The sequence below is a fragment of the Eublepharis macularius genome, chromosome 10 (assembly GCF_028583425.1).
Source record: "Eublepharis macularius isolate TG4126 chromosome 10, MPM_Emac_v1.0, whole genome shotgun sequence".
In the NCBI taxonomy this organism is placed as follows: domain Eukaryota; kingdom Metazoa; phylum Chordata; class Lepidosauria; order Squamata; family Eublepharidae; genus Eublepharis; species Eublepharis macularius.
This window is the reverse complement of record NC_072799.1, coordinates 93110985-93255163: the sequence shown is the minus strand read 5'-3', so window position 1 is coordinate 93255163 and position 144179 is coordinate 93110985. Positions and strand designations below refer to the sequence as shown.

At 43.7% G+C, this 144179-nt stretch overlaps 1 protein-coding gene across 1 annotated transcript; it reads right to left on the bottom strand.

Annotated features, from left to right (window-relative positions):
* Positions 1-32152: 32152 nt before the first annotated feature.
* Positions 32153-125653, bottom strand: KCTD8 (potassium channel tetramerization domain containing 8). The gene is made up of 2 exons (XM_054990314.1): positions 124768-125653; positions 32153-33438 (listed from the first exon to the last, which is right to left on the bottom strand). Exons 1-2 carry the CDS (start codon positions 125651-125653, stop codon positions 32978-32980), a joined length of 1347 nt encoding a protein of 448 aa, XP_054846289.1. The 3' UTR covers positions 32153-32977.
* Positions 125654-144179: the final 18526 nt, after the last annotated feature.

The following is a 144179-nucleotide window of genomic DNA, read 5'->3' as shown; positions in this document are numbered from 1 at the left end:
GCCTGGGTGCACACCTCTGCATGGATCCACAGAGTAACCACAGAGTAAATGGACAGAAATTTACAGTAGCTATACAAGCTTACAAATCAAAATACATATACAGCATTTTGCATGGCAAGCACCAAGTGACTAACCAATAAATATTTGAACATACAATCAGGTTTGACCACAAATGTTCAGTAGCTATACAAGCTTATATATCAAAATTCATATACAGCATTTTGCATGGCAAAAAGCCAGTGACTGACCAATAAATATATTTGAAAATACAATCAGGTGTAATGGCAACGGGTTAGCTAGCAAGGAATCCCGTTTCAGGCATCCCCTTCTTCCTGGCAGTTACAGAACCTCAAGGAAAATCACAATCAAGATTCATGCATGCTGACAGCTTGCTCAATGGCAAAGGCAAAATGCTGTATATGAATTTTGAGATATAAGCTTGTATAGCTACTGTAAATTTCTGTCCATTTACTCTGTGGTTACTCAAGGTGACTTTGTGGGCTGTGCAAGCATTGGTTTTGCACATTGCAGCTGTATTTCACTCCCACAGGGCACTTGTTAGCAAGTTGTGCCAGCTTTTGACCACTTAGAGTTTATTTTATACTCTATTAACTTTCTTATAAAGTAACTTTTGCATTATTTCTTTGGATTTGTTTTTCCTTTTGCCTGAGTTAGTTGGTCGCGGCTCCTGTTTCTTTCCAATGCCAAAACTGCTCAAGAACCACAAGATGGCTCCTGTCGAGCTCTGCCAGGGGATTCTCCTCGACCACTTCGTCAGACCAGGCTGGATGAGTTAAAGGTCTTTATTAAGAGATTACCACCATTAGAGCACAGTACAAAGTAATTGCTGGGAATACCAGGGCAAGGCCCAGTGGGCTAGTTATACCCTCCTCTCTCCTCCCCCTTTTCCGAGCAGAAGTCCATTAGTCTTGGTGCACGGTCTCTCGTGGGAAAAGCTGGATGAGGGAAGAGATGCGAGCTCCAAGGTCATTTGGCTGGTTCCCAGGTGCCTCAAGCTCCATCCACCCCCATACCTAGAGATAACACAGCTGAGTGCAGGATAGCAATAGCAGAGAGAAGAGCAAGAGAACAGCAGAACTACAAAGTATACATCCCCCTCCCCCAAAGTAAAAGACATCACTGAGCATGGCAGACAAGGTCGCAGGTCTACTTGACAGCTCCTGCCGAAGTTCTCTGCTGGACAGGTGCACCTCATCAGGACAGAATACTATGAAATATTATAATCTAGTATGTATTTGTTATGCAGTCTGATATTCAGACTTTTTGTTTTTTTAAATGTTTAATTGTTGTCCATGTGTACAATAAATATTTGTAATTTTGGTATAGTTAGCTTGATCCCCCCCCCATTTCATGAACACAGAAACATAGACATGTAGAGCTGGAAGGGACTGCCAGGGGTCATCTAACCAACCTGCGCCTGATGCCAGAAATTTCCAGCTACCTGCCCCTACAATAACAACAATAATAGTTTCAGCTGGAAAAACGTGCATTCCTTTAAAATCCTTACTTAAAACACAATTCAGCAGATTCAGGTAACTGTCAGTGCAGTTGTAAGCAGTCGGCCCGGCCTCCGCCATCTTTAATGGCCATTTCAACATGGCTACGTGTGATATTGACTGGCACCAGGCCTCTGGATTTAAAATGGCAGCTTGTATTGCAGCCAGAGGACTGCCAGATAACAGCATGAATGGCATGCCACATAGGAATACGGAGCGATCAGTGGTGATTGGATTTACAGGCTCCCCAGCCGCTAAGGAATCCAGCGCAACTAAGGTCTCGCTGAGTCATCCCCACTTAACACATTCCTTTCCCTCCTCCCATGATGAGATCCCATGGAGAGCCGGGTTTGATTCCCCACTCCTCCACGAAGCCAGCTGGGTGACCTTGGGCGAGTCACAGTTCTCTGGAGCTCTCTCAGCCCCACCCACCTCACAGGGTGATGGTTGTGGGGTAATAATAACACTTTGTAAACCGCTCTGAGTGAGCATTAAGTTGTCCTGAAGGGCGGTATACAAATCAAATGTTATTATACAAACTACCCTTTTGTGCAGCGCTAGAACAAATTTTGCATTCTCTTTCACACACCCCGGCAGCTACCAATCAAGGTAATCAAACCTTTTGTTAACTCCAAGAACTGACCATTGGAGTCTTTGTTCTAACAGCTAGTGGGCTATCCCACCTCAGGGCATGTTTTACGCTATAAGAGTAGTGCCTTGGCCCATTCAAATTGTGCATACTTCCTGCCTGCTCCCTTAGGGTCACTTCCCTAACCCCCCCTCTCTCTCTGTACATGCTTACCGGATCCAAAATGCTGTTCCCTTGAGGTTTGCCCTAAGCCTCTTGCTCTCCTGGCCAAGAATGCTGGAGTTTGAAGCTACTCTTCTCTCCCACGGACTGGACTACTCTTCAGGATAGGTAGATATACTTATTCCCCTCTCTCTATCCCAACTTCTGGCTAGCTTCCTAGGACTCTGTACGTGTGTAACCATTTTCTCCTGTATTTCTGTGTGTATGTGCATGCATTTTTCCTTGTAATAAAGATTGTTATTTGAACTCGTTTGCTATTTCAGAAGGGACCCCGTAAACATTGGTGAACAAGATCCCGTAGTTACCGGCCTTTCGCATAGCCATCTTCCTTGCTTGCGAATTCCCCCCCCCCCCCAAATTCTCTTACTTGCAAGGAGACCAATTCTGGTAACACAGTCCTAAACAGACTTGCCCTTCTAAACCTATTGATTTAAATGGATTTAAAAGGGTGTATCTCTGTTTAGGATTGCAGTGTGAATTACAAGAAAGGGAAATTCAGATTTCATATAGACTGATAACATACATCATGGTTTGTGCTAATCATAGACTGGCTTCCAAGCCATCAATTATGTTCCAATAATTTAATTTAAAAAAAAAATATCTTTGAATGCTATCCCAGCTTCCATATTTGCCGCATCCTCTCATGCAGCTGCATCCCATAATAAATGTTTTGGTATTTTTTTAAAAACATAAGTGTACATATTGCAGCAGATCACTGGCAGGATCTTCAGGCATTTTCTTTCACTTAGAAGAAGGAAATGGGGCAGGAATGGAGTCAGGATCAAGGACAGGCTAAAAAAAATTTATTCCAGTATAGTGAAGGGACTATCAAATCTTTAGTACACACATAGGCTGAGACACTCAGTGAGTAAAGTAAGTCACGTGGTTTGTTTTCATATCACAAACGTATCGTGTCTGGATGGTGCTGATCTTTGCCTTGATGCCCACGATGGCTCTTGGCAGTCCCCAAAGCGACCTTACCTCGGTGTCCTGCAAAGAGATGCAAATAGTAAAACATTTTGAGGTATTGTGAACACTATTTTCTTATTCTTATTTGTCATTCTATGTATTCCAAACTCAACAAGAAGAGCACCAAAACAGCATTCTGATCAATGATCTATAGTGTCTTACATCTGAAGCGTTTTTTTGAGGAAAAGTTAACATTGAGGAAAAGTTCGACATTCTATAGATTAGCAAACCTTTGAGAAAAAACTCAAAGGTTTGCTAATCTCTAGAATGTCGAAGACACACCATAAATTGAAGTAGTCACCGTACTATGTTGACCTTTTCAATATTCGCTAGCTTGCATGGTTTCTCTGATTAAAGACCCAGCCAGTCATTGAGAAAGTTAAAGGAAGATGAAAAAATTAAAAATTGTATATTATTTTTCCCCTTCATGTGACAGAGGTTAGAATGTGAACACGAATCAGAAAGGAGAAATGGACTGAACATCAACATCCTGTAAAAATTTTGAACAAGGCCTGGACAAATTGTGACTACTTTGTATTGCGGCCTTTTTGGTGTTTCAGACACTCACAGACATGTAGACACTTCCTCAATTCAGTCACAGACAGCTGGTAAAAACAGCAGGTTTACTCACCCCACAGTGGGCTATCAGACTGCTAGGTTTTGCATGTCTCTGCTAGTCAAAGGTTCTGTAAAAACCACCTCTGAGACCAGGGCTTCCTTGGGCCATGATGAGGTGACAACCCCCACCCCCCTCAGGTGGCATGTTCAGAGCTATCATTAAAAAGCAGCAAACTGTCCATTGTTTAGTTTCTATTTTTGCCACCATGAGGTAAAAACCCAGTTTGGATTTTCTGCTTTATGTCATCTCTGTCTTAGGCCATCTCTGCTCTTCAGATAGGGTTGTCATCAACCTCAGGCTGGCAACCAATGTGAGACTTGCCCAAGGGCTGGGCCCTCACCGGTGATGTCTCTTCCAGTGTGACCTAAAACTGATATCATCGCTGTGGTTTAATAGTAGAGTTTTATAGAGCCAAATGCTACAGTGTCGCCCAAAGTGATGATGTCATCTTGAGTGACACAGGAAGTGACATCATGGCATTGGCATGATGCCAATCGCCCTCCTATTTCCCCCCTTCCTGCTGCCCAACTGGATGGCAGCTGGCAGAGGCAGCTGAGGGTAGGAGGCCTCCAACCAAAACAGGAGATCTGGCCTCCCTATGTTCAGAATCTCTCTATGGGCAAATCCACACTCACTCATCTTCCGCTTATCTTGCGCTGTCATGGCAATCGCCTTCATTCTGCTACCAGGCTGTGCATCCTCACATCCACCCTTCCGGTGCGTCTTCATGGCGCAATCAGTTCTCCACACGCCACTGAGTAAAGCGTCACAGTGGGCGGTTCCATCCTCCGCTGTCAGAATTGACGGTGCTCGTCACTTCCCGTTTATTTTTAAAAGGGTCAATTATCCGGTATACCAATATCTTGACTCTGGTGACCGTTTCTTCCCGCGCAAACCGCTGCTCACTACGGTTGGTTTACCAGTATACCGACCTTTATGCAGTGTGAAAAAAAAGGGGAGAAAACAGATTTCCGCAAATATCACGTGGTTTTGAGGGAAGGCGCAATAGTGGCGCTGTGATGGCGGGGAACACGCGGAATGGGAAAGCGTGTGAGTATCTGCATGAATACCGTGCCAATTGCGAAAAAGCCGCAGAAACAAATAGGTAGTGTGGATTCGGCCTATGTTCGAAATATTTCTAGCCTTCCTGGATACCTGGGTTTCTAAAATGCCCTCTGGCTGCCTAAAGATTTCATGACTGAGGCAAAATTTGAACTAAGGTCTTGTTGGGACACAGATTCTTAGATGCTATACTATACCATCTCTGACTGGAGTCCTAGGTACCAATATTAATTGACCCTATTAATAATGCACTGGGGTAGGCTGGGCTCTTGTTTTACTCTGGTGGCTGGGAGCGACAGCAGCACTGCTGCCAGGTAATGTGAGAAAACTAGAACATGCTGGAAGAGCTTGTGCTGCAGTTTTTCCTCATACCAACATTAACCCATTTTCCTGTGGCCTGCTCACATCACCTTGTGTCAGTTCCAGGGACGGCAGTCCATGGTAGATAGACCCCCAAACCCCTCACTGCAAGCACTCCAGTGCATTGGTTAAAAGGATTTTTATTTAGAGATCCATTAAGTTCATGGGTACATCCATAGAAGGGAAAGTTGGCAGGAATGATTATACAGGCAAAGGCACTATTGATATAGGGAGTATTATTCCCCCCTCCCTTGGAGCAGTTTGCATTTAGGCGTGAAAACCTAAGAAGTTGCATGAGAACACAATAGCTTAGTCTGGATAGAAACGGCAGAAGATTACAAAGAAATCAAAGTCTTTCTCTCTCTCCTGGGAAACAGTTAAATTTCTGGTTCCAGCTGCAAGGCCAGCGCCGCATATTTTCAGAGATAACAGGCTGGTTACTTTCCCTGTGAAATCAGCATTAGTACTTTCATTTTCAGGCAAGCCAAGAATGGCATGACTATGTGGCTACATTACAAAGCACAACTCTGTGAGCATGGCATGAAATCATACAGTTGATCAATACAGTGAACAGATCAGATGAGAGAATGCATCTATGGTGTGGGTGTGTGCACTCATGACACCTTGGTTGTACAAGAAAGAATGGCATCATAGCAACCCCCGTGCCAGTACAGTCACTTGAGTATCAGGTCTAACATTATGGTATTGCTATTGAGCACTAGTTTTAAAGAATTCTGTATCTCCAGATCTGCCCATGCTGAAAAATGGATGACTTTCTATGCGCTGTTCTTTGTCACAGCACAGCTAGTAAAACACTCGGGATGAAATTTCAACATCACTATTCTAATTAAAATCACACTGTGCGAACAGAATATTAATCTAATAATGTAAATCACAAGAAATTTTCCTGTGTGTCTTCATCATGTTATCTACCATATGACCAAGAAGTAGGTTGTCTGTTCTTGTAATGTATAGAGTATCCCCCCCCACACACACACACAATGCATCCTTAAAACTGCAAGGGCTAGGAAATACATTTTTTTTCAAATTAAGTTGATTTCTCAAGATTCTACCACCAGTCCTCATGTGGAAACTGAACCGTACCATCATAAAAAATAGGAAAGATTTGAATGTTAGCATAAAATGTAGTTATTTTAATATGTTTTATTTATTTCACAGAACCTGCCCAAAGAGGCTTACAAAATAAAACATAAAACCACAAGAGATGTTAATGACTAAAATCAAGCATTAAAAACTTAGCAATGCCATAAAAACAGCATAAGACAATGGTTCCCAAAGTGGTACTGCTCCCTGGGGAGCACTGGAATTACCAAGTGGCGGCTGCAGGTGGGTCCCTCCAAGTGTGTTGTTTGCTTATTTATGATTGACCAGGGTACAGTCTAGAGCGAAACACCTTCCGCACTTCAAGTTTCTGCCTCTGCATGGATCCAGAGGAGACAGCTGTTAGAAGAAGGGACTGGCGATGTCTCTTGCTCAGGCCTTTAGGACCACCAGCAGAGAAGAAGGAAGGCATCAACCATAGAGTCAGTTAGATAGATAGGCCAGAGGAACTTCCTTCCTTCCCTTCCCTTCTCCCCCCCTCCTCTCTTTCTTTTTCCCTGCATGCACCAGGAGAGACAGCATGGTGTCTCCTCCTGAGAGAGATGGCCTACTTTCAATCTAAAGCCATCCTAGCTAGTTAGATCTGTTACTAGTTCTTTCTCTCCACTAAACTTATCTAAATATATTTCTATAGATAAATAAACAGTTATTGGTTCTCTAACTTGGATGAGAGCTTTCTGTGTGCAGTTTATTTAGTTAACGTGCCTTAACTAAAACCTCTGTTAGTCTGTAGTTGAAAAATAGTCAGATGCATGGAGAGAATGAAGCAACTGACTGTATCGTCAGATGAAGAGAGCTGTGGTTCTCGAAAACTTATGCTACTAATAAGTAGGTTAGTCTTACAAGTGCTACTGGACTTGATACCGTTTCGCCTCTGCATGGTGCTGAAATCTGGGGAAAACTGTCAGAATGTTTAGTAAACATGCTAAAACCACTTAATTACACAGTAAATAGTAAATACAGTAAATACAGTACAGTAAATACAGGTAGACACTTTAATTATATGATAATAGACATGATGATAAAATGTAAACTGAGGGTTATTTCTGTCTTTTAAAAATAGCACCCTGTTACCAATGGTAGCTGGCCAAAGACTTCTGGAAAGCTCGCAACACTCTTGATGAACTGTCAATGCAACCCCTTCACATTTACTGCAATTGTGCAAGAACTGCTTCTCTTTTCCAGTCCCTGAATTTGAAGAATTATTTCCTAAGTTCATCTCTATTTTTGTTCTTGTGGGGGAAGAGTTTCTGGCATTGCCCTCCATCAGGGTTCAGTTGCCTCCGCAGGGCCTCTAGAAGTGGAACCCCTAAGTGGGAAGGGGTGCACTGCATGTATTCAGCACAAAAGCATGGACAGCTTAGTAGAGCAAATTTCAAAATACTGATAACCTATTCTAGAACTGTTTGTTTTTGTTTTATCCCAGATAAATCTTTAATCCAAAGAGGATTGTATATCAGAAAGAACAAGCTATGGCAGAGCAAAGTCATACATCATACAACAGGTAGAGTAGAACTTTCAACTGTGTGTACCAGTGCATAGAAAGGGGTCTCTAGCAGGAATCCATGAGCAAAGGGGGTTTCAAGCACATCCATGGATTCATCTCTTTAATGTTGGTGGTTATGATTTTCACAGAACACATTAATCTGTTTGTCACATTCTGAAAGTTATTCTTCCAGTCCCGAAAGTTCTTCCTTTCTTTCTATTAGTGAATGGTGGTTTAATAAAAGAAAGGGCAAAGTTGACATGTTTCTCGTTTTTATTGCAATGCTCTTCAGGACGACGCTTGTCACTTAATTACACAGTAAATACAGGTAGTGACAGTTTAATTATATGATAATAGACATGATAATAAAATGTAAACTGAGGATTATTTCTGTCTTTTAAAAGCGGTAGGGGTTACATAGTAATTACGCTTGGACTTACTAAGCATTTTACCAAGTCATCATCACCAAGAACATGTAATTATCCTATCTCCCTTTCACATACTTTCTCTCTATGGTGTTTCAGAACAGAATGTAAATTACTCTTCCGGATTCCAGTTTCCTCCAATGCTCATTACATTTCTGTCACTTCACATGCACCCCACCTCACGTTTCCTCACTCCATTTCTCCAGTCTTAACTAGACACGGGCACGAACGGGGGGGGGGGGGGGGGAACATGCTGTTCGTCGTTCATTGCAGTCGATGAACACGGACAGACGAACAGTAACGGACATGTCCCATTAACAAACATGTTCGGTGATGGCCCCCGTTGGACTTAGAGAGCCCATATTCACAGGGAGTTTTCAGCAGGCTCCCCTCTAACCATCATCCAAGTTTGGTCAAGATTGCAATACAGATCTTGGAGTTATACATTTCCATGTCTAGTCTTAACTTCTGCCCCTGATTTTATTTCCAAAGCTAATAGAGCTGAGAAAGCAGGATAAACTTCTCATCACCCTTTGCATATTAATGAAGTTGTTTCAAAGTTCTCATTCTAAAAATCCATTACAGTAAGGGTGAATTATGAACGCATGCATGCTTGGAGGAGTAAATCTTATACCTCAAATGTCTACCTTGAAGAAAAATGGCCACAAGCTGCACAGCTGAAAGTAGAGCAGGCAGCTCCAGCCCCAGTAATAGAGGAACAGTCTCATCCTAAACAGAGTAGTAGCATTCTAAGCCCATCTCCTTTATTGGACTTACAAGGCTGTATTGCAGTGTAGGATGGCCCCGGTGATTACCTGGGAAGAGGGACTTCAAGAGAGAGGAGAGATTCAGTATCTCATCAGTGGAAGGAATCTTGATCCATAATCTCCAGGAAAGACTGTACTGGGGAGGATAATTCAAGTGCTGCTGTCAATGGTGACTTGATTTCAAACAACACCCTTTCCATCCACCACAGTATTTCCATTCATTGGAATGGGCCTTGCAGTGCTTCCATTCACTTCAGTGGGGCACTCCTTCCTCCGAATGTGCTGTGCAGTTGCAATGAATGGTTGTGCAGTTTTAATATGTGCTGCTGCCAGGCGTTATTTTCTTCTGTCCTGATTAATTTTCTCTGCTCAGTTTCACTAATGATGCTCACTGAATTACTTGACTAGCCTGCCTGCATACTCATTTGTGGCTCATTTCAGTTCCCATTAACCAGCTTTTCAACCCTCTTAAATAAAGTAGGAAGGAGAAAAATATTTGCAGCCTTTCATTTAATGACATTATAACCCTGTCTGATCGCAATCTTTTCACACGATATCCAGCTGCTTGTTGGAAGCCAATTTTACAATAAAAAAATCCATGCAGAACATCAATCATGGTGTTTTAGGCTTCAGACAGAGTTACTTACCATATTACTCCTCTGGGATTTAAAAACCCAGCAACAACCCTATAATGTGCACAAATGAATTTAGATACACAGTCGCCAATTCCTTTTTTTCCAGTGCTGATATAATTAAGACTATTAAACATTGCCTGTAGCAAACAGCTATTGTGGGAATCCCTAACACTCACTTCTTTTCATGGTACCAGATTAAGTTTGTCTGGATTTGCCACAACAGTGCCTTCTTTCTCTCTATCAAAGAGTTTTGAATGCTGAGAAGTTTACACAAGGGCAAAATGAAGCATAATTTAAGCATTCGGTGTACCATTTTTTGCTATGCAAGATGGAAAGCAAAAGGGAAAAAAGAACTGCAGCAGAATCAAGATAAACCAGAGTAGTTTTGATCAAGGGACACACAAAAAAAATTGAGACTACGTATTTCCCTTTGATGTGAGACTTCCAGACTATATGGAGGCTATTTCATCACCATATGTTTCGGTTCCGTTTAGCAAAAGTAATCACCTAATGTCAGAAACAAGGAGAGAAGATGGAACTAGCATCTAGATTGATTTCAGTTGAGATTCAGAACTGTGCTGTGCAGCACTCAGTATGTTTTCTCTTCCTTGGTCATTTTGATAGTGCTGAGGGGAAATTACTGAGCGATCTGATTATGGATTTTCTTCTGTCTCTTTTTAGCAGCAGCCCTGGCACCAGAGGGAGGGAGAGACGAGAGCCCTAGCCCACCACTCCCAGAGGCCTGACCAGATCAGGCACTAGTAAAACTGTGAGCCCTCAGCCGAGGTGCCCTCAGCCGAGGTGCCCACTGAGCTTGGCAGCAGCTTGGCAGCCCAGAGCCAGGCAGCAGCCCTGGAACCAGAGGAGATAGATGCCTATCCCAAAAATCCCAGCTCAATTATACTCTCTCTGTCCCTCCCCAAAGGCTAGCAAGTGGCAAGCAAGAGCTCTGTCCCACTCCACTGCTCGCTGAAAGTGAAACCCAGCCTGGGAGCCCAGTGCTTTTTATAAGCTGAGGTCCCATTGAGCAATGCAGGAGGTCTGTGTTTGGCTGTCAGAGCTGCCTATCAGGGTTTGCGGGGATGAGATTGGAGTGCCCGTGTCTACAGAACACCCCCTCTCTCCCCCGGGTGTCTTTTCCCAACTTGTAACCGCTTTGCAGCTCCATGGTTGGAAGGAAGACCTGCCAATCAAGGTAAGCTGGGCTTCCATTCGGGTTTCCAGGGCGACAGAAGGAGCGCAGACAGAGTTCAGGCATTCCCCTAGCTCCATTTCCAGGGGAGTTGATTGATGGCGCCTGACTGTCTGGCTTCCCAAACTGCGGCCAAACACACTGAACCAGGCTTCTTCCAAACGCTGGTTCATTGGCAATGGACAATCATGAACTGCCGGATCGTGATCACGCGATCACCAATTTCGTGAGTTTTTGAAGTTCGTAATGCAGTTTGTGCCCAGGTCTAGCTGTGACTGACCCAAGGTCACCCAGATGGCTTCAAGGAGAGGAGTGGGGAATCAAACCTGGGTCTCCAGATTAGAGTCCCAACCACTCTACACCAAACCGGCTCAAGTTTGTAGATGTAGTTTTCCAAATCAGGCTAACAATGCTCATAATAAAAGGACGAGGAACACAGAGGGATAGATAGATAGATAGATAGATAGACAGACAGACAGACAGACAGACAGACAGACAGACAGACAGACAAGAGTCCTGACTGACGCTCAGCCCCAAACCCTGGGCCTAGAAGCGTGAAATTTGGGCAGGACATTCCTTTTGTGGTGTAGAGGCTCACCTCTTCCCTAAGGTCATTTGCATATGATGCCTTGATTGGTCTCCATCCCAACATTCTAAACACTGTGCAGAACACATGCAGAACCTCAGGACACATTCAATGACTCCCAGTCATTGAACGTGTCCTGAGGTAAAAATACACCTCCCCTCTAGGGTTGCCAATCTCCCTGAGGGGCCTGGCTTTCCTGTGTGGCTGGCAGGCTGATGGGTCATCTGTAGAACTGTGTTCTGAGGTAAAAATCAGGTAAAAGAAACTTTTCCTTTAAAAAAATGTCTTCAATAAATGTAGCATTTTGAAATTCACTTCATCAGTTTTAGGCATCAACATGCTTCGCTTTATTCAAACACTTTTGTGAAACTCGGGTACTATGCTATTATACTACAAAACCAACTCCACCCGCACCCCCAAACCAAAATATGTTACATAACCATAAGTATTATAACTGGATTTGAAGTAGTTAAAATACTGTAGCGAAGCACGGGCATCAAGCTAGTATATAATATAGCCCAAATTACTTGATCCTTAAAAGTCAAAAGACAGGAAATTGCTAAAGGTCTTAGGGGTGGGAGCAATGCTACAGCACACTTCACTAACATAGAAAGCAGACATGCCAGCCCCCCCCCCCCACTAAGGTGGTCTTTAGTAGATGCGGGATAGCATTGAGTATGTAGGTAAGGAATCTGTTTAGTATCAAGTCTGATGTTAACCAAGTCTCTTGGGTTAAAATTATATCATAACATCTTATATACTGTAAAAATGTGGAGTTCTGGATTTTATTTAACCATCATGTTCCTGAAATACATTTCACCTAATGCCAATAAAGTTGATTGATTGATTGATTGATTGATTGATTGATTGATTGATTGATTGATTGATTGATTGATTGATTGATTGATTGATTGATTGATTGATTGATTGATTGATTGATTGATTGATTGATTGATTGATTGATTGAAATATATTTCAGATAATGCTCACTCAGGGTCCTTGGATATCAGTTTAGTTTCTTTATTTTGTCCACATTCCCATTGGGATTCACTAAGGTGGATCCATTTTTATATATGGGCACTGAGGCCAAACTAAAGAGCCCTGTTGGGCCTGCTAGATGAGGTCCTATTGTGCCAGTCGCATGGTCTGCTAAGTAACAATTGAAAAATGCTTCTACAGAGTTTTTTTCAGGATGGACAAGCTCTTTATACAAGGCAGGTTGGTTGTCACTAAGAGTGGATTCTACTGATGTTTGGACCAATAAAAGAATCTCTGGGCAAGTTGCAATTACAGTGGGACTAAGGGCTATAGGAGCATAGAATCAGAGAAACATAGGGTTGGAGGTACCTCTAGGGTCATCTAGTCCAACCCCCTGCACAATACAGGAAATTCACAACTACCTCCCCCCCCCAACTGCCCCATTGACCCCTGTCCCATGCCCAGAAGATGGCAAAACACCTCCATCCAAACTGCCCGGGAGAAAATTACTATCTGACCCCAAGGTGGTGATCAGCATTACCCTGGGCATGTAAGAAGTCCACGAGAAGTAAGCACTGATGTAACCCTTCCTGCCCTCCCCCTCATGATCTGCCCAGGTTCACAGATTCAGCATTGCTGTCAGATGGCCATCTGGCCTCTGCTTTAAAACCTCCAAAGAAGGAGAGCCCACCACCTCCCGAGGAAGCCTGTTCCACTGAGGGACCATGATAACTGTCAGGAAGTTCTTCCTAATGTTTAGTCAAAAAATCTTTTGGTTCAATTTCAAGCCATTGGTTCTGGTCTGACTTTCTGGGGCAGCGGAAAACAACTCTGCCACCCTCTATATGACAGCCCTTCAAGTACTTAAAGACGGTTATCATATCACCTCTCAATCGTCTCCTCTCCAGGATAAACATTCTGAGCTCCTTCAACCTATCCTCATAGGACTTGGTTTCTAGACCCCTCACCATCTTCATTGCCCTCATCTGGACATGTTCCATCTTGTCTATATCCTTCTTAAATTGTGGTGCCCAAAAATGAACAAAATACTCTAGGTGAGGTCTAACCAGAGCAGTGTAGAGCAATACCATCACTTCTCATGATCTGGATACTATACTTCTGTTGCTACAGCCTAAAACCACATTTGCCTTTTTAGCTACAGTATCACACTGCTGACTCATGTTCAGTGTATGGTCTACTAAGACTCCTAGATCCTTTTCTCTCATACGATTGCCAAGACAAGTCTCCTCCATTCTATAATTATATATAATTATAATTAGCAAAAGTCTTACTGAAATCAAGATATACTATGTCTACAGCATTCCCCTGATCCAGCAAGGTAGTAACTTTCACAAACAAAGAGATAAGGTTAGTCTGACATGACTCATTTTTGAGAAACCCACATTGGCTCTTAGTAATCACTGCCATCTTTTCTAAATGCTCAAGGAGTGACAGATTATTTGTTCTAAGACATTTCCAGGTATAGATGTCAAGCTGACAGGTCGGTAGTTACCTGGATCCTGAAGATCTTGAAGAAGGAGACAACATTTGCCCGCCTCCAATCATCTGGCACCTCACCTGATCTCCAAGAATTCTCAAAAATAACGGACAGAGGCTCAGAAATTACATCTACAAGTTCTTTTAGTACCCTTGGGTGCAATTCATCTGGCCCTGAGGACTTAGCTCCATTTAAAGAAACTAGATGCTTACGTACTACCTCTATGCTGATCCTGGGCTGTGACTCCCTTCCCCCATCATGTGTTCTGTTATTGCCATGTTGAGCTCCATCTCCCTCGCAGGAGAAGACTGAGGAATAGTAGGAACTGAGCAGTTCTGCCCTCTCTTCATTGCCTGTTACAATTTCACTTCCCTGCCCCTGCAATGGTCCTACCATGTCCTTGCTCTTTTTCTTACTTTGAACATAAGCAAAGAACCCTTTTTTGTTGTTTTTAGCATCTCTTGTGAGCCTAAGTTCATGTTGAGCTTTAGCTTTTCTAACACTCTCCCTACAAGCATTGGTTATTTGTTTATATTCATTCTTGGTTATAAGGCCCTCCTTCCATTTCCTAAATGAGTCTTTTTTATTTCTCAATTCATTAGAAAGCTGTTCATGAAGCCACCGTGGCTTTTTAAAGTTCCTCCTGGTTTTTCTTCTCATAGGAATTGTGATTGTGCTTTCAATATTTCACTTTTAAGAAACTCCCACCCCTCTTGAACTCTCTTCTCCTTAATTATTTGTGACCATGGGATTCTACCCGGCATAGCTTTCAGTGTGTTAAAATTTGCTTTCCTAAAGTCCAACCTATATGTCTGACTACGTACAGCTTTTTCCTTCCCCAAGACTGAAAATTCCAAAATGGTGTGGTCCATCTCTAAGAGTTTAGTCCTCAGTTGCCCCAATCTATCCATAACAGGCTTTTGCTCCACTTCTGGGAGAGCTTTGAAGGAATTAATAAAATTTGTCTCAATAGACTAGGTAGATAGGGAATCCCCAGCCTTAAGCTCCAATTTGATGGCAAGTTCATCCCAGGATCACAGAATCACAGAATTACAGAGTTGGACAGGGCCATACAGACCTTTTAGTCCAACCCCCTGCCCAATGCAGGAGGAGCTTAAAGCATCCTTGACCAATATTCATCCAGCCTCTTCTTGAAAACTGCCAGTGAAGGGGAACTCACCACCTCCCTAGGCAGCTGATTCCGCCTTTGAACTACTCTGAACGTGAAAAAGCTTTTCCTAAGATCCAGCCGGTACCTTTCTGCATGTAATTTAAGCCCGTTGCTTCGAGTTCTCTCCTCTGCTGCCAACAGGAACAGCTCCCTGCCCTCCTCCAAATGACAGCCTTTCAAATATTTAAAGAGAGCAATCATGTCCCCCCCTCAATCTCCTCTTCTCCAAACTAAACATTCCCAAGGCCCTCAGCCTGTCCTTGTAGGGCTCAGTCTCCAGACCCCTGATCATTCTCGTCGCTCTCCTCTGTACCCTCTCCATTTTGTCCACATCCTTTTCAAAGTGGGGCCTCCAGAACTGCACACAATACTCCAGGTGTGGCCTGACCAAGGCAGTATAGAGAGGGGCTATGACCTCCTGTGATTTTGATGCAATGGCCCTTTTGATACCAACTAATAAGGTCATGGTATGAGGGACTGGCTGGACCACTGGACCCATTTGACCCACTCTTAAGCATAGCTTCAGATATGGCCTTTGGAGGCCCTGAACTAGTTGCTGATGAAATAAGAACAAGCATCCCAGGTTTGAGTTACAGTTCCGGGAAGTCATGAATCATGATATCAACCTGAAAGCAATTTTCATATATATTTTTGGCTTGGGAATTTTGTAATGTACACCCCTAGCTGAGAAGTGGCTTACATTAGTAGATGGCTTAGGGGCGTTTCATGAGAAGAGATTTAGTTAATCTGGCAACCTCACTTACATTTCCCAGTATCTTTGCTTCAGTGTGTGGCGGGGGGTGGGGGAGCCCAGTATAATCTTTAAAATAATCTAATGAATATGACAGCAACTGAAGAAGCAGTACTCATGTCAGGTTGTTTGCTTTAGAGTAATCAACAGATAATGTGATTTCATTACTGAGGGGCATTTGGAACGTTACTGCTATTGGCTTCCCCAGCTTTTTACAAACATCTGACCAATAATAAGCTGAGTTACTTCTGCTACCAATCATAGACTGATATGCTTTTCGTGATTGGCACATCTGTGAAACTCTACTCTCAAGGAACTCACACTTCTTTTGTTGGAATATGCTCACAATCATTAAGAGTAATTTAATGGTGACATACTCCATTATTTGTTCCTTACTTACAAGCTAAGGAAATAAAGCTTATCCAGCTTTCAGCTAACACTTATTCTGATAATAACAACAATTTCTACCACAAATATTAGCCTTTGCAGCTTACAATACATTTTTAGATTACCTTATTCCAAGGGCCATGAAAGCCATTGTAGAAGGCTGTCTAGGACGATAGCTTAATGTATACCTGCCTAGCTCAGTAAACTGTAGGAAATAGGGGTGTGCACCTAGAAAATTTCTGTTTCAGTTTCAGTTCTGGAAGTTCCAGGTTAATTCCATTCCACTATTGTTTTTTTCTGGGTGGGCTGATGTTGCCTTGGATCTGATCCTTCTTTCTTCTTTTTTTGTCTTCATGAGTTTTGACCCATCTGCGACAATAGGCGCTGATCACAGCCACTCCAGCAGTCAGGCAGGTGCGACATACTCCTGTTTATTTTGAGTGACTGAGGCCCAAGTCCTCATCTTTCTAATCTCTGGGTTAATTCCCATCCATGTGTACCCATGCCCACGTCATGAATTCCAGACTCAACTTAAGTAAAATTATATTTATGACCTTTAAGGACTGCTGCAAAGCATAAAGCACTCACACACAGGCAAGAGACATAAAACAAGAAAACCTTCCTATCTGAAAATCTGCCTCTCTAAAACTTAGGAGCCTGCTACTGTGGGCATCCCTGGTTGGCATCAATCTGTTGTTCATCTTACCCATGTGTGCCCTCTCCATGCCTGGCCTGGGGGCATACTAAGGTGGAAAGAATAATGAAGAGGGGTTTTGAGGTGAGCTGAGAAGCCATCTTTTTTAGAACTCAGTACATCACCTGCCATTCAGGAGCCAATCAGAACCAAGCTGTTAATTAGCACTGCAGCTATGAGAACATCTAGGGAGGACAGATAGAGCCTTTCTGAGAATAGCGTCCCAAGGTCGCATCCCAGGGAATCTCAGAGACTCCACTGCAGGTGTCTTTGACCAGTTTAGCCAGCACGTTTTAGAGTCAGGCCAGAGCCTGAAAACACAATACTGAACCAAAGTCCAGCCATCCTTACTAGAACACTGGCTTTAACTGGCAACTTCCTTACAGGGTTGGGGAAACGAAGCTCTGGGGCAACTGTTTTGCACTTAATGGCACTTAATGGCATCAAAATAGCTCAGAACGCCCTCCTTTCTACAAAATCATTGACTGGCCCTCCGAATTTGAGTGCACACACAAAAAATGCCGCATCTTGGAGGTCCTTGTTGGACTGTGTTTTACCGTTTTACAGTTTATATGGTTTTGAGTTGCATTCTATAGTATTTTATGGTATTTATATATTGTTGTAATTGCTGTTAATATGATGTTGTGATCTGCCCTGAGCCCTCTTGCAAGAAGGGTGGGATATAAATCCAATATATAAATAAATAAAATAAACAATGGGGTTCAGCCACAGATCCCGAAGAATGCGTGGGGATGGGAAAGGCATCAAGGCAAGTGTTGGGGCTGTGCACACACACACCGTTCTTTCCCAGGGGGATTGGGGAAACGAGGCTTTATTCATGTTTAATCTATCAAAAGCCACTCACTTGTCCAAAAACCCATTGATCCAACAAGTTTCTCCCTCACCACAAAACACACACAACAACAACAATGGACCCCATTGCACACAATGGTGGGATACTGGTTGACCAGGCGGTGGAGGCAGGCTGGTGGGCCGGTGCCCAAGCAGGAGACACTCCATTGCCAGAGCAGCAAAATGTTGAAAAATCCTGCTTTGTGAGAGTAAACTACCTTTGCGTCCTACTGTTGCTTGTTGCTGCCGTTTCCCTGCACTTTGTAGTTGTGTTCCTATGATCAGGGGCACCCCCCCCCCCAAAATATGCACAGCACTGTCCTCCCTCCTCTCCAATGTTTCCAAAGTCTATGGGTGGGGGGGAGCGGGTCAGTGCTCCCTTTTCAATGACCCAATTGGCAGAGAGACTACCCGGGGGAAATGCAGTCAAGGCACCGCATACATTCCCCTCTCCGCCAACAGGGTTAATGCTAAGGGCAGCTCAGTCTCTCTTCTTGGGCTGGTTGCATGCAGACTTGCTGTTAAGGAAAACAAGATGCTGCAGGCTATTGCCCACCCTGCCTGGTTGGCTTGCCTGTGTTGCTGCTGCACAAGTAAGAACTGAAACAAAACACACAAATTTTTCACTGTGGGGGGATCGTTACAGTCTCATTTCCCATTTTTGTTCTGCCTTTCCAGAAGCTGATTTAATGGACCGAACGAGTGATTTCTGTGTGTATTTTGGCTCATTTGTTCCTAGTAGGGACTGCTAACAACAAATAGCTTATACAAATCAATGACTGCACTCCCTGTGAGAATGGTTACAGTGTCTCTCTTTCCAGTGCTAATACTCCCAGCACAGAATCCTCTAGTGTGTTCTGACACATCTCTAAACATGCTCCAATGTTGATTGTTGTGCCTCCTGGATCTATCTACAGCTTTTGACACCGTGGAGCATGCCATCCTATTGATGCACTTGGACACAGAACTGAGTATGAGGGGATGTGCTATGGACTGGGTTAAATGGTTCTTCATGGAACGGACTCAAAGGTTGCTGTTGGAGACCAGCTATCTTCAGTATAGGAGTTATCTTTCGGATTTCCAAGGGGGTGCAATCTTATCTCTCATGTTTTTTAATTTTTATATAAAGTCTTTAGTTGAAATCATTCACAGCCAGGGCTTTTTTTCTGGGGAAAGAGGTGGTAGAACTCAGTGGGTTGCCCTCGGAGAAAATGGTCACATGGCTGGTGGCCCCGCCCCCTGATCTCCAGACAGAGGGGAGTTGAGATTGGGCAATCTAAACTCCCCTCTGTATGGAGATCAGGGGGCGGGGCCACCAGCCATGTGACCATTTTCAAGCGGTTCCGGAACTCAGTTCCACTGCGTTTCAGCTGAAAAAAAGCCCTGTTCATAGCTATAGAACTGGATGTCATTGATATGCAGACAACACTCAGCTTTATATATGCAAACTCCCTGGTGACGCAGTAGACGTTTTAAATTCCTGCCTGACAACTGTAGTCAGTTGGCTGAAAGCAAAGAAATTGAAACCGAACCCAGACAAGATGGGGGTGATGCTAGTTGGGAAGGCAGAGACATTGAAGGACATTGTGCTGCCCTATTTCGAGGGTGTTCAGCTGACGGTTGCAGACTTGGTTAAGAGCCTGTGGGTTAAGAGCCTGTGGGTACTGCTGCTAGAGAAGCACGGTAATGAAGTTGCAAAAAATGCCTCCACAAACTCAGTCTAGTATGGAAAATGGGCCCCTACCTTGACACAGCGGATCTGGCCCCCTGGATCCATGGTATGGTAACATCAAGACTTGACAACTGTAATGAACTCTGCACAGGTCTCCCCTCAAAGTCGACTTGGAGACTCCAGTTGGTGCGGGAAGCCACAGCACAATTATTATCAGGGGCCAGGCAGAGCATTCTGCAGTCCCACCAGATGTCAAGTTCAATTCAAGGTTTTGGCTCTCACATACAATGCCCTTCCATGGCCTTGGTCCCACATATCTATGGAAACACTTCTCTCCCTGTGCTCCACCGTGTCAGCTTCACTCATCTGTAAAGGGCCTTCTGCAGGTGCCACCCTGTAAACGGCCATAATCGACAGCTGCCGGTAGATGCCCATTATGTATGGAACGTCCTGCTTGAGGAGGCCAGGAAAGCTCCGACTCTCCTTGCTTTCTACAAACTGTGCAAAACCAAGTTATTCAGGATGGCTTTCATACACAGGTAATAGGGCCGTGCGGTAAGGAAATGATTCGATGGGATGCTTTGATAAAGGAATAGGGACTGCAGACTATACTACTGCACACTGCCTATTGTTGTTGTTTACTATGTTTTGTCAAATTACTTATGTTTTGTTTCAACATTGTTTCAGCTCTGTATCAGATTTTCTGCTCATTTTCAAATTTCTGCAATCTATACCCTATTTTACTGTTTATTGAATGCCCCAACTCTTGATTGTATTAAGTTACACTTGAGCATCAGTGAGAAAGGCAGACTATAAATAGCATAAAATAAATAAAGAGGGAAGAATTCTGCAGTGCATCATATTCATTGTTCTAGTAAGTGTTCGTGTTTTTTCTTAGGATTGGAAGTGAATACATTTAATTCAAACATAACAAACAGGATGCAAGCCATCAAGATGCCTACAGGCATGCTAAAGTGTACCTTTGCTGATGCTTTAAACTAACTGAATCATTTGTGTATTCAGGGCCGGATCTAGGGTTGCCGGCGCCCAGGGCAACCCTAGTCTGACCCCCTCTCGTGCGCACGCAGCACATGTGCACTTCCAGTGCTGCATGATGACTTTATTTTGGTTATGTCATCATGCAGGGTGGAGCGGCAGAGGCAGCGTGCAGGGCTGGGAGGCGGCCCACACCATTTGCCTCCCCGCAGGCGAATGGCACGGGAGGTCTTGCAGCCCCCCATGCTGCTTTTCACCTGCCCCGCAGGACAGGAGGCGGCTGGCTTGCTGTGCACCCCCTGTCCTGCGGGGCAGGCTAAAGGCAGCGTGGGGGGCTGCAAGGCTGCCCGCTCTGCTGCCTGCGCGCTCCGGCAGCTGGCAGCTGCTCCCGGAGCTCCCTCCCTGGCGGCGCCGTGGGCAAACTACCCCCCCTGCCCCCTTCAGTCCGGCCCTGTGTGTATTACAGAGATTTCCTGTTTCAGATTCCAACTTACTACAATAATCGAATCCTCCAGCAAGTATCCTTTATCCTGCTTTTGCTTTAGACAATGGTGCAAATAATTAGAAGGTTCGGTTCACAGTCCAGCTGTTATAAAAAAAATTACACCATCATTAAATGGAATCTGTTATTCCAGTGTTAAAACAGTTGATCAACATCCATTACTATTCATGGAAAGCTGGACCCCAAATGAGATTATATAGTAAATGAGCCAAAGTCAAGGTAATGATCCTTTTCTTCTGACATGTTTAGACATTCCTCCCCCCACCCTAGATGATTTTCTTAAAGGAAACACATTAAAAAGTATTTAGCAAGTGTCCTAGATAGGTAGCTGGAACTTTAATTATGAATATTTTATGTCAAGTTGCAAATTCTGTAGTTTGCAATAAAGGAACTGGGTAAAATGAAGAACTTCATTGTTCATAAAAGTTTTGATTTTGATAATTTGCATTCACTGTAGGCATGTTCCAGCCAAGGAAAGCACCCTATTTCAGTATAGATGACTATTGCTTAAATTTCGATCCCATTTTTTTAGTCCAGTATGTAAGGTATTTAGTTTGAGAATTTTATTTCTGCTTGCCAATGTGGGGCTTTTAAAGTTGTTACTTTGGGTTTAAATCCAGGCCTCTGAGGAAAGAAAGGGGGGGGGCTGGATAGGTGTGCACATAGAGGCCAAGACCCTCCCTTGATGTTGCCTCTTTGCTCTGGTATTCAGAGGTTGACTGCACCTGGATATGGAGGCCCCTTTAGCCATTTATTAATAATTCCCTTTAGGTTCTTTGGATTGTAGACACTGCACACCAGTAGTTGATTCAAAGCGGCCAGTAATAGCCAAGAAATAAGAAGGGATTCTCTTATCTATAATGACCCATAATTTTAAAAGGTTTTTTCCCCTCTGTAGTAGAAAAGAGTCTTCATATATATCCCAGGGAACAATCACTGTCCAGAATGGAATTGAAAATTGAACTTATCAAAATGTCTGGTAAAAAATGTAATAGAATGAAGAAATGGAAAGGCGTTAATAACACAGTAAAAATGCAGTTCAATAATTTATTCAGTGCGGTTTGGAAATAAAATAGGTGCCCCAGAAGAATCCAAAGTAAAAAAAAAAGTGGAATAATTACTAGATGAAACGTAGAGCTTGCAAGCCTTTCCAGAATTGGCTTTTCATTACTGTTGAAATGGATGGGTCTGCTACAGACTTAAGAGTGCCATCCTAAGTGTCAAAGTTACACTCTACTAAATCCATTGGTAAGTGGGGGTAACCCTGCTTAGGGTGGTACTGTAAGAAATGTACATCCATGGGTGAACTAATCCTCTGATATGAAAAGATTAAAGCAGAAAGATTAGCCTAATAGAGGGGGAAACTGTTTACAAAATATCTTAAGTAATGGGTCAATGATCACTACATCTAATAGTAAAACTGGTTGGCTCCCATATGGATGACAAAAGCTATAAAACCAGGCCATGTACAAACAAGGAGTTAGATCCAGTCAGCTCTTTGACCAAGAGTCTGATTAGATGAGATGTTAAACGTGAGTTGGGTTAGGGTAGTCTGGTGGTCTGGTGGTCTGATTGGTCTCCCAATCAGACCACCAGTCTAGCTCAATTCTCCTCCCCTCTTCAGCTACCGTCCCACATGGCTTTTCAGGTCCTATGATTCCCAGCATATCCTCTCTGATATTCATATTAGGGGTGTGCATCTAGAAAATTTTTGTTGTGGTTTCTGATCCAGGGCTGTTGGGTGAAATTTTAACATGGCTCAGTAGTTTTCCAGTGAGATATTGCTGATACATGGTTAAATTCATTAGGAGTTTTTTTAATTCTCATGGTTTTCATAGCCGTTCTTTTCGATGGGAAAGGAGGAACCAAATGAAGGCTCTGAGGCAGATGTTTTTGCAGTTACCAGAATCAAATTGCACAGAACAGAGTCTTCCTAATCTAAAAATCCCTAAGTTTCAAGCAGATTGAACAAAGGGGGGTGATTTTACAGACCCCCAAAGTAGATCTGTCTCTGAGCAGCTGCACTAAGTTCTCTCTCCTAATTCCTAAGATGGCAGTCAAGCAGCAGCCAGCTGGCAGCTCCAGCCAGCCACCAGCACCTGAAAAAACAAAGCCCTGTCTGCATTTATTTCATTTCCCTGCTCTTACTGTGACTGACAATTTTTTTTACCTTTCCACTGAAAACTCTGCATTTGCCTTCCTTCCTTGTTGTGGGTTGCTGTTTGTTTCCTTCCATTGAAACCTTCCCCCCATCCATCATTACGCTTCCATTATTCCTTATGAGAACTTGTGGAGGGGAAATAGAATAGTTGTTTTTCAACCAAACGTCACCAAAATTGCAGCAAGGCATCTTCTGCCTGCTCTTCAAAGAACCGCAAGTTTCAAGCAAATTGGACAGTGTTAGAATTCTATGGGCCACTGAGCAAGCCAAGGCTTTTCTACTTTCACAAGAAAAAAGTCTATTTCCATCCCACAAGGAGCGATGAAGCCGGAAAGAGGGGGGAAGCTCCTCCCTTGCAAAGATCTGATTGGAAGGGAGAAATTGTCCAGGAAATTGCTGGTACATTGCTGGTAAACTCTGGAACTCAAAAAAAAAAACCCAGATTTTTCAGGGAGGGGTTTTGTGATTCCCCAGCAGCCTGGATTAGTGTTACTGTTCTGGAATATCACAAGTAAGCTGTGGAAACAGCTTTGTGATTTTTACAGCTCATGATTTTCATTATGCACACCTCTAGTTGCCAATCCTGGATAGGGTTGCCAACCTCCAGGTGGGGCCTGGAGATCTCCCAGAATCACAACTGATCTCCAGACTACAGAGATCAGGTCCCCTGGAGAGTGCAGGTGCTTTGGAGGGTGGACTCTATGGCATTATAGCCTGCTTAGGTTCCTCCCTCCTCTTTCATCCTCTCCAGATACTGCTCTCAAATCTCCAGGAATTTTCCAGCTCAGATTTGGCAACCCTAGTCCTAGATGCTTTGAATGGTGTCAGTGTTATGGACAAGAGCTATTTAATGTTGGTTGGCTATACAATATCATTGTATGCATTACACCAAAAGAATCTCTATGAAGTCCTCTGAAAACCCAAAACACTATATAAATGCAAATAATAGTGATGTTAATCGCACACATTTGGGTTCTGTACTTTTATGTTTACTCAGAGCCCTCCTTAATATGCAGCTTCCCTTTGCAGAGGTTTTTGAGAGAGCAAGAATTAAACTGCATGGCCCTTATTTACCGTGCTTTGGGGTTTACTGGAGGTTATGCCCTGAGGTGTTAATCGAAAAGATTTCCATTTTAGGACTGGTGGTGAGCACAGCCCAGAGAGTGTTTAAGCTTCCTGAGCCCTCTTCCTGCATTACTTTTTGTCCAGCTCTCTTGTTTATCTTCCTTTTGCAGGGAAGGGATTTAGTGAGCTGATAATTGTAGAGTTGGAAGAGCTGTGTCAGATTTAGATGTTTTGCTTTGGTATTAAAGAATTGGCCTGTTTTGATGCAAATGCCAGAACAATGCTGTGTCAGTACAAGCAGAGCCGCAAAGGGTTAATGTAATACCCACAGCTGAGAAGATTAGTTCAGATTTAATTGGTATCTGGCTGCCTTTTGCTCGCTGTGCTGATTTGAAAGTTCTTACTGAAGAGAAGAACTACCGAACACAGGAAAATACTGGATAGTACGAAATTTATATAATGCTTTTTGAAGTGATACGTGACTATTATTTTGGGAATCGCCATCACGCTGTTGTGAGGTAGGTTGTTGTTAAGACTCCCAGAATGCAGACTGGGGCCTGGAGCTGAAATAAAGCCCTGGCTTGCCTAAGGTCACCTAGTCAGGGCATCTTCTCAATGAACAGATTTGACAGATGAACACATTATGTCTGACAGCTGTGATCACATGAGCCCAACCTCAGATTTGTTTGCCTGGTCACTGTCCAAATTAAACAGCTGTCAAACATTTGCCGTTGTGCAGTAGCTTTAGGGGTGGAATTTCATTTCCTTGTGGATGTAGCATTTTATTTCCTTGCTTTGCAAGGAAAGGCCTATTCCTACTTTCGCGCCTTTTTGCTAACTGCCCCCAGGGAGGGGAAATCCTTATATCAAAGTGCATACACTTGTATTCTCATCCCTGCCAATTTCCTATTCATCTTTGGAAGGACCTGTGAACTTAATAGATCTCTATAATAAAACCTTTTCAACCAAGACCCTGGAGTACTTGCTGTGAGGGGTGTGGGGATCTATCTGTCATGGACTGCCATCCCTAGAACTGACAGCATCTAAATGATCCAAATAATTGGATTTGGGTTTGGTGGAGTTCCTTGAGGCTAATAATGTCTAACTGGGTTAGTCAAGTAGGTCCTGCAAGGTAATAACATCTCTCCATGGGAAGGTTTAGTTTCAGCAATTTTGAAAAAAGTGGTTGTGAAATCTATCCTGAGGAAGGCATCTAAATGATCCAAATAATTACCATCTGGTGGCCAATGTTCCTTTCTTGGACAAGGCACTAGTGTAAATGGTAGCTGCAAAGCTTCAGGCAGACTTGGAGGTGATTATTTAAACCCATTTCAATCTGGGTTCAGGCTTGGGTTTGGGACAGAAATAGACTTTGGCACCCTAACTGACCATCTTCACTGGGAGAATACCGGGGGGGGGGTGCATTCTTGTTGATCCTCCTGGATATCTCAGTGGCTTTTGATACCATGGACCATGGTGTCGTTCAGGAGACGTTTCCTGAGTTGGAATGTGGTGGGGGGTGGGGGAGAGTACTGTAATTCAGTGGTCCCATTTTTACCTGGACAGCTAGTTCCAGGTGGTGGTGCCGGGGGAATGCTGCTTGACCCTGTGACTTTTGTGTGGTGGGGACCTCCAGGGGCACATCTTGTTCCTCATGCTATTTATCCTTTATATGAGACTTCTGGGAGAGAGCACCCAGGGATCTGGAGTGAGGTGCTGCCAATGAGGATGAGACCCACCTCTATTTCTATCTAACAGCTGAGTTTGGTGGAGTTCCTTGAGACTTGCCTGGTGCCCAAGTTATTGTCTTTTAGGCACAAGGCCAAATAATTTCTCTTGAGGGACGCTTTTAACCGAAGGGTACCATCATTTTTAGCTGCTGTTTACCGGTCATCTTCATGCCTGAGGATTGTTCTATGGATATCATTTTAAACTGCTGAATTTTGCTTCATGTTGTAGGAATGTCCCTGGAGTGCTCTTGGTTTGTTTTATGGCTTTTAAAAATGCTGGTAATTTTTTATGTTTTATAGTTTTTACATTTTGGCTATTTTTTATTCTGTGAGTTGACATAATCAGGTCTCTAGAAAGGTAGCACACATTTTTTTTCCAAACAAAATAAATACATACACACATCTATTGTGCCTGGATCCAGATCTAGCTAGGACTTGTCCCTCTCTCCATCTTCCATGGATGATATCATCAAAATGAGCACAGAAAGCAGCCAGACACACCTCCCTGGGGCTTGGACTTAGCTTAGCTGAGAATGAGACACATCTTGTATTGGAGCTGACTGGATTTTGTATGAGATTTTGATTTCCTCCCTAATACATAAGTCATACTGGTCTCTAATCCAGTTGGTGGTGGCAGCTATTTGTTTTACAAGTGTGAAGTGGATTTAGTTTCAATGGTTACAGCTAGTTACATCTAATCCAGTCTCCCAAGTGCTCAGGTAAGTATTAGGGTGAGGACTTTCCAAAAGACTCCAGAGAGGTCACCCCCCCCTCGCAAAAGCTGATACCGCTCTGAGTAAAACTAAGCGCACACATGCTTCATGACACAACAGGATATTTAAATGATCGATGCTGTGTATATATTCAGGCAGTTGCCTCTCTGTGTAGTCACTGGCCATCAGGAAACAAAACATCTGTTGCAGGGAGTGCAGAGAGTATGATCAATCTTTTATGCACCGTTTGGTATCTTATGCCCATTACGAGGCATTTTTAATGGCATCTCACATAAACTGTTGCTTCCCTTGTGCAAACTTGCAATGGGCTAGGCTACTGGAAGCCAGTAGCTATTACAATGGTAATTTAAGCTGGAACACAGCAATGGCATCGCATTATGAGCCAGTAATGGGATCCTAATGTTCAGAGTACACTCTTGCCGTGCATAGTAATGAGGAACGAGGCAAGTTTTAGAACCAATCCTTAATTATAGAGATGATTTTTCTGATTGCAAGCATAACAAGCTCTCAAACTTGGCAAGCGCCTCTGCGCTTCTGGAGGCTCCTTACCAGAGGGGGTTTTTTATCGCAAAATAACAAAGGAAGAGTTTTCACATCTAACAGCATTTGTGGGGGTGAGTTTTAGCACAAAACAATTTACAGCACTATTGTCAATGGAGAAGTTTTTTTTAAAACCTCTCCCGGGGTAGGCTTCTTTGCACACAGCTTAATTCCTTTAAGTCTCCTATTGCTATTTAGCACCATGCACGGCATAAATGAACAAAAACACCCTAATTTTATCAGGACAGGATAAACAGCTGAAAGAGAGACAGGTGACATTTTGGGAACAGTCTGCCCGCTTGTGGTTTAAACTGCTCCATGGTGAGGGCTGATGCCAGAGTCTTCCAGATATCCCAAGAGTCTTTGTAAATAGTGCAGACTCCAAAGACTCAAAGCAGCTGAGGATCTCTCTAGATGTGCAGGTTTTTAAAGCGTTGGGTCTGGGTTTCCCAAACCCAACTCAAGTTCCCTGCAGCTACATAGCAACTTTGGGGAACAGCTGTTTTTAAAAAAGGAGAGCCCAAACGGCCATGGAATGGCTCTGCCGGGGGGGGGGGGGAGGCTCCTCCTCAAAAGCTTTCTGCATCAATATAGCACAGGAGGGAGATTTCTTCCCCATTCTTTCGGCTCATGTAGATTATTCTGAGCACCTGGAGCAGTAAAAACAGGGGAGGGGGAACTCCCCCCTGCTACTTTGACCTGGGGGAATGGCTTGAGTAGGGAGAGGGGAGGGGTCCCCTCCCTGGAGGCATTCTGAGGCTGTTTGGGCTCTCCTTTATTTTTTAACAGCCATTGGCTTTTTAACTGCTGTATGGCTGCAGAAGCCCAAGTTGGTTCTGGAGAACCCAGACCCAACTCTTTTAAAACCTGCACATCTAGAGAGACCCTGAAAGGCTGCCGGAGGATTAGCAAATAGGGGTGTGCGCTTCGGGAATCCTATTTGGGTAAAATACCCGAATCAGACCCAATCCGGAAAGCGTAGGGATTTCTGAATCGGGGCCAGCTTAGGGATTTCCGAATCGGGGCCAGCTGGCCCCGATTCGGAAATCCATAAGCAAAAGCTTCCCAAAGCTTTCGGAATGCTTTGGGAAGCTTCGGGGCCTTAAGGGGTGCCCGTCCTCCCACCAACACCCCACTTACCTGGGGCAGTGTTCTTGCACCAGCGCCAGCGCTTGCTACTGCTTTGCTGGCCGCTGCAGAGGCTTCTGCGGTGGCGTGGGTGGTGCAGGCGCCAACGTTTACTGCCGTCCTGCTGGCCACTGCTGCAGAGGCCTCCATGGCGGCGTGGGCGGCGCCGGCGCTTGCTGCCGGTCACCGCAGAGGCTGAAGCGGTAGTGCGGGCAGAGCAGGTGCTGGCGTTCGCTGCCATCCTGCTGGCTGCCGCTGCCGCAGAGGCCGCCCCGGCGGCGTGGGTGGCGCTGGTGCCGGCGCTTGCTGCTGCTGCCAGTCACCGCAGAGGCTGAAGCGGCGGTGCGGGCCATGGCAGGTGGCCAAGGGAACAGGCTGCAGCCTTCCCTGCCACCCTGCTGACCACGGTGGCGGTGGCAGAAGGCCTGTTCCGGCCTTAAAGGTAAGTCGGGAAGGGGGGCTCAGGGGTGGTTGTAAACCTCTAACTTCGGTATGCTCCAAATCTTTTCGAAGCATACCAAAGCGATTCCGGAACCCGAACCCAAAGCAGTATTCCGGATCGTTTTCCAGCTTCGGGTTTACCCAAAGCGGGAAAACCTAATCTTTTCCCTGTGCACTCCCCTATTAGCAAATCGAACACTCCTATTTCAGAGGACCAGGATTTGGCTCTGCACCAAATGATGGGTGGTAATAGTTTGATATGGTGATCTACTTTTCATCTCCTTTTGGTATCAGATTTCCGCATTAGCTTATTTGCAGAGGGTATAAGGAAGTAATCGTGTTTTTCTGTTACATTTTGGGGCATGGGATATGTTTTCATCTGGGTGATGGTGGCAGAAACTGTGGATACTTCTACGCTTGCCAGAATGTGTGAATGCTATGGCAGATACTGTAGATATGCACTGGCTGCTGCTGACTCTGTACATTTTATCCCACCTCTGTACACCTAGAGCAACCTTCTTCTGTGTTTCTTTGGTATGGACATTAAATAGTACTCCCATGGAGATGCTCACACTTCAGAATTCCCTAGGGATTTCTATCATGCCACTCAGTGGTTTTCATTCTACTGCTAAGTAAGAACATGTTTATATACAAGACTTTTTCCAGCCCTATCTACTAGCCTGGATGTCTCAAAGGAACAACCACATTCAGAGCCAGGAAACCTCTGAATACCAGTGTTAGGAGGCAACATAAGGGTAAGGATTTGTCCTCTATAGCCAGTTTCTTGGCCCTCCGAGTTAACTGGTAGGTCACTGTGAAAAGGGATGGTGGAATTTATGGACCGCTGGTCTGATCCAGCAGAGCTCTTCTTTTCTGAGAGCCAGTTTGGTGTAGTGGTTAAGAGCAGCAGTACTCTAATCTGGAGAGCTGGGTTTGATTCCCCCCTCCTCCACTTGAAGCCACCTGGGTGACCTTGGGTCAGTCACAGCTCTCTCAGAGCTCTCTCAGCCCCACCCACCTCACAGGGTGTTTTGTTGTGGGGATAATAATGGCATACTTTGTAAACCACTCTGAGCGGGCATTAAGTTGTCCTGAAGGGCAGTATATACATCAAATATTATTAATATTATTATTATGCTTATTAAAATAACACGGTTGCTGCTTTTTTAGTAAGTACGGTTTACATTACATAGTTACACTTTTAATATTGCATGTTAATATTATTTTAAAGGTTTTTATATTATGTTGTAAGGATGTTTTGTTTTAGTGGCAAATCTGTTAAGAAGTTTATTTACTGAATAACCTGTTTTAAACAAATACTTAGAAAAAAAGGAGACAGCCCAAAGAAAATTAACCATGTGCTTCATCTTAGAACTAGTTGACAGTTTTTTGTTTTGTCTTAGAATGTTTTTAGCTGGTGCTTTACCTAGTGATAGGAGAAGTGAGTACAGGGGCAAATGATGAGAGAGGAGGAAGTAGTATCTCCAGTAGTATCTCCCTGGAGATACTACCCATATAACTTTCACAACCCACATAACTTTCATGGTGGGTTGGCATCGTGGATAGTTCCTAACACCAATCACTTATCAACAACGCCAAGCACAGTCTAGACTATCTGTATCGCTAGCTTTCATATTTGGGGTGGGTGGGTAGCGGTCTGTTGTTTCAATGTGCCCAGCACGAGCAAAAATCTCGTCTTTATGACAGAATGGTCCCAAGAGAGTTTGCCACATGCTCATGGCACATCTCCACAAGCTGCATGCACAGTCAAATTTGTTTCTGCTTATTCTTACCAAAAACAGATTTTCCTCCAATGAGAAACTTGATCTGTGTAACATGCACTCATTTATGAAAAGCAATATGCTAAATCACACATCGTGGTCACTGTGAACTATTTTCATAGGAACAAGGAAGTCTGCCAGCAGAATCACAGCTGGGCTATGCTTATCTGGAGGCATCAGTTGTGTCTGGAGTCCTTCATGGTCATTTCATAATAGATGGCTGGAAATCATACGACTGTACAATCCCACATGCTTCTGAAGGGCAACCTAGAGGAGACAGGCATCCTTGGGGTTGCCCTGGGGGCACGCCACCATTTTAAAGAGTTCTCAGCTGGGAACCCCAGGGCTTGGGGCCCTGATTCTGGTTGGGACCCGTGCGCTGTGGGTGGAGGAGGGGAGCCAGTCTTCCCCCACACTGTTTTCTTCCCTGAAATGGCACCAGGGGGCATGCAGGCAAATAACGCCCCCAGGCACTGTTTCAGGTCAGAAAAACAGCCTGGGAGGGGGGAAATGGAACCCCCTCCTCTCCCATGCCACAGTGGCCCCAACCAGAATCAGGCCCCTGCAGCACAGTTTAAAGGAGTTCCTGGATGGAGACTCAATCTAGTCGAGTTTGGCCCTGAGGTAACTCTATAGGGTGATGTGTGAACGGCAAAATGAAATGTTTAAACCCAAATTGAAACAGGAAAAGAAATTTGTAATATGATTTGAATGTTTTTCATGACCAAGTTCTAGATTCATCAATGACACCCAGCAAAGCCTTGCAAAAATGACTGACTTTTGTCTAAGTAGCAAACTTGAGCAACCGATTCCCCCCTCCAGTTAAGAAGGCAAATGGTTATCTATAAAAACAATACACAACATTTCACAGGCTCCTGCAAATTCATCAGCCATCCAAACATGCTTGTTTTTACCACATTATTTTTATGACATTATGAATATCTTTTTTGTACACAGGAAAAACAATTTTTGTCTGATGTGTCTTGTTAATGACAACTTAAATTTGGTATTTTTAACAGTAATTTCCCCAACAGTGGCCAGAAGGATTATTTTCCTTCATCAGCTCAAATACTCTTTGTGCCATCTTGTCTGAGATTTTATCACTACCATATTGAGCGGTAATCAATAATGCTGTTCTTGTCAATCATGCTGAATCTATATTGAACATATTAATTAAAACTCACATATCCCCCCCAAAACATTATTCATTCTTCGCTGAAACATGTTGTTTGTGATGTGATAATGAAGCAAAAACAAAAACACTGCAAAAATTCTCCTTATAAACCCACATGTGAACTTAGAGCCAAGCTACAAGTGACGCCTGACACAGGTTGGACACTTGTCAGCTTCCCTCAAGTTTTGATGGGAAATGTAGGCGTCCTGGTTTTACAGCTTGGCTCTCCATTACAGCTGCAAGACCAGGATGCCTACATTTCCCATCAAAACTTGAGGGAAGCCGACTAGTGTCCAACCTGTGTCAGGCGTCACTTGTAGCTTGGCTCTTAGACTAATAACAGAACAGTCATTAAGAAAATCTCACAGTAGGCCCCTTTTAACAAATATGTTAGGGTCTTTTTTATCCTCCCCCCCCCCTCCAATTTTGTTGACTAACATGAAAACAGAGAATCAAACCAATTTTCACAACCTGCTGACAATTTTGCATTTCACAGACACAGTCCAGATGAACTCTAGTAGGTGAATGTTGTTGCAGCTATAAAATAGCATAAGGGCATATTTACACCATCCTTACGGAACAACACACAGCCACACACAAATCCTCATAAAGCTCAATTCCAAAGACATTTTACATTTAGAGCCTTGGTATTAAACAAAAATATTTATCCAAAGTAGCAGACAAACCATTTTTTTCTCATGTGGTTTAGCCGTCACTGTAGTGCTCATGCAAAACAGACATTTGCTTTATTGCATTAAAGTTTTTAAAAGTGTTCAGATTTAATTCTGTTATCACAAGCCCATTCTTCTTCATCCACTGGAATTTTGCATCACTGCTATCGTGGACATAGAATGGCAAATGATCTGATGATATATTTGTTTCACGAATGGGAAAGTCGAAAACCAAAAATATCTTGATCATGCACATTTTTAACTACTATAAAATGATCCATAATGCTTTCATGTTTCGTTTTGTATTTCCCATTTTTTAAAAAAAGAAAGAAAGAAAAAGAAAGCAGCCCCTCCGACACCCATTGTTCACAAGAAAGAAACAGCAAGGACGACTCACAGAATGACTCAGTCTATCTGGAAAGAAGAAGTACATCAGTAATAAAGTGGCAACTTGATAAACACTAAATGCACCATTGATATGTCAAGAAATATTGAAAAAACTATAGCCCATATTTCTGTAACAGTTCAGATTGCCAAGGACGCTTGCGCTCTGGAAAATAATCTGGAATGCTGATTTTTTTAAAGTCCTGAATACATTTCTGCATCTCTTCTTCAGCACTCAGCTTCTCACACACCTTCCTTTTGGAAAGGTTTGTTTCTCTGGACTTGCTAATGAGAGTTTGAAAAAGTTCACTGTTCCTGCGTTTGTCTGGAGGTGCCATCCATTGCAGGGGGTCCTTCTTAGAGGGCCGATCCAAAGTCAGGGTATTTGGCTGGTGCCCCGTGGCTGGCTGGGCGGTGGCGGTGTTTTCCTGGGGCGTGCTTGGTTCAGAACGGCTGTCACAACTAGAGGTGGACAACTCGTTGCAGGAAGTGCCACTTTCGCTTCCTTTGTCTGTGACTTTTTCATGCTTTCGGTCTTCGTGCTCTTGCTTGGGAGAGGTTGTTCTCTGTGGCGGCCCTAATAAAAGATTAGGGGGGAAAATATCAGAAGCAAATAAATCATCGATATGTTAGAATTAACATACATTTATGACCAGATAAGTCTGATTCAGATACAAGGGCTCAAGTCCCCACTTGTGTGAATAAGCGTAAAGTCAACAGCACCTTAATATTTATATTGATGTAACTGAAACATTTAAAGCATGGGCTGATAATCGTAGGTCATAATCCAATTCCCTGCAGATGTGGGAAGCAGATGGTGCCATGGGGGTAGTGGCAGACAGATCTCCATTATAACACTTCCGTGACTCACCAAAGGAAATCCTGCAGCTTGTTCTCCCTTATGTCTCTGCAATGTCTCCACTCTGGGTTTACAGGGTAGCCTGCCTGCTAAGAGTCTATGGAAGGACTATTCCCTCCCCCCTCCATCACCCAAGTGTATGGAATAGCCCTGCTTGTGCTGCAAAAGCAGCAGAGCACCAGGGCCGTTTCCAGACGGCTTACTTGACTCCGGAACATTGCGCCATCTTGCGGGGAAAATGCGAAATATCGCGTTTGCGATATTTTGCGTTTTCCCCGCAAGATGGCGCAACGTTCCGGAGGCAGGTAAGCCATCTGGAAACAGCCCTGGTGTGGCAAGGGTTGGGGAGGGGAAGGCTGCAATGGAGGCCTGAAGGAACTGCTCCACACACAATGCTCTCTATGCACAGGGGTGTGAAACGATGATCTTAATGTTTACATAGTGCTGAAGGCCAGTCATCCAAATCACCATGTATGGCATAACAGGAAGTGGGTAGAAAAAGCTCCCCTCCCCCCCGCTTCAATTGAAGTGTTATCGACCATTTATGGCAAAAAGACTGGGTAAAATGGGAGAAGAAATAGAATGAAATCTACGTACTCCATTCAATGGCATCTCCTACCTATTGAAAGCAAAGGTCCCATCTATCAGCCTTATGATAGTGCAGCGCTTGCACCAGAAGGATCTCCATGGGGCAAACTGTTTTGTTTACTGACTGATTGATTGTTCTCCATGCATGACGAAGAAGCATGCCGAGGGGGACACTGCTCTGTGCTTCCCATATTCCTCTCCGCCTTTCCTGCTCTCTACACCTCAAGGCTACGCAAGAGACCTAGATTTCAAGTAACTTGGATAAAGCTGGGGGAGGGCTGCAGAGGGAGACATATAGAATTATCCCATGCCTTGAAATATCTTTCCAAGGGTTTGTGTGCCGGCAGGGAAACAAGCAGAATTCTATAAGATCTACTCTATAAGGTCTACATAAGATTAAGGAGCCACATGAACATAGCTCCTTTGCAGGGACAAGTAAAGGAATCTTGCTAAATCCTGTCAACCGTTTCAGCTTTGGATTTAACCATTTACAGCCATTCCGTACAAAAGGCATATAACACATGCAGGAATGTATGTAAAAACTGGGGATTATAACAGAAAACTCAAATGAGTCCTTATTGTAGCATATGTCCCAAAGTAAATGTTGTTGTAATAATAATAATAAATGACTTCATAAATTAGAGTATATAAACAAGAGAGAGCATGCAATGAGATTTTCCAAAGACAAAGTGTGTGCCTGGATTTATCCCATTAGATTTTATTGCAGATAATGTTAGGCAAAAAAGCTGTTCCCCATAATAATTACAGTTCTGTGTTGGCATTAACAGTGATGGAAACCAACATCCTTGAGCGTAAAAACATACAATCTTGATCATTAGATTTGGCTCTTTTGTACAAATGTTTTAAGAGTTTCAGGCACACAATTGCATTCTTGTATTTATGGGAATTTGAAAATGCAACTGGAAGAAGCCTTTCATTTTTAATTTTTCTACCTGCTTTGGGATAATAAAAGGATTTGGTGTATGGCATTCTGTAGTGGTGAATGCAATCCTATTAAGGGTAATTACTCTTTAATGGCCTTGAGCTCAGTGGTATGTGCCTTGAAATGAAAGACGTTAATTTATCATAAAGAAGAGGACCTCATGATTCTATACAGTAAGCTGTTTAATTAGAGGAACATGACTTCTAGGATTCTAGGAATCACGGGTTCTTCCTGGTTTAATATAGGAATTGAGCTAGACTGCCCTACACAACTTCTTCGATTGGTGAGAGCAACTTCCCAACTTTTATTTGTCCATATGACTCAAGTTGTAAAAACGTTTTCCCTCTCTGCCTGGATTCTCTTGTTCTCTCTCTTCCATGTGGTACAGAGGTTGTCATTAGACCTGAAAGACGCAGGGCTCAAACCCTTGCTCACCCAGGAAGTTCAGCAGATCACCCTAAGCCGGATGCTTTGACTTTCAACCTCACAGGCTTTTGTGAAACTAAGTTAAAATTGTAACAAAAGTGCTTTCTGGTGCTTAAGGTAACAATGTGGGCTTCTTGAGTTAATAAAATGTAATTAGTGGACGGAGTGCTTTGAGTTGTGTACCCTTGTTCTAGGAAGTGGTATGCCCCCAACAGAAGGATTTTCCTCCAGTAGCTCTTTCTTTACTCACATCTTTCAATTTTAAGAACACAGGAAGAGCTTTTCTGGATCAGAACAACAGTCCTTCTATCCCAGTACCGTGTTTCTCATAGTGGCTGGCCATTTACACCAGAAGGCCCACAAGACCCCCCCACCCCCCACCCCTCCAGTAGCTCACAGTTAGATCTGTACTTTTTCCTAACATGGAAGTTCCATTTAGTTACCGTGGAGAATAATGAACAGAACAGTGAACAGAATAGTGATGGATGGACATTTTTCCCATTAATTTGTCAAATTCCCCTTTTAAAAGAATCGAAGCCATCACTAAGAGCCAAGCTACAAGTGACACCTGACACAGGTTGGACACTTGTCAGCTTCCCTCAAGTTTTGATGGGAAATGTAGGCATCCTGGTCTTGCAGCTTGGCTCTCCGACTGCTGTCCAATGGACTTTTCAACTGTCACTTGTCCAACATTCCGCCAAGCTGCCTACATTTCCCGCCAAAACTTGAGGGAAGCTGACAAGGGTCCAACCCGTGTCAGGCGTCACATGTAGTTTGGTTCTAAGTCATCAAAAAAGTTCCACAAGTTGTGTAAAGTATTTTCTCTCGTCTGTCCTGATTCTACTGCCCGTCACTTTCACTAGTTCCCCTGAGTTCTAGTATTATGGAAGAAGGAGAAAAAGTTCTGCCTACTTTGTGTATAATTTTAGAAGTCTCTATCCTGTCTTTCCTTAGTTGTCTTTTCTCTAAACTAAAAAGTCCCAAATTCTTAATCCTTTCTTTGTAGTGAAGGGGTTCTGGTCCCTTGATCATTTTCACTGTTTCCAGTTCTACAACATCATTTTTGAGACGGGGCAAACCAGAACTCTGTGCTGTATTCCAAATGCAGCCTAATCTCTTCACACTTGCACAGAACTTAATTTACCACTTTGATCCTCACTTGCGCAATTTGAACTTTCTGCAAATGATGCAAAACCGTATTATTCAAAAAGGCTTTTTACTCAGATAGGAGGGCTGCATTGTAGGGAGGGGGTCTCAGATGCTTTGCTAATGAGTTAGGGACCACAGACTTCCCCACTATGTTGCCTTACATATTATCCGTTGCTTTAAATATGTGCTCCTGTGTACTGCCTGTGCTTCATGTTGTCTAATGTCAGTCCTAGAATTGATTACGCTCTGTTTCAGCATTTCTCCAACCTTGTATTGGATCCTTGCTAATGCTATGTCTTTGTAAACTTGTATTTATTTGCTCTATGGTATTGTTTATGGATATGTCCTTGACACTATACGGAAATGTCCTTGATACTGATTGTACTAATCTCACACTATGTAATCTGCCTTGAGTCTCAGTGAGAAAGGCGGACTATAAATGACATAAACAAACAAACAAACAAACAAATAGATCCTTTTGGGACTCCTTTTTGATTTGGTTTTCACTACTGTGAATAACTTGGTGTCACTGGTGAAGCAGGGTCATGGTTCCCCTGTATTCCAGAACATTTATGAACAAATTAAATAGTACTGTTCCTAAGAGATTCCCACTACTTGCTTCCCTCATCTGTGAGAAGTGGGCCTTTTCTTCTACCCTCTGTTTCCTGTTGTATAACCAGTTACTTACTACTCCACAAAGGGACTCATTCTCTTATCCCATGACCATTGGATAGGGGCTCAAAATTAAAGAAGCCCAAGAGACAGTTTAAGCCAGGATGACACAATGGCCGTTTCCACACACGTTAAATAATCCACTTTCAATACGCTTTAGTGCACATTTGTAACTGATTTTCCATGTGTGGAACAAAAAATCCACTTCTAAAGGATAACTAAAGTGCATTGAAAGTGCATTATTCAATGTGTGTGGAAACGGCCGTAGTGTTTAATTTCTTGATAAGTTCTAATTCAGCATTTCCATGTTATATATTTCCTTTGAAGGGTGTTTTGTTTTGTTTTTAGTAGATCAATGACTTCCAGGTCTTTGATAGTGTTTCTGGGAAGATTAAAATGTTACTCCACTGGTTTTTTTGAGGGGGAACTCAGCAAGACTTTAAATACTACAAGTCTTAAACAGAGACTTTGTTTTCCTTACTAACTGCCATCTCTAATTAGATCCACTTTCTAGACATTTTTGTTGGCTGTTTTTAACATGTTTTATCAGACCATAACCTGGTTACCAGTATCAGTTAATTTTTATATACATATATATATATATTTAGTTAGTTAATTTTCTCTTAAACTTCAGACTACTTCTTCCTAAGTAGATTTTATTACCTTGCTTATCTGTTCTGTTAATCCTGTTCTAGTCTCCTAACACAGAGAATTTACACTTGAAAGACTCATGTCTCTGAATTCACATCCAATTTTGCAATGATCTATGTTAACCCTTCTACTAGTACGGTTCTACTTTCTACTTTGTAGTTCTTGCTATTATTTTAATAGGCCCAAGCAAATTTTAACCAAAAAGGACAGGCAGTAATTGTCTTCGCTACAGCTCTGTTAAGTCATATCTAATTTACTTTGCCTTATTTTCCCCTCCCAGCTTGGTTAGGCACAAGAAAATGCTGGCTGGCGGAAAGATATAATTACCTGGGAAGACTGCCACAGAAAGACTGGCAGCAGGGTACTACAGCAGCCTTGCTTCACTCACTACGTAATAGTAAGTAGCTATTAGGAACAACAGTTTACTTGGTAAAACATTCCCCGTACTCATTAGGATCTTGATTCCGTGCCATCAGTGATGATTTTTCAAAGTTTTAGAGGTATGACAAACGCCAAATCCCAAAGCACTCTGAAGATGTCAACAAACTACACTAATAAAAATTCATCTTCATTAAAAATGGCCATTTGCATTGTAATAAATCGTAGGGTTTTCAGAAATAGAAAATCACACTGAATAAAGACTATCATCACCCTGATCCAGCAAAAGGTGTCTGATTGTTCCCCGTGCAAGCGCAAGATGTTTTTGCTGCTATGACTTTTGGTAAATTCTTTGTGTCTAGCTTCACATCTGATGTTTTTGCTGGTGCGGGAATACCCGCTCTTTTAAAAACTCTCGTCCTTCTTGTCTGGTTGGAGAGTGGGAAGGACATGCATCTCTCCCCCCCCCTTACATTTACTTATTTTATGTATTTACAAAATATATACATCACTTTTCTGTCCTCTTCAGGGCCACCAAGGGAACTAACAAATTAAAAACATACATACATAAAAACGTTTTAAAAACCAAACAAAAATATGCCATTAAAAAAATTAAAACAAAGCTAAAATATATATACAAAACATAAAAACAACAATTAAAACACACACCAAGAAGGAGGATTATTGTTTTTTTCAAGTACCTTGTCCTTCTTGTGTAGCTGCGGAGTGAGAAGGAAATAATGTTCTTTACAGGAGAGAAAAATCAGACGGCCACAGAAGAGCACTACTATGTTTAAAAATCTGGGTGAAGTTGAACAGTGCAGGTAAAATTGTTTTTGATGAAGACAGTTAACTCAAATTCCACATAAAATACTAAAATGTGAAATACTACTTTTAACAGCAAAATCACATTGGTGTCATGATTTACTCATATTATAATCTAGCAGTGCAATACTAAACAGAGTTACCCCTTTCTAAATCTGTTTAACTCAATCAACTTAGAAGTATGTCACGGTGCTTAGGCTGGTATTATGCCTAACTAGATGTGATAACATCATGACCAATCCCTTTGGTGTATGTGAATGCAGGGAAAGTTTGCTCTCTTCCTTAATCAGCCTGCAGTGTGTTAGATTGGTCAGTGTCAATGATATGGGTCTTCCAGAAAAATATGAATTGGAAAAAGTTCTGGAAATGTTCCAAAGGCTTAAGTAAAGCATGATCTGATTTAGCATGTTTTCTTTGACACATTTAGTAAACAAAATTGGAAAAGTACCCTGTTAATGTTATGTCCCAATAGCAACAAATACGAGCCCCGTGGCGCAGAGTGGTAAGCTGCAGCACTGCAGCCCAAGCTCTGCTCATGACCTGAGTTCGAGCCTGGCGGAAGTCGGGTTCAGGTAGCCGGCTCAAGGTTGACTCAGCCTTCCATCCCTCCGAGGTTGGTAAAATTAGTACCCAGTTTCCTGGGGGTAAAGTGTAGATGACTGGGGAAGGCAATGGCAAACCACTCCATCACAAAAGTCTGCCAAGAAAACGTCGTGATGCGACGTCCCCCTATGGGTCAGTAATGACTTGGTGCTTGCACAGGGGACTACCTTTACCTTTTTTACCCTGTTAATGTTATGTCCCAATAGCAACAAATAATTGAATAGAAATATTTGATTAGCAAAAAAAATCAAGTGTGGTTTATATGTTATTCTCAAACCAATCCAATGCCTATTTTAGTCAAACCCAGGAAACCTTCTTTGATATATAGACCCAGTTCATGTTGTATCAGCCATACAAATAGATTAACATGATGACCCTTCTGTTACCTGAATCCATATAAATGCGAAAGGAGTAAGAACGTAAGCCCCATTTCAGGTTCTAGTTCTTAATATAAGGACCTAAGAAGAGCTTGCTGGATCAGTGGTCCACCTAGTGCAGCATCCTGTTTGAGACAGGCCAACCAGATGTCCCGGGCGGCCAAACAAACGGGACACTGAGGCAGAAGCCCTCCCCTTCACTGCCTTCTAGCACTGGTGTTCAGAATTTGCGGCCTCTGTATGTGGCATCTGTACATCTTAGGCTCTGTATATGAAAAACGTATATGATAAAACTATTTCTCGACTGCACCATCTGAGATCATGAACTAGGAGGAGATTGTATGGATATATGTTAATTCAGGGAGAAGACTGGACGAGAGCCATTCAGGTACAATTTTATCACATTATCTGTTGTTTGCAGAGTCTGAATCTAAACTACGTTATGTTCAAGTTGAGCAAAATGTAGCATATAGATTTTTTTGAAACTTTTTTGTAGTTCCATGGTGTATTATATAAGATGACTGACATCTGGGTGACCCACAGAGCATGACCCCTCCTTGGTGAGCAGCCCACGCAAGCTCCAAAGGCAGGGTCATCCCAGATCAGGATCTCTAGCCGTGAAGTTAGCAGAAAGGCAGGCTCATCAGGGAGAAGAACAGCAGAATGCCAAACAGCTGATTTCTTTGTAGCAGAACTTCAGTACCATGCAAAGGATGTCATCTTGGCAAAATCATCTTTGGCATTACTGAGTTCCGCTACTGCCTAAGGCAATTAAACACATAGTGACTGTTAGCCGTTCCCAGTCATATACCTACAGTTTGAAATGACCCATTTGTGCAACACTGAATGTTTAAGGTTCTTTATCCATTTCTTGTATTATCTCTCTTGTGTGCTCACAGTCTAAAATGCAGAAGACGAACACTTTCCTCATCCAAAAGATAAAGGGATTTTAAAAAGTGAAGCTAACAGGGTAATGAGATGAGGAATATAGACTAATGACTGATAAAATGTTAATTCTCCAATAAGTTTGTACCAGAAGTCCATTAGATTTAATTAGGCGTTCTCCCCCCCTCCTTCCCTCCGAGCAATGCATCAACCAAAGACAAATGACAACAGAATTCTGCCTGCTGTGAAATACTTTTATACAGGTTTATCAATGCTGAGGAAGAATCAATGGACAGTATATGCAGGAGTGTTAGAGGAATGCTGAAAACACAGGGTTCAATCCAGTTGACAAAGGACTTTTTTGCTTCGCCTTCCTGCTGCAGCCCGCAGAGCCCATCAAAATTCTGCTAAGGGGTTCAAAAGACCCTCAGTGGGTCTCTCCACTGGTGGAGTACAAATCAATCTCAGATTGAGAGACTGTTCTAATTCAGTTTGTGAACAAACTATATGTGAAACACTCCTCATTTTGCTTTTTGATTTGAAGTAAAATTAAAGGATGTGGATAATATTGATCTATAGTACTGCATGCAAACGTACATAAGATGACACAACACATTACAGATGACCTAGAGAAATGATTATTTGCAGCTCAATCTCATGCATGGTATATCACTGTCATCATAATTGTAAGAGCAGAGATATGGAGGTGAGAGAAGAACATGGAAGAGGAAGGGACAGCAGACATTTGCAGGCCACGCCCCTTCTGAGTCCTCTTTCAGCCAGGGTAATGTTGGTGATCATGACAATAACCCATTGGGCTACAAAACCTTGCTGTTAAATGCGAGGTCAGTCACAGGTAAAAAAGCAGTCGCACAGGATTTAAACCTGGATGACTTAACTGACCAGGCATGTAACACCAAGGGGAGGGGTAAACGTCTTCCAACTGTGCCCCCCCGCCAGGATACTCAGTAGTACATCAGGATAACTTGTGTGGGCAGAAAGAGGACGTCACTATAGCCTATTAAGAGTCTTCCCCCCCCCCCTAATGTGGTAACCAAACCAGTGGGTCTTAATAGCTGTATACATGCCACCAGTGGACACTGCTAGCAAAGTCCTGCTACTTTCCTCCTTGGAAGTCCAAAAGCAGTGGCATACATTCTCCAAGTCAAATTTCCTACAGGAAATCTACCAAAACATTATGGAGGAACACACTGAAGACATCTGCATGTAACAATTTGAAAGAGAATGGATATAAGATGATTTACAGATGGTATTTAATGCCGAAAAAATTAGCAAATGCAAACAGTGACATGTCAAATAAATGTTGGAAGTGTAAAAAACACGAGGGCTCTTTTTACTACATGTGGTGGACTTGTGATAAGGCCAAAAAAATTTGGTCTAAGATTTATGTGGAAATGCTGTCAATTATGAAATGTAATTTGTTGAAGAGCCCGGAAATGTTGTTGCTAGGACTAAATATGCAAAAAGTAAATATGGGAGACAGGACACTGTTATTTTATATGACTGTAGCAGCAAGAATATTGTATGCACAATACTGGAAACAAGAAGACATACCAGAAGTGGAAGAATGGATTCAAAAATGGTTGTACATGGCGGAGATGGACAAAATGACAAGAAAGTTGAGAGGGCAAAATCCAAATGAATTTCTAACTGATTGGAGGAAATTTAAGGACTATCTGGAAAATAAGTGGGATGTGAGAGGACAATTGTGGACTTTAGAGAACTACTAAGAGGTGTGGAGAATGTATATGAACTTTACCTTTGATAATAGGGACTATAGTGTGAATAGAGGTAATGATAAGAAATAAAGGGGTTCTAGTGCTGTTGGAAGTCGGAAAGGGAGAGGGGGAAAGGGGGAGGGGGAAGGGATGGGGGGTATATATATCGATTTGAAGGGTAAATGAAATTGTATATTTTAAAGGAATGTATGTTAACCCATTCAATAAAAATGACTTTAATTTAAAAAAAAAGGAAATCTACCAAAACATGTCTGCTACGTTGTGTAGAGTGGTAGCAGCAGTGGTGCCTATTACTGCTGCTGTTTCTATACAGCTCTGTAGAGGGAAACCTGCTAAAGCCCTTTTGCTAATTTCAAGAGGAGTAGGAGAAGCCATAAAAAAGAGTAAGTTGGGAAAAGCTCCTGGACCAGATGGCCTCCCAAGTAGCTACTATAAGTGTTTTGAGGATGAACTTCTTCAGCCTTTACAAAAGACGATGAATTCTATTTTAGAGGGAGGGAAAATGCCGGACTCATGGAAGGAGGCCAACATAACACTTATGATGGACAAGATCACACATTGACAAGATCACACATTGACAAGACACTACAGGCCAATATCACTATTAAATAATAACTATAAGCTGTTTGCATCGATCTTGGCAGGAAGACTTAAAAGTATCCTACAGGACATTATTCACGAAGACCAAAGTGGATTCCTACCTAGGAGGCATCTAAAGGACAATGTAAGAACAGTATTGGATATTCTTGAATATTTAAAAAAACATAATGAAAGACAAGTTGCTTTGATTTTCCTAGACGCCAAGAAGGCCTTTGACAATTTAAACTGGAAATTTTTGTTTGAGATATTGGGAGATACGGACTTTGGGGACAATTTTATTAAATGGACTAAGTTGATTTATACAACCCAGACTGCTTGGATAGTCATGAATGGAGAGTTAACCAAACCATGTGGAATACAAAGAGGCACAAGACAAGGTTGTGCATTGTCACCTTTGTTATTTATACTGATGCTTGAAGTTTTGAATAGGGACATAAGACGAGAGAATTCAAGGTGTTAAGGTAAAACAGGAGAACTACAAACTGAGCGCCTTTGCAGATGATTTGGTGTTGATTTTGGAGGACCCTTTGAAAGGAACTGAAACTCTAATGACAAAATTGAAAGAATTTGGTGTAGTGGCAGGTTTTAAGGTTAATAAGCAGAAAACCAAAGTCTTAACTAAAAATATGAAAATACAAGATCAAATGAAACTTGAGAGCAAAACAGGGTTGAGAAAAAGGTAAAATACTTGGGTATTACTTTGTCAAATATGAACTGTATGTTATTCCAAAATAACTATATTAAGACTTGAAAAGCAATTAAAAGGGATATGCTAAGATGGCATAAAATTCAATTATCGCTGTTGGGAAGAATAGCTACAATTAAAATGAATGTCTTACCTAGAATGTTACTCCTATTTCAGAAAATTCCTGTATTGACAACAGAGCCACCATTTAAGCAATGGCAGAAGGATATATCGAGATTTATATGGCAAGGCAAAAAGCCAAGGGTTAAATTTAAGGTTCTACAGGATGCAAAAGAAAGAGGAGGCTTGGGCCTCCCAGATTTGAGATAATATTTTGCAGCTAACTGTTTGGTTTGGATGAAGGAACAGATACTGTTAAAAAATAGAAGATTACTGGATCTGGAAGGGCATGATCTAAAATTTGGGTGGCATGGGTATCTATGGTATGACAAAGTTAAAGCCAATGTAGAGTTTAATAATCATTATGCAAGGCGTGCAATCCTGAGTGTGTGGAATAAATACAAACTTAGGTTTTGTTCGAAAATACCTCTCTGGCTGTCAACACAAGAAGCTCATTTTAGAAGGGAAATGGTTAGTCCACCTAAATGGTTAACTTATCAGGATTTATTGGAATTCTCTCAGGACCAAGTTAAAATTAAATCAAGAGAGAACTTAGCAGCAGAAGGGCACGCCTATCAGTGGTTTCCATATAGGCAAATTCTGGAGAGATTCAAATTAGACAAGAATCATTATGACTTTGAGAAATCTAAAACTAAATTTGAAATTGCCCTTTGTACAAATGATGAACATGTTATGTCTAAAATGTATAAACTTTTGTTGAAGTTTGAGATGGAAGAAGAGCAAGTAAAAGAATGTATGATTAAATGGGCAAAAAATTGTGGACACGATGTGTTAATGGAGAAATGGGAAAATATGTGGACAAGAGGGCCAAAATTTACATTAAGTTCCATCCAGTATTAAAGAAAATTTTTACAAAATGATGTATCATTGGTATATGACTCCTGCATAATTGGCTAGAATGTATAAGGGGGCGTCAAATGTATGTTGGAAATGTGCTAAACAAGAAGGGACATTTTTTCATATGTGGTGGACATGTAAGAAAGCAAAGAGTTTTTGGTTGCGGATACAATCATCGATGCAGAAGATTTTGAAGATTAAACTTCAGCTGAAAGCTCCTGGTCCCGACTTACCAGGCCTGGTGTTTGCAAGGCTCGCGAGGGAAGGGACAAGCAGGAGCGTCTCCTTCCCCTTCCCGGCCCCGGCTTGCTTCACGCGGCTGAATTGAGCCGCGCAAAATACAGCAGCCAGCCAGCCAATCAGCGGCTGGCTGGGTGTTTCAAAGTGGGAAGCCGTTGCTGGACCAGAGGGAAGAGGTCCTCCCACTGGCTATATCGCCGGGGCCGGGCACGCGAGCCTTCAGTCGGCTCCAGAGCAGTGATCCCCACCCACCCTCCGCTTTTTTTTTCCTTCAGTTTTCTGGTTCATCGGTTGTGTTCTATTTCCAGTTAGGATCGATTTCTGTACTAGTACAGGGTTAGCAGACATTGTTAGTTGCCAGCATATGAGTGTATACCTTTTGTTCTAAATGAGACTCCTTGGAACAGTCTCTTTTTCTAAGGTTTAACTGTCACAACTTGGGGTTGGTGGTTTGGGCGTTGGGCACCAATCCCTTGGGGGGAAACTGGGCCTATGGGCACTGTTTCCCATAGATGGGGATCCCCATAAGGGATCTTGGACCAGACATGGCAGCAGCAAGCCCAGCTCGGGGGCTGCCAGGGCATGCCTGCTTCCAGGTGATGGGGGACCCACACAGAGGCTGCCGCCCAGTGTGGGTCCTTCAACCATCATCCCGTGGTGTCCCCCCTTCAGCAGCCATGCTGAGGGGATGAGCGGGTCATCGGCTGGCAGGCGGGCCACCAGTTGCTGGGATCTGTGCCCTACACAGCCAATGCTCCTTTTCATTCTGTAATCGATAAAGTTGTGGCCTGTTTTTCTCCAACAAAGTTCTTTGTGTATTTGTTCTCCTGCACTGTAACCCTTGCCTTTAAGCTAGCCCTGCAACCAGAGACTTATCTGTTGGGAATAACAGACAGCCAGTTGGAAAAAAGCTGTAGAACACTGTTTTTATACTTTATTACAGCAGCAAGAGTACTTTATGCACAAAAGTGGGAAACTACAGCATTGCCTACAGTGGAGGAAGGGTTGAGAAAAGTTTTGGAGTTTGCGTCAATGGCAAAACTTACTGCATTGATTAGAGAAAGGACATTAGTTAACTTCTTGACTGAATGGAAACGGTTAATAGACTTTTTATATGAAAAGGATAACAAGGATTTGATGACATCTGCATTTATGGATTAAGAAACACAAACAATAGAAAAAAGAGGGGTGTTGTGACTAACCTAGAATAAGTGTGACTAGAAATTATATATACTTGTTGCGGAGAAAATCGGAACTCAACCTGTAGTGTAATCTAGGGGTTTTTTGGGGGGGGGGGTTGTTGTTTTCTTTTTCCTTTTAATTATATAGATAAATGTATTATTAGTGTGTCATGTTTAGAACTGTGTGTTCTTTCTTATTCTCTATGTTTATTGTTTGTTATGTTATGGCATATAGTTTATAGTTTAAATAAAGAAAAATTTAGAAGTAAAAAAAATAAATAAAAATGTCTCAGGCAGGAAAATCTAAATGTTTTGAACCAAAGCTGTATGATCCCATAAGCAAGATCCCTTCTTCCCAGCAAATTCGGTTTTCTGTTGCTTTCTACATGAGATCAGCCAGGGTCTGTTCTAGGAAGTTTTTAGCTGTGGCCCTTTTTCTGCGGAATGGACTGTCAACTAAGGTGAGAGAGATGAATTCTTGCTTAGGAAAACTGGCGAGCATGTCGTTTCAGAGACCCTTCAAATGCTCTTGTGTGTTTTCTCGTGATTCCATTTATTCTACTGAGTTTTGGACCAATGGATTGTTGATATTGGTACCGTCTTTGTTTTTGTTTTTCATTAATGAGTTTTGTTGCTTTAAGTATATGGTTTGCAGATGGTGTGCAAAATGCCTGAGATGCTGGAGAGCTCCTGGCAGTCATAGTAGGCAGCCACGTGACCCAGCAGAACTCAGCCAAATGTGTTCATGTGAATTCACAGGGATATGACGGCTCACTACCACTGCCTCAGTAGGCTCAGACTGGACCTGCTCTGCCCTGATGTCTTCCAAGCAGTTAGACAGAGGCTTCTGTGTGTGTCTGCTGACAGGCATGCTGACGTGGTCATTTGGCACACAGTTCTTACGTTTTCTAAAGAAAGGGAAGTGGCGATTTCGGCTGATTCCTCTCTCCCACCTTTGTTCCTTACACTCTACTTAAGCACCTGCTGACCACCTGGGGAAAAGTGGGGAGAAGGCCAGGGGGCCGCAACAGGAATGGGGAGTCAGTAGAAACTGCCACCTTCTCTTCCAGAAACTTGTCCCCTGAAAGCTGCATGATTAGATATACGCCAGTGTTTAGTATTGGCCACTGCAATTCTTCTAATTCACCTCTGAGATTGTTTCATACGAAAGAGACAAAACAGTGTACAGCTGCTCGTGCAACAAATCAAGTAACTTGTTCCCATCAACCTAAACGCATCAGGATGCATTCAACGGGAGATTTATTTATCTGCAGGCCAATAAAGAGTGTTGTCAAAATGTAAAGAATAGAAAGAAAGAAAGCTTTTTAGAGAAGATACAACAACTTCAGCACGGTAACGATGGGCATTATTAGCAATGATGTGCCTCTTCACACATATCTTGAAGTGTTTTCTTGATTCATAACAGCAATATCTGGCACATTTGAAATCCTCAGAGAGCATCTCTTATAACAGCTCCGTAAACTAGCCCAGTATTATCATCACTTCATGGGATGCAGGGATAATATCTGGGGTGGGATAATGGAACTAGCTTTCTTAAATATGGGTATGAATAAACAGTTTACTGGGCACCTATAAAAATCAACCTTTGTTGCAAATTTTAGCCATAAATAACAATGGGAGTTTCATTGAGGTCGACATACTTTTCTGTTTGAAAACAAACAGAAAATGACAGTGAAGTGTACACCAAACTACCGCAAAGGTAAAATGTGAATAACTAAGGGCAGGTTCTTGTCTCCAGATTGCAATCCCTGTGGGGCGCTTCAGGTTGGGCAGGGACCTCCGGCCATTCTTTTGCCCATCTTGCCTTTCTTCCCTCAGGGGTTCCCCAGGCCTCAGAAATGGGAGCATCGGGAGGCTGTGTCACTTGGACCCCCGTTACTCCCTGAGGAACTGCTCTTTGCTTTCTTTCTCTCCCCCAGAGGCTGCAGACTTCCCCTGTCTTCTTCCCCAGCCAGGGTGAGGATCCCTCCTTTTATCCCTTGCCCTCTCCCCAGCCCCACCTTCCTAACCCTATGACCAAGAGCTATAGCACCCTCCCTGCAAGGTCCTCCTCGTGGTGCCATTTGCCATGGCACCCATCCGTCAGGGCTCTTGGGGAGGTTGCACCCGGCCCTGCTGCTTCAGCAGTGACAAGGTATCCAGGAGGGTGGCTGCCACCAGCTCCTGGGAGTTGGCCCCCTTTCCATGACATTCAGTGCTGCTCTGTCCCCCGAGCTGCCAGGGAGCCTCATGCTTTGGCTGTGGGGAAGTCCCACATGCCCGCTGCATGACAACTCCTTCCTTGGGGTTGCAGAGGCCCTGTGCTCTGGCCTGCTGAGTGACTGCGGCATGGCTAGCATGCAGAGCTTCTTAAGCCACACCACAGCTAGGTGAGTGGGGGGGAAGGCTGTCATCCCACTGGTGAGTACCACGCCTCAGGGGCCACAGGGGCTGAGTCTGGGGCCCGGGAGGTGGAGTCCCCAAACACCGTGAACATTTCTGTTCAATAGTTTCATATCAATGAAAAACTGCAAACGGAAAGCCATTCACTATAACAGAATTACTCTTGAGAGAAAATACTTCACAGTTATTGAGAACTGCTTTCAATAACTACCCAGGAGAAAGACACAAGGGCCATTTCAAGTGATACAGAACTGCCCTTTTCTTTTAGAGGGATCTCAACACTTGTGAATCTGTGGAAAACAAAACTAGTGGCTAGTGTTATTGACTTGTGTGGGCTGGCACACAAAATTTGGGAGCAAATGTGGTTTCTAGGACAACATAAGGGGTAAACCAGACACTACTCTAACTGCTGAAAACAGCAGGCCACATGTTTAGCTACTCTGTTTAGCTACTCCCTCTGTAATATTGAGCAAATTTTCTTATGTCAGGACATCACCATGTTCTCCATTTCCCTGCTCCTGAAGAATGTCATGCTGCCATAACATGAGGTAAATTCTACCACTTGCAATAGAAGCACAACAGAAACATGAAGTTGCCAGTTTTCAATACCAAATATACAGTTTGCGTAACAGCTCAGAAAGAAACCATCAGCCCTGATTTATCCAGTAAAGGATACAGAGACAGAACTAAAATGAAACAATTTACCATGTACGAAACACAAAGTCGTAAAGAATTCAGTAGCACTTTTAAGACTAACCAACTTTATTGTAGCATAAGCTTTCGAGAACCACAGCTCTCTTCATCAGATGCATCAAAACAAAAAACAATAAACATAAGCTGTCATTGTTTAGAAGGAAAAGCCACCTTTAATAGTTCCTTTTTTCATATCCTATTCCATTAGCACACAAGAACCAAAACAAATGCAGAAATTCTTGACTTGTAGATGCACTAATTGAAACTGGCCTTTGTTTTAATCTACCGATTAGAGCTTGCAAATATATTAATATTCCATTTCATTTTAATAGGAAAAAAAGTCACACCAACATTGGACTGTTTGCTTGTACTGTTCGATTTGAAGAACTTTGTCTGCTGTAAAATTTGAATGGCACACAGAACAATGATCACATGTTCCAAAGGCATCTCCATTACTAATTGTATCTGATGAAGGGAACTTGACTCTCGAAAGCTTATACTCTGGAAATCCAGGGAGCTTGACCCTGGAAATCTTGTTGGTCTTTAAGGTGCTTCTGGACTTGAATATTGCTCTAAACCTTCTTGGTTTAACTTCTATCCAACAGTAATGAGAGAGAGAGAGAGAGAGAGAGAGAGAGAGAGAGAGAGAGAGAGAGAGAGCGCATGAAGGAGGGCATATTACTTTGCTATAAAATCCCCTGAGTCCATGGTATCTCTTGGAGAACAAATTGCACTTTAAAACTGAAGTCAGATGTGACTCAAAGTGCTCTTGCTCTCTCCTGCTGGGAAGAGAGGTGCTAAAAGCATTTTAAAGAGCCTGGGAGTCGGTAGATGGACTGCAAGAGGAGGGACAAGAGCCACAGTTGTGTGCAACTATAAATGGGTGAAGCAAAATGGTGCTTTTCACTCTTGGGGCTGCTGAGGCCTGCATCAGTGCAGAGAACACTGAATATTATGGTGGTCTAAGGAGATGCTAGAGTGCTCTGACTTATGACTGACCCTCTTTGAGAACAGGCAAACATTATGAAGTCAACCAACCACCTTTCCTTTTATTCTCTTAGAAGCTCATTGATTCATAAATCTTGAGAAGCGATAAGTATTTCTTCTTTTTTTGGATGTATCGACTAAAAGGACTGAGTCATATTTTGTAATTGCTAAGGTAAATTTAGGATCCTTATCACTAAGCAAAAGAGTCAGGGTTTTTGGAGTATAAGGGGGTAGTTGGTTAATTAAGGGTTTAATATAATTATCCCTTAAATTTTCAAAGAACCTACATTCAAGCAAGGCATGAAAAGATGTGTCAATCGTATTAAGGCCACAAGTGCAAATCTAGTTGGAATAGGCCTTATTCAAAAATCTCCCCTGTAAAACCACTGTGAGTATAATATTCAATCTTGTAAACAAGAAAACCCTGCAGTATTGTGGGACGGTGATGTAGTACATATAGGAGGCATTGATTTGGGAAAGGAAGACCAAAAGATAAGGGTGAACAAATTCTGCAGTTCTCAAAATCAAGTTGCTATGGTCGATTTCTAGGACATGGTTTTTAATCAGAGAAAATGCTTTGGATTTGCCCATCTTAAAAATATCATTGTTCGACATTCCTATTGTCATCAGTTTCTCATCCAGGGCTTTCATCCAAGTCAATTTGTGTATATCCCGATTTATAGCATCTAACAAACCATCTTCATCATAGAGCAAGTTTAATCTGTTTAAAGGCATATAAGCCATGCTTTTGCTTCCAATGATAATTGTCTAAATTCTGCCCACAATACAACATTAGATACACAACAGGGGATAGTCAATATTGTCCTATGAAATTGTGCTAAGAGTATGATATTTTCCTAAGAAATTGTGCTAAAGGTACAGAGATAGCAGAGATAGCTTTAATTCAAACAGCTGAGCCATAAAGAATAATGGGGCCACTTTCAGATTAAAAGCTTGCAATGCTCCAGGAATATACTTCCATCCCCTATTGTGGAAAAACCTATTTATAGCGTTTGCACATGATTTTGCTTTATTAAGTGCTGTTCTAAATTGGGGAGTCCAGAAGAGGTCTGCCGAAAACAGAATCCCCAAATAGGAGAATGACTTGAGTTGCTCAATATTGGACCTGTTGATTGACTACTGAGACTAATTCCATTTCTTAGTACTGGTGAAAACTAAGATCTTAGATTTCAACTAGTTGATCAAGCTTTCTTGAGAACAATAGTTGGACAAAGATTGCAGGGCCCTTTGCAGCCCAACTCTAGTTCGAGACAGGATCACAGCATCATCCACATAAAGAATAGGCACACCAATCTCAGCTAATTTTGGTGGATGGCAGCAATCATCAACAATTGATGCTGCATAATTTAAGTATAAGATGAACAAAAAAGGGGCCAGCAAACATCCCTAACGTATCCCCTTTTCCAAATTAAATGGATTTGTTAAGTTTCCCTCGTACCCACATTATACTTGGGTAGTCAAACTGGAATATAATTGCTCAATGAGTCCTAGAAGTCTTTTATTAGTTTGATTGAGTTTGTTCCACAATCTTGGACAATTTATGGAATCAAAGGCCCCTTTAAGGTCAATAAAAGCTGCATATAATCACCCTCCCTTAAAGATGAATAGTTCTGAGCCAAGTGATAAAAAACTAGGCAATGGTCATATGTTGAAGAACCTTGCCTAAATCCTATCTGTTCGTGCCCCAATCCAAAAACTTCCTCAATAGGTAAGCAAAATATAGCTTTCCTAGAGAAGAAAGAAGATTGATTGGTCAATAATAGGATGGATCACACACGTGACCCAAGGGCATGGCTGCCTGAAAGCTTTCCTGGCAAGGGAGAGGCAACACAGCATTAATTAACAGATCTGATGCAAAAATCTGTGGACCAATTAAGTGATAAACTAGATTCATTTGAGAAGAAAACGGAAGATAATTTTACAAAATTCAAAACAGACCTTACTGAGGAAATTAAAAATATTGAAGGTGTTGTTAAAAAAAAACCTCTGAGGAGGTAAAGAAGCTGAATAACCAAGTGCAGATTTCGGATAGCAAAACAGCAGCACTTGACAAAGAATCTGAGAAACACTAAGACAATTTAGCCTTATTGGAATGAAGGGAGAAAGAATACCTGCTTCAGCGGAGAGGTCTGGAGGAGACATGAGACGAAGACGTTCAATACAGGGTAGTAGAGGCCCAGGCAGAATTTATGCAGTGGGACATCCCAAGAGTAGAGATGGTTAAAGTATACAGAATTTCCACCAGATATGTGATACAGAATAAACTCCCGAAGGACATCACGGTGCGTTTTGTCATAAAGTCGATAAAATATCGAGTTTTACAACAACATTATAAGAAGAAATTGACTATACAGGAAGCTCCAATTATCGTGCTAAAGGACATACCATTCAGAATTTTGAGGAAATGCAGAGACTATGCCCTTTCAACTGAAAAGCTGAAACAGAAGAAAATCCAATTCAGATGGGATAAACTGGAAGGAGTGATTTTTACCTTGAAACAACAGAGATTTAGGTTGAATTTGATTCCAAAGGTAAGAGAATTTCTGGAAAAATACAGGGAAGACCTAGAAGAAGCTCCAGAAGATCCACAACAACTTTCACTGGGACAGAAAAAATATGATGGGATGGACTCTGATAATAATTAAAACCGAAATATGGATTGCCAAGCTATAATGTGGAATATAAATGGAGCAAATGCTCTTTTTAAAAGATGGAAAATATTTCATCTGAAAATTTATTTATTTATTTATTTATTTTATTCGATTTATACCCCACCCTCCCCACAGATGGGCTCAGGGTGGCTAACATTAAAAATACATTAAAAATCACAAAAACATAAAATCAATAATATTTTTTTTAAAAATCATTAAAATAGTCCAAGCGCAGGCTATTTAAACAAATATTGAGAATCCGTATACGGGCATAGCTGATGGCCGAGGGCAGCCCCAGAAGAAGTGGTGGTCTTAGATGGAAGAAGGAGGACACCTTTTGGCACTCAGCCGACGGCCCGGCAAAACATCTCCATTTTACAGGCCCTGCAAAACTGCAACAGGTCCCGCAGGGCCTGGATCTCCAGCGGGAGAGCATTCCACCAGGCCGGGGCCAGGGCAGAAAAAGCCCTGGCCCTGGTTGAGGCCAGACGGATGTCCTTCAGGCTGGGGACCACCAGGAGTTGCTTGTCTGCAGAGCGCAACACCCTGCAGAGGACATAATGGAAGAGGCGGTCCAGCAGGCGTAATGGAAGAGGCGGTCCCTTTCAAAAATTGAAAGTTGACAGCATTTGCTTACAAGAAACTCATATTAGAAAAAAAGATATCAAATATTTGGACTACAAAATTTTGGGTGAAAAATTTGTCTCTGCAGGTAACAAAAAGAAAAATGGGGTGGTACTGTATTTAAAGCCTGTATTGAAACCACAACTTGTTATTTCTGATAACCACTGTAGATCTGTGGGGGTTGAGGTTACATTAAATGTAAGAGGTTACATTAAGTGTACTATGCACTCTCATGTCTAATGTGGATGAAAGAATGGATGCTTCTGAGAAATGAGAGACTCCTGACACTGGAAGGTCATGACCTGAGATCTGGATGGCATTCCTGTTTGTGGTATGACAAAGTAAAGGTCAATGCAACCTTTAAAAATCATTAGATCAGGAGAGTCATTTTGAGAATCTGGAACAAATATAAACTAAGACTAACACAAGACACCACTTGAGATTTCAACACAGGAAGCGTTTTATAGAAGAGAGATAATTTTCAAACAGGGATGGTTGACTTATGGAGATTTACTAGAATTCTCACAGGGAGACTGCAAACTGAAGACAAGGGAGGATTTAATAGCTAAAGGTCAATGGTTTTCCTATGCTCAACTTATAGAAAGATTCAAATTAAGATAAAAAATTATGGGGCTTTGAACATGACAAGACTGAGTTTGAAAAAGAGCTGTGTTTAAATGATAGACATGTTATTTCTAAAATGTATAAGCTGTTACTGAAATTTGAAACAGAAGAAGAATCTGTGAAAGATTGTCTGGTAAAATGGGCTAAAATTTTGGGTATATTATAATGATGGATCAGTGGGAAAATATGTGGATAAAGGGGCTTAAATTTACTTTGAGTGCTAGACTTAAAGAAAATTTTTATAAAATGATGTATCACTGGTATATGTCCGCTGACAAATTAGCTAAAATGACTAAAGGTATGTCGAATAAATGTTAGAAACATGAGAAACAAGAAGGAACATTCTATCATCTGTGGTGGATTTGCCGTAAGGCTAAAAATTCTGGATTCAAATCCATATGATAATACAAATATTTTAAAAGACTACTATACAGTTTAAGCCAGAAGCCTTTTGGTTGGGATTAATGGACAAACAGTTTGAAAATCAGCATGGGGTTTTATTTGTGTATATGACTACAGCAGCGAGGCTTTTGTATGCACAAAAATGGAAAAGCACATAATTGCCTTCAATCGAGGACTGGATTATGAAAACGACGGAGTTAGTGGAGATGGCTAAATTTACAGCTTTGATCAGAGATAAAACATAGGCCCTTTTTGCACTTACGGTTTAAACCGCCATTTATGAGCATTCGCCCCGATCGCAGTGGCTTCGGCATTGCACCTGTTCATTTCACACTGTCCACTGCAATTTCGATTTGGTGTCTGTGCTTCATTTCAAAACCTCGGTGCAATTTTGGGCTTTTGGGGCCTTGCAATTCACGTCACACTTTTTTAAAAAAAATTGAGCATGCATAGTAACGTTGCAATGTTGGAACTCTCCCCCCCTTTTTGCTGATTGGGCTGTCCCCTGCCCACTGGAGAGGCAATTGGTGGCAGAGTTCTGGGGGAAAACATGCACCACTCTCATTTTTTTAAATCAAGCCAGGAAAGGGTTAAAATGCTGCCGATTCATCTCCTCCCAGGAAGCAGAGGCTTGTTTCCAAAGGGCTGTGCAAAATGCTTGGGTTTTTTCCCCCTCTTTGGCTAAGTCTGAAACATGCCTGGGAGGGAGGGAAAAGCAGCCATTTAATCCTTTCCTGGCTTTTAAAGCCAGGAAGAAAGTGCAGGAACATTACAACGTTGCAACCCATTCTTGTCTTTAAAAAAAAAAGAATGTGTGTGCATACCCTAAGGGAGGAAGGAGAAAGCAGCTATTTAACACTTTCCTTGCTTTTAAAGCTAGCACGGAATTAGCAGCAAACTTAGGAATCATTCCTGGCTTTGAAAAAAAATAAAAGAGCATGCATACCGGGAGGAAGGAAACCAACGAAGAAGCAGCCTTATGTCCCTCAGCTCGCTTTACTAAAAAAAATGGTGGACAAGGAGTTCAGAGAGCTGAGGAGGGTGGGAGTGGTTAATTCTGCACAAACCAATCAGCTCCCACGGAAAAGGAGAGGGGGGAGAGAAGCAAAAAGAGGACAAAAGTGTTCACATTAGCAAAATGTGGGCCAGCTGCCAGTCGGCAGCGAACTTAAAAAAACATTGGGGTATGTCCGCAGGGGGAAAAATCGGGGATACAGCGGACAAAAAGCGGGACTGCATCCCATGACTGCTTTTAAGTGTGAAAATCTTGCAAACAAGGGATTTGGAACAGGTACAAACACGCTCTAAAAACAGAGTGCGAAATGTACCATAGTCTACTTTTTTGGCTAACTGGAATCCCCGTACTGGCTTTCTGCGTGAAACAAGGAATAGTGATTTGATGATCTGTGGCTTTGGTCTTTAAGAAGATAAATCTGGGAAAAAAACAAATAGAAGGCAGACAGTAGTGGAAAAGAAAATTTTGGAGAGATTAAATTTTAAGTATGATGTTTGTTAACAAAGATAAATGTTGTACAAAAGAAATGAAATGAAATATGTATTGTTGTTGCTTTTATTTCTAAGTTCTATCTTTTCTTCTTCTTGTAAACTTTCTATTATTCTTTATTTTTGCTTTCTGCCCTTTTTATTGGGCTTTTAATTCTATGAATAAAAAAATAATAATTTTTAAAAAGATAATAGGATGAATCATGTTAAGAACTTTGTTAAAATATCGAGATAATAATGGAATGTTTCCATAAATCAGGTATTTGTCCACTGATGTTAATTTGAGTAAAAACTGGGGCTAGAACTGTGGCCCACAATTGTGGATCAGCCTTAAATAATTCATTAGGAATTAGATCAGAGCCCTAGTTTGATAAGGCAAGTGACCTCCTTGGTTGATACCTCCGGCTGGATGTTATTACCTCAGAAGGAATAACAGGAAATACAGTAGGTGCATTAGCATCAGAGAATATCCCTTTGAGGAAAGTGAATTTAATGGACTAGAATATTTTCATGTAGCCCTTGTGTGGTTTTGCTGTATTCTCAGGTGCCTATACTGTATTCTCACTATGCAAAGCAGAGAATGAGCACTGAAGTGAAATATTCAGGCAAAAGACATGTGAAGTGCTTGCTATTGTAGTTCAAAGAAAGGCAACCCACCTAGGTACATTGTGTTGGCTTATGGATAATCAGATACACCTGTAGTACTATGCACTATGCCACAGTCGTAGACTAATAAGAGAAATCTTCTTTTGAATTAATCATGTTGGAAGTAGCTGTAGGAGAACCAAAAGAACATCATTTTTAGAAACAAACGAGAACATCAGATGAACTTTGATCTAGATAACAAGCTTGCGTCAATCCACTTAGACCAGCAGCGCTCATCAAGGTCATGAAGAGCTCCTAGGAGTCAGAAGCAGGGGAGCCTGAGTGGACAAAGCACAAAATGTTGCTAATAGAAGAAGACGTTCCTTGATAAGATGGACAATGTTCTAAAGTGATGAGCAAGTATGCATATTGTAATGATGTCCAGAATTGTTTGGCCAATGTGTGACCACTGGACCAGTGGGTGGTCACTTCCTTGGACCAATGTAGTCTGAAGATTGTAACTTATATAACTTATCCTAATTGACCGGAAGGTATAAATTCATCTATTGTAGCAGTATAGCTCCGAAGAACTGATTAGTTCAAGAAGCCTGGTTGTTCCTGATAACCGTATTATTCTTCCTTTGCTTATAAGCAAATAAAAAGGCCTATGTTTATTTCCTTCAGTAGGACTCCTGTGTATTCTTCTTTACCAATTGGGCTAAAATAAGACAAAGCACTGAATTGTGTGCAACACCTTTAAAATAACGTTCCCATGACAGAGGGACTATATAGCATGGGATTTTAGAGATTGGATTTATAGTGGTATTGACGATAGACCAAAAGGCCTTATTATCATTACTATTAATAACTGAGATAAGAAGTCCCCATTCCTTACTAAGGGCCACCCGTTTCCTCGTCTTGATCAGTTCTCTGTACATTTTTTAAATTTTTAAAAATTTCATCAGCTCTCGAAAGACTGATACTGTAGAGTTACTTCTAAGTTCATGATGCTTGTTGAATATGCCTTTTCATTCTTTTACAATCACTATTAGATCAACTATTCCTCTTAATTTCAAAAGTTGTAGCATCAAGGTTCTTTTTTACATAAAGGAGTAAGAACACTTCTAATGCCTCATCCAAGTTACGCAAACAATTAAGCACTAAATCTGATGGCAAAACCCTGTTGACTAAAGTGTTACAAGGGATAGAGTCCATTACAGTTTGAGCCTTATCACAAAAGTTAGAACTCCAGTGTAATCAACACATTTTATTTTGATTTTGGGAAAGAGGAAAGCTTTGTTCCAGAATACGATAGTGTTCTAAAGATGAATTTATAGAAAAGAAGACTGGGAAGTAGTCACATCCCATAAAGTCACTAATTTTTAGAAACTCAAAGTGGGAGATGTAATCAAGGGGGACGAAGATACAATCTATTACACTGGCTCTTCTAGGACTCATGTAGGTCCATTGACCTCTGGGCAGCCATTCAATGGGATAAAGTTTTTCTGAATCACAAACTTAGCCAGCTCTAAACCACCTCTGTTTATTACAACATCCTTGGATTTTCTATAATGCCAAACAGGGCTAAGCAATTCATCCTTATCTGAGTCTAATATTTTGGAGAAGAGAGTATAATCCTTACTGCAAATCTTTGCATTAAAATCACCCACTAGTACTAAAGGGGTCCCCAGAAAACGGGCCTGGAAGTCATCAGCAATTTTCCCCAGATGATCCTAGCTCTGAACCAGTAAACTAGGGGTTGATGTAAACAGAAGAAAGGATAACTGTCATGTCATGCAACTTTAATGAAAAGGCAATAATCAAATAATCTGTCACCAAGAGATAGCAAGTCCAATATTCAAACTGGTTGAAATTAAACAAGCTAAGCCACTTTAAGGCCTGCCCCTCCTTGGGCCTATGGCTGCTCTCTGAACGAGAGCGAAGTAACCAGGAAAGGTAGGTTCATCCATTAACCAAATCTCTTGAAGAAGGAGAATATCAAAAGAAGCCATCAATGCTTTAGATCCAGAGGAGTTAGCCGTGTTAGTCTGTAGTAGCAAAACAGTAAACAGTAGCACCTTTAAGACTAACCAACTTTACTGTAGCATAAGCTTTTGAGAACCACAGTTCTCTTCCTCAGATGCATGGATGTTATGAAGAAACTGGCCAGAGATATATAGGTGGTGAGGGGAGGGGGGAGTAGATGCAATCAGTTGCAAAAGTCATGAAAGAGGTGGAGTGCACAATCCAGGCTGGGTGTGACCCCTCCCCTCCATAGCTGAATCTGAATAGAATGCCTGAAAGGCAGTTATTTCTGATAATGAGATAACCATTCATAGTTTCTACTCAATCCAAGTCTGACTAAGTCAAATTTACATGCATCTGAGAAAGAGAGCTGTGGTTCTCGAAAGCTTATGCTGCAGTAAAGTTAGTTAGTCTTAAAGGTGCTACTGGACTCTTTTACGATAAATGCTTTAATATCCTTACAGCAAACCCCTGAGGTCCAGCCAGATAAATTCCAACTCAAAATATGGACTCCATGTGTCCTGGTTAAAATGAGCTAAAAGAATACTTCTCAGTAATGGCGCACAGCCTAAATATGCCTAATCATGCTCAGCCGGAAACTGTGCTGATCTCAACCAACTACCCGCTTCATGCTAGCCAAGGAAATGCCTTATTTGGCCTTTCATGGTTGCATGTTAAGGTCTCTGAAGGAGACACTGTGACCTGCACAATGTATGTGACCAGTTATTATTGGAGACAGGCCCATGGTTGTCACGGGGGCCCACAAAATCCTGAACTGCTCCTGACAAGGCAGCCTCGGCATGGATGGTGCAGTCCCCAGAACTACCAGCCTAGGGGTCCTCAGCACCACCACGAGAACACCTCTGCCAGTCCAGGCAGGGAGACTGTTTGGCAGTGGGGTGGATGGCACACCAACAAAACCCTAGTCCGGTCTCTCAGTCCCAGCAGTAGGCATGAATCCTTGAAGCTCAAAGTGTCCTGGATGGGGCACTGCACTAGGGGGACAGACTCCTTAGAGTCTGCAGTGACACCGCCTCCCCGCCCACCAGACCCATGTTGGTGTATCACCCAGTACTCTGGGGTGGGGGCATAGTTGGGAGAGATTAACCCCTCCCCCAGCCGGCTCTCACTGATACACGCCAGGTCAGCTCTCTCATCTAGGATTAAATCCTGGGTGGCTGCTGTTTTTCCTCTGATGGACCCGGTGTTTAGCAGCAGTCTGGTAGGTTGTTGATATGGCTACCAACATCACTTTGGTTGGAAAGGGCAAGAGAATGCAAATGCCCATTGTCCCTTCTTCTTACCTGGCCTGCTCTTCTTTTGCTGCCACATCTCTCCCTATCCAAATACTATAAACTGTTGCACCATCTCCAGCGCTTTTTTTCTGGGAAAAGAGGTGGTGGAACTCAGTGGGTTGCCCTCGGAGAAAAAGGTCACATGGCTGGTGGCCCCACCCCCTGATCTCCAGACAGAGGGGAGTTGAGATTGCCCTCCGCGCCGCTTGGCGGCGGGGAGAGCAATCTAAGCTCCCCTCTGCCTGGAGATCAGGGGGTGGGGCCACCAGCCATGTGACCATTTTCAAGTTTCCGGAACTCCATTCCACCGCGTTCCCGCTGAAAAAAAGCTCTGACCATCTCTCCCTCCAACAATTCTGTTTCCCCAAGCACGTATATCCCAATAGCAAAAGAACCAGTAAACAGCAGAGAAGACACACCCACAACTAATATTCAGCGTACAAAAACCCAGACCCATCTCTCACCTGGGTCTTGAAAGACAAAACATGAAACACACACAAATCCAGATTCACCTCTCAGCTGGATCTGATTAGAAACACACACAAAGACACAACCCAAATCTTGACAAACAAGATTCAAGTACAATTAACAATCATTTTAAAATGACAGGTTTCAGTTATAAATGTTCACCTATTTATTAGACTTCCCATAGGCTAGCAGAGCCTCTTCCTCAGCTTAGAATGAGCACAGCATTAAAAATTTTGTGTGTAAGTGCGTGCGTGCGTGCATGCGAACACACACATAGAACCACAGAAGTTTCCAAAATGTGAATGCGAGTATTGCTTCCATGGGCACGATAAAAGAACGTTTTTTAGCATAACAGATCAAGGGAGACAGGCTTCCTGATAGCAGAAGCAGCTGCCATGATAAAAGCCCAAGAGGCTGACTCCGAAGTTTTTATTAATAGAGGTCTTTTACACTTTACAAAGGAAAATGTATGAATGCCCTTGAAGAAGCAAAATTATTTCTAGATAGACTCTGTCTTCATGTATGGAAAACAAAATTGGTTGTAGAAGCATAATTACATGGAAATCAGTGAGACAAGGAGCAGATGGTCTGAAATGGAATTTTGTAATCCTTGAAATGAAGACATTGCCTCACTCCTATTATTCTTTAAACAGCGTAAGTATTTATGAATGCTTCCTTTTACTGCGTCTCCTTCAACATGCGATTTTTTTTAAAAAAAATTAGTTATTAGAAGGGAAAGAGAACCAGTTTGGTATAGTGGTTAAGAGTTTGGTGTAGTGGTTTAGAGTGCAGGACTCTAATCCGGAGAACCGGGTTTGATTCCCCACTCCTGCAGCCAGCTGGGTGACCTTGGGTCAGTCACAGCTTCTAGGAGCTCTGCCAGCCCCCCCCCCCACCTCACAGGGTGTTTTGTTGTGGGGATAACAATAATAATAACATACTTCATAAACTATTCTGAGTGAGCATTAAGTTGTCCTGAAGGGCGGTCCTGAAGGGCGGAATATTATTATTATCATTATTAAAATGTATATCTATGCTGTAACTTTGCAAACAAATGTGTGCAATGTTGTGGTGACCAAAGAATTTAGCTTCATGAGATCCTTGGCCCGCTTTCTCTCTTTTTTAGAAAAAGACAAGTTTCCAATGCTTATGAAGTTCTTGCAACATGCGAAGACACAGAAGAAACTGAGTCAGACTTCCACTGACAATGTAGATTTCAGTATCCTTACCATCGATCCACTCAGAACTCTTCATATTGTCAGAGGATGATCACACACAACATACTCATGGCATCTATTGCAGATACATGACACACTTATGCAGGGCTTTTGGGGGGGGGGAAGAGGTGGTGGAACTCAGTGGGTTGCCCTTGGAGAAAATGGTCACATGGCTGGTGGCCCCGCCCCCTGATCTCCAGACAGAGGGGAGTTGAGATTGCTGTTTCAGAAATTAGAAGCCACTGGCAGCTGGAAGGCAGGGGGTGGAAGTGGACGAGGATGCTGTACCCACCATCAGTTCTACCATCTGACAGCCTCTATTTCTGAGGTCCCGACAGATGCCTCTGCAGTTTGTGATGCTTATTTCATCTGAGCAGCCTTCCATGCTGCTCAGCGGAGCAGAGGACAATCTCAACTCCCCTCTGCCTGGAGATCAGGGGGCGGGGCCACCAGCCATGTGACCATTTTCAAGAGGTTCTGGAACTCCGTTCCACCGCATTCCTGCTGAAAAACAGCCCTGCACTTATGGCATCAAGACACTAAACAGTATTTACCATGCTTACTTCACACTTTTTCTAAAATACACGCATGGAATACATGGCTCTATCATGTTGAAGTCTGTGAAATAGGTGAGGCTGAGAGGAAGTATCCTGCCTAAGCCAGGAATTGACTCTAGCTTTCCCTGATATTATGATTTGGGATCTAAAAATGTTCAAATCCAGTGTCATATGACTTGCAATTATCAATTTACTATGTTTCTCTACACTAAGCAGTTATTGAAACTGTATTATGAATTAATTCATGGGAGAGAGAAGAGGATCTACCTTAAAAGATTAAACATGCCACCTAAAACAATGAAAATCTTTAAAATATAAAGAATTGACAGTCTTAAGTAGAGGAAAATAAAAAAATATGAATTGGCATAAGGAAAGTATATAATTATTCAAGAAATAGAATATGATCTTCAACACAATTAAACTTGCAGGAAAGAAAAGGGCAATTAAGTTGAAAATGGTTACAACAGTAATTTAATCTGTACATACAAATAGTTTCTGAATGAATAATAAATAATGGTAGATTAAACAAGCTTTTTATTTTAAAAAAGAGAGAGAGAGAGACAATAGGGATAAGAGACAATTGTCAAGATTCCAAACAGAATAAAAGTGGATCAGTGGAGAGAGGACTATATGTAGAGCAGTGCGCATATTAATTTTGTCTTTAAAAATTACAAATATTTTTCTTTTCTTTAAAAATTACAAATATAATTACGATTTGTCCAGCAGATCTGTAAAGAACAATGAAAAAAGACTGCAAATCAAGAAAAATATGAGTTGATGGATTATGTCATCTTAAGTGCTGAAGCTATTAGGATGTTAAGCGTAAAAGGGATGCATTTGTTCTGAAAGGTGTTTAGATGGCAATGTGACTATAAGCTACACACAAACACAAAATACAGCATACCATGATGCCCAAGGGCTCTATTATGTAGTTGCTCTTTTCTATGTTCTCTAGGGTTTCCAGGTCCCCCCGTCCTCCCAGCAGGAGGTGGGGGACCCAGCACCTACCTCCTCTGTTGCTTTTCATGCATGCATGCTCCCAGGCCCACACGATGACATCACTTCCGGGAAGTGACATCATCGCACGGGCCACAGCAGCCCTGGGAGCACTGCTGCATTCTGCAGGGAGGGGGGGGAGATGGAATCGAAGTGGCCAGATCTGGCCTGATTTGAGTCCGAAGCGGCCCAGAATGGGCCACTGCAGAGTGTAGGAGCACTCCTCACGCCACAGTGGCCTGATCCAGCCAGATCCAGGCCAAATCAGGCCCTATCTGGGCCAATTCGGGCCGGAATCGGCCCGAAATTGGACTATGTCCCCCACCCCCTCTTCTGGAACGGCTGTCTCTGCTGTCCATTGGTCCTAAAACACCTGGGGCTGTGTTCTGACCCTACAGACTGCTGTTTGTAGTTCTCGGAGTGGCTGATGTGTTATGTAAAGTGTATTTTCATGAGTTCAAGTTGCTATTTTTTCTCTTATATACTCACCTAACCATTATGTGGTTGAGTTGCACATGGCACATTCTGTCTTTTCTTAGCTCAAACAAGGAAACCAGGGTACTTGAATGTTGCCATTGGCTCATAACAGTGATTTCAAATAGGCCTTATGAGGGTTGTAAAATAGAAACTATTTTGTGTATTTCACACTGAACAAAATAATAAACAGCGTTTATAAAGCTTAATTCTCCAAAGTATTTTTGAGGCTGATGATCAAGAAACTGCACGAGCTGAATTAAAATTCAGTGGAAGAACATGGTTGCCATTACGTTCAACAATGTTCAACAGCAACAAAATCTGAGCAGTTAACTTTTTCAGATGAAGTGATATTTTAATTCAGTGGAAAAGCTAAATGCCATATCAATGGCATCTGGGGGAGTGAAAACTCCATCAGTATCTGGTAGCATCATACAGATTATCCTGAGATCTATGATACTTTTGATCTACCTATGATCTATGAACTTTTATGACTGAGGGAACCCCTTTTATCCATACTCATAACACATTTACTTTCTATTTCTCTTGAACAGAAACAAAAAAGCAGGAATGGACGGGTCTGGAGACCAAGTCCTACGAGAAAAGGTTGAAGGAGCTCAGCGTGTTTACCCTGGAGAAGAGACAACTGAGAGGTGATAGGATAACCATCTTCAAGTACTTGAAGGGCTATCATATAGAGAATGGTGTGGAGTTGTTTTCCGCTGCCGCAGCTCGGCCTAGAACCAACAGCTTGAAATTAAATCAAAGAGTATTCGGCTAAACATTAGAAAAATTCCTGACAGTTAGAGTGGTTCCTCAGTGGAACAGGCTTCCTTGGGAGGTGGTGGGCTCTCCTTCTTTGGGGTTTTTTAAGCAGAGGCTAGATGGCCATCTGACAGCAATGCTGTTTCTGTGAACCGGGGAGGGTAGAATGGGTTACATCAGTGTTTAGTTCTCGTGGCCTTCTTTACATGCCCAGGGTAATGCCAATCGCCACCTTGGGGTCAGGTAGCAATTTTCTCCAGGCCAGTTTGGCTAGGGATCCTGCCAGTGTTTTGCCATCTTCTGGGCATGGAGCAGGGGTCACTGGGGGTGTAGAGGGGTAGTTGTGAATTTCCTACAGTGTGCAGGGGGTTGGACTAGATGACCCTAGAGGTCCCTTCCAACCCTATGACTCTATGATTCTATGGTGGTGGTGCATATAGCGTGGCCCACCTTAGCCTGGCTCAAATAGAAGGAAGTACAAATCATCAGTTCAACAGTGCTACTACAATGCTGAAGGTGGAGATGCTGGAACCTATGGCGTTTAGGCTGCAGGAATCCCACAGTGGATTCGTCGACACCAATACACAAATGACACAAAGCTCCCTTTCCCAGGTGGGTCTGAGGATAATCTGAAGAGCTGCCTGAAGAAAGTAATGGGATGGAAGAGGTCCAATAAACAATCTCATTCCAGAAAAGACTGAGCTGATACTGGTCCATGACAAAGCCACTCAAGGACTGAGGAGTCATCTTCTCTTAGAGAGGGTTACACTCTTCCTGAAGGAGCAGGTTTATAGCTTTTGGACGGGAGGGCTGGTACTTGGGCTGTAGCTCAGGTCTCCTCAGAGGCACAAAGCAGCTTTGATCAGTTTTACCTAACATGTCACCTATGGCTGTGCCTCAGAAAGTGTAATTTGGCCACAGCGATCCATGCTCTGATCACATCCCGCCAAGATGAAGTGGATTGCAACCACAGACTGAGCTTTTTCAGCGGCGATGCTTTGCCTTGGAAATTCTCCCTTAAGGCTCATCTGGCACCTACTTTATTGTCCTTTAAGAGCCAGGCTGAAAAATTTCTCTTTACCCAGGACTAGAAGTGTGCATCGAGAAAGTTTCCATTTCAGTTTTGGCTCCAGGAGTTCAAGAATCATCCCATTTCACTACTCATTTGTTTCAATTCAGGTGATCCCAGCTCAGAAATGATCTATTTGTGTTTTTTTTTTAATTTCGGTCTGTTGTACACGTGTATGCACAAACGCATGCTATTCTTTTCAGGGGGGATGTGGAAACAAAGCTCCGTTTTTGAACTTAATCAAAAACAGCATCAACCATTAGTCCATCTCCAAATTTAACCACTGATCCACTGAGTTTTTCCTCAAGCACAGTAACACACATACACCAGCAATGGATCCATAGAAGGTGGATATTGGCTGGTAGAGCAAGGGGGCATTCCCAAGTAGGAGAGGGCGGCAACAAATGCAAAAAACAAGAAACAATCCTGCTTCATGTTCACTTTTTTTTTCTATAGTGCCAATAACTTGCATTCTGCTGTTGCCTGTTGGTTTCATGCTTCCTTGTGCTCTGCTCCCACAACGTCTTGCTCCCACAAACCCCTCAGCATTCCGCTGCAAAATGGGGCATTCTGGCTGCCAATCTTCTCCAATGCCCAAGTGCAGGCAGAATGATTGGCTGAATTCCCCTCCCTCAAATAGATCCAAGTTTTCCTTTTGCTCAGGGGGCAGGCAGGACTTTTTAAAAAAGGGTGGAGTTACAAATTTGCCAATTGACTCCGAAAAAGAGAGAGCCCTGAAAGACTATGGAAGCAATCCTAAACAGGCCTACTCAGATGTATGTCCCATGTTATTCCATAGCGCTTACTGCCAGGGAAGCCTCTTTCAAATTGAAACGCAGCCTATTCCTTCCAAATGTTTCCAAAGTTGGTAGGAGGGGAGGGGTTCCCCTTGTGAGGACTGGATTGACAGGGAGGGAGACTGTTTCCCGAGTAGCTACAGGGTGGGGGTGGGGAGATCCACTCGTGCCGCACGCATTGGTTTCATTCGCCTTCCAGCCAACAGAGTTAGTTAATAAGGTAAGGTCTCTCTCTCCTTTGGAACTGATTGGCACTATTCAAGAAAACTGCTGGAAGGCACGAACTGAAACACACAAACATTTTAGCAGGAGAGACTTGTTTTAATTTCTTTTCCCAGATTTGGTTCCGCATTCCAGAAGTTGCTTTAAGGGGCCAAACCAGTGAGCTTTGTGTGTAATTCCAGCTCTTTTTCTGCAATGTACTACTCAAGAGTTTATTCAGGAACTACAACATTGATAGAAAGCAGAGAAATAGAATAGATACTAACTACTTTACTTAAATGAGAGGAGGGACTTGCCAGAAGCCTAAAAATAACAATCTGGAGACATGCAAGGACAGAAGAGAGGCAGAAAGAAGGATCTTATTTTGCTGTCTACCTGTCAGATGAGCTGCCCCCTGCAGGTATTCTGTGTCTTCTGCCTCCTCTGTACACGAGACATTGTATTTCCAACAAATACTAGTGTAGAAGGAATATTTTGATGGAAGCAGATTTACTTACCACGTTGCTTCAAGATTATGTTCTGAAAATGGAATTACATCAAAGAGCTTTGGTGGGTATATGCAGTACTTCCCTCCCTGTTACAATCAAGATCCAGATTCACTGGAGAGCCAGTGTGGTGTAGTGGTTAGAGTGCTGGACTAGGATCTGGAAGTCACAGATTTGAATCCCCACTTTGCCACGGAGTCTTGCTGGGTCACCTTGGTCCAGACACACTCTTAACCTAATCTAGTTCACAAGGTTGTTGTGGAGATAAAATGGAGAAGAGGAACAATGCTGGTCAGTTCAGGTCCACTTGGGAGAAAGGTACAGTATAAATGAAGCAAAATAATTTTTAAAATCTGAGATTTGAAGGAAGGGCTCCTGGAAGGGAAATGGCGAAGATCAGACGGGGGAGGGCGTAGCTCAGTGACAGCAGCTTTGCACTCAGAAAGTCCCAAGTTCAATCACTGTCATTTCCAGATAAAAGGATCATGTGCAGGACACGTGAAACCCTCACGTGTCAGGCCTTGGAAAGCTGCTGCCAGTCAGAGTAGACAATACTGATCTTAACAGATAAAAGGTTTGACTGAGTGTAAGGCAGCTTCATACGTAGGAAGGACAAAAATTCGAGAGACTAAAGGGTTGAAGAAAGTGAGTAGGGGTGGAGGGTGTGGGCCCGTTTAGGAAGATAGGATAAAGAAAAGTCTTGGTACTCTCTCACCCTATATTCTCCAGAAGTTGCTCCAGCCAGCAGACAAACAGCTACTGATGGCCCCTGGCCCCAAGGATTTTTGCCTTTGCTTCAACCAGGGCCAGGTGGAACCCTCTGTCTGTGGGGGCCCAGTCTCAGCAGGATTTGTTATCATTTCGCTGGGCCTGTAAGATGGAGATGTTCTGCCAGGCTTATGGTAGTTGAGGCTGATGGATCACCTAACTGGTCTCCTGCCAGTGGGTGGGGGGTATGTATTATGTGCCCTGACCCTGTAATAACTACTTCTTAGCCACCTGTCCTGTGGACCCTGAAGATATTTGATGTGGGATGCATTGTGTGCTGGTTTAAAATGTTTTTATAGAATATTTGTATGATCTTTAGTGTTTTTATGTTTTTATTGTATATATTTATTGTGTTGTCATCCGTTCTGAGCCTGCTTGCGGTGAGAGCGGATTAACAATCAAATCAAACAAAAATAAAATAAATACTTACACAGAGAAATTATTTATTTACTTACTTTATAGTCTGCCTTTATCAAGACGGAAACAAGGCTTAATTAGGTGGTGTTTATGAAGGAGATGAAAGGTAACCAGGAAACTCCAATTGCATCTATACATGACTTCTTGCTACACAGAAACTACTTGGCTGGCTAACTTCCGATGAGCAGGCAAGGCAGGAGACGTCATCATGGTTAATACTAGAAAATGTTTTTAAGATGATATATAGGTGGTATTTGACGCCAAAAAAATAGCTTATGGAAATGTTAGAATGTCTGATAAATGTTGGAAATGTAAAAGTCATGAAGGATCACTGTATCATATGTGGTGGACTTGTGAGGTAGCTAGGCAGTACTGGGGAGATATTTTAGAAATGATAAATGAGATTTTGCAGACTTCAATAATAAAGAGCCCAGAACTCCTGCTACTGAACTTAAATATGGAAGATGTTCCTATACAACATAGAACATTGCTATTTTACATGACAACAGTGGCAAGAATATTATATACGCAGAAATGGAAAGTGCAAGAAATACCATCTATTGGAGATTGTATACAAAAGTTGCTGTACATGGCGGAAATGGACAAAATGACAAGGCTGAGAGACCAAAATGCTGAAGAATTTTTTAAGGATTGGTGTAGATTGAAGGAGTATTTGGAAAAAAAGTGGGACGTGAAGGGGAAACTGTGGCAATTTGAAAGTTATTAGGGGAATTTAGTGGGGACAGTAATCTTTACCATTTAAAGAAAAGTTTTAATTATTGTAAAGTTTAAATTTTAAATAGATTTGAGATTAATGGAAATTATTTAGTTTATTAATGTAATAAGAGTTAATTATATAGAGAGAGAATAGAAAAATAAGTTATAGAATAAGATATGGGTTGGAAAACTGTTGGAAGTCACTAGAAAAGGGGGGAGGGAAAGGAAGGGGAAAATTGATATTTAGGTTTAATAATTGAAATAACGTTTGTAAATTTGTACTCACCTAATAAAAATTTCTTTAAAAAAAAATCATGGTTAATACTAGAGATGGGCACAAACTGGGAAAATTCCGAACCGTGCAGTTCGTTGTTCATAGCATTTTACGAACCACAAACTTTCACAAACTTGCCCCAGTTCGTGAACTGGTTCGTTTGGTTAGTGAAAACGTCACTACCGGATCAGCAGAAGTTCTGCAGAAAGCCCATTCCCCCCCCCCCCGTTGCTAAGGAAACTGATTGATCAGCACCAGGCTATCTGCAGTGATGAACCGAAATACAAACCAAACAAACAGGGCTAAAATTCATCACAGTTTGTGAGAAATGAGCTCCCACAAACCGCTGGCTCATGAACCATGAACTGGCCTGGTTTGTGACGAACTGTGGTTTGTATTTCAGTTCGTGCCCATCTCTAGTTAATACAAATTTTAAAAAGTCCCTGAGAAATGCAGAGGATTTGCTAATGGAAACCAACTTCCTCTTCCTATGGTATCATTAGGCCTTTCAAGGAAAATCATGCCTGTATTTTTTTTCCTTTAAAGGACTGGTAATAGCAGAGAATAGAGGGGTCATTTCTGATTAATAAAACCGGGCAGGACAGGTTAAACTCCGTTCTCCTCCTTGACCCAATCAAGGCCTTAAATAGATGCAACTGCTCTTTAAAAATGCAAGGAAGAAACAGTCACAAAGTTCCCCTCATCTCCTTTATCTTGACTGTTAGGATGTTGACACCTTTGCCTAACTTCAGCAAGAGAAAATCCAAGGTCCTTCTGTGGCACTAAAGCTAAAAGAAAGGGCTGCTGGGATAATCAGAGAACCTCCACGAGTCCCCCTTGTTCTGATGCCAATGGCACACATTACTCTTTGCGGCTAATTCCATTGCAGAAAGCCAGCTCTCGTTTGATTTCTGGGCAGAACATGTTCGCTTATGTGCCAGCTGGAAAGATGCCACTTTTGCCCTCTTGGAGACACATAAAATAAGGGAAACCGATTAAGCTTAATTTCTTAATTTGCTTCTTCTCAGGAAGTTGCAGGTAGGGAATTTGGTGAACCCCTGAACTGTGCTAAGAGTCTCTGCTGCTGACATATCTCGAAAGGACCCTGGAAGCACGAACAGGCTCTGCTTCAGTTACTTGCATGGTATCATTTCCCCCAGTCCTGATACAGCAATTCTACCTCAAAAAGAGAGAACAGGAAGATAAACCAGCAATTTTACAATGTTACAGTTTGCCATAAAGTGCCATTTGTATTGGTGGCAGAGTAGCTGGAGGGTTAAGACTATGATCTGGGAGACCCAGGTTCGAATTCCCACTCGGCCATGGAAACTTGCTGACTGGAAAGGTATTACTGACACTTGATAGCTTATATAACATTGGAAGATGAACAAGTGAAGGAACCTGAGATGGTATAATTGGTGTTGTTTATTATGGTATAATTGGTGTTTAATAATAATAATAATAGTAATAGTAATAGTAATAATAATAGATTTATATACCGCCCTTTGGGACAACTTAATGCCCGCTCAGAGCGGTTTACAAAGTATGCCGTTATTATCCCCACAACAAAACACCCTGTGAGGTGGGTGGGGCTGAGAGAGCTCCAGAGAACCGTGACTAGCCCAAGGTCACCCACCTGGCTTCAAGTGGAGGAGGGGGGAATCAAACACGGCTCTCCAGATTAGAAGGTAAGGAGCTGTCTGTGGGCTAGAATTTTGTAGTTACGTTATTTTTAGAATATGGTAATTGATAACATTTTTCATATGAAATACAAAACATGCTCTCATTATTATTGTAATTGCAATATTATTAGGTGGGTAGCCGTGTTCGTCTGCAGTAGAACAGTAGGATTTGAGACCTCACAGATCAACAAGACTTTCAGGGAGTAAGCTTTCGAGAATCTAACCTCCCTTCTTCAGACATGAGTAGGAATGGAGATCCCCGAGCCTTTATATCACAGCCAAAAGGTGTGTGGGGTGTTTCACGGGAGGGCATCAGGATGTAAAGATACAATGCAGCTTGGTTAAATGGGAGGGTGTGGCAAAGATATAAAGGTATAATGCAGCTTGATTAGAGCAGAAATTATCATCTATAATGAGATAAGAGTCCTAAGTCTCTGTTCAACCTGGGGGGGGGGAGTTGTCTGATGTTCTAAATATGTGAATGAACTCCATTTGAGCTATCTCATGTTGTAAACTCCCCTTGAAGTTTCTCTCTTTGAGGACAGCCGCTTTTAGGTCAGCAATGGAATGGTCCTGGAAGATTAAAATATTCTCCCACTGTTTTCTGAGTGTTGTCATTTCTAATGTCAGATTTATGTCCACTTATTCTTTTGCAAAGGAACTGACCTGTTGGTTCAATGTAGCGAGTGGAAAGGCATAGAGTTGTGCGATCTGTGTCAGGGACCCAGGTAAAAAAAGTCGAATTTTTGCCAATCCAGCTAAATCTGCCTTTCCCAGATAGAATGAGAGAATCCTGGATCCAATCTGGGCCCAGATCAAGACCCCCAGACAAATCCAAATTAAACTGGGTAAATCCAGGAAATGTGGCTTCAGCCTCTTGACTGGCTGTTTCCATCTCCTGCATTTTTAACAAGAGTGGAGGAGGACGAAGGAGGGAGAATGAGGCAGGCAGGGGTGACTGCATGGCTAATCCATGCGGGAGCTCTCCTTGACGGCCTGACTTCTATGACATTGGTTCAGTAGGGCTAAATTGCCACAGTGTCCCCCGCTAAGGTGAATTTTCCCTTTAAGACTAATCAACTTTATTGTAGCATAAGCTTTCGAGAACCACAGCTTAATGCATCTGATGAAGAGAGCTGTGGTTCTCGAAAGTTTACGCTACAATAAAGTTGGTTAGTCTTAAAGGTGCTACTATTCTCTTTACTATTTTGCAATGGGGATAAGAAGCTGTAGACTCATTCTCCTCCCTTTCTAAGGCCATCTCCACCCTCTCTTGCATGAGGCTCTCCTTCTCAGTTCACTGTTGTGGACCTTTGAAACTGAAAATGCACATTCTGCTCCTGCATGAGATGAACAGCAACATCCTTGTAAATTATTTATGTAACCCTGCCGAAATTGAGAGATTTTAGGGACATCCGTCATCTGATGTGTCAAATGGAAGTTTGTCACTGACATCTAAGGTTAAATGATCAAATACTTATATCAAAAATAAATTTGCTATTAAGCTAAAATAAAACTATGAGCAATATGAATTTTTCATATGTATTGAAACAGTTGCTGAACTTTTAACTCTTACAACACAGACCCAGTGGAGCCGCCACAATGCTGATTACATGTCTTCGGAGACACCCCTCCAGCCCGATGCCTCTCAAAGTGTCTGGGTGTCTGGAGAAAGGAGAGCTCCCTGGGGTGGCTCAGAGACCCAGGTCCCCATGAAGGCAGGTGATGCCCCAACCAGCAACAAGGGGGCAGAGCTCACTTACTGGGCAACACTGGCCCTCCAGGGTGGCAGACAGTGGCAGCACAGCCAGAATAGCCGTGGCCACACTTGAGACCTGGGACACAACATCAGAGGAGATGGTGGCACCTGGATGGGACAGGCAGGGCTAGCTGCTGCAGGAGCAGGTAGATTGGAGGCAGTTCGCAAGCTGTGAGAGAAGGCCTAGGCACCCCAACCATGCTCACAGTAGGGCAAAAGGAAGGCCTACAACCACCAGACCATACACAGGTAGCACCATGGCCAGCAGAGAGCAGGGCTCTTGAGGCATGCCCAGGTGGAGCCAGCAATGGCCCCACACAGCGTGGCCAGCTGGAAAGAGGAACCAGGAGGACAGGAGGTTGGCCATTGGCCCAGACACTTCGTTGTGCCCTGGGGTTGGGATTCTGAGGGAAACTGGTCATGGTGGGGGGGGGAGATAAAGACGGCTCCTTAAACAGGCTGAGGAGGGGACATTAGGGGGAAGCTGACCAGGGGGTCACAAGCAACTCCCTCAAGGACAAGGAAGGGCAGCCAACGAAGCAACCTCTCCTGCATCTGATGCCTGAGGGAAGCCGGTGCAGGTTCAAAACAGCAGAAGGCCAGCAAGCGGTCCTGAGCAAGGAAAGGCTCGACCAAAGAATTCACCACCGGCCACCCCTCATCAGGGAATTCAGACAAAGCTACAAAGAAGCACAAGGAAACACGGCAGCGAGCAACCGCAAGGCTGCCAAGGGAAGAATAATATATTGGCACTTCTATCACTTGGAAAAGGAGAAAATGGAGGGGGAAGCTGGATTTCTTAATTCAAGGCTGTTGCTCCGCTGCACTGGTTGGACTCGTGATGCACCGCTACCACCACTTTGCTGCCAGTTTTCTGCCATAATGCATGCCTGCCTGCTGACACTCGCCTTCCTCAGGGGTTCATTTGGGCATGTGTGTATTGGGCATGAGAGAAAAAACATGGTGGATCAATGGTTTAGAGGGAGGTCTGTGTTCTGCGTGACTTGCGGTGGTGTTAGAGGCTCTGTCCCCGAGTCTCATTTCCCCAACCCCCTTGAAAAGAACAGCACAGTGTGCCCAGTCCCAACACTCGCCACGACACCTTTCCCCACACAGTTTTCAGGAGCCATGAGTGAACCCTGTTATTGTGCGTGTTCTCAAACACAGTGGGTCAATCAGTACTTTGGAGGGAGGAGCATTCCAAGCAATTCTGGTGCCGTTAAGTGCAAAAACAGCTGTCCCAGAGCCTCATATCCCCAACCACCCTTGGAGAGCTGCTGTAGCACAGTGGTTAAGTGGTTTGGCTGCAAATCAGCACTCTACTGGTTCACATCCCACTACTACCATGAGCTCAGTAGGTGGAAGCCACTCCTCTCAGCCCCAGCTCCCCAGCTCCATTGTGGGAATAATGCTAACTTGTTCACCGCTCTGGGTGAGGCACTAATCTGTCTAGAAAAGCAGTATATAAACATAGTTATTATTATTATATGAACAGTGTGCATCAGCACTCTACTGGCTCAAATCCCACTACTATGAATAGAGAGGCGTTCAGTTCCATGGAAGGTCAAGGCTCACTCAGGCATGGCAGATGATCCTTCGCTACTTTCAAGTTGCCTCTTAACCTCATCCATGCAGAAAAATCCCTGTTCAGCATCTCAAAACAAAGCAACATGGCCCAAGTGCTGCAGAACTGTAAGCACATTGTTTTGAGGGTTATGCTCAGTGTTTTGAGGCGCTGAGCATAACCCTCAAAGATGCCAGGGGCAACGAGAGAGTGATGGGGGGGGAGTCACCGTGCTGCTGGCTGGAGACTTCTGGCAGACTCTTCCAGGAGTCCCAAGGGGAACTCGAGCTGACAAGGTTACAGTGTGTGTCAAGGCGTCGTATCTGTGGCCTCTCATCAGGAAACTCTCACTAAGAAAGAACATGAGGGTCCACTTGAGAGGTGAGGTGTCCGCTGGGGAATTCTCTGAACTCCAACTAAAAATAGGGGACGGAGTGTATCCCAAGTCCAAGGGAAAGGTGACCATCCCTGTAGGCCTGGGCACAGTAGTGACGACCCCAGCAGACCTAACAGTCACAATATACCCTGATATCAGGAGCAGAGCAGGTGGCAATGCCCACCCCACCTTCACCCAGCTGGGATCAGGAGCAGAGCAGGTGGCAATACCCACCCCCCTTCACCCAGCTGGGATGAGGACTGGAGCAGGCGGCAATGCCCACTCACCACCTTCACCTGGCCGGGATCAGACGTGGAGGAGTAATGCCCTCCCCCCTTCACCTAGCTGGGATGAGGAGCGGAGCAGATGGCAATGCCCACCTCCTCATCCAGCTGTCATCAGGAATGGAGCAGGTGGCATTGCCCGCCCTCCACCTGCACACAACTGGGATCAGCCATGGAGCAGGTGGCAATGTCTGTCCTCTCCATCACCCAGCCGGGATGAGGAGCAGAGCCCGTGGCGATGCCTGCCCCCCTTCACCCGGCCAGAATCAGGCATGGAGCAGGGGGCAATGCCAGATGGAATCAGACCCAGTTGGGATCTAGTGCAAAGCAGGTGGCAATGCCCCCCCTTCACCCAGCTGGTATCAGGAGCAGAACATGTGGCAGTGCCCACCCTCCACCTTCACCTGGCCGGGATTAGATGCAGAACAGCCAGTAATGCCCTCCCCCCTTCACCCAGCTGGGATAAGGAGGGAAGCAGATGGCAATGCCCACCTCCTCACCCAACTGTCATCAGGAATGGAGGAGGTGGCATTGCTTTCCCTCCTCCTGCACACAACTGGGATCAGCCACGGAGCAGGTGGCAATGTCTTCCCCCCCTTCACCCAGCCAGAATCAGGCATGGAGCAGGGGGCAATGCTCACCCTCTGCACACAGTTGGGATCTAGTACAAAGCAGGTGGCAATGTTCCCCCTTTATTCAGCTGGTATCAGGAGCAGGCAGCAAAAAAGAAAACACAGGGACCACAAAAAAACGAATCCAACTTTTATGTTCCAAACATAATGTTTGGAACATAAAAGTTGAATTTGTTTTTTCGTGGTCCCTGTGTTTTCTTTGTTGCTGCCTTGTCCTTGGGACCTTCCCCTTCTTTAACTTCCTTTCCGTTTGTGAGATTGGGTATCAGGAGTAGAGCAGGTGGCAGTGCCCGCCCCCCACCTTCACCCAGCTGGGATCAGGAGCAGAGCAGGCGGCAATGCCCATCCCCCTTCACCCAGCTGGGATCAGATGTGGCACAGGCAGCAATGCCTGCCCCCCTTCACCCAGATGGAATCAGGCGCAGTGCAGGTGGCAATGCCCACCCCACCCACCCCCGCCTTTACCTGGCTGAGATCAGGAGCAAAGCAGGTGGTAATGCCTGCCCCCTGCTAGGATCAGGCACAGAGGAGGATGCAAAGTCCAACCCCTCTTCACACAGCTCGGATCAGGAGCAGAGCAGGTGGCAATACCCACCCCCTGCCTTCACCCGGCTGGAATCAGGCACAGAGGAGGATGCAAGGTCCAACCCCTCTTCACCTGGCCAGGATCAGGAGCAGAGCAGGTGGCTATGCCCACCCTCCCTTCACCGGGCCAGGATCAGGAGCAGAGCAGGAGGCACTGCCTGCTTGCCCGCCTTCCTCTTTCTAGAACCCGTTGTATTTTTCCCCACAATGGGCTTTGTTAAGAGTAAACCCATAATTCTTCTTAAGAAGTACACAATATTTACATTTCTCTCCCCCTCTTTTCATTTACTAATGATGCTGCATAAAATGAACATGCATATATCAATACTGCTTAGAGTAAGGGGTTATTAATCATCAGCCTCAAATGCTACAGCCAGTAAATTGAGTTCTCTGCAGATGTTACTCTGGGGTTTCTTTCACAAGGAGTGTGATCTCACCGAATGTGCATTTCAGGAGTGTGATACGCACAACTGCCATTATACTGTGAAAAGAGCAACATGTGGATTTTCCATGGAGATGCAGCTTCTATCCACACATTGCCCTGTTTAGCATGAAGGGGATGTCGACATTAATGTCTGCAGAGGGCTCCGCTGCACAGCGACAGATGTAACAGCCCGGATCCTGTGACAATCATGTAACGTAACAAGATGATTAGTTTGTGTGTTTAACCATCTTCAGCTCAGTTACTAGTCATTATTACAACTTGCAAAGCGCTTCCAAACTGGGGGGAAAGACAAGGGGAGGGAAGTCCGATCCCCTCTTTAAGTTTCACCTCTACAGCAAACGGGCTGCTCCTGAAGCAAAGGTTAAGATGGAAACTGCAGTTTTGGTGCTGCCGTTGCCAGCTTTTTAAGGAAGCTTTTTAAGGCTTCTTCTGGCTCACTGCATACATCGCCTACACTCTCTCTTGTTCATTTTACCACTTCTTGTTGAAATCTGTGCCCAGTGTCATGTCCGTAGCCCCTACACCCATGTCATAGTTCTAGGGGTGCTAAATGCTAACACTGTTACTGTCTGGTTTCATATCGCAACTGCTATGTTTGATTTCATAGACGGTATGAATCACTTTCGTTTCTCCCTCTCACAGCCTGGGAACACAGCTGGGAGAGCTGCGGGTAATCTCTTCCTTTGAAGCTCATTGAAATGACCTTGTAATGTCTGAAATGTTACAATTCTCTGTATCTTGTCTAACTAATGCATAAACTCCAGAAAAGTTTCCCAGACTTCTTCCCGCTCAGACTTGTGGTTTCGAAGGGAAGGGAATGTTTGAGTATTTAGACCTATACCTTCCTCAAGCCTTTATTCCTTTCAAGGAAGTGGTACTGCTCAGATGCATCCTTGCTTCTAAGTAAACCTATGGACCTGTGCATATGGAAAAGATCTGATTTCTGAATAAAAGTCATTTGACCAAGGACCCGCGTCTTGCTGCAATGATCCAGAGATCTGTCTGCCATATCCTGACACCCAGGGACTAGATATGAAGAACAATTATCTCTCAAACTGTAAATCATGGTTTGAACAACCATGAGATATGCTTGCATGTAAAATGTGGCTGCTGAGATGCACATTCTAACACACGTGCATGCACACAACAGTTGTTTAGAAAACAAGGAAGGATCGCTGAAACACTTCGACAGGAATACTGTGGATATATGAGACCGGTGGATGGAAATGTAGACAACTCCATAGAAATAAAGATGCTGGTTTCTTACATTCCTAGCTCTGATCAAATCCTGCCCACCAGATTTATGCAGGAACCACAAAGAAGTGTCTTAGTGAAGATATGTATCGCTAAAGTGACATCCTGAATTGTTCATTACTGGTGTCTTCTTCTATAATTTATCAGGAATCCAGACTGTTGTCTCAAATTTGCTATGACATTATTGAGTTCAGAAGTTGTCATCTCTACAAAACAGAAGAATGGAAAAAAAGAAATCCAATTCTAGGAAAAATACAAGCTTTCATAGAACATGTGCGGGTTTTGTATTAACATATTCTTGTTTATTATTACTATTTTTTTTCATGAAGCACTTTCACACAAATATCAACACACACACAATATATTGCCCTTCTACATTAGAAGACAATATAATTTTCTGTGTTTCTATCATGCCAGACATTTCCCCCCTACTTTGTGGTGTCCATTTATCATTCTATATGGCCAGTTCACTATCAGCTAATGAAAGGGGCTGTCAAAGAGGTTTGATGTGAAAAAGACAATAAAAGCAGTACAAAAAACTTGACTGAAATAGTAGTAAATCATTATAAAGTTCCTGGTAATACAGATTCATACTGGAGTGATTTAGTAAGGAGTCACAACGGTAGTAATAAAAATTTATAACTCATTGTGTTTGCTGAGTAAAAAGTGCAAACCTTAACAGAGTTGCTCCCTTCTAAGAGCACTGAAGTCAACGGGCTTAGAAGGGCATACCTCTGCTTGGGTCTACATTGCTCTTTGATGCGCTCTTGCACAACTGGCTATGTTTGCCCATCCAATCAATGCACTTTCAAAAGATCCACTTTGCTTCTTGCAGCACTGCAAAGCAATACAACAAATACAACACTACATTGATAATGAACTACTATTGTATTCACAGAAGTTCTTGTGTCTTTAATATGGGTATTTCTATCCCGTACATGGTTTGGCATCCATATTTAGAATTTCAGCTTGAGCTGACGAAAGGAAAAATGGTTAATGACTTAGCCTACTTCAGCTGTCTCATTCCCCGGAGTACCCAACTAGTTCCAACTTGAGACAAACGTCACCTATTTAATATTCAAGCGCAGAAGTGTGCTTCTTATAGAAAGAACTTTTTTCCACCAAGAGCATTTTTGACTTGACTTCCAGTTTTTGCATTCTAATGGGATAGTTATTCCATTGTTAGGCATGATTCAGCCATCGTTTTGAATATAGTTTCAGACCACTATTTGTTGCTGCAGGTCTTGAGCATTCGATTTTATTGCGTATGCATGTTATACACATTTATACATACAATATACATCCTTTACATGTTTATTTATTGACTAGCAACAAACCCCATTGTGGCAGAAAATACAACGGGCTCTAGCCATCCCAAGGCCACCTTGGAGGCCTGGCGTGGCTGTGGAGAGGCCCTCCCAAGGCCCCGCAAAGGCCCAGTGCAGCAGCAGGAAGGCCTGGCGTGGCAACGTGGCCCTCCCAAGGACCCACAGAGGCCCCTCCGTAGGCCCATCAGGATGGAATGGAGGCTGTGCATGGCCCTCCGGAGGTTCCTGCCGCAGCAAGGAGGTCACCACCACGATGGAGTATCCTAGACTGGCGGCAGCCTCTTCAGGGCCTCTGGAGAGCCGACGTGTTACCGGCAACTCACTTTTTATCCTGGTGCACCTGTGCTGGTGCACCAGGATAAAAAGTGAGTCATTGGCAACATGGTTTGCCTTTTATATCTTAGGATATAGAAATAATGTTTGAAAGTCCACACAAAATATGGGGGGGAAATGGTGGGAAGAAGCAGAAAATAGTGTGAAAATCAAGACAAACAGTGCGAAAATAAATTCTCCCACTAGAAAAACAAAATTGAAATTTGGAATTTTTAATCTTCAAAACAACTTGGCTGAAATTTTTAATTATCCCTATTCCATAGCTATTACAGGAAACTTATTGCATTGTAGATGGTGCCATTGGTACTACTCGGTTGATTCTGCAGTGCGCAAAATGTTTTAGTAGCATTATATTGACTATTAGACTACTCAGTTCTTGATACTTTTAATATAGGTCACTTACTCATATAGCACATTAAAAACTAACCTAGACATTTCTATGTCTATGGTACAAAGAGTACCACAGACACTGTATAGCATAATATAAATAATAGTAGCTCCGCTAAGTCTCCGCTAAGTGTTCTCCTTACCCCTCCAATGTGGCTTCTGTCCATGTAGGCCGCATGATCACCAGTACAGTCTTTTGGTGGTCCAAGGGGACTCTGTCTTTCCTGTCTCGCTAGTGGAAATGCCGGTCAGATCCAACCGAGTGTCAGTTTAACGCGCCCTATGCTGGCGTGGGCTGTGCCCCTATTTTTCTGATTTAGGGAGCAGGAAGCAGCACAGAATATCAGAGGCTCACAGTTACCTGTACAACTGTGCCAGTCACATCCATTGCTTGTGCAGCCTACATCTCAAGTTAAACCCCCCATGTTTAACAATGCAGCACCTACATTAATATGAAAAACAGACCACAAATTGTTTTGCAAACAAATACAAGAGAAACCGCACATGGGGCAAAAATGAGAAGGGCTTATCAGATGTGCAACTTTTCTTTTTAATCAGCTGCAGAGCCAGATCAGTGTAGTGGTCAAGAGCGGCAGGACTGTAATCTGGAGAGCCAGGTTTGATTCCCCACTCCTCTACTTGAAGCCAGTTGGGAGACCTTGGGTCAGTCACTTCTTGGAGTTCTCTCAGCCCCACCCACCTCACAGGGTGTTTTGTTGTAGGGATAATAATGACATACTTTGTAAACCACTCTGAGTGGGCGTGAAGTTGTCCTGAAGGGCTACATGTTATTATCGAATGAACATTCAGTTCATGGAGAGTGGGAACATGTCAGCAACATATTTTGGGAGTGAACTTTATGCAACTGCCATATTGTGCAAATTGGGCAGCACATAGATTTTCCATGAGGGCAGTAGCTTCACAAAACGCATTTATACAAAACTGGAGAATCCATTTGTTATCGTATGGTGGCAGTTGCACTTCCAAAATATGCAGCCGGAGGGATCCTATGCTGCATGAACCACATACAACAAAACGCCTGCAGAGAACTTTCTCTGATTTTTTTACAGTGGTTCTCCAAAACCAAGTTTCTGACTCCAGCCCATGGCCACCACTTTGGAACATATGAAATACATTGTACAAGGAAGAGCATATGCTCCAAAAAATCGCCGAGAACTTTCGAGCAACTTGTGTGCCTGCATCAATTTTACAGAACCTGTTAATAGGTAGCTGAAGAAGATATCTTTTACAGGTGTGTGAAATTCAAATCTCACGCTTCTCCTTGTGCCCTGCCAAGTGAAGTTACTCCGCGTGACATTCTGAAATGCACTGCCTTATCAAATTTCTGCTGAATTTCTTAGCAGTATAATAATTTAAATTCACTTTGCTGTAAAAGCCTCAAGGCAAGCATATTTTTCCAAGCTGGTAGTAAAAGTGAGTTTTTGTTATTAATACAAGGCAGCTGTCCTAATTCTGGAGATATATGCAAGCTAACATCTCCCCACCCCCCACCAAAAAACCCCTTCCATTTCAGTTTTATTTTGAGTTATATCTTCAAGTGAATTCAGGAAAGAGAAAACTCAAGAGGAAAACGAAAGTTTGAATCAAGACTTCATCTATGGGTTCAGGGGGTAGTTCAATTCTTCAGGGGGTAGTTCAATTCTTGAAGAGGAATTAAGCTGCTTTCTTATGTAGATAGTGCCACATACCTAAATAGGGCCTTTTAAAAAGAGAAATTTGTGTGTCCATCTCCAGGTTTTCAAAAAAGACTCTGATTTTTGGCTTGGTGCTTTGCTAAATGTGTTAGTAACTTTTACTAGGTGGTTAGGTAGCTTTTAAAGTTTAGTTATGAGGGGGGGCCCTAGGAGAAAGGCGAGGGCTAAGACTAGAGGGGGAGGGCTGTATCTCTCTCCTCATCTGCATAGAGGAGGCCCACCACAGCACAGCTGCCAATCACCAGCCTGGCTTCTGGTGACAGCAAAAGGGTTCGCAACGCCCCCTTTGCTGAGGTAGCTGCAGGAGCCCCACCCCGGCAAGTTCTTGAGGCAGGAGCTGGCACTGGGCAGGGGCCTGCTGCTGAGGCTCCCCCTCCCACAGTTACTGAGACTCAGCAGCGGAAGGAGAAGCAGCATGAGTACTCTTTTGGGGGTGGGCCTGGAAGATCTCAATTTTCCATTTCTCAGTTTCACCCCAGGGACTTGGAGGATGTCAGATGAACTGGCAGAGGGGCCCAATGCTGGTGAGCCTTCCCAAGCTTCCTTTGAGCCAGACCTTTCAGGGCAAGGTCGGAGGAGAGTATGGTGGAGGAAGAGATTGTGGAAGTGGTGATCCCCAATTCTCTATCCCTTCGTCTTCAGCCATCATCTTCTGCCAAACCCAGGCACAATGTGTCTGACCAGAGCGCCTCATAGGAGGGTGCTCCTGGGGTACTCAGAGCTGCAAGGCAGCATGTGCTCCCCCCCCTTCTCCTCCAATGTCTGGGAGCATTTCCAGAAGATGGAGGATCCCCAGTTTGCATAGTGCCAGCAGTATGGCACCTGGGTTAGTCAAGGGAAAGATGTGGCTTATCTCCCGACACCCAACCTCAGAAACCACCTGAAGATACTTTGGGGGGGGGACTGGCACCACCAGCAAGGGGATCATCCCATGGCCACCTGAGAGAAGGCTGCAACAGGACATCACATCCCAGCTGCAGCCTTTCACCGAGAAAGAACCAGGTATGTTGGCAATCATGTGTGACCCATGCATCACGGGCATCTTCGCTGAGCAGGCCAAGAACCTTACCAGTGTGAGAGACTTGCCCTCTGTTTGTGGGCAACATAGGCAGGCAAAGAGGGGCTTCCTGCCGGCGGAAAGGGAAAGGGAAGTTGCCCAGCTCGGCGGCCTCCCCCTCCCCCTCCTCAGCAGGGTCTCTCCATGGCTGACAACTCAGCTCCTTTGGGAACATGAGGAGCATAAGCTAGGATTCAGGGGAGACGGCAGTCACGGGCTACCCTTCCAAGTCCTGTGGGTTGCTTTCCACTGATCCTCTGATCTACTGGGCTAAGAAAGAGGCGGTCTGGCTAGACCTCCCTCCCGTGGCTCAGAGGCTCATCTCATGCCCCCTGTTTGCAGAGCAAATGCATCTTTTCCCACGTGGGCGACACTGTCAGGTCGCATTGCACTCCCCTGGCCCCCCTGGAGAGTGGAGCAGTTGGTCTTCCTGCCACTCTTCAATTTCCCAACTCTGAGCTTCCAGGGTGAATGAAGTAAGCCCACTTTACTGGGTGGAGTGGATCGGATTCTCTGGTGATCCCTGCTGCTGCTTCTAGTTGCAAGACTGTCCCTTGCTTCAGTTTGGTTTGGGTGGACTAGATGTGATTCTCTCATGGGATGTTGGTCCTCATAGGAAACAATGGAGAGTGGCTGGGCAGCCTGCTCAGGGGGCGCAGGGGAGTTTAGGGGGGGCATCAGTTTAGTTCTGTTGCAGTTCCCCCGGGATGAGCTTGCATCGGGAGTGTACTTACGGCCACTGGAACGTTTGCCCTGTGTGCATGTGCCCTGAGAACCAGCATGTATACTTTCTTATAATTGGGTAGAACAGAGAGTAGCTGGTTAGCTTGCTCAGTAGGCACATGGGTTTGGGGGGGCACCTTGGGAGGAGGAGCTATAAGTTGTTGTTATACTGAAAATGGATAGAATGACATGTTTATTTCTGTTATAACCAGGGCCCATTTTGAGGGGGAATGTGCAGGAACGCAGTTCCAGTAGGTCCCCAAAGAGGTCACATGTCAGGTGGCCCCGCCCACCTGACTCTCGGCCATTTTGGGCCCGTTTCAGCCTGGATTGGGGCAGAAACAGCCCAGATCGGGCCTCTGACAGCAGGTAGATCACTCTCCCACTCAGCAGCGGCCCGATCCTGACCATTTGGGGCCCCTTTTCAGCCATTTTCAGCCCCTTTTTGCCATTTTGGGCCCAATTTCAGCCCTGAATGGCCAGGATGGGGTCCAAAACAGCTAGGATCGGTGCTGTCAGGGGGTATGGTATATGCAAATCAATGATGCTTATGACACACTTCCGGTGATGTCAAGGGGCGTGACATATGCTAATGAGCTGTGCTAATGAGATCCTCCCACTCTTTTTCTACGAATTGACCCCTGGTTATAACCATTAGTATCCTGTGAATTCTGCACCAAGTACTTTCAGTAAGCACTTATAAAGTATGTTACACTGATATCTGACGTCAGTCTTATTGTGGTGGGGTTTCCCTTTGTATTGTGGCTGCTGTGAATGACACTGGTTCTGTGGGGCTAAATTGCAAGAGTGTCCCTTGCTTCAGTTCCGTTAGGGTGGAGTGGATGTGTTTCCTGGGTGTGATGTTGGTCCTCAAAGGGAACAACAGAGAGTGGCCGGGCAGCTTGCTTTGGGGGGCTGGGGTTTGGGGGCGAATCAGTTTGGTTCTGTTGGGCTTCCCCAGGATGAGCTTGCATTTGGGAGCACACCTCAGCTGTGGCATCCTTGCCCTGTGTGTGTGCCCTGAGGACCAGCTTGGAAAATTTCCCATCATTGGGAAGCATGGAGAGTGGCTGTGGGCAGCTTGTTCAGGGACATTGGGGGAGGGGGGCGTCTGTTTGGTTCTGTCGGACTTTCTGTGAGTGGAGCTTGCATTTGGGAGTCTGCCTTTGGCCATGGCAACCTGGCTCCATGTGTTTCCTCATGTATTTCTGCAGCTTGGACTCCACCCTCCCCACAATAGGAACAAATGGAGTAGCCGGGGGCACCTTGTTCAAGGGCCCTCAGAATGGGACACAGGAGTCCAATCTTCCTGAAACTCAGAAGCTCATTAGAGGACAGTCAGCAGCAGATCCCCTGCAAATTTGGTGTATTTTGCTTGCCAAATGCCACCCTCAGTCCCAAGAGAGTTTTCCCCTTAGGGAATAATGGAGTGGCTTGAGGCACCTTGGGGGGGGGGCAGGGCTTTTTTTGAGGGGGAATGCTCTGGAACAGCATTCCAGCAGCTCTAGAATCTGCCCTCGTGATTCCTTCCTTTTTCGGCCCTGTGGGCTCTGCAGAGGAGGTTTAGCTGCTTTGAGTTCGTTCTGCTTTCTTGAGTGAGTAAGTGAGTGTGAGCGAGCGAGCGAGCGAGCGTGCAAGCAGCCACTGCTCAGGCCTGGCGCTGGCTCTGCAGAGGAGGCTTAGCTGCTTTGAGTTCATTCTACTTTTTTTCATTCATGAGAGAGAGAGAGAGAGAGAGAGAGAGAGAGAGAGAGAGAGAGAGAGAGAGAGAGAGAGAGCTGGGGCCCGGCACGAGCTCTGCAGAGGAGGTTTAGCTGCTTTGAGCTCATTCTGCTTTTTTTCCCATTCATGAGTGAGAGAGAGTGCAAGTAGAGCTGCTGGGGCCGGCTCTCCAGAGGAGTCTAAGCTGCTTTAAGTTCATTCTGATTTCATTTCATTCAGGGGTTTCTGTGTATGTGTGTGCTGCTTTGAGTTCATTCTGTTATATTTTCATTGGTGAGTGGGTGGGTGGGGCTGTGTGTATGTATGATGCTTTCAGTTCATTCTGCTTTCTTTTCATGGGGCTGTGTGTGTGTGCTGCTTTGAAATCATTCTGTTTTCTTTTCATGGGGGTGGGTGGGGCTGTGCATGTATGTGTGTGTGTTGCTTTCATTCTTTTGTTGTCTGAAGTTGACATTGTTATGATTCCTACAGCTTTTGAATGCAGATTGGTTCTGTGTTAGGTAAATATATCAGTTATGGTTATTTGTATCAGTTAAAATAGCAGTTATGGTTATTCCAGTTTTCTGCTAGGAACTGATAGCTGTGTCCAAGTCACAGAAGGCTTTCAAAAATATATTCAACAGCATACAGGTGTGCTTATGTCTTAATAGCTGTAACTCAAATGGTTCTCCCCACCCTCAGCGGATTAATATAACTGAAATTGCAGTGGACATATGGGTGTTAAGGAAGTTTTTATGAATATTGTTTGCCTAGGACACTGGAATATTTATGAGCATTTCACAATGTCACAATGGCTTAGCCATTGGTAAGGTAGAGTTGGCAGGCAACAAAAAAAAGCCATTTTAAACTAAGTATAAATCTAATGCAGCTAAAGTTGAGTATCTAATTTCGATTTGCTCCAGTAAAGCAAAACCCTCCCTGAAAATTTGAAAATTCAATATTCATTAGATTAGGAATTTCAGACTCTGTGGAATTTTGAGAAAGAATTTTGGAATTTTTTTTCCTACCCTGGCAGAGGGAATCTGTTAGAATTTAGATTTGTGAGATGGGTTTTGGATTTTTTAGAGGTGACATCCTTCTAGCATATTTTAAAATATGATTCCAAAGAAATGAAATGTTTGGGAAAGGGAATGGAAGATTTCACTTTTTGTAAAGGATATAGAAAGGAAAAAAACCCTCTCATAATAATGTAATTTTCCAAGCTTACTAACATTTATCTTGTCGTAATGCATTGTGCTGGGTTCCAGGAAGCGACATCACTGCTGGGAGTGACGTCATCACACATTTTTGGGAGTACGCACATGCGCTTTGCACGCACACATGTGATAATAGAGAGTTCCACCACCTCTTTTCCCAGAAAAAAAGCCCTGGGGGGTGCTATAAGTTTGGCCCATGGGGTTCAATCTTTATAACACCTGGGGGGAGGGGGCTTTGGAGGACAGTTAGGAGTAGGTTCCATGCAAATGTGGTGAAGTTTGTTCAAAAACTCATACGCACAACAGCCACCAGATAGCCCAGAGTTGGGTTTCTCATAGGAAACAATAGTGAATTTCACATTGTATTACCAAACCTAACTGAAGAATCAATTCAGTATTCAGGGCTTACCAATTTTTTTCTCATTTGGTATTACCAAATCAAATTTACCATGTATTGTTGAAGGCTTTCACGGCCGGAGAATGATGGTTGTTGTGAGTTTTCCGGGCTGTATTGCCGTGGTCTTGGCATTGTAGTTCCTGACATTTCGCCAGCAGCTGTGGCTGGCCTCTTCAGAGGTGTAGCACCAAAAGACAAAGTTCTCTCAGTGTCACAGTGTGGAAAAGATGTAGGTCATTTGTATCTACTCAGGAGGGGTGGGACTGAGCTGAGTCATCCTGTGAGAGTTTCCCAGGGTGTGGAATGCTAATGGCGGGAGGCTTCACTGTATCCTGAGGAGGTTCTTTTGCATATGGATTGGTACTTGATGTGCTAATCTTCTCTGCAGGGCTATTGTCGGGTATAGAGTGTTTTGTTAGCCTGGTGTTTTTCAGAACTGGAAACCATGCTCTGTTCATTCTTAAGGTTTCTTCTTTCCTGTTGAAGTTTTGCTTATTCTTGTGAATTTCAATGGCTTCCCTGTGCAGTCTGACAAAGTAGTTGGAAGTGTTGTCCAGTATTTTGGTGTCCTGGAATAAGATACTGTGCTACACCTCTGAAGATGCCAGCCACAGCTGCTGGCGAAACGTCAGGAACTACAATGCCAAGACCACGGCCATACAGCCCGGAAAACCCACAACAACCATCAAATTTACCATTTTTGGCACACCCCTACTGCCATCTGTTTAGGCTGGAAAAGAGAAGTCAAGCCCAGTGTGCTGAGCACAATGCACACACACACACGTCAGTTCCTCCTCTAAGAGGGCTGCTGGCCTTTTAAAGCAGGTTTATGTTTGAATGAGAGGGAGCCTGGTCCGTTCGCAGCACTTGGCGGTCTTGCCCTAGCTGAGCAGCGAATTCCAACTCTGACCAGGCATTCCTAATCTATTGCACAAAACCCCCCCCACACCCTCAGAGTCCAGTCCTGAACGGGAAATCCAAGCCACACGTAGTCATGATGCACACGTAATACAATTACCTCTGTGTATTCTGAGTACCATTGCCAATTAGGAGTAAATCTAATCAACATCAATGACTGTACACAAGGCAAAATTACCAGTAACCAGTATGCATTTTTTAATTTATTTATGCATCTACTTGTGCACACATTTATTTAGGCCGGATAAATTTTTTTATGCATCTACTACTTGTGCATAAATATTTGCTTATGACAAATCATATATTTTTAATTTTTTTATTTTGGTCTGATGGCTTTTTTTTTTGTTCCCCATGTTAAAATTTAGCGATAGTGGAGTTCTATAAGAAAAACGCTTTCATATAAAATATGATGTTTTGAAGAAAACAAATATGCAAATATAAAGTATGGAGCCACATTAACTGTAAGACATGCAGTCATATGGATTTCCATCACATAGCTGAAAAAATAATTAGGCCAATACATTTTGCACAGGAAAATATACCATTAGACTCTCTGCGGGACATAACCTTGGCCTTTAGCATGTAAAAAAATCATCAAGTTACTTTCTAATAAACAATGCAATATTAATAAGCACAGTTGGCCTCTGGGTTTCAGAACACTCACAGCAGGTACTGAAATTGTTGCCCAATTTAAGTTAGAAATTCATTACTCTTTGTAAATGGACATTGCTGAATTCAAGTAAGAGGTTTATATATTGCTTCTGTGGTTAAATATTTCTATTGACCGTCAATTTCTTCTGAAAATATTTTAGATTTTGTTTATAAGAAGGAAAAGGAGAAAAACTGTATCGTGTATTTGTATATTTAAGGGAGTGATTTTAACCAAACACTCAAATCTTGTTGCATTCCTTGTTTCACTCATTATTCAGAGGGGGTTTTTTTGCATTAGGGGTTTATTTCAATTCTTTTATTAAAGGATTTTTCACACATACCCCTCCACCTGACTAGAAACCCCTTGGAAATGACTTCCATTTTTCCTAGCCCATCACATATCAACCATTACCTTATACCTAAAATCGTCTAGTTCTCAAAAGACGCAGTATGTTTCATACTGAATGGTCAGAGAAGATGAGGAACCCTAGAACAGATTTCCCTGCCTCCCTCATTTGCTTCAAGGTCTCTGGCCCGCCACTGGGATGAACTCAGCATCCTGGATGCCTTGGAGAAGATAAAACGAGGCCAGCATTTTCTTTCCTGTTGTTCTGTGTGTATAATGTCAAGTATGCACCTCTGTGGTCAATAAAACCTTGTCAATTTCATTTCAGCTTCCTCTACATGGAGCTGTGCTCTTTCAAACCAATACAATAAAAACGTTCATCCAGCATACTGAAGAAGAATCTGACAAAGGCTTTCTTAACTACCGAAAGCTTTGGTCAATTTCATCTTCAATAGAGTGGACGAGTGCTCTGTGTGTATTAGGACAGAGAAGTAGAGCCAAGGAGCCTGGCATGAAATTGACTGAGGCCTTCTTAAGTATCTCCTTTGGAATCTACAGAACCAGGAAAAAAAGAGGAAACGTTCCATGCGGTGGGGAGTCGTTCTTAATATACAGTTCATGTGACTCATTTTTAGATAAATCAACAGAATTATGTAAATTATCTGTATTTTACTTGGCTGGTCTTGTGACCGTAATAAACCCATTGATTGATTGATTGATTGATTGATTGATTGATTGATTGATTGATTGATTGATTGACTGTAAATCAATGATAATGGAAATATCACCACAGGAGGTGGTGGCAGCTACAAGCATTGCCAGCTTCAAGAGGGGACTGGACAAATATATGGAGCAGAGGTCCATCAGTGGCTATTAGCCACAGGAGATAGATGGTATTCTCTTTGTGGGGAGGTGGTGCTCTGTTGTCTTGGTGCTGGAAGGAAGGCAGTGGGAGGGCTTCTGGTGTCCTGGCCTCACTGACAGTCCTTTAGATGGCACTGGATTTCTAGCCACTGTGTGTGACAGAATGTTGGACTGGATGGGCCACTGGCCTGATCCAACATGGCTTTGCTTATGTTCTTATGTTCTTATGTTCTTATCTTTGGGTTGACCCAAAAATCCCCCTCTAATGTGAAAAGTATCTTCTGCTCTCATGAAAGTAGATTTACATGTCTTCTACCCAGGGCCGGCATGCCCATTGAGGCCAGGTAGGCGGTGGCCTCAGGTGCGGGGTGCCAGAGGGAGCGCCAGAGGAGGCGTGGGGGGCAGGGGCGCACGTCACAGAGCTGCAGCCTCCTATCCCTCCCACCCCGCGCCGCCACCAGCACACACCCCCAGCTGGGCACAGCCGCCACGGGCAGGCATCTGCGGTGGCGCAGGCAACCAAGCAGGAGAACGATTGGGCCGGTGGCGGGGCGCGCGCTCCCATGATGATGTCGCATGTGACATCATCGTGTGCGCTTGCACGCGGGGGGGGCACCCGGCCAGTCGGCCGCGAGCACCGAAAACCCTTGTGCCGCCCCTGCTTCTACCAAGCTGTATAAGGAAGCATCACAAAATCCGCATACATCCTTCTGCTTCTGCTAGTATTTGGTTTAATATTTTGCACAAGTAGAAACCTGTTGTGTGAACTCACTGCCTAAGTTGGCAAGCATGTGCACAATAGTGCCAAAAACTATTTTTGGCTTCAGTCATGTTGCTTTCTAAAATTCCATTTAATTATATTTGAAATAACATCTTCAAATGGAAATAAAATAGGCATCTACTACATTTATGTGAATAAAAATGAGGTATTTTGTTGGGGTGGTGGTGGATATTAATATTAAGGATATTGTAAGCATAAAATGTTTTTCATTTCACTACTAGCTAAATGTGTGGAACCAGTAGGTGTCTTTTTCAAAAAGATTTGGCAGAAAGCAAAATTAATCTATTCTGCTCCTGCAAAACTCCAGAGTGGATTAAAGGATCTGGAATATATTCTGCAACAATGTGGGGAACGAATAAAGGCCTAGAACAGGCAGGCCTTTCTGTGTATACCCACGAGACCTTCAGTGCTCTTTCTGCTCTCTACACTCAGCACAGGTTTCTGAGCAGATGAGGTGAGGCACATGCGCTCCTCGGCAAACCACTGCCTTGTTTGGCCTTTTGAAGAGATGCGTATTTAAAATGCATGCTCACTAAAGTAAAGGAATACATAACAAGTTTTTTATAAAATATAAATGATCAGAAAGTAAAAGAAAAATGTTACAATGAAAAAATATTAATCTTCAGGTAGACCTTATAGTTTAAAACATGGAAATGAGACTAAAGCCATGTTCAGTCACCCAGACAGTTCGGCTTGCAAGCTGTCTGCAAGATGCAATAACCGGAGTCAACTTTTAAACTCTTTATTTGTATTTAATCAATTTGCACCTGTTCCGTTTTGCAGAACTGAGCCTACACATCATGTGTTCTCCTGATGGCTTTCCACAGCTTTCCCCCATTCAGAACACAAGACTGAGCCTCACTATGGAAGAAGTGGACAGGCTGCAACCCACTGGACTGGCAGTGACTTCGGAAAGGCTGAACCTGGTGGGGCAGCCCCATTTGCTCTAATGGGCCACTCTCCACGGGGTGGGGAAGGGAATACACCATGGCCTGGCCTAGCCCAACCCCATCAAGTCTTGGGAGCTAAGCAAGATTGTCCCTAGTCAGTACTCGGACGGTAGACTATCAAAGAAGTGTAGGGTTGCTACACAGAAGCAGGCAATGGCCAAACACTTTATTTATTTGTTGGATTTTAGCCTTCCCTCCCCGCAAAGCAGGCTCAGGGCAGGTTACAATCATAAATAAGGTACAATAGGTAAAACCAATAAAATAGCATCTCAGGCAAACATGGGTATCACTTCTGTGTCTCCTGCCTTGAAAACCCTATGGGGTTACCGTAAGTCAGCTGCAATGTGACAGGCACTTTACACACACCACAACTAATTCTTTCCCACAGCTTTTGCATTACGGTGCAGCATGGATGTGATGGACAGTGCCCTCAAGTCATAGCTGGCTTATGGTTTTCATGGCTAGAGCCTCTGCAGCCCTGGTCTTCGTTGTAAGTCTCTCATCTAATTGCTAACCAAGGCCAACCCTGCTTAGCTTCTGAGATCTGACGAGAGGATATGAATGCATATATACTGCAAAATTCCAAAGAAATCATCTTTGTGATTTATCTCCTTAATCTTATATTAGAACCTATTGCATCCAGGTATTACGATTCCAATATATGGGTAACCCAGCTACTGGGAGGTAAGTTACTACATTAACAGGAATTATTAATGTAGGAGTTGGATATGGTATATGCTATTCTATACTTCTGCACTCTTCTATCAACTTACTACAAGTTTGATGTACCAGTTTGATCTGGAGAATCAGGTTTGAACCCCCACTCCTCCACTTGAAGCCAGCTGGGTGACCTTGGGTCAGTCACAGCTCTCTGGAGCTCTCTCAGCCCCACCTACCTCACAGGGTGTTTTGTTGTGGGGATACCAATAATAATAATGTACTTTGTAAACCACTCTGAGTGGCCATTAAGTTGTCCTGAAGGGCGGTATATAAATCAAATGTTACTATTATTATAAGTAGCAGCACGATGGGCCAGAATTAAAATGGAGATTCAGATATGGTTCGAGCCTTAGACCAGTGTTTTCTTCTAAGATCTTAGGGCAAGAAAAAAATGTCTCATTACCTTTAAGTGAAATTAATATGTTTAATAACCTCACAGATACAGCATAGTCTGTACATGCAGTGCAAAGGGGTGGTAAGTTGGAAGAAGAGTGCTGAAGTATAGAACAGCATATACTATGTCATACTCCTACATTAATAATTTCTGTTAATAATGTAATAACTATTAACAATTCAATAAAGATAACACTAACAATTATTAACACTGATTAAACCAGAGCAGCATGCAAGAGACTCGGATAGAATCTCTCTCCCGGACTGATCTTTTCTTTGCAGGGAGTTTTTACATGAGGGATATTGTGACCTTGCATGCTTTCCAGCCTGAAGTTAAAAAGCCCACTGTGCTAACTCAGAATTTTATCAATTCATTCTGCTCCATGCATAGGTCACTAAATTAAAAATTAGCTATTTTAACGGAATGCAAAATTAAATTTACTACCAGCATATCAACATAAATCCACCAATCAGGAATCCAAATAAAATATCCCAATTAACGGAGAGGGATAAGAAGAAAAACTAATTCAAATTGAAAAGGAAGTTTTTACACAGTCCCTACCGATAAAGTCGTATAATTCACAAAGGATACAAGAGTTTTACATAATAATCCATGTATCTGCCAGATTTTGCAACAGTGTTTCTAGCTAACTGCTGTTATGGAATTCAGGCAAACAGCTACAAGTTTTGCAGCTGGTCTTCAATGTTCCCTTTGAAAATTGTTGGATGTTCAGAGTTAGTTCTGTTCTCCAAAGATGAAAGCAGCCAGGGCTTTTTTTCAGCAGGAACGCGGTGGAACGGAGTTCCGGAACCTCTTGAAAATGAGGTTCCGAGGGCAACCCACTGAGTTCCGCCACCTCTTTTCCCAGAAAAAAAGCCCTGACAGCAACTATACTTGCTCATGTTGAAGCCTTCTCAGTATTGAGATATCTTTCATCTAAAAGATGTCTTGTGAAGTCTGAGTTCTGCACTGTAAATGTCACCCCTGCTGAAAATTCTGCTGTCAGCCCATTCTCTGGATAAGATGGCTGCTGACAGTGTTAGATAGCTTACTATGGATTTGCAGCCTACCAGCCTTTCCAATCTCTTCCAATTTCCCTCTTCACTGCCCCCATGTGGCTTTTGTCCACACAGATTCCAAGATCCCTTTACAGAGGTCAAAAAAGGCTCTCTCCTTTTTGCCTGTAAGGAAGCTGGTAGAAAAGTTGGCAGTGTTGTAAAACATGTTGTCAGGCCTTGCCAGGTATTTCCCCCCAAGCACTTCACTGCATCACTCAGGTGTATGAGTTAAAGTTACTTTGGTTGTTGTGGGTTTTCCGGGCTGTATTGCCGTGGTCTTGGCATTGTAGTTCCTGACGTTTCGCCAGCAGCTGTGGCTGGCATCTTCAGAGGTGTAGCACCAAAAGATAGAGATCTCTCAGTGTCACCCAGTGTCATCTCTCAGTGTCACGGCAATACAGCCCGGAAAACCCACAACAGCCATCGTTCTCCGGCCGTGAAAGCCTTCGACAATAAAGTTACTTTATTAAAGAAGAACACCAGTATCAAGATGGTCAGACAGGATCATTGGCCGAAGTGACTCGAGGTAGCAAAGCAAGGTTAATTATAGGGCAAACTCCTCACCCCCTAACGGAAAGAAAGACCGTTAGGATTTTAGTGTGCTGTGTCAATGAGCCAGGAGAAAGGGGAGGAGGGAAAGGAAGAGCTCTGCTCAGTCTCTTAGGAGGTTGGTGCAGTCTCAGCTGGGACTTCAAGGCCACGTTCTCAGGCCGGCCAGGAAATGGTAATCAAAATACCTGCAAGATAAGCAGCTAGCAACCAGTCAGCAAAACAGGTTCCCTCTGCATGTTCTCAGAGGTACACTACACACTGCAGCAAGAAATTCATAACACATGGCAGATATGCTAGAGGCGTATCTGACACATGTAATATAATTTTTTATAAAATACTCACCACAAAATATTATTGAGCAACAGAAAAAGAGCTAACTAGATTGTATGTAGAAAAGAGCAAGAGTCCAGTAGCACCTATAAGACACTAACAAAATTTGTGGTACAGCTTTTGTGAGTCACAGCTCACTTCTTCAGATAGGGTATGAGCTTTCATGAGCTGTGATCACAAAAGCTGTACCACAAATTTTGTTAGTGTCTTATAGGTGCTACTGGACTCTTGCTCTTTTCTACAGCTACAGATAAACACGGCTACCCACCTTGATCTAGATCGTACATTTGAGACTTACTACATTTTACTCTAAAGTGTGTTTCGATAAGCAGTAAACAGAAAAATACAAAAAAGCAAAAAAAGGGGTTCTGCAAGTCTATCAAAAGAGAAAGAAACAAATAATAAAGATCAGCCAGAAGTTAAAGGGACAAAGCCCGGAAGACCAAAATAAAGCAAAACAAATATATTGGAGACTTTCATAGAATCATAGAGTTGGAAGGGGCCATACAGACCTTCTAGTCCAACCCCCTGCCCAGTGCAGGATCAGCCTAAAGCATCTCTGACAAGTATTCATCCAGCCTCTTCTTGAAAACTGCCAGTGAGGGGGAGCTCACCACCTCCCTAGGCAGCTGATTCCACCTTTGAACTACTCTGACTGTGAAAAAGTTCTTCCTAATATCCAGCCGGTACCTTTGTGCATGTAGTTTAAGCCCATTGCTTCGGGTCCTACCCTCTGCTGCCAACTGGAACAGCTCCTTGCCCTCCTCCAAATGACAGCCTTTCAAATACTTAAAGAGAACAATCATGTTCCCCCTCAATCTCCTCTTCTCCAAACTAAACATTCCCAAGGCCCTCAGCCTTTCCTCGTAGGGCTCAGTCTCCAGACCCCTGATCATCCTTGTCACTCTCCTCTGCACCCTCTTGATTTTGTCCACATCCTTTTTGAAGTGAGGCCTCCAGAACTGCACACAATACTCCAGGTGCGGCCTGACCAAGGCAGTATAGAGAGGGGCTATGACCTCCTGCGATTTTGACGCAATGGCCCCTTTGATACAACCCAAGATTGAATTAGCCTTTTTTGCCACCGCATCACACTGGCTGCTCATTTTTAGTTTACAGTCCACTCTTACCCCAAGATCCCTTTCACATATACTACTGCCCAGAAGTGTATCCCCCATCCAGTATTTGTGCTTCTCATTTTTGTGGCCCAGATGTAATACTGTGCACTTGTCTTTGTTGAATTGCATCCTATTCACAGCTGCCCACTTATCCAGAGTATTCAGGTCTTGTTGAATTTTATTTCTATCTTCTTGGGTGTTTGCTACTCCTCCCAATTTGGTATCATCCGCAAATTTAATGAGCAGCCCTTCCACTCCTTCATCCAGATTATTGATAAAAATATTGAAAAGTACCGGGCCCAAAACCGAGCCCTGTGGCACCCCACTAGACACCTCCCTCCAATCTGATGAAACGCCATTGACCACCACTCTTTGAGTGCGGTTCTCCAATCAGTTCCCTATCCACCAAACTTTCCTATAGTCCACTCCACAGTCTTCCAGTTTGCCCATCAGAATGTCATGGGGGACCTTATCAAAAGCTTTAATGAAATCCAGATAAATCACGTCAACAGAGTTCCCCCGATCCAGTAAGCTGGTCACTCGATCAAAGAAGGAAACCAGGTTGGTCTAACAAGATATGTTAGGGACAAAACCATGCTGACTTCCCCGGATCACTGAGTGGTCCTTCAGATGCTTACAGACTGATCCCTTTAAAATCTGTTCTAATATCTTCCCAGCAACAGAAGTCAGACTGACTGGCCTGTAGTTTCCCGGGTCATCCTTCTTCCCTTTCTTAAAGATTGGGATAACATTAGCTCTTCTCCAATCTTGTGGCACATCCCCAGTCCTCCAGGAGGCCTTGAAGATGATGGACAGGGGTTCTGCAAGTTCTCTAGAAAGTTCTTTCAGCACTCTTGGGTGCACCCCATCCGGCCCAGGGGATTTGTATTCATCCAGTGCAGCCAGATGCCTCTCCACAACCTCTCTGTCAATGTCAACTAGCCACTCAGGTGTCCTGTCACATTTTCTACTATCTCTAGATGTGCCTGAGTTCTTCAGGGAGAAAACAGAGGCAAAAAAGTCATTAAGGCTGTCTGCTTTTTCTCTGTCCTGCATCAGAGTTTCTCCATCTACTCCCAACAGCGGTCCAATTGCCTCTTTTACCTTCACCATTGGCTTCTCTGTGGTGCTGTAACATTCTAATTTAGTCCTTTTATGCATGCTGGGATAGGTAAAGGTAATGGTAGTCCCCTGTGCAAGCACCGAGTCGTAACTGACCCATGGGGTGGATGTCGCATCACAACGTTTTCCTAGCAGACTTTTTGTTATGGGGTGGTTTGCCATTGTCTTCTCCAGTCATCTACACTTTACCCCCAGGAAACTGGGCACTCATTCTACTGACTTTGGAAGGATGGAAGGCTGAGTCGACCTTGAGCCGGCTACCTGAACCCGGCTTCTGCCAGGATCGAACTCAGGTCATGAGCAGAGCTTGAGCAGAGCACAAAAAAAACAAGGCTTCGGGACAAATACTGATTTGCAGATTTAAAAAGCATCCTCCCAATTAGGGAACTACAAGATGTTAAGAGCAACTGAGCTCCAATTAAAGGGGGAGGGCAGACGAAAGAGGAACAAAAAAAGTAACTTCAGTTACTAACAATTTATTATTTTTATTTAATATATATATAGTACTCTGAAGTTATAGTAAATAGTAAATCGAAGGGAAAGGTTAGGGTTATGGCGTATGCTATTCTGAGTCACCCATCCCCCAACCTTAATCCAACTTCCAACAGCCCATGTTAGTCTGCAGTTGCAAAATGGTAAAAAGTCGAGTAGCACCTTTAAGACTAACCAATGCATCTGACGAAGAGAGCTGTGGTTCTCAAAAGCTTACGCCTCAATAAAGCTGGTTAGTCTTAAAGGTGCTACTGGACTCTAAACTATAAAGGTTCTGCTTATTTTGAAGCTAAAAGTTTTGGTGGGCTGTGCAGGGGATGGTTCATTATTAAGAGGGAAAAGTATTTTTTCCATCCATATGATTGCATATACCAGGACTCTTAAAAATAAGAAACCTCTAACATAATATTCTGGAATGGAAGTGGTGGCCAAATCTGGGTCTCTAACTTCGTAACTCCAGCGCACAGCAGAAAAAGGGCGAGAGAAATAATTCTCTCTCCTGTATTATTCCACTCAGCTTGTAGGGGAGAAGCTTTCACCTAATTCCAACCCTCAACAGACAGGACAAGAGCACTGTGTAGACCACGGAGGTTCAAGTCTTAGTGAACCTGGAGTTATCATCTCGCTCCAGAAATCAGAAATGTCACCCGATTGCACCCTTTCTCTCCCCAGAGATTCCGCACAGGTCTCTACTCACTTTAAAGGCCACTGAAATTTCACAGGCTGACACACAGTAGTCATGGCAGGTCCCCTCAGAAAACGTGAAGCATCTGAATCACCACAGACCTTCTTCTCAACAAGCTGATTGAGGCATTGGACCAAGGAGCAAACTGATTGGAAGTCAGACAGGCGTGCTAAAATACTTCTAGAAAGTAGTCTAACACTGACAACACAGGTGCTGAAAGAGAAGCAGAAATGGCAGACTGGGGAAAGCTTCCATGCCAGGCGATCAGAGCTGAAGCAGACAAAACAAGGTGCATAGTGTGTGAGCTACACATTTTGTTACACAAAAGCTGAAGGTAGATGTTTGATACCAAGAGAGCACAGGGGAAGGGCCTTCAAATAATGCTTCTATTCTTTCCAGAAACCTCTGTGTGAAAAGTTTGAAAAGTCATGCTAGATTAAATCAGGCCGACTGCCTGATCTAGCAGGGTTCTTTTTAGTGGCAGGGGAGACAGAGCATCACCCATATTCCCATGAGATCGGCACTTGGCGTAAGAATTGAGGGCACTATAAGGATCTATTCAACCAAGCCGTATCCTGCTTGCTTCCACTGAGAATCTGGCTAGTTGATACACAAAACAGCAAATCGTCTGCTGTTTATTTGGCTTCACCATAGAAATGACCAAATTCCTGCAGCACAACAGCAGTTCTTCAATCCTCTGTATGCAAAGGAAAAGAGTAAATGAGATTAATTCTCCCTCTTCACGAGAAAGCAGATGATTAGCGCAGGCACACTAGTGTACTGTCATCTAGTGTAGATCAACATCCACTTCCTAAAACTGCAAAATATAAAGGCTAGAAAACAACCTGGGAAGGTACGTGACGACAAGCAGCCTCTACCACTTCCAGTAATTGCATTTATTATTCTTCAGGCATGTTGGAATTTCTATGCAAGCCCCCTACACACAAATGTAAAGGAAGTAAAATTAGAGCCACAAGTTTACACAACAGAAGCCTTAGAAGATTCTTTTCCTTTCTTTTATCTCTTAAAAAGCTCCTTGATACATAGATTGTGAGCAATGAACTGTTTAAACTTACTTCTTAAGAGACAAAGACTGATATAAATTTTGCAACTGCCAGTGTAACTTTAGGATTCCTATGACTCAATAAAAAGGGTATTACCACAGACACAGATAGTCCAGGCCAATCATTTTAAAGAGGAATAATCTAACACAAAAAGATCCTCATAAAAGAGATAATCAAATAACATATAAGCTAAAGAATCAGTTGAACCAGAGGAACACAAACAGGTCCTTGCTGAGGAAGGTAACTATATATCTGCCTTTCATGAACACAGAAAGATTAGCATTTAATCTGGCAAGAAAATGAACTCTTAAAAAGAATGGGATTGTTAGAAAATAAGAGTCTCTACAAGAGACATCACCCTTCAGGGAGGCAAAGGTGAAATTAACAAGCCCTCTGAGGAGCGATCTCCGCCGGCTCCGTCTTTTCAAACTACACTTCCCGGCTAACATTGCAACTCCCTACACTTGAGCACCCCCGTGTAAAATGTCTTGTGCAGAGAAACTAAGTATATAAAGGCAAGTGTCTTTGGGGAGGAAACCCAAAAAAACCCTGAGATGAGCAAACACAATGAGGATGAATCACTGTGCTGCCATAATCAATCTCTTTATTATTATAGTAAAATTTCCTGAATCCACCAATCATATCTGAAGATAAACCAATCAATGTCTCACCCAATGCTTTTTGCCATAAGGGCCTATAAGATCTTGCTTCAAAAGAGCTAAATACCCCTCTGCACTAAGGATCAATCTGAGCCATAGCTTGAAAGCAAACAACCACGCCCTAGTTTCAAGGGACATTTGGCCAATCCACACAGATAACAACACCTGCAACACACCATGAAATACTTAGCAACCTTTGCAAGAATTGTAGAAGAGGTTAATTTTTAGTCCTGTCAACTGAATTTATCCAAATTGCAGTACCCAAAAGAACTATTGGGATAAAAAAAGTCCAAAGCTTTAACAGCACCTAAAATATATTTTCCACTTTTACTACCAAAAAAACTTTACAATAGCCCCAACACTGGGTTTAATTTTACTACATACCACCTCTGGGTAGAGCTTTCAACTCAAATTACATGAGAAGAGGATACCAAAATAAAGAAAATTTAAACCTGTTCAACTTGGATACCATCCCTGAGCCAACAAAACAAAGTCAGTTTTATCTTTTTAGAGAAGATCATAATCTTTGACAGCAGGTATTTCTTAGAACAGTATTTGCAGAAGGTATTTAATGATCTCTGTAAATCAACCTCTGTATGGGATAGAAGAACCGCATCATATGCATACAACAAAATTAAAATACTATAATTTGTTAGCTTTGGTAGGTGACAGGTCTCCTGAAAATTTCCTAACAGATCATTCTAATATAAATTATACAATAACAAAACATCCTTGTCTAACCCCGTTATCCAAATGAAAAGGCTCACTCAACTCTCCCTCATTACTGCAACGGACCTGAGAAGTAAGATCATTATGAAAATGGTGTATAAGACAAGCCAATCTTTTATCCATGGTGGAATTAGATCATTTCCTCCGGAGTCTTGCTCTAGCAATAGTATCAAAGGTTCCCTTAAGAACCATAAATAAGGGGCCATTTGGGGGAGAAGAGTATTTTTCAGCTAAATGGGAAAGAATCAAACAAATGATCCAAAACAGACCAAACCCTTCTAAAACTTAAGAACATCATGTAGCTCATTCCAGTGGAGTAATATCCTTAACAAGTATAAGGAATATAAATTACCCACAGAAGAAAGTAAATTAATTAGGCAATAGAACGTGCATCAGATTGCTGGTGTCAATCCTTGGAAGGTAGATTCCCCAAGTTCTCCACAGCAAACATGCAGGTGATTTGGTTGAAGTAACTTTATTAGAGATCCATCAAGTTCAAGGTGCTCAAACAACTGAATTGGCAGAAGCGACGTGGATGGGGTCGGTAGTGTTATAGGGAAGGTTCCTGCCATCAGGATAGGGATTGTTGAAGTTTGGGCGCAAAGGAGCCAGTGGGGGGTGAAGAGGAGAAGCTAGGTTTAGGCTAGACAGAACAAAGAATGAAATCATCTCAGTTCCCAAGACGGATACATTTTGAGCCAGCCGCAGCCGGCCTTCAAGGACATTTGCTGGAGGCAGCGGGGGAGAAAGAAAGTAAATACTTGCAAGATAACCTACTGCCTTAACATCAATAAGAAACTTCTCATGCCCTCAGAGGACCAGTGACACAACACAGAATACATTCATGGCAGATATGCAGACAGGCATATATGACATCTGACCCTTTTAAAAAATCTGAACTCTTATAGTATTCCTCCATGGTTTTGAATAAATCCTGAGGAGTTAATCTGACTGAACACTGAGGCAAAAATATCAGCCCATCATCTAGGATTCAGCCTAAACAATCTGTGTGGGATTAAATCAGCCAGGGGCTTTCCTCAGGTGTAAATGACTAATGAGAAGTTTAATTTTAATGGCAGACACAGCCTGCCATTGAGGCAAAAGATCAGAAGTTACTATAATCTCCGAACTCTGTATGTCTAAAATGCACAAAAAGAGGATCTTAAAATAAGTTTTCCAGACATAAGGAGGAATACAAGTGGGGATATTTTATTTGACCATTTATGGAAGAGTTAATAATAGACTAATAGGATGAATTAGCATTATTATTTTTGGATGTGATTAAACAGTTTCAGCTCTTATGTAATGCCTTCCTTTTCCTCAGTTTAATCAAGTTCTTGTAACTCCTCTTAAGACATAACAACTAATTCAATAGATAAACTGTGTTACTACGTTTAAACTCCCTGTGTTTCTAGAAAATTCCTATTTTAAGGAGTCTACACACCTTATTGAACCAAGAATTCTGTCTAGGTGAACGTAACAATTTTTGGATAATTTTTTTAGTAAATAATGGTTCAAATAGACTGATTAAATTTTTTAAAAATGGCTAAATCAATAGTAGCCCCCTGGGGCCTAAGAAGTGCCCTCTTAAGTGTAATCACATCTGGAAACTCCATTCTAGAACACATTAAAGTGCCTAATCTAGGGTTCCAGCTAACACGAGTCAGGCCTTTATGATTTTGAAACATTTGTTGGTGAGCTGACTTTAAATAATGGCCACCTAGTAAGGTAACTAAAAGGGAAATGGGAGAATGATCACTGTGCTTATAATCACACATGTTCATACTTATAATTGACATCCAATGAAACCAGAAAATAATCAATTATACTAGCACCATTATACCCCCCAATCCCTGATTGTCCATTTATTATAACTAAATTTCTCTGAATAGAAAACTGAGCCAAATGTAAACAAGCAGTATTTATTACAAAGTCCTTAGATATTCTATTATTTCGTATTGAACTAAGGAAGTCTTCATTATAAAGTCCTACTGATTTCTGAAAAAGAACATTTGTCATCATTCTCTATCTTTACATTGAAATCACCTGCCATGAGAATGGAGCTGGTTGGGGAGCAATTTTTAATATCATCAAATATTTCCGAGTGATGAATCCAATTTTGTGCACTGCTATTTAGCTTGGCAGGCAGGACACAGACTGAAAATAAAATCAAGGAAAAAGAATTCAGTTGTAACCTAATTAAAAAGGACAATTCTTCTACTACGAGAAGCTCAATAGACTTTCAAGCACAGGGAGGTAGAAATAAAACAGGCCCACAGGCCCCTTAATTGCTTTCTGTGAAAAAACAGAGAAACCAGGAAGAAAAATCTCATCTTTAGCCCAATATTTCTGTACAAGTATTACATCAAAGGCAGAAAGATATGACATCATATCTGTATAAAAAAATCTAGCTGATCACCCTGCAACGTTCCCACAAAGAAACTTAGAAGACAGAAAAAGTTGATTCTCATGAGGAAAAGTACAGGGAGAGTCTCTAATGGCAAGTCCAAGTTTGTTGTAGTAGTAGTAGAAACTGTTATTTTTGGTTTCAAAGGGATTGAAATATTGTCTTTAATTGGGCTAAAGTTCTGTGATGACTTAACTAAAAAGGAGCTGATTCCTCCCATTAATGTAAACTGGAATTGATTCTAAATTTTACCAACAGGTGCGGGTACTGTCATCGTAGCTGGCAATATTTGAACCTGATTCTCTCTAACTCACACAAGTTTATCACTAAAGTTCCCCAAGCTATCCATTATTTTATTTTGTTCCTCCAATGGGAGGAAATGAAAAGAAAGCATTAAATCTAAATCAGCACTATCAAGTATATCATTTTTCAATGAAGTGGGCATTGGCAAGCTGTTGATGATCTGAGATGGTAATTTAAAGAAATTTTATTCTGGTCAGCTAAAGGGACACTGCCAGTTTTAATTGGAGACAGGTCTATCAATGGTGGATGACAGGGCCTGTCATCCACCTGTAGTCCAGCCCTATTAAAAGACCAACAGCTTATTAACCAACAGCTTTGATGAGCCTTGAGTTTTGGTTTTACCTTTGGTCAGAAGGAAAGGCTCTATTACTGAGGTACGAAAGGATCTACTTTAAAAAATTCCAAATGAATTAAACCAGCCTCGATTGGCTTATATCAGACTAGATCTCAAATAAGATGATTTATTTTCAGAAAACCCACAGTTATTTCTCTGAGAATTAGTTCCCTGGGAGTGGCCTTTAGAGCTGTAATCTAATGCATTTAGTGATGATATCTGTGCTGTCAAAAAATTAATCTTATTTTAAATCTTCTAGAGAGTTCCAGCCATCAGCAACATCTGGGATGATAATAAACTTAAGATGTCATTCTGTTCTAATTTATCTCTTCCCTCACCATAAACACACAATTGGTTTAAAACCAAAGGCGCGGCAGTGATAGAAGCAGGGCGAGTAAATTATTATCTTGTCCCACATTTCCGCCTACATTAGTATAATCCATGAAATGGTCTTCTTGTAAAATCTGACATCTATTACTGGTATCAACCTTTAAAAAGGTCTTACAGCTTACTTTGTTTATTAGAAGGTAAATTATCTAAAATCAAATCAAAAGGAAAACCATTTTTCCTACCCATAATTAGGAGTAAATCCTAATTAAATAATAGGGTTTACTAATTATAACTATACTGACAATAAGAATAATAAAATAACTAACAAAATAACTGGCAGAAGCCCTAAAACTACAAAATGCAATCAAACTATTTACATTTTTAAGAATAAATCATTGCTCATATAAAGTGCTATCAAGTTTAAAAGCCCACTATATTTTTTTAAAAAAAAATCCTCCTCCAGAAGGAGCGCCTTTTTCAACCACAAAGCTGCAAGAGCTGGGGGGGGGGGCGGATTCTGCTTAATTATCTATTATTGAGCTCAATCCAAGAGCAAGATCAGGGCCGATTCCAGATGACTAACCTTAAGGCGCTTCATGCCGCCCTCTTCCGGATCGCGACGGGGAAAATGCGAAATATCGCGTTTCCTTGCGCGAGGAAACGCGATATTTCGCATTTTCCCCGTCGCGATCCGGAAGAGGGCGGCATGAAGCGCCTTAAGGTTAGTCATCTGGAATCGGCCCAGGACTGCAAACCAACTGACTTACAAAATCAAAATCCAACCCTGAAATGATTCATTCTCTTTTTTTTTTGAAAAGTTTTTTATTGGGTTAGAACATTATTATTTTTACATTACAATCAATTTTCCCCTAATTTTTCGTTTCTAACCCCCTCCCTTTCCCCCCCTTTTGTTGACTTCCAACAGCTTTCCCACCCTCTGTCCCTTTTCCCTTACTTCTATTAAATTCCTCTATCTAAAACAGATATACATTCTCCATTATATTAAGCAGTACATCTTTAACTCCTTTACTTATTATACACCCAAACTATACGTCTTTAGATAAACAATTTATCCCATTTTCCAGTTTTGAATATTTCTATATAAACCTATATATCATAAACCATAAAAATTTCCCACATTTAAATCAAACAATTTGATTTGTTCTCTATGTATTACTCATTTCATCTTTTTATGGTAATTCTATATAACTCCTCAGATACTCAATCAATTTAACTCTTCTGTACATTCAGTTTGGTGCATATAAATCTTGTCAAAGAAAGAAAATATTGTTAATTACTCAATCCTCATGTTTAAACCTTATCATTAATTATTCTCTATCAGTTAACCTATACATATCTATATATATCTCACAATTAATCTAACTGCTTATAAATTCACATTTCTCTTCCTCCCCCGGTAAAGTCACCCCTCTCTTTTATACTTTTATTATACGAATTATACGAATATGATTCATTCTCAAATGTCATTCCTGATCTTCCTTTGGAATCTTGAAACAGCTTTCCAGTTATTGTAGGGATCTCTAGGGTTCCTTGGCAGTTAATCCAGGATCCCTAATGAGAGAAGAATAAGTGCCACCTGGGTGATAAGCTTTCCCACCACCATCACCCTGTGATGAGGGGTACACCCTCATCTCACACGGGACAGTGCTGAGGCCCAGCATATCTGGGATTGGGAAAGAACAGGCTCACTCCTTGGGCAGCTTCTGTCATTGACGGCAGCGCCTCAGTCTTGCCTGGATTTTCATGCTATACATTTTAAATGAGTAAAACATTTAACCGATGAAGAATTTCATTCATTCCAAGAAAGAAAACATTTCATAGGGGGTTCCCCCCCCCCAGTGCTTCCCAAAATTTCTCATTTTTCCATTGCCAAAATTGGGGGGAGTCTTCAGAGGATCCCTTTCCCCTCCACACCCCATTTTCTGGGCTCTCCTCTGGCCCTCACATCTCTAGTCTCAACATCAGCAGTTTGGGGGGAGGGGTGGCTATCTGGTATCATAGAAACCATTGTTGTGAGGCAAGTTGTTCAGATATGAGCATAGTGGCAAACAGTGATATTCAACACTGCATTGGCAATGTTTTTTAATTGGGTTGATACCAATATCATCAGTCTTAATGTATATTTGGTTGATTTTCTAAAAAGAATGCTACTTTGATAGATTGATTACATTTACAGCCTGCCCGCCCTGCAAACTGGCTCAGGGCAGGTTACAGCAACAGATAGATTACAGAGTTAAACAGATAAAACAGTAAAACAATAAAATCAATCTTATATAGCAGCATGCATATCACTATCCAGATGGGGCGCCATTCCCCTTCCCTGCACACCATACATAGGGGGGAAAGAGGGCGGATGTGCGGGTTGGTAAACTCTAACTCCCAGCACATAGGGGCAGATGGACCATATGCTCCCCCCCCCCCCACTGACAGGAGACCGGCAGGGAGGCTACTTAGAATGGATCCAAGTGCTGGCCTCGACAATATGCCTGGTGGAACATCTCTGTCTTACAGGCCCGACGAAAAGATTAAGATCTTGGTGGGCCTGACTGTCTTCCGACAAGAGAGTTCCACCAGGTCAGGGCCAGGACAGAAAATGCCCTGGCCCTAGTTGAGGCCAGCCGAACCTCCCTGGGACCAGGGACCACCAGTAGGTGTTTACCTGCCGATCTAAGGGCTCTCCGGGGTACATATGGGGAGAGGCGGTCCCTCAGGTATGCTGGTCCCAGTTTGTTTAGAGCTTTATAGGTCAAGACCAAAACCTTGAACCTGATCCGGAACTCCACGGGGAGCCAATGTAGCTGCTGCACAGTAGGGGTCACATATGCCCTGAATGAAATTCCTGTCAGGACACAAGCAACAGCATTTTGGACCTGCTGCAATTTCCGGATCAAACCCAAGAAGCCCTGTGTAGAGCAAGTTACCATAATCCAATCTGGAGGTGACTGTTGCATGGATAACTTTTAAAGTTGCATGGATAACTTTAAAAGTTAAAAATGATTTAAAAAACTGTAAAATGTATCATTATTTTACAGTATATTCATCCGATCCTGGCTCTGTGTATATTGACTTGAATCAATTAATGAAAAATGCATAACTTGCTAGCAATACCCAAATTTGGCTAACTGTCTGAGCCAGGATTTGATCCCTTTGGTCAGCAGTGGATATTTTAGTGCTGAGATTTCCCAGAAGGTGAATAACCAGTGGATGGATTAGCAACCTACTGCAGTGGGGGTTGGATGCCGTGAGATAAAGAAAAGTGCTTTTGGTGTGATTAGCTGATCTGTTAGATAAATCTCAAACTGTAGAAGGCTATTCACAGACACCTTTAACACTTTGGAACAGCAGTTAATAGCGACTGAAATGACTCTGGTGTATGCAGCGGCAGGAACTACAGATTTACAAAAAAGCTTTGAAATGTTTACAGATAAGACCATGAGAAAATGCCAGATAGTAAGAAGTATAAATTAGCATGCAAGTGGAGCGTGTGCCCAATGTTGCAAATCTCTGTGAATGTGATGAACTCAAAGAAGTATTTTTTAAAAATAATGTATTTGTTGGAAATGGAATTGAAACATAATGCTGAGAGAGAGCAATCTTCAACTTCATTTGTTATGACAATGCTAGTCTGTGACGGGTTGTGATTAACAAAGTCTTTGGGAACTGTCAGCATATTAATAACAACAAATACTCAGTCGTCGCTCATCTGTTTGTAAAGAAGAATCTAGAAGAGTTTTTGCTGATGGATCATGGCAGTTTCACAGCAATACTCTCTGTGGGGGGAAAACAGTTATTTCCCCACCTAGCAAGGCATAGCAATTAGCTGTCCAGTCATGAGGGCACCACTGGAATATATTGGGCAGTGCTTAGTATTTCAGTGAATAATGCACCTTTCCTGCCCCCCTATGCTACACTATGACCCTAAAGCCTCTGCTCAGCATACCAAACAGGCAACTTTCAGAGGAGCTAAAATGGACAAGTCTCAAGCCAAAAGCATCGCGTTGATTTCTTCTTGGAGTATCCTTAGTAAAAATACTTGGGGGTAGGGGGGGGATGAAGGCATTAATGAACATGATCAGGAAAGAGGAAATGCGTGATTCCTCTTCACCTGGGCAAAGCTCACATTTTAAAAATTTGTGTGATCAAAAACCTTTAATTTTTGAATATTCCTGTGGGGAGGCAGAGAAGAACAAAGCAAGGTCACAGATGCGTCTTTCCACAGTTAGGCAAGAACTAGCATTCCTTTGTTCATTCAGAGGGAAAAATGCACACCCAAGTTTTGTTTCTGTTCTAGTCACTAACTGGTAACTCTCTTTGTCAACAGAAAAAAGACCCCTTATATTTTGGGAGTACATGCTTCTCCAAAACCTTTGATACAGCTGTAGTTCTGTATAGAGCAATGTTTCCCAATAAATAACATTTTTTGAAATACTGTGAAAAATTCCAAATATCTCTGAGATTATCACAGTTAATAAAGAGCCCCATGGCACAGAGTGGTAAGCTGCAGTACTGCAGCCCAAGCTCTGCTCACGACCAGAGTTCGATCCTGGCGGAAGCCAAGTTCAGGTAACCGGCTCAAGGTTGACTCAGCCTTCCATCCTTCCAAGGTTGGTAAAATGAGTACCCAGTTTCCTGGGGGTAAAGTGTAGATGACTGGGGAAGGCAATGGCAAACCACCCCATAACAAAAAGTCTGCCAAGGAAACGTTGTGATGTGACGTCCCCCCATGGGTCAGTAATGACTCAGTGCTTGCACAGGGGACTACCTTTACCTATCACAGTTAATAAGGTTTTGTCAGCAGCTCTTTACAAATAAATGTTCTTTAAAATAATTTAGCAGTAATTGAATTGCATTCCTGGCATCAACTTTTTCTAGCCTGTAAATATTTTCCTCAGGAAAGCAGTTCCTCAAACGAGAGCATAACAGCCTTATGTAGAATTGTATTATATTTTTTTTAAGATTAAGATAGTTCTACTCAGTTTGGTTTTATAGATTCTTTACCAACCATGCAATCCTAAAGAAGTACACCCTTCTAAGACCTCTGAAGTCAAAAGGATATCACTCTACTTAGCATTGCAAGTAAATCATTTAAAATTACTCAACTTCCTAGTTAGTGTTAAGGACAAGTAATGCTTAACACCCCTTCTAGTCTGTTTCTGAATCATTTTGACCCAGTCACAGTGACGGATATTGACAGAATTTTAGCATCTGTGAAGGCCACTACTAGGACTCCGGATCTTTGCCCATCCTGGCTACTAGAATCTTGTAAAGACCACATAAAGGAATTCTTGATGTCTATCAGTCACTAACTCAAGGCATCTTCCCTCGACCTCTCAAAGAGACAGTCAGCCACTTGCTACTTAAAAAAACGATCCTTAGACAAAAATTATATAACCAATCATCACCCAGTCTCTAATCTAGCCTTTCTGACCAAAGTCATTGAGAGAGCAGTAGCTGACCAACTCCAGGCCTTCCTGGACAACTCTGGAGCTTTAGATCCTTTTCAGTCTGGTTTTAGGCCAGGTTATGGGACAGAGACAGCTCTGGTGGCTCTAGTGGATCTCCTCCGCCTGAATGCAGACAAAGGCCAAACTTCATTGTTGCTCCTCCTGGATCTATCTGCAGCCTTCCACACACTAGACCATGCCACCCTGCCAAAGCATTTAGAGGCAGGAGTAGGTATCAGTGGAGCCAGGTTGGTGTAGTGGTTAAGAGTGCGGGACTTTAACCTGGGTCGAATCCACATTACTCATTCTAAGTCGCATGTTCCCCACATTCCCCACGCAATCCCAAGTGCCGGTCACATTACCTCATTAAACAGACGCATTTCATTCGCATTTCTCCAGAATATGTGGTCACAGGTTTTCAACGGGAGTTTCACGGTGGCCGTGAACGGGCCAATGCACAATTTACGTGGTTTTTTTAAAAACCACCCCCCTTCCTGTCTCTCCGGCCGTTCTGAGAGTTCCTATTGGCTGATTCAACTTGCAAGTGCTCCGTAGTCTGCAAAAGACTGTTTTTGACTTCATAACATTGAATTTATTGATTATGCTGTTTCTGAATCAAATCTGGTAGTTTGAAAAATCATTTTGGGGTGAATCCATCCTCAGAACGGACTCACGAAACTTCCTTTTTAACCGTTTTTTATTTTTTTAATTTTGCATTACTGTAATATCGAAATTATGGTGAATCAATCATTCGAAATAAAGAAAACAGAGCAGGACCTCCATCACTCCTCCATGTTTCCCCCAAGTTATAATCGATCCCCAATGACATTTTACTTTTCCTCGAAAACTGTCAGGGATGATGTTCTATAACCTCACACAAGGAAAATGGGGCGCGAGACATGCGGGCACACTGGCTATTGGGAACATAATGACACTCCAAGGTAGTGAAACTTCAGTAAAATTCAAGCACTGAACTGTCCTGCATAGGAAATGCCCACGAAAGCTTCCCACATGCTTCCGAATTTCCAAAAAAGAAACGGGAGAGAGCCATCAGTGCTGTCAGTGGGGGAAAGAGAGGCATCATTATCTTCAAAGATGTTTCTTTATAAGGCAAGATGGAAATAACGGAAAAGTGCGCTCAAAAAAAATTTAAAAAATGGGCGGGAAAAAAAGGTCCCACCCCAAAAAGCGGTTTTCGAGCGGCCGTGTGACCAGAGGGACGCGTGAGAAAGACGGATTGGAAGCAGGAATGTGAACGAAGAGGAAAAAATCGCGGATTGGAGGCAAACGGAAGATATCCGATAAACATGCGGGTAATGGGTGAATGTGGATTCGACCCTGGAGAGCCGGGTTTGATTCCCCACTCCTCCACTTGAAGCCAGCTGGGTGGCCTTAGGCTAGTCACAGTTCTCTGGAGCTCTCTCAGCACCACCCACCTCACAGGGTGTTTGTTGTAGGGATAATAATAACATACTTTGTAAACCATTCTGAGTGGGCATTTTGTCCTGAAGGGCAGTATATAAATCAAATGTTATTATCAGGGCTTTTTTTCTGGGAAAAGAGGTGGTGGAACTCAGTGGGTTGCCCTTGGAAAAAATGGTCACATGGCTGGTGGCCCCGCCCCCGATCTCCAGACAGAGGGGGAGTTTAGATTGCCCTCCGCGCTGCTCATCGGCGTGGAGGGCAATCTAAACTCCCCTCTGTCTAGAGATCAGGGGGCGGGGCCACCAGCCATGTGACCATTTTCAAGAGGTTCTGGAACTCTGTTCCACTGCGTTCCAGCTGAAAAAAAGCCCTGGTTATTATTATTATTGTTAAGTGCCTTGGACTGAAAAGGTTGCTAACTTGAGACCAGCTACCTACAGTGTGTAAATTCTCTTGTGGGGTGCAATCTTATCTCTGATGTTATTTAACCTCTATGTAAAGCCCTGCAGTTGGGCAAAATCAACAGCTCAGTGAATGTCCTAACTGTTGATTGTATTGTATTTTCACTTGCACTGTGTAATCCGCCTTGGATCTCCGTGAGAATGGCAGATTATAAATTAATAATAATAATAAGTTTGCTCTACCCCATGTTTTCAGGATAAGCATCCTAGGACTCTTCTACAGTTGCATATTAAGGAAATAAATGTATTCAAGTTCCTAAAGAAAGCTGGATCAGTGTACTTATTAGAGCAGGGGTTTGCAGTCTCAGTTGAGGCATTGGCACTTATAGAATTGTTTAAGTAGGCGAGGTGTGTGCCAACACAAAATGGCTGCCATGGAAGCTAGGTCAATGACCAAGTGGTTGCCATAGGAGCAAATCACAAAAAGTAACAAGGGTACAAGTAAAGCATCCTCCTTTGACAGAGGCCGCTGTTTCGGAAGAGGCAATCCAAGCAGACACGTAGGCAATGATTCCTGGGTTCTTCTGAATTCCTCCTGCCCCAGTGAGGTAGAGTAAAGCTAATACAAGCTATTTGCTTTGGGGGAGCGACGCTTTCTGAATAAACGAATGGGTGTCAGGAAATACACGGGTGAGTACCATGGTGGGGATCAATGGTTAGAGATTCAGATTAGAACTTGGGGGACCCGAGTTAAAATCAGCCATTATGTTCTCCGGATAACCCTGGGCATGTCACACATTCTCTCAGCCTAGTCTACATCACAAGTCTAGTATCATGTCAAATGAAGAAGAAGAACTATGTATGCTGCCCTGAACTTGCTGGAGGAAGGCTTAGATAAAATTGTACCGTATAAAGAGTTCCAGATAAAAGAAACGATTTTCACTCAGTTGTCACAATTTCTATATCCAGCTATCTAGAGAATTTTGATTTCCAAGTGGAAAACAAAACATGATTTTTTTTTTAAAAAAAAGGATTTTAAAAGAACCCAGAAAATGTTTAAAGGATCTTTTTATGTAGTTATTAAAGAGTGCTTCAAAGCATCATAGGTCAAACTGGGAAAGGACAATTTTCTCAGATGTTAAAAGTAAAATCTATTAATTAGGCCCCTTGAAGGAGAAAGCATACTAATATGCATGTAGAATACAGGATTGCTTCCACAATAATAAGTGTATACTACGAAATGCAAAGAGATTAAGAGAAGCTCAAAATGTAAATTATACCCATTCTCCAAGAAGCTGACCCTTCAGTCAGAGTCCACGGCCACTACAAAGTATGCAAAGTTACTCTCCCTCCTTTTCAATTGTAAAAATTGAATTGTTGATTTTGTAAACACAGTACCAGGCATGTTAGTAATATTTGATTTTGCAACTTGCTAATATGCAGCACTGCAGAGAGAGCATGTTTGAAGGCACATAATGTAATTTTACATGGAGTTGAAAAAGAGTTTTATGGGTAACATAGATAAGCAAAAACACAAATGAGTTCTAGATCAAATGATCCAGAAGAGTTAGCCGCGTTAGTCTGTAGTAGCAAAATAGTGAAGAGTCCAGCAGCACCTCTAAGACTAACCAATCAAGAGCCACAGCTCTCTTCATTAGATGCATAGATCAAATGAAACCTGAATTCTCCCTACAAGCCAAAAGGACAAAATTGAGACTTTCATACTTTGGACACATCATGAGAAGGCAAGACTCGCTGGGAAAGACACAATAATGTTATGATAAATTGAAGGAAGTGGGAGAAGAGGAAGATCCAACATGAGATTACTCGACTCAATAAAGGAAGCCATGGACTTCTGTTTGCAAGACATGAGCAAGGCCAACAATGATAGGATGTTTTGGAGGTCATTAATTCATAGGGTCGTCATAAGTTGGAAGTGACTTGATAGCACTTAATACATGTAAACACACACACCTGTAGCAAAACTGGCACAGTCTTGAAAGCTACCTTGATGGGGAAAGTGTTTTTGAGCTCCTAGGCCAAAAATACGCATTTGTGGTTGACATGTATATGCTTTACATTTTTACGGGAAAGGTACCCAGAGTTTCTCTACAGAGCATAAATGTGGTATTTTCCTGTGTGTGCACTACAGGTTTATACAGTGTGTCAGGGCTTGTGGCAGCCGCCGCTGGGCGGGGTGCCGGGTGGTCTGCTCCTGATGTCAAAGGGGTGCCAGAGGGATGCTGCAGGACCCTGCTCTGTGGAAGGAGGGGTGGTATACATCACCCAGACTCCCTTTCAATCCACTCACTGGTCTGCTCAACTAGCGCCACTGATGATCTCTGCCATCTCCTCCTCCATCCACTCTCCTCCTTGCCTTCGTTCTCGCTCTGTTCCGCTCCAGCTCCACTCCATTACTCCTTACTCACACCCACCACCCCAGTGCTCTTCCAAGCCATCCTTTATAGGGTTTTCTCTCCCCGCCCCACCCTCCTTGCAGGCTCCACCTGCCAGGCCACGCCCCCTCCCTGGCCTCCCAGCACTGTTCTGGGTTGCCTCAAGCCGTTGCAGCTGGGGTAGCTGGTTTGGCTGCATACGTCAGCAACAGCTGTGTCTTGTTGGCTGGTTGCCAGGCCTCTCTGGCTGAGCTGGTTGCTGAAGGCAGGCCCAGCTGTGGCCCCTTGGCTGGCTGCCCAGCTTCTCCAGCCAAATGCCTCCAGCAGCTCCACCTGGAGGGGCTTTGCTCTTCGCATCTCCTGAGCCAGGTTACTGTCTTCTAGCTGAGGTGTAGGCTGGGGCGTGGCTCTGAGCTGTTGTGGCTGCTTCTCCTCCTTGGCTGGTAAGGGCTCTGTTTGGGCAGCTGCTGGGTCCCTATTCCCCCTGCCTTTGCCTTCTCCCTCTGCTCTGCTTAGCCCCCTATCCTCCGCCTGGAGGGTGGGACTAACTGGCCTCTCCCTGCCCCTTCTAGCCCTCTGAGGCTTTGGACCTTTGCCCCTTTCCCCTGGTGTAGGCAGGTTCTGGCCCTGGTTGCTGGCTGGGGGAGCAGGACAGCTGTCTCCCAGCTGCCTCCCATTGCTTCCTCCCGGCGAGGCCGGGGGCTGTGCCTCAGACCCCGACACAGTGAGCCTGAGTATACTCTCCTTAAAAATGTGAAGCATATGCATGCTTTTTGAAACAATCCAGTGGAAAGTTTAAAATAAGCAATATGGTGCCCTAGACAAAAAGGGCTCTTAGGTTAAAAGGATACGCTTACCTTGCTTGAGAAGCAATTTCCACCTGTTAAATACAAACAAAGCATGCCTGCTAACAAGCTTCCCCACAGCAATAATCTTGGTGGGTGTCAGTTTCCTACATCCTTTCTTCCACTGCTCTTCACAACCCCCAAATCCCCCAATTCCTAACCCAGGATTAATGCTGCTTTTCAATATTATGGGAAGCATAACAGTAGTGAGAATCCTTCAACGAACTGCAAACTGGATTAGAAATCTGCTAGAGCTTTCTGAATGTGAAAGACCACAATGGCAGGGGGAAGTTTCATAAGCGAACTTCTCTCCGTGAGCTTGTGTTTCCGGTCACATTCTTGGCCAGCAAAACCCTGTTAAGACTGGTAAGGCTGTAGCAGCCTCTTCCATTTACAAGAAGATGGTCAAAGATGAACCTTCACAAAGGGATACACACACAAAAAAGGAAGGCAAAAGAAAAAATATCCAGGGTGTTTACCTGGTAAACTTATATACTACTTTCTTACTGCTTTCTTCCAAGGAGCTAAGAGCTGCTGACATGAGGTTCTCCCATGATCTCCTAACCAGGCAGCGTTCTGGGTTGGGGTCCCCTATTTTGCCTTGAGGTATATTATATGACAATCACAGCCACGTGCCCTTTTGTAGAAAAAGTCTAGCTGATTACACAAATGAACTCATTAAATTAAGTGAATTTGAAACTCATCTGTCAGCTCGAATGATCAGTCTTGTGCTTAACAATTTGACATTCATGAATCTGAAATATTTTTCCAACCTTGGCTGTCACTTTTAAAATGCAAATGAACTGGAAAACTAAAAGAAAATTTAATAGTATCTCTTCCAGCTCTAGTACTACCACCTTAAAGAACAGTATTTAAACATAAAACGAGTAGTAGGTGATTTCAGTTTAAATAAGGATCTTAATATTCAAGGTTGGGTGAAACCGATCCCTGCATTTCCATAGAGCTCTCAACTTTCCTTCTTGGATACACATGGAAACTCTACACAGTGTCTCATATGTTGTTGCTTTTAGAAACTATGAGCGTAAGCAAGTTCCATATCCATATCCAAATATGGATGTCATCTACTTCTTCCAATGGGATTCCAATCTCCAACAGCATTTCCGTACTTAAACCCACCCAGCTAGGTTGTTAGGGATGGGGGAGAGCAAAGTGAATCAATTGGTATCATCACTAGTTAAATTGTGGTTTATGTCACTATGAAAAGAGGTCACTTTCTATAATTTAAAAACAAATTTCCCATTTTGAAATTTATGTATTTCTTGGACAAGTATCCATACCCTCACGGCTTTTGCACTAAAGAACTATAAAATCTGGATGGAGACAAGTGATTTGTTTTGTGGCGCGTTAAAGAGTAACAAATTTACTGCGGCATAGCTCTCACAAACCAGACCCATTTCACCAGATGTTAAAGATTTATTCCCAGAGCGCCAAACAGCAGAAATTCTTTGGAAGGGGAGAGTTATTATTACAAATAATGGTCAGAAGGTCCATTTCCCAAGACAAGGTACATACACTGCACTACAGAAGACAGATCAAATCACAATCCAGGTCAAAAAAAGTAATCAATCTGCTCAGAGATGATGTAGACACACCGAACTGTTGATGAATTGGCAAGGTAGAACAGATCCCAACTGAGAATCAGAAACATGGATTTTGAGGTGGAATAACGGAAGTGAGAAGCAGCATTTTGTAGGGAGGCATTTCCAGGAAAAACACAGAAGCAAAGAACAAGAAAACCTCCAGATGGCTGAGGGCTCCTGAGCAGGAGGAATGTCTATTACATAAAGAATTGTACTGGAATACAGAAGCAAAGAGGAGAGCAACGTGATGTAATACTTTGAAGGCGAGGCTGAGGCATCTGTGCAGAATCCAAGAGTAGTCGAAGAAGCCGGGAAGAGGTGGTACTGCGTGGCCAGCACATGAGAGGGCTGAACGGTTCTGATCAGGGCTTTTTTTCTGGGAAAAGAGGGGGTGGAACTCAGTGGGTTGCCCTCGGAGAAAATGGTCACATGGCTGGTGGCCTTGCCCTCTGATCTCCAGACAGAGGGGAGTTGAGATTGCCCTCCGCACCACTCGGCAGCGCAGAGGGCAATCTCAACACCCCTCTGTCTGGAGATCAGGGGGCGGGGCCACCAGCCATGTGACCATTTTCAAGAGGTTCCGGAACTCCGTTCCCCCGCGTTCCCCCTGAAAAAAAGCCCTGGTTCTGATCAAGAAACGTGAGAGTCCTGAGGTTAAGCAGCCAGGAGCCAGAAAGAAGGTTGCAGTTGTCAAGGCAAGACCTTTGCCAAGGAGGCAAAAAAGGAAGGGCCGTATTTTCGCAGTTTTGTCAAGGGAGAAATGACATGACTTGGTGAATACGTGAAACAAGAGAGAACAAAGCTAAAGCCAAGGTTTCCAGCCTTTTATAAAGGGTGGCTTACAGAGAGAGACGAGAAGTTCAGTCACATATATTGAGATATACAAGTGGAAATATTAGACAGGCCATTGGAGATGTGGGATCGGATGGAGGGGGAGTTAAGTATTGTCAGCATACAGGTGAAACTAAAAGCCACTGGATTTGATAAGGTCACTTAAGGACACTGTGTAAGGAGAGAATTAAGGAAGGAAAAGGACAAATCTCTGGAGGACCCCAGTGGAGAAGGGGAAAGCACACAAAGAGCTTCCCCCTTGTGAAATCATTAAACAGAATAAAGCCCCAAAGAATCACACATTACCTGCACCGAAAGCCTACCCACAAAGCTGTCTTGCGCCTCTTCTAAAAGCCATCTGACTCCCACCAGGAGGCCATTCCACAATATAGGGGCCATCACAGAGAAAGTCTATGGCCGCAGAAATGTATGAAGTATAGTACAGGAGTGGTCAACTGTGTCAAAATTCAGCTGAAAGAGACAGAAAGATGAAAACAGAATAGAAACCTTTGAAGTTGGAAGTGAGGCGGCAAAAGCTGCGTCGACGGAGTGCAGAAGGTGAAAGCCAGATTATAAACATTCAAGAGAAGAGTCAGAGAAGAGTTGAAATATGTGCAGTTAAGTAGCACATTCTAAGAGTTTGGAGGCACGGAGTAAAAAAGGAAATTCAACAACAGATGGAGAGGAAGTGAGAATCGAGGGTGGCTTTCTAGAGCAAGGAACAGGAGTGAGTCGGAGTGTAGAAGGAGCCAGAGGAGAGCAACGAATTATCTATGATGGAGAGAATGGCAAAGAGAACAGGATGAAGAGCAGGATCAAAGGAACATGTGAAGAGGGTGGAGGAAGCCAACGGGTTAGTCAGTAGTGGGAAGGGAATACAGACAGAAGCTGGAATTGGCAGTTGCGAAGGACGTCAACCATCCCCACTACAGGAACGGGGGGAAACGAAAGAACTGAGGGGTGTGTAAGGCAAAGAAGTGGGATAAACAGGGCAACAAATGGTAAGAGAAGCAGAAATATTCTGCATTGAAAGAGTGGACAACCTGGAGCAGAGAGGAAGGAGTGGGGAGGCACTGGGCAAGGGGCTGAAGGTTCCTAGAGTTGGTGTGGATCAAAAAAGTGTGAAATCCTTTCTGGCTTAGCCGGGATGATGGCAAATGAAGAGGAGACCATGGATTTATAACGGACAGGAGCCAATTAATTTATTTGCTCTAGCTGTATGACATGAATCAAAGAAGGGGCCCAGGCAGGGCCAGCTCCAGTGTCACCGGCACCTAAGGCAGCTTAAGGGATGCTGCTGCATGCGCGCGTGTGCGCACACGTGCCAGACTGCATGACACCGGACTGTGTGACAACTGGAAGACTGTGGAGTGGACTATAGAGCCGTTCAGTGGATAGGGAACTGGTTAGAGGACCGCACTCAAAGACTGGTGGTCAACGGCATTTCATCAGAGTGGAGGGAGGTGTCCAGTGGGGTGCCGCATGGCTCGGTCAAGTGGGGTGCCGCAAGTCAAACACCTAAGAAGATAGAATTAAAATTCAACAAGACCTGAATACTCTGGAGAAGTGGGCAGCTGTGAATAGGATGCGATTCAACAAAGACAGTATTACACAGTATTACATCTGGGCCACAAAAATGGGAAACACAAATACTGGATGGGGGATACACTTCTGGGCAGTAGTGTATGCGAAAGAGATCTTGGGGTAAGAGTGGACGGTAAACTAAATATGAGCAGTCAGTGTGATGCGGTGGCAAAAAAGGCTAATTCAATCTTGGGTTGTATCAAAGGGGCCATAGCGTCGAAATCGCAGGAGGTCATAGCCCCTCTCTATACTGCCTTGGTCAGGCCACACCTGGAGTATTGTGTGCAGTTCTGGAGGCCTCACTTCAAAAAGGATATGGACAAAATTGAGAGCATGCAGAAGAGAGCGACGAGGATAATCAGGGCTCTGGAGACTGAGCCCTACAAGGAAAGGCTGATGGCCTTGGGAATGTTTAGTTTGGAGAAGAGGAGGTTGAGGGGGGACATGATTGCTCTCTTTAAATATTTGAAAGGCTGTCATTTGGAGGAGGGCAAGGAGCTGTTCCAGTTGGCAGCAGAGGGTAGGACTCGAAGCAATGGGCTTAAATTACATGCACGAAGGTACCGGCTGGATATTAGGAAAAACTTTTTCACGGTCAGAGTAGTTCAAAGGTGGAATCAGCTGCCTAGGGAGGTGGTGAGCTCCCCCTCACTGGCAGTTTTCAAGAAGAGGCCTGATGAATACTTGTCAGAGATGCTTTAGGCTGATCCTGCACTGGGCAGGGGGTTGGACTAGAAGGTCTGTATGGCCCCTTCCAACTCTATGATTCTATGATTCTATGACCATCACACAGGGCTGGGTGCGCGCATGGTGGGGGGGGGTCTTCCAGCCCTCCCGTTCAGTTGCTCTGCGGGCCAGGCGCAGCCGGCCACCCTGGCCACCAGCTGTGCCTGGCCCGCAGAGCAACTGAAGGGGAGGCTGCGCGCTCAGCTGCCCCACGCTGCCGCCACCAGCACACACTCCTGGACAGGTGCAGCAGCTGCAGGCCAGGCGTGGCAGGCGGCCAAGGCAGCGCGTGGCGGCGTGCATCCTCCCAGCCCTCTGGCTCAGATGCTCCGTGCACCACCCCGGCTGCCTGCCGCACCTGGCCTGCAACTATGTTCTGGTGGCGGCAGCGGCACAGAGCAACTGGCCAGGAGGGCTGGGAGGCTGCCTGCTCAGTGGCCCCACGCTGCTGCCGCCAGCATGTGCTCCTGGCCGGGCGCAGCAGCATGGGGCAATTGAGCTCCATGGCGCGCCCCTCTGCCCCCAGGCTGGCGCCCCTTCTGGTGCCTTAGCACCCGAGGCAGCTGCAGGGCCGACCTCAATGGATAGGCTGGCCCTGGGGCCAGGTCTAAGGATGAGAGGGGTGAATGGTTCATTGGGAGACTGAGTGGAAGGCAGAAACTGCAGAGTCTTAAGAGGACACAGCAGTGAGAAGAGACGGTCACCAAATCAATGGTCTGCAGATCATGGAAGGAACAAGAGACATTTATGAGAAAAGTAGACTTTGTGTCTACTTTTTTCCAAGTGGAGCACAAGCGAACAGGGAGGAATACATGTGGGTCTGTTCACTTGCCATTCAAGCGTACTTCGTCACTTCTAGCTTGGCCCTCAGTCACCAAAACTTTGGAACTCCCTCCCAAGGGAAATTTGTCTGTCTCTCTTGTTTGTCTTCCACCCGCAGGTGAAGCTTTTGTTTGGTTTGGTGTTCGCTCACTAACTCCTATAAGGCCTCCTTCCTGTTGTGTTTATATACATATATGCATTTATAAGTTTTATTTGTTTTAATTTTTTTACATATATTTGTATTTTTAATGCTGTTTTAATGTTTGGAATGGTTTGATGTTCGCCACCTTGGACACCTTGAGTTGGGTAGCATGGAAATATTTTATATAAATAAATAAACAGGGATGGGATGAAATGCAGAATTGGGCAGGGAGGTGCAGTCTGAGCTTCTGAGATCTGACGAGAACAGGCTAGCCTGGGCCATCCAGGTCAAGGCATTAAAAACCCTACGCAAGTCTATTCAATGGGTCTTACTCCTAGGAACAGTATTCGTAAGATGGCGGTGCAAGTTTAGTTCCCGAGTTCTCCTGAAAGATGGGTCGATGATGATGGAAGGTGGGAGTGATTGAGCAGCCAAAAAGGAGAGGGGGCGGGGGGAGAAAGCCAGCAGTAGAAGCAAGGTCAGGCAGCCACACCTACTTGTGGGATCCAGTTGCTGGGCACAATAGCATTTCCCATGAGATGGAAAGTAGATATCCAAACTTTTGATTGGTGCAGTCACAAATATTCACAATCTGAGAACGGAACATTTTATGGAGCTCAGCTGGAGAACATACACAGGAGCACGAACTGGAGTAACTGGATGTGCCTGATGAGACACAGGCAGGCAGCGGCTAGATCCTGACATCCCTCATGGCTCGCAAGCGTCTCAGTTCAGTGGACTTCTCAACGGAGGAAGAACCACCGAAAACGTTAATGGAGACTTAAGACTTTCCGTGTTCTTTCCTTTACACACCAAAAGCGATGGCTTTGACAGACGGTTGCAATTTGGTTTTGTTTGTAACAAACTTGTATTTCCTTTTTTTAAAAAAAAAACAAAACAAAAACAGTGCTGCTTAATATAAATGAAATTAAAATAATCCAGTTTAGCTAACTGGGGAAAGGGAAGGGAGTGCCTTCTCCTCTTCCTACTTCCCAGTGACAGTGAAAGGAGAGAGGGTGCGATTCTACATGATGACAAGAGCAAGCAGGATTTAATTCACTTGACTAGATGTTAGTGCTGAATAAGCATTCATAGGATCAGGCTGCAAAATACAATGAATCCATTAACTCTGAAACTGAAAGGGAGGAGAATGCTCACATCAAGAGGAATGAGGGCCATCCATCATCATCACCACCACCACTGTGTTTATATACTGCTCTTCTAGACAGATTAGTGCCCCACCCAGAGTGGTGAACAAGATTAGTGTTATTATTATCCCCACAATACAGCTGGGGAGCCGGGGCTGAGAGGAGGGGCTTGCCCAAGGCCACCTACCGAGCTCATGGCAGTAGCAGGATTCGAACCAGTAGAGTGCTGACACGCAGCTGAACCACTTAACCACTGCGCTATAGCAGCTTTTATTTGAGACTGCAGGTCACTCCCAGTCAGCCAACCCCATGGAGTAGCATAACATCTGTGGCGTGCCCTGGGGTACAATGCAATTGATGGTATGTACTAATCTGACCCATTTGTTTCAAAAGAGAAGATGTACAGGTACAAAACTTTATCACTGTATGCAATGAGATCTAGCAGTGCCTATCTTGGGCTGGATTGTGAATTAAAGGCTGCAATCCTTTCCTGGGAGTAAGTTCCATTAAATAAAATGGCCCACTTGAGGTTCTGAGCTCCCAAAGTGTCCGAGAAGTGAGGGTAGCGCCAACACTTCTGGGAGAGCAATCCTGCCCCTGAAAGGACAAGACCTTCGCCAACTCAATGAAGAGAAGTGAAATGAGATTCTTAAGTAGATTATTTATTTAAAAGCATCGAAGGCCCCAAATGTTAAACCGAAGTCTAGTGGACTGTGACTCTTGTCCAATGCAAGAGGGACAATTTATAATCCATTCACTGAACTGTCAGGCCCACAGCAGCCTTGTATGGGTCAATTACCACCCAAAGCCTTTTAAATACTTTCAAAAGACCAGAAGTGGAACGACCTACAAAAAAGCTTATTCTACATATGGCAGCTGCCACGTGCCAAGGGCCGGCAGCTGGCACGTGCAGCAACCTCAAGTGGGCCATAAGCATTATAGTTTAGTGAACTGGCCCTCAGTTTCTGCTTAAAAGGGCAATCACTGTGAAAATACTTATATTATTTCCCATTGTATTTGTCTGAATGCAAAGCAGGACATTGCATCCACTACCTAGTTATATAGCCATTGTCTTCAACTACTCCAATTTGTTCCATCCACGCTTTCCTTCACTGCAAAGGGGCATGCACACAAACTTGAAAATTTATTCTCTCGTGTACAGGGCTTAAACTCATCCAAACACATTTTTAAAAGATTTAAAGCTTCCTGAGGCTTGGGACAAAACAATCTCTGCCAAGTGATGTTTTCATCTTGAATCCAGCTGCGTTTTCATTCGCCTGAATCATTCTCTAATTACTGTCCAACAAAGCATGTACTTGGCAAGACGGAAGGATGCTTTCTAGAAACTCACATCCACAGTTTATTTTTCCATTTGCGAAGTTCTGAAATGTGTAAGCTTGTGCATACCTTAGTTATTTAAGGCCTTCATTGAAGCTGGGGGAGGGGGGCAGACCTTTTTAATAGTCCTTGGAAAGCTGAGACTCTTGCTGTTCTGCTTTTCACTGAAACATGTCCAGATGGAGTCTGTTTACTTTGCAGTTAATGAGAATGGAAGGAAATGTAGTGATAAAATATTTAAAACCTTCCCTTATTCCTAGTATCACCTACTTTAATCTTATGCAAAGCTTCTCTGCAGCGAACCCTAGGAAATCCACAAAACCCAGTGGTATCACCCTCTAGCCTTTTACAGAGAGAATTTCAGCAAACTGCAATTGTTTGGGCTTCAGATGGTTTGGGCAAGGAAAAGAAATCCATGTTTTTCACACAGAAAACATCACAATCTTCCCATGTAAAATTTCAATGTCTTGATATTCACAGTACAGAAGTCTCAACAATAATCAGTAGCAACAAAACCCACTGTCCTAACTACTAACTTTCGAAATTAAGCACTTCTGGGAATCAAGTGGGATGTCATGTCCATCCCACTTGTAGGACCCTCAGGGATTGGCCACGGTTAGAAAAGGATATTATTTAAAAAATCCCTACTATGCTACTGAGACGAGTAAAACTTGACAGGAGACACCCCCCCCCCCCGGATTGAATGCCAGTTCACACCTGCACGTATATTACTAGCCCAATGCAGCATCAAGTGACGACAGGCATGTGTGAATCAGTCCAAGATTAACCACCAGAGAGAAAACTTTTTTTACCATCATCAAATAATTCCAGCAGTATCTCAAAATGGACAAAGTTTGCACATCCAACTAAGGATTTTCAACATTAGTGAATACCAAGTGATGAACATGCATGTATGAAATAAACGCATTCAGAAAAAGAAATGCTGACCTGAATAACGTTTTAAAAAACACCCCAAAACACCTCCCCAACTCATATTTGCTTCCCCCAGGATTTTCACCACCTAGAACCAAAACACGTCACCTGGCGTGTCAGAATGCTGGACGCAAAGACTGGGTGTTATCTGAACCAAAAGGGGACTATACTTTAGAAACTTGTGGCTTAGGGGAGTGTTCCTTTGTTCCCATCAGCAGCACATTTTAAAAATCAAAATTAAATAAAATGTTCATAGACTTAGCAGCTACTAGTAAGTTATAACTTATTTAATGTACTGTTACCCAGAGACATTGGCAAATTTCAGCTTTCCTGCAACGTGCATGAGCTGAAATAAATTAACAAAATGGTTGTTTTTTCACTCAGTCTTTTATATGCTCAACTGCTAGCAAGCTCCAGACACCCCAATGCCAAGTTCTTAAAAGGCCAAAATTCATTCTTGGGACTTGAGAAAACAGCAAGTTAGAAGCAATGCAACCCACTTTCTTCTACCCACTAACATTCAAATAAGTTTCAAATAAGTCCCTGGCTCCTGATCTACAGTTTTTCTCAGACTCTGAAAAGCCAGCGTTTTATGTGTTCTGATACAGAGCCCTCCGTTTCTTCCAGAATGGCTCTTTTTGCTTTAGCAGCCAAGAAGATCAGAGCAAACTGTCTTGGCAAGAATGTTTCTAACTGAAGTTGAATAAGACCTGAGGTTCCAGATTTTAATCTCGTCTGTTTGTAAATATGTTTTAAATGTTTTGATGTCCCTAACATGTTTTAATTGCAAAGGCCAACTGCTGTGTACAATAAACCTGACCGGACTTGACATTAGAAACTGCTGGGAACTAACCCTACCCAGCCATCCCCTCGATCCTGCTTGTAGGAATCCCCGAAGCGGGGGCGGGGGGGGGGCTGCTGGAAAGAGAAAGTTGGACGGCTCGGGTCTTTGGCCAGAGCCAGCAGGGCTGTGCTTCCGGCTTTACACCGTGCCTGGGCAGAAACTTTTCCTCCAACCCCCCGCACGTGGAAGTTTAGCTTCTCAGGGAGGCTCAGAGCCCACAGCCAAGCCCCCTTCGGAATCCTGACGCGACGTCACCGCCCAGCCTTGCCAAGCCGGGTCTCTTGTATCTCCCGCCCTCCCGCCCTCCCGGCGGGACCTACGGTAGAAGATGTACTCGGTGTAGCTGCTCCAGCTCCTGTCCTCCCGGGACTGGCCGAGGAGGGCGGCGCCGCCGGCGGAGTTGCAGGCGACCATGTGGAAGCCGGCCTCGGAGAGGCGGTCGAAGGCCTGCTCCAGGTGGGTGAACTTCAGGTAGAAGCGGGAGGTGTACTTCTCGGGCGGCCGCTCCGGGTCGCGGCTCTCGTTGAGCGCCTCGCCGAAGATCTCCTGCGCCAGGGCCACGCGGCCGCACACGGCGATGCGCGCCACGCGGCGGAACTTGCCCTCGGCCGAGGCGTCGCGCCCGGCGGCGGCGGCGGCGGGGTGGGCGGCGGCGGCGCGGCAGCCCAGCGTGAGGAAGCCGGCGCGCTTCTCGCCGGCGCGCGGGGGCCGCAGCAGCGGCGGCGGCGGCGGGTCGTCGTCGCCGGCGCCGGCGCCGGGCGAGGCGGCGTCGTCCGGGTCGCTGGGGCAGCCCTCGTCGGGCAGCGAGCCGCGCTTGGGGCCGCGCGGGGCGAGCAGCTGGGCCAGCTCGGCCAGCTGGAAGAACTCGGCCTCGCGCCGCAGCCGCTCCTGCTCCGGGAAGCGCTCGGGCAGCGCCAGCTGCCGGTCGCGCAGGTAGTCCAGCACGTACCTGAAGAGGAAGCCGTCGCGGTCGATGAAGAAGCGCGCCCGGCTGTCCCGCGCCAGCTCCCGCGGGCCGCCGCGGCGGGGCGCGAACATGCGGGCCAGGGCGCTGTCCGGCACGCTCAGCAGCGTCGCGTGCCGGGTCACGTACACCTGCCCGCCCACGTTCAGCTCCACCACCTCCGGGAAGCCGCCCTCCGCCGAGCAGGCGCCCACGGCGCTGATGGGCAGCACGCCGCCCGCCCCGCTCTCCGGCAGCGCCATGCCCGCGCCCGGCCCGCCGGCGGGACTCGGCGGCGCCCTTCGCCTCGGCCCGGCCGGCGGCCCTCGGAGGGCTGCGCTGGCGGCACCCGCGACGTCCCCGGCGCTCTGCCCGGCTCAGCTCCGGCGCGCTGCCCCGCCCCGAGCCCCGCCGGCCGCCTCTGGCTCCGCCCTCCGCCGCCTGCGCCGCTCCTCGCTCTGCGGCGCGGCGGCCTGGCGGGGACGCCCCGGGAGGGGCTCCCGGCTGCGCCTCCCTCCCGCCGAGCCGCCCGAAAGTCGCGCTGCCGTCGCGGCCGGCCAGGAGCTGCAGCGGCCCGGCGGGGGACGGGGCCGCGGGGGGGCGAGTTGGCCGGTGCGGAGCGCGCGCTTGCAGGCGGGGGTCCCGGCGCCCTCGAGCCGAAGGGAGCCAGACTCGTCGTCGCTCCGCCGCCCTGCTTTTGCGGCGCTTCGGGGAGCCGCCAGCCCCTGCCCTGCGCCGGCACGCCTCACCTCCAGGAGCGGCTTCGGTTAAGCAGCGAACTGCGCGCAGGTGCCCCCGGGGCAGGGACCGCGCCTGCCTTGCCCCCGAGCTTTTTCTTCCCCGTGCGGAGGAGAACCACGCCTGCCCCCATGTCTGCTGCTCCGCCTGGAGGTCTTGCACGCCCTTGCTCCCTGGGAGGGGGGGGTCTCATTGCAAACGACACCTCCTGCCAACTGCTTTGACCTCACCCATTTTCGATTTAGATGATCAAGGCACAGGGGAGGGGCATCCCGTGAGGAATTGGCAAAGAACGGGTTCGGTGCCCCTTCCCACCCTCTCTCCTCCGGCGGTGCCCTGTAATAGATGATTAGTTCTTTGCTCCTGAAAGATATTGATGAGGCACAGCGAGCAGGAAAATTTAGAACTGCGCAGGGACTGGGCTACCTGTGCAGTGCCTTGGTTGTCGCTTCGGGTCTCGTTACATGACATTTAAAAGCCTGCAGGGAGTGGGTGGAAATCCTCGGAACTGGGGACAGCCCTAGAGCAGAAGGCATGAAGGCTGAGCTGCATAAAGAACTTGCCCTGTGGGACAGCAGCCTTCACCCGCAGATTGCTCCTTCAACACAAGGAAAGGACAGTGTGTGAGAAACTTCACTTAGCAATAAATCAGTTTATTGAAAATGGTCACATAGGCAAGGTGGGGCTCGAACTTGGAGTCGCATCCTGAGCGCTCACACCCATTTTCATTCCATATTTCATTCAAGGAAGATTCATTTTACGTCTTTCCTCCCCACTCGAAGAACTGGTGCTCAGTTATGTTGTAATTATGTCCTAAATGTCCACACCAGATTTCATTGTAATTTCATAATGCTCAAGAAAGGTTGTTTACTGTATGTTTCACATCTCTCCTTACTGCCTTCAAAACAAAAGTTGTGGTTTGAGTGGAAGCTTGAAATGTCGTCTTGTGTCTTTAACAGCATTTTTTTATTCTGATGATTTATTCATTGAGGCAGAGATCACATCACTATATATTCTTGGCACTTTCCACTACTCTTTCCCGAAGATGAGGTGGGACCTCAAACTGAAATTGTGTCCTAAGTAGGCATCCATTTAATTGTGATATCTCAGTGCTCAAGGGAGAGCCTAGAGTAGAGATGGCTGAAATTTTTCCTACCCCTTTAAACATTGGTGTGCGGGGGCGGGGGGAGGGAGCTGGCGTTCAAACATAAAACTAGTCCTTTTAGAACTTTAATGTTCTCCTCTGATTTTTTTTTTGACATAGAAAAGCTTTTAGCCTTGATGGAATTCCAAATAATCTTGCAAGATAGATCAAGATGGGTATCTGTGTTAGTCTGTCTATAGCAGTAAAAAAGAGCAGGAGTCCAGTAGCACCTATAAGACTAACAACTCTGTGGCTCATGAAAGCTCCTCCCCTCCCACAAATTTTGTTAGTCTTATAGGTGCTACTGGACTCCTGCTCTTTTCTGCTGCTACAGATAATCTTACAAACAGCCTTCATCTTATCCCATGTATCTTCCAATCTAGTACATTTTTAATCTCATACTTCCTTAAAGAACCTCAGGGCAGTATCAATGGTTCTCTAAGTGTTTAAGCCTCACAACAACCCTGCAAGGTAGTTTAGGCTGAGAGAAGAGTGGCTGGTCTAAGGTCCTACAGCAAGTTTTAGGGCAGAATGGGGCTTTGAACCGGAATTGTGCTCTGACACACATAAGAAGTTCCCTCCTGAATCCAACTGGTCCATCTAGCCCATCCCTGTTTCCCACAGTGAAAAACGAAGGTGAACAACGGCATCAGCGGAAGGCCTTGGCCACCATCCCCTGTTAGTTGGCACCGTGGGGCAACTGGTTGTCCACTGTGTGGAAAAGGAGGCTGGCCGAGATCGACCACCGGTCTGATCCAGTTCTTGACCACTATGCCACACTGGACCCTGTAGCTCTCCTGACCATCTGTCCGCCTTCATTCTGGATGTCTTCACACCTGTATGCTCAGTCAGTAGCTGCTTATACTCCTTTTTAGAAGGGACATAAACTACTCTTCTTCACTTCTGCATGAGAGGAAGTATTTTATGGCTGAAGTAACTGCTGTATTCAATAAAACGCTGCTGTTTGGTAGGGGAGGTACAGATGCATCCTTGGTCAATAAATTGCATGGAATATATTAACACAGAGCCCTTCAAGCAATGGCTGCAGGCTCCCAGGTCCTCGTCCTACATTGCAGCTTCTGTACCACGCTGTGTTTGCACACAGGAGAGAGCATCTGAAGGGAGAACCTTTCTAGCTGTTCATGTGTGTATTTTGAGTAAGATGCTGAAGTGATATTCATAGAAAGAGTTCAATTACAGCATTATTAAGCATGGTATGTAGCTCTGCTCTGCAGAACCTTTTAATGCACAAAAATGGTTTTGATAGGAAATGGCACAAAACATATATAGGTGTTGCTCAAGTACATTTGTAAGCAATGACTTTTCAACCCAGTGGAACGCTGCGTTGAAGCAATGTATTCAGAATGTAAACCTAGTACATCTTCACCTTGCAAAGTGCTGCATTAAAAAGCAGCAGTCTCCCAAATGCATCATAAGGATAAAGGAATGATCACCGCGGAATCCATAATCTCCATAGAGCAGACTAAGAAACTAACATACGTAAATGTAGAAGTCGATGGTTTCCTACTCATACAGTACAGTCCTATGCAGAGTTACTCCAGTCTAAACCCATTGGGTTTTGAGTAAGATGCTAAAGTGATATTCATAGAAAGAGTTCAATTGCAGCATTATTAAGTATGATATATAGATCTGCTCTGCAGAACCTTTTAATGCACAAAAATGGTTTTGAGAGTAAATGGCACAAAACATATATAGGTGTTGCTCAAGTACATTTGTAAGCAATGACTTTTCAACCCAGTGGAACACTGCATTGGATTGGGTTTAGACTAGAGTAACTCCAATTAGGATGTCGCTGAACATGTAAATACAGAGGGGTTAGCCGTGTTAGTCTGTAGCAGCAAAATAGAAAAGAGTCCAGTAGCACCTTTAAGACTAACCAACTTTACTGTTGCAGAATCACAGTTCTCTTCGTCAGATGCATGGAGGGTAAGAAGAAACTGGTCAGATATCTATAGGTGGTGAGGGGAGGGGGGAGTAGATGTAATCAGTAGCTTCTGATTCTGGGGCTATAGTACCCACCTAATGAAGTGAGGAAACAAATTGACAGGGCCAGACTAGTACCCAGAAACAGCCTGCTCCAGGACAAACCTAAAGGAACTAACAACAGAACACCACGGGTTGTCACCTATAGTTCCCAGCTCAAACCCATCCAACGTATCATCAGTGACCTACAACCCATCCTGGAAAATGATACCTCTCTCTCAGAAGCCCTGGGGGGAAGACCTCTCCTTGCCTACAGGCAGCCCCCCAACCTTAAACGATTTCTCATTTACAACCATGAACCGGCTAGCAGAGTCACCAGCACAGGCACCAGGCCCTGCAACAGACCCAGATGCCAGCTCTGCCCCTATATCTACCCAGGGAATACGATTACAGGACCCAATGGCATCAACTACACTGTCTCTGGCTCTTACAGCTGTTCATCCTCCAACGTGATATATGCCCTCATGTGCCAACAATGTCCATCTGCTCTGTATATGGGACAAACCAGCCAACCTCTACGCAAAAGAATAAATGGACACAAATCTGACATTAGAAATGGCAACATCCAGAAACCAGTGGGAGAACACTTCAATCTACCAGGACATTCCACCAAAGACTTAAAGGTCGCTGTGGTTCAACAGAAACCTTTTAAAAACAAAATCCAATGGGGAGCTGCTGAATTGGAATTCATATCTAAATTTGACACAGGCTTGGATTGAATAGGGACTATGAATGGTTATCTCATTATCAGAAGTAACTGATTTCATCATCAGAAGCAAACTGATCCCATTATCAGAAGCTACTGATTGCATCTATTACTCCCTCCCCTCACCACCTATATATATCTGACCAGTTTCTTCATACCCTCCATGCATCTGACGAAGAGAGCTGTGATTCTCGAAAGCTTATGCTACAGTAAAGTCAGTTAGTCTTAAAGGTGCTACTGGACTCTTTTCTATTTTGCATGTAAATACAGTTTTACTATCAAGACAGAGCATGGTTGGCAACGGGAAAATGTTAGTATTAGAAAACATGAATAGGAAAAGACAACAGTGAGAGAAGATTGCCACTATTTATTATTTCATTTAGAGAACTTATATGCTGTCTCTCCAAAAGCCTGCTTGGCCCAGCTCACAAGTAAAAACAATACCACAAAATCATAAAAACTTGTTAAATTACCAAGTTAAAAAACAAAACAAGCCATTAATAACAAGCCAGAACCATAAAAATTGCATAAAATACTGAGCTACCTAAAAACAAAAAACCTTTAAAACAATGTTCAGGCTAGAAACAGGCCATAAACAATAACGGCTTCTTAGTTAAAAACCTAGATAAAAGGAAATGTTTGGGGTTTGCACCTAAACTACAGTAAAGTAAGAGCCAGGCCTTGCACACCAAATGCAAGGTGTCGCCACTAAAAAAAACCCTGTCTTTAGCCACTACCTGTTTTTTACCTCTGTAGGTGGAGGCACAGAGATCAGAGAGTGAGAGCTAAACCAACAAGAGATGAATTATCCAAGGATGCTCACATTGAAGGGAGTCACAATGTTAGCCGGGAAACTACGTTTTAAAAGACAGACCAGAAGGCTCTGTCAGTGTCACCTCTCTAAAGCTGCAAAGATCCTCGTCAGAGGGTTTATTTCCTCTTTGACTCCGAGAAGGGGAGGTGAAACTGATAGAGCCTTTGGGAGGCAAAGAGGAAATAAAGCCTCTGAGGAGCAATCTTCGCTGGCTCTATAGAAAAGGGAAATTGACAGACCTTTCTGGTCTGTCTTTTGAAACTCAGCTTCCCAGCTAACAACGTGCAGAGCCAGATTGAAGGGGGGTGGGGGGGTAGTCTGCCCCCAGCGCCACCAGGGAGGGGGCTTCGGGCAGCCTCACAGCCCCCCACGCTGCCTTTCGTCTGCCCCGCAGGACAGGGGGTGGCCAGTTTGCCGCGCACCCCCTGTCCTGCAGAGCAGGCAAAAGGCAGCGCGGGGGGCTGCGGGGCTGCCTGCGCCATTTGCCTGCCCCGCAGGACAGGGGGCAGGCGGCTGCCCCCTCTCCTGCGGGGCAGACGAATGACATGGGCGGCCACGCTGCCCTTGGCCTGCCCTGCAGGGCAGGGGGTGCGCAGCAAGCTGGCCGTCCCCTGTCCTGCGGGGCAGGCGAAAGCAGCGCGGGGAGCTGTGAGGCCGTCCGTGCCATTCACCTGCTGGGAGGTGAATGGCGCGGGCGGCTTCCCAGCTCTGCATGCTGCCTCTGCCGTTCCCCCCTGTGTGATGATGTCACCAAAGTGACATCATCACGCAGCGCGGAAGTCAGCCTAGGGTTGCCCCAGGCACGGGCAACCCTAGATCCAGCGCTGACAACATGACTCCGTTTATGTGCACATCCTTGTGTGACTCGTCTCTTCTAGTTTAGCTCTGAGAGGCTTATTTAATCATCCTACTGACGTGTGAACTTGGCTCATAGAGTCCGAACATTGGTTCATGTAGCCCAATATTGTCTACTCAGACTAGCAGGTTCTCAGCTCGTTTCTAATGCCTGCTGCATGAGATACTTTGAGGTGTCAGGTGGGCCTGAAGTTTTAACCTGCATACAAAAGAACATACTGTGAACATACCAGAGTCAGTGACTCCAGTGTTACGATCAACTCAGGGGTAGGTTTGTCTACAGCTTCATGTGTTCATATGGCACTAGAGCAAATAGACATTTGTGTGTGCATGCATGTGTGTGTTTGTGCGTGTGTCTTAGTAGCACTGATTTCTCTGTTGGGATCTCACTGAACATGTTTCTTCAACTGCAATTCTTCCCCCTTTAACAATTCCTGTAGAATGTGAAGTGTAGTTTGTTCCAAGTGCATGCCCCCCTGCGTGAAGCAGTGTGATTTAGTAGTTAGAATGTTGGACTAGATCTTGGAGAAACGAGTTCAAATCCTGACTCAGCCAAGAACCTTACTTGATGATCCTGGGCCAGTCTCAGCCTAACCAACCTTATCGGTACATCGTGAGGATAGCAGGGAAAGGAAAACCATATATGTTGTCTTGAGCTTTCTGTAGGACTGGCAAGGGCCGTTTTCACACTACCTTATTTTAGTGGAATGGTAGTGCCAATCTTCCATTTTAGGTGCATTTGTTCACACCTCTTCGTGATCGTTTCAGGCATGATCCATGAACTCCCCATCAATGTGCCGTTTAAACTTGTTCTGCTAATTCGGAGTTGTGATGCATTTTTCCTGCCTTTTGCCCCATTCATGAGAACGCTTGAAACCGATTTTTTCCCAGTACCACCACAAACGGGTTTCTAGCCACCCACGCCTGTTGCTAACTCAGACTTTCATAGCCCCTCCGATGACCTGTCCTAACACTCGCATCCAAAACCGGTCTCACATCGTGGTTCTTACCACTCCACCCTGTCTCTGCATCAATAAAGTGTCCTCGATGGTCGACTGTGCCTTGAAGCAAGATGGAGAAGAATTTCTATTTCCATACTGCTCCAGACTATTTCCTGGAGCACATGTGGAGATGGCTCCCACGCAGTTGGGGAACCCAAGCGCCGTAAAACCGTCCAAGACCTGCATTAAAGAGAAGAGGGCTCAGTGTCAGTGAAAGCAATTTCATTCACTCAGAAGTGGAGCTTAACATGTCCTGTTTGCTCAAGTATCATGTCTTGTTTGCTCAAGTAACATGTATAACAGAAGTAACATGTCTTGTTTGCTCAAGTATATCACTAATCCTAAAATTTGGAAATTAAAAAAAATACCCACCAAGCTGACTTCGCCTCCCAGGCATACAGTCTTTGACAGCAACTCCAACTCCAGCGCATAGCAGACCTCCAGAACAGCAGTACTGACGGTGACCAGCCTGATCCCGAACTGGTCTCTTGCCAGCCTGTAACAACTGCCGGTGGCCCGGCACCAGAGTGCAACTGTGACCCTTTTTTCCATGGACACCGGTTGGTGGAATGATGATGTCTGGCACTCAAGATGAGGTCTTAGAATGCTGACTACGCCTTCAAAAGTGCCACAAGTCATGCGAAAGCACTCGATCCAGTCTTGGTCCTCCCAGCTGCTGAGCACAATTCTCTCCCAACAATCCCAGTTTTTTGGGGTTACCCAGCACTTCCTCGGCACATACTGTTCTGCCAGCACATACTGTTTTGCTCTCTGACATTGTCGCCTTTGGATCCCGAGCCTTCGTCTCAGATTCCGCCTGCGTGCCAGGACATCTCGGAGGCGGACATAGTGTTTGCGCCTCCGCACAATGCATCTAAGATAAGCTGAATATAGATGCATTGTTGTTTGGATGATGCTCAAAACCAATCTGGCCACCACAAGGAACAGTGCAGCATGGGATGCCATGGCCAAGACACAGTGGAGTTAAGGATCTTCTAAGACGAAAGGTCTTTCCAATGCACAAAAAAAGCCCCAATTTTCAAATCTGCCTGCCACAGAAATGAACCAATAGAATGTTGAAGAAAGTGGCGGGCAAACAGGCAACCAATTATGTGAGTGCTGGGTGGAGTCCAGCTATATCAAGTCTAATGACAAATCGGTATAGTGCTATTCTGCATTAAGGAGAATAAAATAATTGCAGGCGTGTTTTAGATCTCGTCAGCAATGACGCTTCAGAACCATTGGGAGGAAATGGTGTAAGCTGTGGCCCAGCCTCTGCCATTTTAATAGCCATTTTTAATATGGCTGCTTGTGATATTAAAACATCACTAGGCCTCTGGATTTAAAATGGCTGCTGTATTGCCACCAGAGGACCTCCAACTGTTGCTGAATCTTGCGCAGGAGAACACAGCATGCATGGAATGCTGCACAGGAATGCGGAGTGATTAAGAGGTGATTGGATTTGCAGACCTTCCAGCCCCATAGGAGTCCAGCGCAACAAAGGTCTCGCAGAGTCATTCCCACTTAGCACATTCCTTTCCCTTCTTCCGTGATGAGATCTCCTGTCCTTGATTGAGGAGCTAATCAAATGACATTCATAAGTTTATACAGTTGTTCCTGGGAAAGGACAGTCCCCACCTAAAATCCATCAACTTAACTTCAGTGGAATTCACTGACAAACTATCCCTTTTGTGCAGCGCTAGAACAGCATTTACTTTTACACACCCCAGCAGCTACCGATCAAGGTGATCAACCCTTTTGTCAAACCCAGGAACTGACCGTTGGAGCCTTTGTTCTAACAGCTAGGTGGGCTCTTCCACCTCAGGGCACATTTTACCTATAAAGGTAGAGCCCTGGCCTCATTCAAATCGTACATGCTTCCAGATCCACAAGCGCTGTTCCCTTGAGTTTTGCCCTAAGCCTCTTCTTCTCTTGGCCGAGGATGCTGGACGTTCGAAGATACCCTCTACTCCCATGGACTGGACCCCTCTTCAGCGTAGGTAGATACATTTGTTCCCTCTATCTCTATTCCCAATTTCTGGCTAAGCTTCCTAGGAGTCTGTGTGTGTGTAATTAACTTTACCCCGTAATTGTGAGTGTATGTGCATGCATTTTGTTCTTAATAAAAGTTATTGTTTGACTTTAAGAACCAGCCTCGTTTGCTATTCTGGGAAGGGACTCCATAGAAGTTGGTGATAGATCCCTGCGGTTACCGGCCTCTTGCATAGCCATTCTCCTTGCTTGCTAATTCCCCCACAAATCATTTTATTGTAAGGAGACCAGTTCTGGTAACAATGGCGCTCTTTTGAGCTGCATGAGAACAGAGCATGGCAGGACCGAATCAGTTTTTTAAGGATGGTGTGAACACGATTGCGAAAAGACGGCATTTGGAATGGCGTGATAAAAGTGGGGAAATAAGGTAGTGTGAAAACGGCCAATGTAAAAATGTACTAGATGAAAACCTGTGTGACATACAGTGAAATCCTAAGAAGAATTACTCCAGTCTAAGCCCACTGATTTCAAAGGGCTTAGACTGGAGTAACTATGCTTAGGATTTTACTGATAGTGATTAGTGTATCAGATTGTGTCTGAGAGACACAGGTTCAAATCCTCATTCTGTGCAGCCTCTCCATGGAGGGGTCTCTGGAGACATTATTTGGCCACAGGGTGCATTGAAGGGCTGGATCACAATAGCCACCATACCTCTCTACATGCACACCCATTCACTGATGTTTCGATGCATTGTATACATTTCAGATAAAAGAAATATTTGTATTCCTTATGGGAAACAGAAAATCCAAACATCTGCTTGAGAATTTTAGGTCAGAAGATAATCAGCTCATTTTTTTAAAAAATTAAAATTGTGTTTGTCATTACATTTGATAATGATGGCAGTAACTTTACATATAGTTAATAACTTGGGAACCATGTCATAAATAAGAGCAAGTATATTATCTCCTTAGACTATTACCAATCACCCAACAACTCTCTCTGCATATGTGTGCGTGCGTGTTTTGTAAAGTATGCCCATGATTCTTGCCAACTCTTCAAGGTTTGACATATTTGGTTGGGGGGGGGGATATATTTTTAGAATCTACATCAGTCAGAAGGCCAGCATTTTTCCGCACTATGAGAACACTTCGTTTTCAGAAAGGAAACTCTTCATGATAAATAAAATAGTTTACCTATGAATTGACACTGTAAGAATCCCTAAATCCTTACAATATGGTATATCTATAAATATATACATAGAAATAATGAAAATGTTTTTTAAAACCCCCATAAAATGGAAACACATTCTTAAAGTGAAAATGTGCAGTAAAATGGTGTCAGATGGGATTTATAGACATTAATATTCAAGATTGGAAACTCTGTAATGGAAAGGTGGTAAAATGCCTACATAAAATGTAAAGGAGTCAGAGAGGATTTGTTAGAGCGGTGAGGAATTATAGGCATAACTTAAAACTTGCTAGAAGATTACATAAATTGGGCTATTGAACAATAAAAAGTTCAGATTATATCAGATTAAAAATAGATAAATAGAAAAGGATGGTGACTGTGTTTGGATGTGACCCTATGAATGAATGCTCAAGTATCTGGGTTTCCTGATGGTTCGAGGGCAACTCTGCCTGCTTCCTAACAAAGTGGCCTCACTGGAAACCTGCTCAAGCCTAACGTCCAAGCACCAGCTGCAATGCCTCCTAGGTTTCATAGGCTGTTATGGGAAATTCATCCCCCATTTCGCCAGCATCGCCAGCCCCTTGACAGACAGCTTGCAGAACCCACGTATCTGCTTTGGATCTCGGCCCAGCAACAGGCCTTTCAAACCCTCCACACCGTCCTCTCCCAGGCCCCAGTCCTCTGGAACCCAGTCTTCAACCGGCCATTTATCATCCAGACAGATCCTTCCAATTCTGGCCTAGAAGCAGTGTTGGCCCAGGACATCGATGGCCAGGAACACCCCAAACTGCAGCTAGTGGGAAAAGAGGCCTTGGCAATCAATTGGGCCATCGGGGTATTACAGTATTATCTCACCAACAATCACTTCACTTTAATAACCGACCACACACACCCTCCTCCGGATGTCAAGGATGAAAGACCGCAACGCATGGATAATAAGGCGGTACCTGTCCCTTTTACCTTTCAGTTTCATAACACACCACTGCCCTGGACGACTGTACATCAATGCCAACTTCCTGTCCCAAATGTTCAGTGGAGAGGACCACCATGGCAGCACTTCAACAAGGGGGGGGATCGTCTGGAGCTGGCCCCACAGAGCAGCCCGGACTGCCCGCAACAGCCCCTCCCTCCGCTTGGCAACACCCATCTGCAGCTCAGCAGCCCACAGGGACGGTTGGCACCTGGAGCTAACGTCAGGTTCGACGTGCAGGGAGGCATCCAGTGAGATGAGACATGGCAGGATGAGCCAGGCTTCACAGGGAGCCAACGGGACAAGCCGCGCTACCCTGGAAACCTGCGAGAAGGGCCAAGCCTCCTGGGCCAAAGGCAAGGCCATGGAATGGGGGGAGGGCAGTCACTTAGGCAGGAGGGATATAAGGCGGGCATACCCCTCTGGCCAGAGAGGAGAGTGGAGGTTCTGACCCTGCTGTAAGGGGCAGCCTCTCGGGTGAGGGAGGAGCTTATAGGGGGCTCCACCCCAGCACTTCTCTCACCCTGTCTGAGGTCATACCAGGGCACCCACCAGCGTGCTTAGGGACACTCAGCAGACCGACCAGGTGATCTGAAGACCAGGTTCATACCCAAGGGCTCGATGGGTTGATGGCGCAGTGGCGGAGGGACAGCCAAAAACGGGTGAGCAAGGATCCCCACATATGTTTTAACCTTTTTATTGTGGCACACTGTTGTATGTTGATGTATATGTGAGGATGTTATGGACTATAGCTGCAACAATAAACCTCTCTCTCACACAGGCACATACACACACACACAACTGGATGTCCTTTCATTAAGAACAGCACTATTCATACTTGTCCTCAACTCTTCCCCAGTAGCCAACTGAGTGCCATCTGACCTGAGGGTCCTGTCTTCCAGCACTATACTTTCATTTTGGATTGTCTCATCATAGGGCTTTCAAGGTAAGCGATTATCAGAAGTGGTTTACCATTGCCTTCTTCTGTGCAGTACTAACCAGGGTTAGCTGAAGTGACAATGCCGGTATCTATGAAAGATCCTCTGCCAGTGTTACCTTTCAGTATTGCTGCTGCCCAGTGTTTGGACAGTAAATCCTAAAAGTGCCATAACCTATAGTAGTACCCATTCATTTGTATGGAGTTGCCACAAACCAGCTGTAGTATCAACTAAGTTATTTCATTTACTCAAAACATTATTTCCTCTCTTCGTTAGCATTATTAGAGTTCTTCAGAGGACACAAAATGTTTTCTATACATCATCTCAGAAACAACACTTTGGAGGAAGAAAATGAACAAGGCGAACAGATTTTTTAAAAACACATGAAAAGAAAACGATAAAAAAATTGCCTAATTAGCCAAAAATATAAGAATGATAACGAAATCTGAGAAGTGGTAAAGAAGATTTCCCTAGAGTGTAATTTGATAATATGTCTGAGAGAAAATCCAGATTAATACAAGAAACGAAAATGGATTTAAATCTGGATCAAAAAATAATGAAATTAGAAAGTCTAATGGGAAAAAAACCCCAAAGGAAAATGCATTTTGGTCAGAACATTCAAGTCAGTTGACTGATGGATGTGTTGACCTCCATCTTTGTATCCTACACCCAATACCCTCTGATTGTGGGTATCATATTTTACCTATCTCAGATGCTTAAAAAATTACCTTGGGGGGATGGGACCAATAAGATGGTGGAAGTTACTTCTTCCCCTCTTATCCATCGGCCTCCCTATTTTAGAGCAACAGTGCCCTTATCAAAAAGAGTCCAGTAGCACCTTTAAGACTAACCAACTTTATTGTAGCATAAGCTTTTGAGAATCACAGTTCTCTTCGTCAGATGCATCTGACGAAGAGAACTGTGATTCTCAAAAGCTTATGCTACAATAAAGTTGGTTAGTCTTAAAGGTGCTACTGGACTCTTTTTGATTTTGCTATTACAGACCAACATGGCTAACTCTGCATCTAGTGCCCTTATGTTAACCCCATTTTATGTATATTTATTCAAATCCATGTTTATTCACTCAGGCTCATCATAAGACAAAGACGCACAGATTACTCCTCCTTTGTTTATGTCATAGATGCCTGTCTGCATATCTGCCAGGAGTGTATTCTGTGTTCTGTACTGGTCCTCTGAGGGCATGAGAAGTTTCTTATTGATGTTAAGGCAGTAGGTTATCTCGCAAGTATTTACTTTCTTTCCCCCCCGCTGTTTCCAGAAGTGTCCTTGAAGGCCGGTTGGGGCCAGCTCGAAATGTATCTTTCTTGGGAACTGAGATGATTTCATTCCTTGTTCTGTCTAGTCTAAACCTAGCTCTTCCCTGACATCCCCCCTGGCTCTTTTGCGTCCCAAATCTTTAACAGCCCCTTATCCTGATGGCGGGAACATTCCCTATAACTAACATCACCAACCCCTTCTGCCAATGCACTCGTCTGAGCACCTTGAACTGGCTGAATCTCTAATAAAGTTACTTCAACCAATACACCTGCGTGTTTGCTGTGGAGAACTTGTGGGATTCTATCTGCCAAGGACTGACAGCTTAGCTCCTGATATATGAGTAGTTAGGTAATCTTCTACAGTCATCAGATGATACACATCAATTTATTTTTCTGCCTTCATTTACTATATAGCTACTGTTAGGTAGCTGAATATGCGAACTGGCTTAATTTTATAAAGTATTGTTTTGGGGGGATAGCAGAAGAGTTCTTTCTGTGGTATTAGATTCGAGATGGTCTGTCCACATATAGAAAACTTCTCTTGATCTTCCAGTCATCAAGTGATAAATATGCATGACTTAACTGACCATTAAGAGGCCAAATGCATATTCAGGAACATCTGTTTTAGCTCGCTCTAAATTCCATTGCTCCATATTTCAGTGCATATCTGGCCTAACCATGTGAACTTTCTCTAATTTTGTTTGCTTTATGCCAGGCAAGACAGTGGCGAGAGTGGGCCATTGCTGATGTTGCAGTGGACAGGGACTTCATAGCATGGGGACATTTTGTATCCTGCTTTCATCAGAGAGAACAGCTGAACTGTGAAATGAGTACTTAAGGGGAGGGGGGTCCAGAGGTCTTGCAGCACCACTGGAAGCTTCAATAAGCTAATGATGGATTTAAGAGTATTATTTGGCAGGAAAGAAGTTGGCCCTCTGCGGATGTGCACAGGTATTGTTGCAGCATTTCTGCCCGGGTCTCATTGTCATAATATTCTGAATAATATTCAGATGGTGCGTGCCATCTTCTCATATAACACCGGTATTGTGCCAGCTGTATTGTCTGCCAGTGGAGTACCGAATCAGATTCAAGGTTGTGGTATTAACCTATAAAGCCCTATGCGGTCTGGGACCAGCGTATCTGTGGGACTGCGTCTGCCTGTATGTGCCCCAGAGGACACTCCGATCAGGGGATAAACAACTATTGGTGGTCCCTGGCCCAGGGAGGCCCACCTGGCCTCAACTAGTGCCAGGGCCTTTTCGGTCCTGGCTCCCACCTGTTGGAACTCTGTCTAATGAGACCAGGGCCCGGCAGGATTTACTATCCTTCCACCAGGCCTGTAAGGCAGAGATGTTCCACCAGGCATATGGTTGAGGCTAGGCCAGGCCTCCACCAGCCTAAATAGAGGAGGAGAAGGGAAGATTGGATCCCTCCCTACTAGAAGCATCCACCATCCAGTTTTTAAGTGGCAGTTTTAAGTGGCAGATTGATTGCCTCCAATTAGCTAATTGCTGCTATCTTGTACATTTTTAAATTTATATAGTATTGCTGTGCTGTTGTTTTTAAACTGTTTTAAGGTATAAGTTTTATTATAAATGTTTTTTACTTGATGTTATTATCTGCCCTGAGCCTGCTTGTGCGGGGAGGGCAGAATATAAGTCGAAAGCAGTAAAATAAATAAATAATGAAATAAATAAGAATAATTGTAAAGAGAATAAATGACAAATCCCACTAACAAGATGTAGGTATGGAGCACAGAAGGCAGAGGTTTAGCTTGACCTAAAATTTAAATGGAGCGGTAAATAAAAAATGGAAGATGGAAGCATGATTAAAAAGCATGTTGATGTGCAACCAGATCAAATGAGGTTAAGAACTAGGGAGAACTGAGGTTGTTAATAGAGCCAGAGGAGTTAGCCGTGTTAGTCTGTAGTAGCAAAATCAAAAAGAGTCCAGTAGCACAGGGGTCCAGATGCATGGAGGGCCAAAAGAAACTGGTCAGATATAGAGGAGGAGAGGGGAGGGCGGAGTAGATGCAAAAACCTCCTTCTGATATGGAGATGCAAACAGCTCCTTCTGATATGGAGATCAGATTGCTTCTGTAAAGGTTCAGAGGAGTTAGCCATGTTAGTCTGTAGTAGCAAAATCAAAAAGAGTCCAGCAGCACCTCCAAGACCAACCCATTCCACTGCAGCACAAGCCTTCGAGAACCACAGCTCTCCCCGTCAGATGGTGGATGCATCTTCGTCAGAAGCATCTTCGTAAGGAGTTGTTTGCATCTGCTCCGCCCTCCCCTCTCCTCCTCTATATCTGACCGGTTTCTCTTTTTGCCCTCCATGTATCTGACGAAGAGAACTTGATTCTCGAAAGCTTATGCTACAACAAAATTGGTTAGTCTTAAAGGTGCTGCTGGACTCTTTTTGAGGTTGTTAAGGAGGAGATCTAATTGAATTCAGTGAGATTCTACAGGCTAAACAGTTAAGTGGTAAATTAAGGCCCAGCCTCAAACGCCCTCATGGTCTGCTCTTCCCTCTCTGTATTGATCCTCAGGTTTTGCTGCTGCTTCATTCATCTACATTTGTGAAAGGGAATAATAAGCAATGACTTTTCCATCCAGCATAATGCTGCAGAGAAGCAAGCTAATTAGAAAGAGAAGCTAGTAGATCTTCACCTTGAGAGGGTGCCACAATTAAAAGTAGGGTAAGGCTGGGGGGAGTAATGAAAGGCAGCCAGTATGCAGGAATTGCTAATCAACAGGCCTAATTCAGGGGCTTTTATAGGGGTCAATGCACAGCACCTCACCCGGTCAGACATTGTTTCCCAGAGGCTTCCTTGCTGGTACAGCTACAGTACAATCCTAAGCAGAGGTACACATGTCTAAGTCTATTGAAGGCGATGGGCTTAGAAGGGGAATTGCACGAAGTTGAATGGGAAAGCTGGCTGAATCCGACCCATCAACTGTTCACACAATGTGGAGTCTTTCAAGATGGGGAACGAAAAATGTATAATTTGGCTCATCTCCTTTCTGTGCAAGTATTTTTAATTTATGATATCAAAGCTTTCATCCGTTCACCTTTTTGAAGAGCAGTAGATTGACAGAAGACGTCTCTCTCTCCATAACGGTTTCCCCCCAGCTCAGCAACATTAGAACTAAAGAGATTCTTGAAAAATTACGAAGCTCCCAAATACAAGACAAACGCATGTTTCTTTGCCTCAAATGTTCAGTGACCTGCTGTAGAATGTTTGTGTAACCAAGGCTATATACCACTTGAAAGGGGTTCTTGAAAACTTCATACAAGTAGGCAGTCATGAAAATACAAAGAATGCCTAAATTGAGAGGGGAAGAGAAAGAACAGAAGAGAACAGCTTTTCAGAACCTTCTGATTACTGGCTGTCACGTATTGACTAAAATACAAAAGAAATATTCAGGGGGAAAAAGGGAGAACATACAACAGATACAGAAATGAAAATCTCACTGGCAAGAAACATTCCAGCTTTGTACAAATCAGCTTTGCTTGGAAAAGTTTGAAATAATCTGGAAGGCATATCTTCTTTGGTAAGCATAGGCATTGTGGACTGGTCTTCTAAGTTTTTAAATTAGTTTACGATCACCAAGCAGAGTAAAATGGGACTGTGAACCATTTTAATATTATGGTTAAAGATTTTGAAAAGGAATCTATATCACATCTACCATTCATCTGTAATGCAAACCACTATTACCAGGCAAGATTCAGCCCACGTTAAAGCATCAGTACCCTGGGATCATGAGGAAGTTCACTCTAAATTAAGAACACACCATTCAATATTATAATACCTTACCTTTCGATCATTCACAAGGAGGTGAGTGATTACAATGGCACCAAATCCATCAATGTGCTCATCCTATGCAAATCCAACTGAATTCAATGGCATCTCCCCACCCCCATTAAGCGAGCTTCCATATTGTAGTCGTATGGCCTGTGCCATGGTACTGTTCCATTCAATGGGATTAGCTTCTAATGCACAAAGAATTAAAGACACATTATGTCAGTAGGTCCAACGGAAAGTTGGACAAGTCGTTAAATCTTTCACAATGAAATCTCAGGATTCACTTTGACTTGAATTATACACATTAGCAATGGTGGGTGTTTAAACAAGCAGTACAATATTTCTATAAACTCAGGGTCACCCCATGTCCATTGTTGGCCATCTTTTCCATTTCTGAAATAAGCCTCTTGTTTCTACTGTCCGCTGCAGATTTGTCCATTTTAAAGTGATTTATCTAAGATGGGTTGCATTTGAATTCAAATGAGCAAGTTATGATTCAGTTTTAAGAGATCCCTTTGGTAGTACTGAATAGGCTGATTAGAGACCTATCATTATGGTATATTATCGTATCCGGGTCTTTTATGATCCAGGCTTCAGACAGCTGATAGCATTTGTCTTTCTGTGATGTCTGGAAACTGATATTGGTGCCAACCTCGGTCATTGTGCAGAAATTGGGAAGGGAAGGCGTCATTTTCATTTGTGATAAACAACCCAGCTGGGAACACAGCTGCTCAGTAAGGAGGAAACAATCAAGCTTCTTTCTACCTGGAAGGCTCTCATTATCAAGCCACCTAAGGGATTCTCTCAAAACAGCAAGTTAAAAAAGCTTGGCGTTAATTTAAGTATAGTCCCGAACAGTGGAAGTAAAGGCATCTGAAACAACATTGGAGGAGGGAGGAGGGGGGGACATTTTATCCCCTGGTATCAATCCCAAAGAGCTCTAAAAGGAAACTGAAGCAATGCGTTTCTAGGGATGTGAAATCTGAGGATCCTAGCTGGCCCACTTCGGCTGAGCTCTTCATGTAGAGCTCTGTTAAAAAGCCATCCCTTCACAAGAATGCCAAAATAAAAGATGGAACATTGTTATATATTTATCTGCAATTCCTGCACTGAGGTTGGACCCAGGAGAACATGTAGCAAAGGACAGTCGGGCTAAGCAATAAAATACTTCTCCTAAATAATGGAAATGAAGTGATAAATTAATGAAGAAATTTTAAAGATTTTTTTTAATGGGCTTTTCAAATATTCACCTATCCTGTTAGGGAAGTGAAGTTTCTTTGAAAATCCCAGTAGAAATTATACTTAACAAAAAATAAAGAGTTGTATGAATTTGACTAAACAGAATTTTGCTGTATCAA

What these genes read in the sequence shown, in the direction of transcription:
- KCTD8 (XM_054990314.1), bottom strand. Translation starts at nt 125,653, where the DNA reads ATGGCGCTGCCGGAGAGCGGGGCGGGCGGCGTGCTGCCCATCAGCGCC. An exon ending in CACCGAGTACATCTTCTACC is followed by an intron (nt 33,439 to 124,767) that starts GTAGGTCCCGCC and finishes ATCTTTTATTAG; the next exon opens with GGCCGCCACAGAGAACAACC.